At 43.7% G+C, this 135044-nt stretch overlaps 5 protein-coding genes and 1 long non-coding RNA gene across 7 annotated transcripts; 3 read left to right on the forward strand and 3 right to left on the reverse strand.

Moving 5' to 3' along the window:
• Positions 1–3742: 3742 nt before the first annotated feature.
• LOC308585836 lies at positions 3743–5563 on the reverse strand. Its single transcript, XR_014007613.1, has 2 exons — positions 5444–5563; positions 3743–4516 (listed from the first exon to the last, which is right to left on the reverse strand). It is a non-coding gene; the product is annotated as an uncharacterized lncRNA (long non-coding RNA).
• A 4047-nt stretch (positions 5564–9610) lies between these two features.
• TPT1 (tumor protein, translationally-controlled 1) lies at positions 9611–15981 on the forward strand. Its single transcript, XM_081189527.1, has 6 exons — positions 9611–9757; positions 10297–10370; positions 11157–11347; positions 13364–13469; positions 13672–13788; positions 15752–15981. The coding sequence occupies exons 1-6, from the start codon at positions 9730–9732 to the stop codon at positions 15752–15754; spliced, it is 519 nt and encodes a 172-aa protein (XP_081045653.1). The 5' UTR covers positions 9611–9729; the 3' UTR covers positions 15755–15981.
• Positions 15982–21852: 5871 nt separating this feature from the next.
• On the reverse strand, positions 21853–84590 carry GTF2F2 (general transcription factor IIF subunit 2). The gene is made up of 9 exons (XM_081191852.1): positions 84401–84590; positions 78741–78814; positions 76759–76777; positions 75076–75220; positions 67382–67420; positions 55050–55131; positions 39757–39856; positions 37047–37190; positions 21853–22502 (listed from the first exon to the last, which is right to left on the reverse strand). Exons 1-9 carry the CDS (start codon positions 84464–84466, stop codon positions 22383–22385), a joined length of 789 nt encoding a protein of 262 aa, XP_081047978.1. The 5' UTR covers positions 84467–84590; the 3' UTR covers positions 21853–22382.
• KCTD4 (potassium channel tetramerization domain containing 4) lies at positions 57207–61654 on the forward strand. Its single transcript, XM_081191864.1, has 2 exons — positions 57207–60709; positions 61081–61654. Exon 1 carries the CDS (start codon positions 57403–57405, stop codon positions 58381–58383), a length of 981 nt encoding a protein of 326 aa, XP_081047990.1. The 5' UTR covers positions 57207–57402; the 3' UTR covers positions 58384–60709; positions 61081–61654.
• Positions 84591–95206: 10616 nt separating the features above from the next.
• GPALPP1 (GPALPP motifs containing 1) lies at positions 95207–107927 on the reverse strand. Its single transcript, XM_081191859.1, has 8 exons — positions 107769–107927; positions 105351–105489; positions 102711–102803; positions 101898–101979; positions 98370–98501; positions 98122–98286; positions 96384–96482; positions 95207–95875 (listed from the first exon to the last, which is right to left on the reverse strand). Exons 1-8 carry the CDS (start codon positions 107845–107847, stop codon positions 95660–95662), a joined length of 1005 nt encoding a protein of 334 aa, XP_081047985.1. The 5' UTR covers positions 107848–107927; the 3' UTR covers positions 95207–95659.
• Positions 107928–108039: 112 nt separating this feature from the next.
• Positions 108040–127154, forward strand: NUFIP1 (nuclear FMR1 interacting protein 1). 2 transcript variants are annotated; one of them, XM_081191738.1, is made up of 10 exons: positions 108040–108222; positions 110892–110983; positions 113341–113445; positions 114210–114272; positions 114666–114742; positions 117976–118068; positions 119826–120067; positions 121466–121600; positions 122078–122313; positions 126005–127154. In XM_081191738.1, exons 1-10 carry the CDS (start codon positions 108057–108059, stop codon positions 126335–126337), a joined length of 1542 nt encoding a protein of 513 aa, XP_081047864.1. In that variant the 5' UTR covers positions 108040–108056; the 3' UTR covers positions 126338–127154. The 2 variants fall into 2 exon arrangements, with proteins under 2 accessions (XP_081047864.1, XP_081047865.1); XM_081191739.1 differs by having other exon boundaries at positions 108041–108222; positions 110914–110983.
• Positions 127155–135044: the final 7890 nt, after the last annotated feature.

Consider the following 135044-nt stretch of genomic DNA (forward strand, 5'->3'; position numbering starts at 1 on the left):
TAAAATGAAAACATATAAAAATTGAAAACCAGAGATCAAATATTGCAAAGGGATATTTCAATTGCCAGTGTAAGCCTGGCAGCATAGAAATGTTTTCAATAGGCATTTAGAGGTTAGAACAGAAGGTGCCTGCTGAATCTGTTGGCAGAGCATCCCTCGACTGGACTGGTGACACTAAAGACAGTTTCTTGTTGCTGTCCAATGAGCCTTGCCAGCTTGGGGCGGGGGGGGGATCAACAACGATCCTGTAAATGACTACTTATTTAAAGATACATTATAATGTTTAGGTGTTCTTAAGTGAATGGAAGCTGGAGGCAGCTCAAAAATTGTCAAACTCCTACTCGTTTCATATGTGGTAGGTTTGCTGCTGGTTCCTAAGAGCAGAGCAAGGCATAGGAGATCAGTGTGGTGCATATACAGAGGCAGAAATGCTGGGCTGGCTTCAACCACATTGCGCTGACCTCCCCGCACCTCTCCTCTGCCTCTCAGAAACCGGGAGCAACCCTCAGCGTTGAAGAGGCATGGGAGCAAACCCCATTTTGCCAGCACTACACCACTGATCGCTACTGGTTCTAGGGCTGGTTAACACTTGCACTTAAAAAATCATCACTTGATAACTTCCACCCAAATAAGTTACCTCCATTGAAAAATACTGCATTTTCAAGTGATAGGAAAGTTTTGTCTATGTCTCAGCCACACAGGATGATGCAAACGATTCAAACTTGCATATGTAAAACTACATTAAAACATCCCACCCATACAAAAAGGCCATAGATGGTTAAAAGGCAAAGGCCTGGTTTAAAATGGATGTTTTTGCCTGGTGCCTAAAGTGAGCTTCCTGGAGGAGTGTTCCAGAAATGGGAAGCCATTGCAGAAAGTGCCTGAGCGTGTGTTGCCACCCATCTGGACTCAGATTCTGTTTGCCATTGGCTGCAATCCCAACTAAATTTTCCTGTGGCTCAACAGTATCAGAGAAAGCAAAGTGTTCTAGTGGCTCATTGGTGTATTTCAAAAACAGTTTGATCCCACAAAGGGAGTTATTTCAATTGTTATAATTAAGTAAACATTTTGGATTAATGATCTGGGGTGACTGACTTGCCACTAGCAAATGTGGGAGAAATTTGACTCATTTCACATTCAAAGGCAAACCAACTTTAAAACAAGATATGAACCGAAACACAGAAGTCCTTTGAAATCCACAGCTCTCCCTATTTTGCAATGTAGTTCCCCATCCAAGTAAAGTATGCATAAAAAGGAAATATTAGCAAAAGCAGCATTAAAAAAATATAGTTAGGAAAAATATGATTTGCATCTTTGTTTTAGGGGGGGGAATCTCTTTAATATTGATGAATTTTCATGAGACCTTTCTTTTTTTAAAAAATGCAAACTGATATGGAAATGTGGGGAACTGAACTTAAGACTGGAAAACTGATAAAGTGAGAAAATCACTGAGTACATAAGAAAAATGTACTGAGAAATAACTTTATGCAATAAGTTTTTTGATCCAATACTTTCCTTCTTCAAATAATTTGGACTATGCGTAGAAACCTGATGCATCACTGTTGCCTGTTTTTACTATTTTGATGTCCGTAACCATGAATATGGTTTGCCAAGGAAGGAGAAAACTTCATACATCTGACAAAGTGGTCCATTCTCCCAAAAATCCGAAATACCACATAACTTGTTTTGTTATTTAATCTTTGGTTATAAAGAGAAAAAAGTAAGGTAATTTAGTGAAACACTCCTAACATTATAAAATACAAAAATTAAAATTAACAATCTTGTAGTTTCCATATTTGTAGTATTTAAGTTTGCTGTAATTTTTAAGTTTGTTTAGAGATGGTGTATTACAGTGCCACCTGGTGGCATTTGCTAAATATAAAAGTGCTCCTGCAAGAGGAAAATTTGATTGGAAAATAAAATCCTGAACAATAGTTAATGCAGGGGTGGGCAATATGAGATCCTAAGGAATTTGTGTGCAATCCCAGAGTTAACTTCTGGCTCCTTTACATATTATTGTGGAAATTACGTGGAAATTTCCAGGACTATGTTTCATTGCAGAGGAAATCTGATGTGTGGGTGCGTGGGCTTATATTTTAATCGCAGTGTAGTGCGAACACTGCAAAATTTACATGCATGGCATGACGAGCACCAATACCACAATGAATTCCAATCTGGGAGACCCTCAGATTATTTCAGAATAGTTATGATGCCATAATTTTTTTAAGATTTTGGAACCCATTTCTGTGTCTGCTGGTCTATACTGGAACCCCCTGTACTCTCTCTGTCTCTCAGAGGAAGGGTGGAATATTAATTTAATAAATTAAAAATAAATTCACCCATTAACAAAACTTTTCCACCTCTTTTATGAGTTGTATACACTTCCCAAATATTTTCCTTTGCTACAGGGTCTAAACTTCTATCACATATTGTGATGGGTGGATCTTGGGTCAGCCTCCTGTAGATCTAGAAACTAATCAGAGCTGGGTAGTGTTCCATCCAGTCAGGAGGAAGGAGAGTTAAAAGTTAGACCCTGGCAGTTAAAACTGTTAGATAGGGTTCGGTTAGGGCTAGGTCTTGACAGTCAGATAGGGAACAGACAGGGATTAGGGGCCCTGAGGGGCATCTACTCCAAGCCCCTGAAATGCAGAAATCTCAACTAAAGCATCAGTGACTATCCAACCTCTGCTTTAAAACCTCCAAAGAGAGCCCACAGCCTCTTGAGGGAGACTGTTCCAAGCTATTGGTTTGTGTCCTGCCCTCCAGAGCATGAGAACACAAGGCTGGTATATTAAATTTATATATTAAGTGTAATTAAATAAAATAAGCATGAAGCAACCAGAATTTATTAACCCCCAATTTACAACTGAATACTTCCATTCAGCGGGTGGCGCTGTGGGTTAAACCACAGAGCCTAGGACTTGCCTATCAGTAGGTCAGCGTTTTGAATCCCCTCGACGGGATGAGCTCCCGTTGCTCAGTCCCTGCTCCTGCCAACCTAGCAGTTCGAAAGCACATCAAAGTGCAAGCAGATAAATATGTACCGCTCCAGCAAAACGGCGTTTCCATGCGCTGCTCTGGTTCGCCAGAAGCGGCTTAGTCATGCTGGCCACATGACCCAGAAGCTGTACGCCGGCTCCCTTGGCCAATAAAGCGAGATGAGCGCTGCAACCCCAGAGTCGGCCACGACTGGACCTAATGGTCAGGGGTCTCTTTACCTTACTTCCATTGTAACCAGGCCTTTGGCTTTGAATTATCTGTGGCCTTTTAGAAGCAGGTGGAATGTTTTATTGTTGTTGTTTGTTTATTTCATAAAATTTGAACACCGCTTGATTGTAAGAAAACCTCAAAGCCGTTTAAAAAAAAGATACAACATAGAATCATAGATTTGTTGAGTTGGAAGATACCACGAAAGTCATCTAACCCTCTGCAATGCAGGAATACAGTAAAATAAAATAATAAAACCCACAATCCCATTTAAATACAAACAAAAGTTAAAAATACTCATACAGATTAAAATGACCCCGACTTTGGCACCTGCATAATGTCAACAGGCAGGGAGTTCCAGAGTGCAGCCGCTGCCACACTAAACATAGAAATATGGGAAACGGGAATCATGCAGCACATGTAATAGCGCCATGTGTGCACTAGAGCATTTCCCCCTTGGCTTTCATTGTAGCTGGGGGCATGGGAGTAGCCAGGAATAATGTTGGGTGGCAGAACCAAGCTATCTCCTATGCAATTGGCCACTTAAGTATTTTTATTTATTTTCGTTGCAGAAAAAAATGGGGGGTTGGCTTTTGCTACCTAACTCCCCAAAGGGACTTGATGAGTCCCCTAAGTCCACGATCAGTCAGAGAAGAATGGGTGGAGGCAGGATCCAGTGGAAAGCAAGGCAGATCTCTATTTTCCTGTTGCAGCGGTTTCCCCGCCCTGCAAGGAGGTGGGAGAGACCAAGAAGAACAAAGTGTGCAGGAATTTTTTATATTCTTTACAAAGACTTTCTTTTTCCCAAAAAAATTTATTGGTTTTCACAACATTATAAACAAACACATAAGACAAACAAACATAAATCATAGCCTTATTGAAAATTACACTTATCAACATTGTTAAGTGACTTCCTTGCTTCCCCTTGGTTGAATTTCATTGCATGTCCTTTTAACGGTTTTCCAAATCAACATTCTTATAAAATTTAACTTAAACATTAACATCCTTAGATCTTCACATTATGAAATTAAACATATTAATTCATCACTAAACATAAATAAAATCCTAAACCAATTATGTATCTGCAAACTGTTTTCAGTTAATTTAACTTAACATATTTAAGTAAGTAATCATTGAATTTAATCCACTCTTCCTGATACTCCTCCTCCTTCTGGTCGCGAACTCTTCCAGTTAGGTCTGCTAGCTCCAAAAAATCCATCATCTTCATCTGTCATTCTTCTATCATTGGTAATTCTTGGGTTTTTACAAAGACTTTCGGCATTGCTCAACCCCTTAGCCAAAGGCCACCCTAAAAGCATCACACGTACGTCACTGATGACGTTTTCACGGATTGCGTTACCTGGGCAGCCTGGCGCATTCTATTGTGATGGTAAACACTTGAGTCCGTGAATCCAGGTCACAGGCGCACCCTATTCATGCACAAAATATGCCCTTAAGGCAGGATTTGCTAAATGAAAGAACTATGGGAAAAGGTTTCTGAAGGCAGGGAAGTTTTTAATATTTAATGCTGTACTGTTTTTAACATTTGATTGGGAGCCGCCCAGAGTGGCTGGGGAGACTCAGCCAGCTGGGCGGGGTATAAATAATAAATTATTATTATTATTATTATTATTATTATTATTATTATTATTATTATTATTATTATTTTATTATTATTATTATTATTATTATTATTATTATTATTATTATTATTATTATTTCTTCCAGGAGATCTCCTTCTGCAGAGGAAATAATCTATTAGGAGAGCCAAGACGTGTGCGGTTTTTTTGGGGGGGATGGTTCTGTGGGCTAAAATAATATGCAATTTTCTCGAGGAAACATTTCCTCAATTTTGGGAGGCTGGGACGACTGAAGCGTGCCTCTGCTATGTGCGTTCACCCTAAAATTTTATTACCATTTACATGATTAAAGGGGGGCGGGAAACGACACCCCCCCCCGCCGGCTGCTTGTTGCGTGTCTGCTTTACCGTTTAACTTTTAGCAAATAACAACAGTTCTCCGCCTTCGGGGTGTAGGGGGGACTTCACCGCCCCATGGACCAGGTACCCCCCCCCCCAGAAAAAAAATGAAGGGGGGAGTTTTCCCCTCACAGAAAAGCGCGGGAAAGAAGAGACTGTCTCCCCCTCACATTATCCGCCCCCCCCCCTCAGGCGTTTCAGCCCGGCCACCCCGGAGAGGCCGCAGCCCCAAAAGGGACGGCGTGAAAGGAGCCAAACCTGAGCCGCCTCCCGCTTCTGCCCCTGCCCGGGCGGGAGACGACGAACCGCCGCAGCGTCTGCGCCGAAAAAGCCGGGCGGGCGAGCGAAGGGAAGCCCGCAAACGCGCATGCGCCAGTCTCAGTCAGTCAGTCAGTCAGTCAGTCTCTCTCTCTCTCTCTCTCTCTCTCTCTCTCTCTCTCTCTCTCTCTCTCTCTCTCTCTCTCTGCGTAGCGAAGAGGCGGGGCGTGCGCGTCCGCCAGCGTCCCTCGCAGCTCAGCCAATGGGAAAAGCTCCGTCCTCCAGCGCCGGAGAAGCCCCGCCTTTCCTCTCCCCCCTCCCCCTGAGTATGTGTCTGACGTCAACGTGGCTTATGTCCAAAATTACGATGGGAGGTGAATGGGTGAGAACGAGTTGCCGAATTGTAATAACACTTACTTACTTACTTACTTACTTACTTACTTACTTACTTACTTACTTACTTACTCATTCATTCATTCATTCATTCATTCATTCATTTACCCCTAATAGGGGCTCACCTTGCCAACAAAGGTCCGTATAGTTACTATGGTTTCCCCAGTAGTGATGTATGGAAGTGAGAGCTGGACCATAAAGAAGGCTGATCGCCAAAGAATTCTGGTGCTTTTGAATTCTGGTGCTGGAGGAGACTCTTGAGAGTCCCATGGACTGCAAGTAGATCAAACCTATCCATTCTTAAGGAAATCAGCCCTGAGTGCTCACTGGAAGAACAGATCATGAAGCTGAGGCTCCAATACTTTGGCCACCTCATGAGAAGAAAAGACTCCCTGGAAAAGACCCTGATGTTGGGAAAGATGGAGGGTACAAGGAGAAGGAGACGACAGAGGACGAGATGGTTGGATACTGTTCTCGAAGCTACCAGCATGATTTTGACCAAACTGCGGGAGGCAGTGGAAGACAGGAGTGCCTAGCGTGCTCTGGTCCATGGGGTCATGAAGAGTCGGACACGACTAAACGACTAAACAACAACAACAATAGGGACTCAAGGCAACTTACAGAATTAATAAGAACAGCTTTAAAAAAACATATGAGTGGTTGTGTGTGGGGGAAAATCATTAAAAAATATACTGATAGAATTCAAACGAAATAGGTATAGATCAAAATCATACAAATAATGAGACTGAAGAGTGATGGAGATCACTCAGTGAACACTGAAATAGTATGTATAGAATTTAAATAATAAATAGGGAAAATAATAAATAGGGAAAATTGATCTGAATTACTGAATGTGGTTTGCAAGCTTATCAGTACACTCATACCTCGTGTTACATTTGCTTCATGTTACGTTATTTCAGGTTACCCGGAAGTACCGGAAAGGGTTACTTCCGGGTTTCGCCGCTCGCGCATGCACAGATGCGCAAAATGACGTCATGCGCGGAAGCACTGAATCGCAACCCGCACGTGCACAGACGCGCCGCTGAGGGTTGCACTCTTTTCATGTTGCGAACAGGCCTCCAGAATGGATCCCGTTCGCAACCAGAGGTACCACTGTACTGAATCTTGTTCAGCCAAATTTTTGGTTGGTGGGTCAAATACATGTTTGTAGTACTGTTGCTATTTTTGCAGCTATACGTTTTATGCTTGTCTACTCAATGGGTCTTACTCCCAGGTACTTGGGTATAGGAATGTGGACCAACAGCCTGATTCTAAGCATGTCTGCTTGGAGGATCAGTGTCAGTGAATTAAGTAAGGAGAGAAGCTCTGGACAAAAGCCATGGAAAAGTTCTACTGCATAAAAAGAACCACACAAAAATATGCATAAATTGTACAGTAATGGAATAATGATTTATTTATTTACTTATTTTATTACATATTATCCCACATTTTTTCCATCATGGAACTCAGGGTGATGTTGTTTTAAGCATCACCCAACCAGGGAGGAAGTGAATGATGCAAAGGTACAAATTATGTTGCCAAACAGTTACCCTAGCTGGACTCCGGTGTTGTTTGACAACCCTGCAGAGGAGCAGCTGGAAATTTTGTGTGCCACATCAGCATAAAATGTAGAGTGACCACACCAGCATAGGGTGACCTGATTTCAGATAGAAATTAGCTGGATAGGACTGCATGCAGACTCTATGGCTGTGTAAACAATATAACATTCAAGCACATTTTAAGGAATATTCTTTCCCTCAAACAATTCTGGGCACTGTAGTTTGAGGCTTGCTGGGAATTATGACTGTGCATTGTAAACTAAGGTGCTCAGCAGGGTTGGCCCACCCACGGGGCAAGGTGACTCATAGAGTCCTGTGCCCAGTTCTGAGCACCGCAATTTAAGGATGTTGACAAACTGGAATGTGTGCAGAGGAGTGCAACTAGGGTGATCAAGGGTCTAGAAGTTATAAGAAAAACTGCTCCCTTATAGGGTATTCTGGAGCCCATATAGAGTCCTTAAGTAGGTTCACTATCGGTTGGAGAAAACACAGGTCAACCAGAGTATATTGAGAACAGTGGCGTAGCGTGGCTTGTCAGCACCCGGGGCAAGGCAAGTAATTTGCGCCCCCTAACCCGTGGATTTTAGGGATGCGGGTGGCGCTGTGGGCTAAAGCCTCAGCGCCTAGGGCTTGCCGAGCGAAAGGTCGGCGGTTCGAATCCCCGCGGCGGGGTGCGCTCCCGCTGCTCGGTCCCAGCGCCTGCCAACCTAGTAGTTCGAAAGCACCCCCGGGTGCAAGTAGATAAATAGGTACCGCTTACCAGCGGGAAGGTAAACGGCGTTCCGTGTGCTGCGCTGGCTCGCCAGATGCAGCTTTGTCACGCTGGCCACGTGACCCGGAAGTGTCTCCGGACAGCGCTGGCCCCCGGCCAATAGATGTGAGATGGGCGCACAAACCCCAGAGTCTGTCAAGACTGGCCCGTTCGGGCAGGGGTACCTTTACCTTTACCTAACCCGTGGATTTTAGCACTCGAGTGCGAGTGCCCCCCAGATGTTGCGCCTGGGCCCCCCTGCACCCCCCACGCTACGCCACTGATTGAGAAGCAAAGTGGCTAGTAAGCCTGATCTTTATTTAAGGAACTGTTGCAACAGGGTCCCCACTCACCACACAGAGGAGAGAGAAGAACCCTGAACAATGGTGCGCAAGCCCTTGTATAGACGTTTGAAACTGCCCACCCTGTAGCCCAAGACCACCCCTCAATACATCATACATACATCACAGAAGCAGGCAGTCTACAGCAGAAATCCTGCCCGCCAGGATACCTGATAATCGTCACTGATTGCATTACCTGGGCAGTCTGGCCATTAATACTTTAGTTCCTGAATCCAGTTCACAGGCTCACCCTATTCATACACAAATACGCCCTTAAGACAGGATTTGCAAGGGGGAAAAACAAAGGGGAATTTGCAAAGGGGAAAAAACCCTCCCTTATTGCAGAGAAATATTTGAGGTCATTGGGTGAGTCAAAATGGCTTCAGGATTGCATTCCCATACATGGTTCATATATTTAGATATGTGTGCATTTATGAATATTAATTCTATATTTGAGACCTTAAAATTCTTATAACAAAGCCAAGCTTTATGAGGACCGGTTGAAGGATTTGGGTATACTTAGGGCTGTCGCATGGAGGAGGGAGCAAGCTTGCTTACTGCTGCTCCAGAGAAGGTAGGGCCCGAACCAATGCATTCAAGTTACAAGAAAGGAGTTTCCAACTAAATATCAGGAAGGCCTTTCTGACAGGAAGAGCTGTTTGAACAGACGTCCCTCGGGAGGTGGCGGATGCTCTACAAGCAGAGATTGCATGGCCATCTGTCATGGATGCTTTAGTTGAGATTTCTGCATTGCAGGGGGTTGGACTAGATGACCCTTGGAACTCCTGCCAATTCTATGATTCTACGTTGCTAAGGCTGAAATCAACGAAATCAGGGTCTCCTCTCCTCTCTTGGCTTCAGTTTCAGCGAGGACCAGCTGCTGCGAAACCGCCTCTGCGTTGTTTCCTATGGGCGGCGGCGGGAGGAGAAGGAACCGGGAAGTTCTACCTCCGGCCCGCCGAGAGCAGCTCTACATTCTTGCCTCTACGTGCGCGCGGGGAGGCGGGCCTGCGGGCGCGCTTGCGTCACAGCTCCGTGCGTGGCGGGGAGCGCAGGGATTGGTGACGCACGGATGGCAGGGACGTGCCCCGCTGGCTATATGAGCTCAGTGGCAGCGCCGCCTCGGCCTTTCTCCGCCTCGCTCCTTGCTCTCGCCGGGAGTCGCCGCCCAGCCGCTCCGCTCCCCGAGGCCGCCCGCCCGCCCGCCCGCTCGACCCACCGCCGCCCGACGACGCCTCAGCCATGATCATCTACCGCGACTGCATCAGCCGTAAGCGAATCTTCCCTCAGCGCCGTCGAGGTCGGACCCCCCGCGGAGCCCCCACAGCGGCGCCCTACTGCGCTTGCGCCGCTCCGCGGCCCGGGCTAGGCACCTCGCGCGCCCTCCCGCTGCACTGCGCCTGCGCGGCACAGAAGAGAGGGGGAAGGGAGACTGGTTCGCGGGGAGGGGGGGCCGAGCGAAGACTGGCGCCCCCGGCATTCTATTCACTGCGCATGCGTCTTTTTGCCGCGGCTACCGCGCTTGCGTGAGCGGGGCTGCCGAAGGGGCCGTGGGGCTGGAGGCCTTTGGCGGCGCTTCCGGCGTGTTCCCTCTTGGCTTCCGGCGCAGCCTTCCCGAGGCCTTTTCCCGTTCCGGGAGGCGGCGGCGCCGCATCCACCTCTGGGGCCTGGCAAGGCCTGGACCGGAAGGGCGGGAGGGAGGGAAAGAGGGGCGACCCCTGAGAGGAGGGTGGGGTTTGGGGGAGGGAGAAGGACCGGCCGACCACGGGGAGCCCCCCTCACGCGCTTTCCTCCTTCCTCTGCCCGCAGAAGACGAGATGTTCTCGGACATCTACAAGGTCAAAGAAGTGGCCAGCGGACTCTGCCTGGAAGTGGAAGGGAAGGTAGGCTTCGTTTGTAAATCTACTCGTTTTATGTAGGCGGGGTGGGGTGGGGTTCGAACCCTGGTCTCTCCCAGGCCCCTCCCTATATTATAGTATAGCTCAGCTGTGCTTTGGTACCACGAGGCCGTTCTTTTAGCAGTTGCTACCCTTCACAGGCACTCGATCAACTTCTGTAATTGGGGGTGGGATTTGGCAACATGTGAGGCAAACTGGGAAATTTCAGCCTCTTCTATGAACTCATAAAGTAACCAAAGCTCACAATTACTGTGCAACGACCATGTTTTGGTCTGCACAGTTGCAGTGGGAGAGATCCATGCTTTAGCCTTTCGTAATCTATGCATCACCATGCCAATATGGGTCACCTTTATAACAGAGATGTCACAGTGACTTGAGAGGGGCTAGGTTGCAAGATAAACTCTGACACATCCATTAAGCCTCCATAGTGGTAATGGTGACACCCAGACTGAGAATTTGAGGTGTGGTATTTTAAAATCCCTTAATTTTAATGGGAAGAAATAAAAAGTAGCAGGTTTAGTGTGTGTGTGTTTTGAAAACCTTGAAAATTAGAGTCTTAATCATAAAGACTTCCGATTTAAGATTCTCTGGGCAGTTTATTCTCCCTTTGGTGACAAATTCCACTTGGATAGCTTTGCTTATAGCTGAACAAGTTTCAGGACTTAAAACTCTTGCTTTTAAGCTTTGAGTAGATTAATGAACAGGAGCAGATCATTTTACAATTAGATTTTGCTTTTCAGTCGTGGTATTTTTCTTCAATGAATGGTTTAGATGGTGAGCAGGAAAGAAGGTGAAATAGATGATGCTTTAATTGGTGGAAATGCGTCGGCTGAAGGTCCAGATGGTGAAGGGGCAGAGGCTACCGTTGTCACCGGTGTTGACATTGTAATGAACCACCACCTTCAGGAAACAAGCTTCACTAAAGAGTCTTACAAGAAGTACATCAAGGACTACATGAAAGCGTAAGTTATCCTGGTGCCTGTCATTTCAAGGCTAGAAGACAGTTACGATGAGCGTTATATAGCAAACACTCTTGGAAGATGTCCATAAGGTTGCAGCACTGCCTTCTGATGGAGATGGGCTGCTGGGATCCAGTTGTGGGGATGATTACAATGGTGCTCTTATTCTGAAAGATCTATAATTTTAAGCCATAACCACCTGCATACACATTTTGCTAAGATACTGCTTCTTTCCACATATCCTGTTACAGTATTGGATATCTGAAGGGTGTCCTCTTAAATATACTAAGTTTGGTACATTATGTTTAAGTCATCAAGGTCAAAAGGAAAATGCTACTAGTGGGAACCCTAAATCTTAAGGTTAATTTGAGGCCGCATTTCTGATATGGTAACAAATGCACATAGTGATTGCATTGCTGATGTAAGCATACCTCAGCCTTTCCTCATAAGGATTGGCTTCCAGACCTGTGATCATCTTGGTTGCCATCCTCTGCACACATTCCAGCATGTTAATATCCTTCTTAAATTGTGGTGCCCAGAACTGGACATACGACTCCATGTGTGGTTTGACTATGGTAGAATAGAGTGGTATACCTTCCCTTGATCTGGACACTATGCTGCATCATACTGTTGGGCCCTGGATCTTTTTCACATGTAAGCTGGGTGTCCCCCATCTTAAACTTGTGCACCTGGTTCTTCCTGCCTAAGTGCAGAACCTTACATTTGTCCCTGTTGAAATCATTTTGTTACTTTGCGCCCAATTCTCCAATCTGTAAAGGTCATTTTGAATCCCAATTCTGTCTTCTGTGGCATTAGCTACCCCTCCCAATTTGGTATCATCTACAAATTTGATGTGGATCACCTCAATTCCATCATCGAAGTCATTTATAAAGATGTTGGAACAACAGTGGGCCCAGGATAGAACTCTGTCACCCCACATCACTTTTTCCTAGGATGACTAGGAACTATTCATAAGTTTTTGAGTTCTGTTAGTCAACCAGCTACACATTTTACCAGCTTCTTCACAAGAATGTCATGGGGAACTTTGTCAAAAGTATTACTGAAATCAAGATACACTATGTCCATAGCATTCCCCAGATCCACCAAGCTTGTGTATGCTTCTTATAAAGCCACACAAGTTTATTTAGGTGCCTCCCACTTTTCTTTCTGGAATTGTCTGCATTTGTGCCTTCATTATTTCACCTTTAACAATCTCCCATCTTGGGCTCCCTTTTCTTGACTATTTTTGACCATGAGATCTCACTCGGTACTTGAGGCATAGGCAACCTCGGCCCTCCAGATGTTTTGGGACTACAACGCCCATCACCCCTAGCTAAGAGGACCAGTGGTCAGGGATGATGGGGGTTGTAAGTCCCAAAACATCTGGAGGGCAGAGTTTGCCTATGCCTGCAGTAGTTCCTTAAGCTTCCAGAAATCGGCTTTCTATGAAATCAGTCTATGACTGATTACACTCAGTTTTCCCTTTCCCTGTATCATGAAATCCAAGGCGACACGATCACATTCTCTTAAAATTCCCAGTAAGGACCAGCTGGGATGCAAACAACTCAGAGACGTGCAACCAAAAGATCCTGGTTATTGGCAGAACTGATCGGTGGCTGTGCTTTTTGCTGTAGCTTCATGGAGTTATTAAGGCTCTGTATTACAGATATGATGTAACAGTTGCTTTATATTTAGAGGCCAGATATCTGGGCCAAAGGCAACCCCTTCTTTCGATATAATAGTGTCTATTCTGCTATTTTACTGTTTCCTCAATGGAAGCACATACAGAAATATGCTGGCATATTTTACCATGTCAGTTTATGTGGCCTTGTGTAGAATGTAAATGTTCCCAAGAAATATAATTTAAAACTGGCAGATAAAGTAAAGCACTATCCATGCAGGGGAGCAGTAAAAAGCAATGCAGTGTTTTTCTTTCAGATCAGCTATTAGAAACATTTGGGTACAATTCTCAAACTAGTTAAATTGCAGGTGTTAGAATTATTGTTGTTTTTCCCCTAGAATCAAAGCAAGACTTGAGGAAACAAAGCCAGAGAGAGTAAAGCCGTTCATGACTGGAGCAGCTGAACAAGTCAAACATATCCTTGCAAACTTCAAAAATTACCAGGTAAGTTCCAAAGCTTCCTCTTTTTTGTAACATACTTTCGGTACTTACATACTGTGAAGTAGCTTTTGCTGCTTGTTTTAAGACTGGCATTTTGTGGGAAGTGCCTGATGCTTGAGCCAAGGAAATGTGCATTGTTATGTGAGTGAATATTAGTGCTTTCTGAGAACATAGTTGCATCAACAGATTTTTTTTCTCCTGAAAGTTTTTTGTAGGCGAGAACATGAATCCAGATGGAATGGTGGCGTTGCTGGATTTCCGTGAGGATGGTATCACTCCTTATATGATTTTCTTTAAGGATGGATTAGAAATGGAGAAATGTGTAAGTATAAATTCCCGAGAGAACTTGCCAAGATCTTGTGCGGTTTTAAATTTTGCTTGCTGATAAATGGGGTGATTTGCTGCAGAAACGAAACCCTGTGTCCATCTAGTCCAGCATTTTCAACTAACCAGCCAGGTACATGAGGGAACAGCCGTTGTTCTCCCAGAAACTTGTGTTCTGTGGCAGACTGCCTCTGAACCTGGAGATTCTACTTACCTAATTGCATCTTAATAGCCATTGATATCTGCTTCAGGAGTTCACCTAATCCAGGGGTGCCCAAACTTTTTTCAAAGAGGGCCAGATTTGATTAAGTGAACATGTGTGAGGGCCGACCAGCTTTTTTTAGGATTGAAGTTGTGGGTCTTTTTTTTACAATTTTACACCGAAGTTGTGGAGCTTCTTTAAGATTTTACCCCAGGACATATACTGCCATGGGGCCAGATTAGGCCCCCAAAATAGACTTTGGACATGCCCGAAAAGCCATCTAAGCTTCTGGTAATCATAATATCTGGTGGGAGGAAATTTCATAGAGTCTTGTAAGTAGTAGCTTTTGTCTGCATACAGCTGATGAATTGTGTGGCCAAGCACTTGTGCTGTAAGAGGGAGAAAAAATAAATGATTTCTCCACACCATTCACTCATCTCTGAAATCCTAACACCTTTCCCGCATTTTCCATGGGGAAAAAAGAAAAGCCCAAATGATACCGCCTTTTCTATCAACTTTCCTAGCTCTGTAGTATCCTTTTTGAGATTGTGCAACCAGAGGTTTGTACACCTTTGTGAGTGAGGCTGCACCCTTAATTCTTAAGGGTAGAGTGATACTGGAAGTTCTGAAGTTCTGTACTTCAGAACTATCCACTCCAACTCAAAGGACACATCCTTTGTCACATTTACTCTCCCATCAGTTTGTATGAAGCTGGGATGGTTATTTGCCCTGAATGCAGTGTTTTTTAAGTCTTACTCTGAACTTCATTCTCCATTTTTTAATTTTTGCTTATTCATCTAGCTTGGAGATCCCTTTTCAACTTTTTTGCAGTTTGGGTTTTCAGTATCCCGAATAATTTGGTGTCTGCTACAAACTAGGCTACCTTGTTGCTTACTATTGATTCTCGGTTCGTGTGTGAACAAGTTCAATAGCCTCTTAGTTTAACTTTCTAGATTTCCCCAGAGTTCTATAAAAAAAATCTTTCATTTCTCAGTTAACAACGCTGATAGAAGACAAACTATTGAGCTATTGACCAGTCTTCCATACAGCTTAGCATATACATTTTCTGCCCTTCTAGTGGGAGATTCTTTAGGGAAGATGGTGGCTGGACTCCCCAGCCAAAAAAGTGCTTGGGTTCGCTCTTCCGTTTTTAAGCTAGCTAGTCAGGAGTGTGGGGAAAGTGTAGGCCTCTCTTAAGTTGAGGCTCTCCTGCCAATGGCTTAAATAGAAGACCAAATTATTCAGGTGGACAGGGGTAAGAACAGAAAATGCAAACGGTGTGGATTGTTAGATTTTTTTTAAAAAAAAATGCTGTTGCTAGATTTAAATCTCGGGAGGTATTTTAGCAGTCATGCTCATTAATTCCAGTAGGTCTACTCTGCGTAAAGCTTTGTTGACCACCGCACTTCGCTTAATATCAAACCCAAACATTTATTGGCTGTATTTTGATATGGCTGTTGAAACCATTACCCCCTTTCCGTGAATACTAATCAAGACTGGTACCCTCTCAAACAGTGCCTTAGGGAAGGAGTTGAGATGCAAGTTCTGAATGTTAAGCATCTGCTGATAGGCTGGGAACAACTACTTTTGCTCTCTAGCTTGCATAAAGATGCAACAGCAATTTCCTTGCGCTTTCTGTGTGCCTGATAAACGTGGCAACTCAGATTGAATAAGGGAGAACATTTAAGAGAGTGAATATTTAATGATGACGTAAGGAATTGGTACAAGCATAGGCTAACTCTCATTAATTTCTTAACAGTAACAAGAGACCAACCCTTCTGGATCATCTATCATCATCATCATAATTGGCTGCTGTTCTTTATTCATCAACAAAACATCATGACTCCGCATTGTTTGAAAACTGGACTGATGCCATCTTGAGCTTAATTTGATTTATTTTGACCCTGAATTAATTGGAGTTGGAGGCATTGGTTTTTAAAAACTTGTCATGTAGGCTGTCTAAAATAAAGAAAAACTCATTTAAACCCAGCATAGATAATGCCTCTTGGTTTAATGCATTCAGCAGGGTTCTTCAGCAAGCTTCTTGTAGCTCTTGTGCATTTGGATTTTTGACTTCAGTAGCATAGCCTGGCCTAACGCATGTGTCAGACTGTCGTCCGATACTGGTGACCTAGAACTGGAAGATCAGCCAGCTACAACTGACTTGCTTCTAAACGCCTGAAAATGATTAGTAGAGAAGAAGGCTTTCATTCTGAAATGGACCGAGTTTCTTGCTGTTCAACAAACCACAATAGCTAGCTGGAGGACAGAATTGGAAGACTGAATACAGACTGCTGATTAGAGTTCTGAACCAGTCAAGGAGAGATGGATTTCATCAGTTTATCATGGCAAATTATGACTAAGGCAGAAGCAATTGGAACAGCAATCTTTGGTGGCAGAAACAAGCATTTTAGGCAGGGAGTCTGCACACAAGAGGAGGCTGTAGTTCAAAGTAATTATAACTTAAAATGGAAAAGTAGTACTGGTTTAATCACAGGACACTAATAATCTTTGTGGTTTATCAAAGCCTAAATTGGTTAGTTGTGGTGGTAATGGCAACCTTAAGCACTAGTCCAAAGAATTAGTGTAGACAACATGTGCATCATACTGTTTTTGCTGATGTTTGCAAAGTCCTGAAGTATATTTTATGGGCTGTCCCAGGAGACATTTGCTTGACAGGCCATGATAAAGTAAATTGGTTCCCATAGGATGCAAAAATGAGAGCTCTGTGCCTTTTCCATCGTTCCACTTTCTGCTCCCGACATGGCATTGTTCAAAGCATAATACGAAATGAACTTTGCACTTGGAGCAAGGTTAAAGAAGCGTGTCAAAGCCAAGCAAATGCAACATGGTTTTTAAATCAGGAGGGCTGCTATGATCTCAAAATGGCAAAAGCAACAAAATTTGCTACAAATTTGTACTGGTAGTAGAAGCCATAAAGATAGTTGGTTTGCATTCTAGTAGACAAAAGAAAAGAAAGCTTCTTTGAGAGACTTGACGTGCTACAAATACTGGTAGCAGTAGTTTGGGAATCTCCCTGGTTGGCACTGTGAGCCTAGAGCAGTTTTGAATCCTTGTTTCCAGAAAGATCGGAAACCTGGCGTGTAGAGGAAGTAGCCAAGCAGCTAATTGACCGCTTGCTGTGCTGTGTATCAAGAGTGTATTAAGAAAGATACTTAGGCTGTGTATTCCTGAGACTTCTACATAGTTTTGCATGTGTGTTACGGTTTAGTAGTATCCTTTTTAGGTTTTTCATTTTGGTTCCCCTTTGATGCTTCAATGCTTGTTCTATCCCTCTTTCCCATCTAGCAGCTTCATCCTGTGAATGAAAAAAAACAGTGCAACACCAGAAAGCTTGCTGCTCAGAGCAAAATCATTGGTTTTTTTGAGGGGGGGGGATGGAAAAGGGGGTTGCAGATACTGTGTACAGCTTGTGGTCTATTTTTGTTGATGTATCACTGATACTACTTTTACATCAAAACAAAATTTGACCAATTATCTGCTGAAGCAAGCAGAGTTTTGTCAGGCAGTGTGGAGTGATTCATTCCCCCCCTCCATCATGTTTAACTTGATTTTGAGAAACTGATCCCTAAAAGGATGTCTGTTTAATCCCCCAAAAATGAATTCCTCTGCAAGGAATTCAGTTACTGGCCCACTATGCTTTTGTTACTCTGCCCCTTACAGCTTCCTGTAACCTCAAAATCTGTTCTGGAAGGTTGAGGGGAGCTTCCAGGGCATTGGGGGGGGGGGGAGAAGGCACTAGTTTTGTTCCATGAGTGAAGCTCCACTTCACTCCAGAGGATAGCTTGTAGCAGGTAGGAGCTGGAAAAGGTTTTGCACCATCAAAGTGTCTCTTACAGGCTGGTATAATCCCAAAATGAACAAAATTAGTGTATTAAAAAGAGTGCCAAAGTATTGGTATATTTGACAGGCAAAACTTTGTAGTTTTTTTTTGTACCCCTGAATCTGAAACTTTACTATATTGCCTATGCTAATGCAGTAGAGGGCCACATAGAACTAGCTGTTCATCCTTTTAATATATATATATATATATATATATATATATATATATATATATATATATATATTTGCTTTCGTAGATTTTCACGGGTACAGGAATGCAGGTTTTGGTGTCTTCGGGTGTCTTCCCGTGTAAGAGTTGGGGTGTCTAGGCGACGTTTCGACGAGGTCTCACTCGTCATCTTCAGGCTGGTGCTTTCGGCTTCTTGTTACTGGAACAGAGCAGGATCTCAGTGTTTGAGTTCCTATAAATACTGTTGAGGGGGTGTGGTGTATAGCCTCCAACGTTCTGGGCAGAGAGGAAGTTCCCAGGTTAGTGTGTCTTTTCTTCTTTTGTTCATTAATTACTTGAGGGATATCTTGAGTGATTTCTTGAGTGATATTCTGAGTACCACTTAGGAGGGTCATAACCCAGACCCTCTCCACAGATAAATTACAGACACCATCCAGTAGCCAAACCATAGTGGCACCTCCGGATGCTGCACCCCCCTGCAATCCCTACACAGATCTGGCTGGCACAGGGCACAAAACCACAGCTCGCCCCTATACACGAAGCCAAGCCAGAGCACAACTAAGTGCAGTACAGCCATCTTCTCAGAAAAAACTCTTCACAAGGTCAAGAGGTCAAGACACGAAAGCTTTAGCAACTAATCCACACCTAATGACCCTCCTAAGTGGTACTCAGAATATCACTCAAGAAATCACTCAAGATATCCCTCAAGTAATTAATGAACAAAAGAAGAAAAGACACACTAACCTGGGAACTTCCTCTCTGCCCAGAACGTTGGAGGCTATACACCACACCCCCTCAACAGTATTTATAGGAACTCAAACACTGAGATCCTGCTCTGTTCCAGTAACAAGAAGCCGAAAGCACCAGCCTGAAGATGACGAGTGAGACCTCGTCGAAACGTCGCCTAGACACCCCAACTCTTACACGGGAAGACACCCGAAGACACCAAAACCTGCATATATATATATATATATATATAAAAATAAATTGCCACTATGATTACAAGAATGCCTTTCACACTACCTTGAAAAATTTCAGGAACCCATGCACTTTACTAATGACACATTCATGTCTCATAAGGCCTAAAGTACAAAATTTACACATTTAGTGCACCCAGGATCAAACTTAACTGAATTTAGCTGTCTTAACTTGTGAGAATTGGCTGTGAGAGGGGAACTTTGCAATAGCACACGTTTTTGGGGCTGTTACTTGAAGTATAATAATTTCTCCACAATGTTCTCCCCAAATCTCCGTGTTTCCTACACATGGCCTAAAATGAGCGGTGGTGCAGGTGGGAGTCGCAGTTTGCTTCAATATGCACATTGCTGTGGAAAAGCTGGAAGCTGCTCATCTTGGAAGGGGAGTTTAGTATGGGCTTATTTCACTGTGGCCTTGGCTGCACTAGCTTAGGGAAAGGATGGCAGATATGCCACATGTTTTCCAGAAATTTATACGAACATCCTGTGGGCAACCCCCACCATATTGCAGGAAATGGCTCCCCCCCCCCCTTATTAACAAGTTTCAGGTAGTTCAAAATGTAAGTGGATGTTTAAATTCTTGTTCTGGGTTGTGTGATTATTTGCTTATTTCCAGCTGTGTTGAAAGATAACCTTGCTAGAGTGAAGCAAGGCCATTATTTAAAAAGCAGTGGCTGGTGCAACAAAAAAGCAAACTCTGCTACCATACTAGTTTGTGGTATTTGTGGCAAATTACATCAATCTCTGCTCAGCCCTAGGTTTCAGAATACAGTGGTGCCTCGCAAGACGAAAAGAATCCGTTCTGTGATTCTCTTCGTCTAGCGGTTTTTTCGTCTTGCGAAGCAAGCCCATTGACGGATTAGTGGATTAGCGCTATTAGCGGCTTTTAGCGGCTTATCTGCTGATCGGATCAGCTGATAAGCGGCTTAGCGGCTTAGAAAAAGGGGGGGGAGGAAAAAAACCAGCAGGAACTCGCAAGACATTGTTGTCTTGCGAAGCAAGTCCATAGGAAATTCGTTTTGCGAAGCACCTCCAAAACGGAAAACTCTTTTGTCTAGCAAGTTTTCTGTCTTGCAAGGCATTCGTCTTGCGGGGCACCACTGTAAAAGCTTTCCTGCTGACTGGTACTAAAGCAGTTCATGAGAAGGATTCAGCGGGGGGGGGGGGGGCGGAGCCGCTGCCTGTAGACTAAGGTTCGATCAGTTAATACAAAATGAAAAGGAAGGTCACTCATGTCTGCCAGTAACTCATTTTTGTGTTAAGTCTACAGAATTTGGATGATCTACAAGAGAAGGGGGCAATATATTTAATAATAATAATAATAAATTTTTATTTATACCCCGCCCTCCCCAGCCAAGGCCGGGCTCAGAGCGGCTTACAAGCAATAATAAAAACAAGATGAGTGATTACAACTTAAAAACAAAAATAAAATACAACATTAAAATAATGGAACATTAAAATATTAAAATTTTAATATTTTAATATTAAAATATTAAATATTTGTCCTCTTAGCCCAAAGTCTGCTGCATTTGTGCACTGGATAGGCTAAATAAAAATTTCAACAGTTGTTAAAATCATCCTGCTATCATATTCTGGCCACAAAACCAGAAGCACTTTTAGCTCTGATGGTAACGTAATTTACACAGAGTGTACCCAAAAACGCACAGCAAAAGTGCAGACGTTTTGCATGCAAGCAGAAATGACAGAATTAAACTAGATGCAGCAATGGCCTGCTAAAGTATTTTTGTTTTAGTTATTATATATCTATACCACTCTTCATCCAACACCTTTGGTTCACGTGAAAAAAGTTTGTTCTGAGGCCCATGGTGTGGGGGGTGGACAGAGACCACTATTACAGAAATCAACCTTTCATTGAAGCTACTCCAGACTCCACCTGAACAGTGACCTTAATCTCAGTATTTCAGATACAGCCTTGGCCAGGGTTCTCAATTTCCTTTTCCCTCTTCCCTTTTGCCATTTTTGCAGTTGATTCATATTTGCTATCCACATCTATGAGCCTCTGCACACACATTTTGCGTACTGCTTCAGTTGCCACCATCTTTATAGTTTTTTGCAGTACCCTAAACAATTCAGTTCCCCAAGGTAGCAGATGCTCAAAGCAGCTTTGCTACAAAAGATATTCAAGGCAGCTGACCAAATTTCAAAAGTCTACATACACTAACAACTTTGATTGCAGGTAGAACAGTAGACTATGAAGATAAGCACAAGGTTTTTAATCTGTCTCTCCAAAAGCCTGAGCCACGATGGCACTGTGGGCATGTTTGTAACAGCACCTTGGTGTGCAAATACAACTGGTAATCAAATTTAGCTTAACAGCATGGCTAACTTCAGCTGATTTATGCAAACTAGGGTACTGTGACCCAGGATAAAGATTAAAAAGTGCACTGGTCTCTTGTCCCAGGTTACTGAAGAGGGCACATACGTGGCTTCTTGCCTTGCTCTCAGGCACTGTTACGAACAGGAGTCGGTTGCCCTCCAACTCTTCCTTCTATAGTTTCAATCTGCAGCTGCTCAAAGAAAAATAAATTAAGTGAAAAATCCCTCTGCTTATCTGCTCAGTCAGATCTTTTACCTCCGAAACTGGTTCTTAAGGAAGGTCTGATTGGCTCCTAATTTCTGTAAAAAGAACGTTTGCACTACTGAAAAAGTGCAGAAGTTTGAAGGTCCCACAGAACTTGAACAAATACATGAACTCAGGAACTGAGTAATGCTTAGCAGCACCTGCCTCTTCCTAATTTCTAGAATGGCTGGTCATGTAGAATACTGATCAGCTGACCCTTGTGGCATAAAGCCACCATGAACGTTTTAAATCTAAAAGAAGAGGAAGCATTTTGTGTTTGTACAAATTAGAAACTGCTTTTATTAATACAGAAACAAAATAATTTTAATACAAAGAATCATTTTTACTTACTGTACTTAAATCCTTTCGTGTTGTATTAATTTCCTCTTCTCATCATTTCAGGAGCTATTCAAACTATGTTCCACTTCTATTTCTTAATAAGGCATAATTCAAAAAGTTGGGCAGCAACCCATAATATGGTCAGGACCATACAGAATTTTAGTAATGAAATAAACACATCTCTGCAATAAATAATACCAGTCCTTACTAACATCGTTATATTTTTACAAAATGTAAAAAAATAAAAATGATCAAAGGCCAATTATTACAAAGAAACCTAATACATGTTTATTCTTTAAATAATATGTTTGCAGAACCAAAACATGTTTCTTGCAGAATCTTTTTTTAATGAAGCTAGACTTCTTAAAAATTATCAACACTTAGCATTTTAAGGGTGAACAGTTCAGCAACTCTTCCTGCTCCTACAATTGACAACTTTCTTGCTGGCTTAACAATTATGCTAATCGCTCTTATCTTCTCCTTGGTAATGCCTGTATTCTGGCTTAAGTTCCCACGTGTTTTTGTGTGTTCCCTTAACGTTGTAGATGCCTATTTCTCTTAAAATTTCTTTCAAGTAGCTCTGAAAAAAAGGAAAAGAAAATATTTAATTTGATATTAATATCTGGCTATTTTACATTAGTAATAAAGATGGTACTAAAATAAGCTAGCCTAGGCCAGAAATTGCTGCTTAACAGTTTAATAATGGAATTTTCATCTGCACGCAGAATTAGGCTCTGCTTACCTTCCATGTAAATCCTTTAATTGCAACGGTTTTGTTTAAGAGTATCACGCATATGTTCATGGGAAGAACAGAACTGCAGAGCCACAAAAGATTCTTAAACACAGGAAATATGCTCCGGAATGCAGACTAAGGTAATTCAGGTGTTGCAATGATAAGGCAACAGCTGTTCCACAGGGCTGTGTGTGTTTGCGACAAATGTCTTTTAACAGCCTGTGGGCTTTATCAGGTCCACCAGGCCTCTGAATTTGGCCCACAAGGCCATTTGGGGCAAACCACACCCACCTGCCAGTCACCTGAAGTTCATATGCAGTTAGCTACAGAGAGATGCTATCTCTTATCTAAGCACAACAGCAAAGAGGAAGGGGAGCCTCTGCCTGCTGCCTTTTTGAATCGCCAAGAGGGACGCGGGTGGCGCTGTGGGTTAAACCACAGAGCCTAGGACTTGCCGATCAGAAGGTCGGCAGTTCGAATCCCCGTGACAGGGTGAGCTCCCGTTGCTCTGTCCCTGCTCCTGCCAACCTAGCAGTTCAAAAGCACGTCAAAGTGCAAGTAGATAAATAGGTACCGCTCCGGCGGGAAGGTGAACAGCGTTTCCGTGCGCTGCTCTGGTTCGCCAGAAACGGCTTAGTCATGCTGGCCACATGACCCGGAAGCTGTCTGTGGACAAACGCTGGCTCCCTCTGCCAAAAAAGCGAGATGAGCACTGCAACCCCAGAGTTGGTCACGACTGGACCTAATGGTCAGGGGTACCTTTACCTTTTATAATCACCAAGAGCAGGCAGAGGTGCAACTCTGGCCTTAATGCTGTGAAGGCTACAGCTCTGTGATGGGGCATCTGCAGAAGGTATCAAGTTCAGTCCCCAGCACTGCTAAGCAGGACTGGGGGAAATTCCTGCCTGAAATCCTCAAGAGGGGCTGCTGTTCATTGTTGCCATTCCTGAGCTAAATGGAGCAGCATAAGGCAACTTTCTATCTCCCAGGTCCCTACCACTGCCTGCACAATGCAATTGCTCTGCCTACAGTTTGAAAGGAAACCGCAACATGGCGGACAAAAGCTTGTCAACCCTTTCTTCCTGCACCAATGTATCTGAAGTGTATCTGAAGAAGTATCACCAGTGTCTGAAGAAGTGTGCATGCACACGAAAGCTCATACCAAGAACTAACTTAGTTGGTCTTTAAGGTGCTACTGGAAGGAATTTTTTTATTTTGACTATGGCAGACCAACACGGCTACCTATCTGTTCCTGCACCATTTTCCTGATCACCTCCTCCTCTGGGCAAAATGATGAGCTCATGATTCTAGACTTTCTATCAAAATTACAGTCATGGTGTCAGCAATGAGTTGTGAGTGCTAGCGAAGATAAGAGTCCGGGAAATCAGCCATATTTACAGGATTTATTGCTCCTTTGAAGCTATGTACAAGCAGTTCAAAAGTTCGACTCTTTCATGGCGGGTCAGTTGTCCCGACTGGCTTTCCTTTCAATTTCCCCCAGCATAGCCACCTTCTAAGCCCAGCCCCCCTCCTTCCTCTCTGACGAGAGTGGCTTCTCCCCAGAAGTACCGCCTCCCTCTCAGATTCATTACCTCCTGACAGCTCTTCGTCACCCTCCTCGTCCGAGGAAGAGCAACTACTGATTAAAGGACCCTTCTCCCGGTAAGTTCCCATTCTTTCCCCCTTCTCTGGCTCCAGTTCCCTGACACATGGCAACTTCAGTGTATAAGTTCTAACCCTTAGCTGCAAACCTATGAATATAGTGAGGTAACTTCCAAGTCAACATGCTTAGGATCAGGTAATGATTCCTTTAGTCTTGGAAAACGATAAAAAGAAAATATGAGAAACAGAAAACATATTGCAAAGTGAATTAATGAAAGATCTCCAGTCTAGTCTCCTAATGGTGTCGGGGGCAGTTGTTACCCCAGGTTACCCCATAAGTGTCAAGGTGGTGGTTGGAGAGACTGGACGGGGTTTGCCCCACAATGCCTCCCTGTAGTTACAGGCCTGTGACACAGGAAGAAAATAAAGTGTGTATCAGCCCTGGAGCAGGAGGTCCATGAATGACAAGCTTCTGATGTGTCATTTTATGTCTGATTTTTCTCATTTCCTTTCTGGGTGAATACAGACAAAGCATTGTAATCGTGGTAGATGCAGTTTGAACATACATTCCAGAGCATGTTCAGAGCATCAAATGTCTGCTCAAACCACTTGCGCTACACTTAATATGTTAGATCTGTTTTCAGCACGTTTTAGCATTTCACTGCTGCAAGGATTATTCATACAATATCCTCCCACCACCAGATGGCAGCAACTCATCATATGAGAAAACTCTTGTGCTCAAATCCTGCTTGAAGAATTCCCATTGGCTTGACTCAGCCAGCTCGCTGTATGTTTTTAGGCAATTAAAAGAGATTTTCAAGGGGGAAAACTGCAAGTAATAGAAGGCACCATTCTCGACCACTGCTCTGCACTCACCATAGGCTTCAAGTGTCCTTTCTTTTTTTAAAAAAATAGTTTTTATTACATTTTTTCCAGATACAGTATTAAACAACCAAAGAGAGGAAAGAAAAGAAAAAAAGTACAGAAAAAGAAAGAAAGAAAGAAAGAGAAAACCAACCATTTCAACAACTTATTTCAACTTTCCAACGGACTTCCCCACGTCTCCCGCACAGAGCATTCTTAACAATAAATTTATCAGCAAATTATAACCTTGTTTCATGTGTTACTTTGTACTTTCAATTGCAATTTAAGTTTAAATCCCTTATTATCCGTTTACTCTATAAGCAAACATATTATCCTTTTTGGCCATTTAAACATTGAATCTTTCATTAATATTATCTAATTTCATATATATTCCATTCTCTTTGCTGGGGCTAACATTCAAATTCATGCGAAATCCTATAGTTCATGTAACTTATAAAATTTTTGCAGATAGTCCTTGAATTTTTTCCAGTCCTCCTCCATTACTTCTTCTCCCAAGTCTCGGATCCTGGCAGTCATCTCGGCCAACTCCATGTAGTCCATCAATTGCGTCTGCCACTCTTCCAGTGTGGGCAAATCTTGAGTCTTCCAATATTTAGCGATAAGAATTCTTGCTGCTGTAGTAGCATACATGAAAAACGTTCTGTCCTTCTTTACCACCTTTTGGCCGACAATGCCCAAGAGGAAGGCCTCCGGTTTCTTAGGAAAGGTGTACTTAAACACCTTTTTTAACTCATTGTAGATCATTTCCCAAAAGGCCTTCACTTTTGGACAGGTCCACCAAAGGTGAAAGAATGTCCCTTCAGCCTCTTTGCACTTCCAACATTTATTGTCAGACAAATGGTATATCTTAGCAAGCTTGACTGGGGTCATGTACCACCTGTATATCATTTTCATAGGCTTCAAGTGTCCTTTCTGCCACTGATGGTGCAAAAGGATGTAGAAAGTACGCAATATAGTGGTACTATTGCCGTATTCTGGCCAAGTTTGTCATGGTTATTGGAAATAACCGACTTGGCAATGACTGCACCATGGCTTCTTCCAGCGCATCTAAGTGACTGTTCTGCAGCCTAGTCTGCCTTGACTGTACTTCTCCAGTAAGGCTGCCTAAGGTACAATTCTGACACTGAGGCATCCTTCCACATTAAGGAAAAACTTTGTGGACCCCATGGAAGAGATCCACCCCTTTGCAATCAACACTAAGCCTTCACATCCCTGCCAAAGAGGCATGGAGTTTGATAAATAGTTGGCCACCTTGCTAGAAAACACACTAACTGCATTGTAAGGTCACATGGGTATTTTCAAATTTCTAGTGAAAATATAAGCCGGCTACACCAGTTAGGCAAGTAGAAAAACATGCACACTGCTTGCAGATGAAGGCCAGAACCAAGAGGTAAGCCCTGGCAAAAACTCTGAAAAGTGAGTTTGATAAACACTTAGAATCATAGAATTGTAGCGTTGGAAAGGATCACAAGCGTCATCTAGTTCAACTCCCTGCAACGCAAGAATCTTTTGCCCAATATGTGACTTGAACCACAACCTTGATATTAATAGTCTCATGCCTTTCAGAAGCCCACCCAAGTTTTCTGTGGAGATTCTGGTACGTACTGAGTGAAATAATATATGCTTCATGGGATCCACAAAAACGCAGGCGTTTCCCTGCTTGGTAGCATCTACGATGGTCTAGGAAGGCTTTGCAAGTGCTTCCTCACCATCAGCCTGACCCAAGGCCAACATCGTGGGTCAGGACATTGCCAGCACTCCATGCATCAGCCTTGGTGATCACACGCTTGAGGTGGTAGACAATTTTGTCTACCTGGGCTCCACCATAACCAGAAACCTCTCCACTGATGCTGAGCTGGACAATGTATTGGGCAATGGCTCACCTCTCCAAAAGGGTCTGGGAGAATGTGATGCTTACGACCAATACCAATATGAAGGTCTAACAAGCTTGTGTGTTGAGTGCACTGCTTTATGGAAGTGAGTCACGGGCAACTTACAACCGACAGGAGCGACGCCTCAGTGCCTTCCATAAGAACTGTGTCAGGAAGATATTGGCACAACAGACTCAAAAATATGTGCTCTTCCAAGCCCACATTCCCAAGCATGGTCACACTGCTGCCTCAGCAATGTCTACGCTGGCTTGGTCATGTCCACAGAATGGAAGATGGCAGGATCCCCAAAGATGGGCTCTAAGGGGAGCTGGCTTCAGGCCCCAGGTGAAACAATGGTAAAAAGAGAAGCAATTGTGCCTCATGAAACTTGAAAAATACATGGTCATCTTAGTGCTCTACAAAGAGCAGCCCTTCAACTCTCTGATGAGTGCTTACTGCAATTCTATTGATTCATTCATTTTGGACTGCAGCTGTTCAAGAAAGCAAATTTGGGTGCTCTGATACCCCTGGAAATGCCTCCAAATAGAAATATTGCAGGGTCACTTCCATGGAAAACCTTTACATCCTTATGGAAATTCATGAAGCAAATCATAATTAGGTTGCCAGTGTCGCTTCAGATCCTCATGCAGTGCCTAGAGGGCAGGTTTCAAGTCGTAAAAGGGTGTTAGCTCCTGAAAAGTCATCTGATACCAATGTGATTTCAGATCCTTTTAAACCCTTTTTGGCTTCAGAACTCAAAGAAGCAGAGTGTAGAATGAGAAGAGTGTGTTACCCGTAGACCTTTCCAAGATGCACCTTTTATTCTCTTGCTTTGCAATATATTAGCTGTGTTGATCCTCCCAGCTTCCCCTGTCAAAAATCAGCAACTGGAGTCTACCACTCAAAGTCAGAGAGAGCTGTCACTCCAGTCTATTATCATGTGACTAATCATGTAATATACAGTAGAACAGAGACTATACACTCACTCTGACACTGACTAACATAAGGAGGCACAAATAACCATTAACAATTCTCATTGTGGACTGTTGGGAGGATAAGAACACACAGCCACTCTGGGCCAAGGCAAGAAATGGACTGAGGCGTTGGCTGATGGTTACTGACAAAGATCTTACTGCATCTCCTGCCTTCAGGCATGAGAGGGCAGTATAACCCCACCATGCCATGTGTTTACCGCTTCTGAATAGGCATGACTAATATTGGTCTATGAATTCAAACAGGTCTGCTCTGAAAAGAGATTAACTGAATGCAATCCAAAGACTGCAGTAATATTATGAACACTTATTTGGTAGTAAATCCCAATGAAATCAATAGGATTAACAGGATCTGCTAACTTGGGCCCCAAGTGTGTGATCTTTATGTGCAGTGGAAGCACACTGTATTTGATACAAATTCTGTTGGGTGACATTTTTCAACAACAACAACAGACTGGGTTGTCCCAGCCAATCTGGGTGGCTTCTAACAAATTATAAAATCACAATAAAGCATCAAACTTCCCTAAACGGGGCTGACTTCTAAAAGTCATCAGTTTATTTATTTGACATCTGATGGGAAGGCATTCCACAGGGTAGGTACCACTACTGAGAAGGCTCTCTGCCTGGTTCCCTATAACTTCACTTCTCACTGTGAGAGGACCACCAGAAGGCTCTCGAAGCTGGACCTCAAGTGTCCGGGCTGAGGTATACAGGGCCCTTCAAGTATACAAGGCCAAAGCCGTTTAGAGCTTTAAAGGTCAGCGCCAACACTTTAAATTGTGCTTGGAAACGTACTGGGAGTCAATGTGGATCTTTCAGGACCAGTGTTATATGGTCCCAGCAGCCACTACCAGTCACCAGTCTGGCAGCCACATTCTGGGTTGGTTGTTTCTGAGTCACCTTGAAAGGTAGCCCCATGTGGAGTGCATTGCATTAGTTCAAGAGATAACCAGGGCATGTACCACTCTCAGCTCCAACGGTATTCCGGGTCTCAGCTGGCATACCAGATGGAACTGGTAGACAGTTGCCCTATGCCACAATGGACAGCTGTGAGTCCAGAATGACTCCCAGGCTGAACATCTGGTCTTTCAGGGGCACAGTTACCCCATTCAGGACCAGGGAATCCCCTGCACCTGTTCGTTTTCTGTCCCCAAGAAACAGTACTTCTGTTTTGTTGTGATTCAACCTCCATCAACCTCCATCCACCCATCCTTCAACTGCCTCCAGACACCCACACAGGACGTTCCCATGATTGGGCCTGAAACCTGATTGGAAGGGGTCTAAAGAGTCCAGACATGCCAGGAGTTGTTTCTTCGACCACCCACTTGATCACCTTGTCCAAGAGACTGGATGATAATTGGCTATAGTGGTGGGGTCCAAAGATGGGTTTTTTAAAAATAAGTGGTTTGATAACCGCTTCTTTAAGGGGGTCTGGGAAGGCTCCCTCCAAGAGGGAAGCATTCACCAACCCACGGATCCCAGAATAGGAAAGGGTTGAGAAGAAAGGTGGTTGGTTTTACTCATCCAAGCAGCCTCTCCACATCCTCAGAGGTAACAGGTTGAAACTGATCCCCTACAACTTGACTAGATAGAGAGCTGGCACTCTCCCGCCCTGGCCTTGCTACCATGGTGGAATTTACCGCCTTCCAGATTCAACCAATTTTATCTGCAAAAAACTTTGCAAAATCATTGCAGGAGTACTTGGGAGTTCTTACTGGTCCCTGATGACGAAGGTGGTTCTACGAACTACCGGAAAGAGTCTCCTGCAACTGTTTTCTGCTGATGTAATGGGGACAGCAATGAAGGTGTTCTTTGCCTTTGCCGCTTGGTAAGCTTGATGTTCAGTTCAATTCAGAATGAGTCTTTCACTACTGTCACTCTAGCCATCTCAGTGATTATCTCATCGTCCTCAGTCCTGGGGAATACCACAGAACCATTCGAGCTCCATGCATTTGGAGGGCGCTTTAGAGCCAGACAGTCGATAGCCCTGGTTAACTCCACATTCCAGTGGGCCACCAGCTGAGAGGCTACCACTCTCTGGAAGCCATTTGGATCCATTAAGTGGCAAGGGCGGACAATCAAACTGGTCCCACCTCCCTGCAGAGAAGTCTAGTTGCACCAGGAAGTAATTTGACCATGGCACTTCTTTTGTTCCACTGGAACTTACGTGTCGGATCACGCACGCCGACAGAGGTAAACACCAGATCTAAGCCATTGGCTTAGGGCCAGATTTATTCAGGGAGAGCCCCATGGAGGCCATGCTTTCCACAAAGTCCTGAGCTGTCAGGAACAAATGCTGCCAAAATAAAATTGCCCAAGAGGACCATTAACAATGCCTAAATGAAATTAACCTAGTCTGTCAAGCTGCCAGCTTTACAAGCTAATTACTGACATCTAGTAATCAACAGACAGTCAAGCACAAAGCAGCCAAATCAGGTACTTTGCAGAGATGAAAAAGAATACAAAGATAAAGCTAACAAACTGACAGCAGAAAAGGGCACATTTTGAGTAGCTAAATTGGGAAAAGCAAGTACTTAGAAATTAATTTTAATACAGCACTGAAAGGGCTTGGAAAACTGGCTAAGCAAAAGCTTTGAATACTAAGATTAATTTCACCTTGTTTAACAAGTGCTGAGAAAACTTTCAATCAGAAGAAAAGCAATGAACTTGTCTCAACATGACGCAACCTTCCTTTCTCTAATCCGGGGGTGGCCAACTTCCAAGAGACTGTGATCTACTCACAGAATTAAAAACTAGCAGTGATCTATCCCCATTTTTTAGGGGTTCAGGTCAAAGGTTTTTTTAGGGGGTTCGGGAGGCATAAGTTGCTTAGCTTTTTTAGGGGCGCAACATTTTTACATTATTTTGGTGTCAAAGAGAAACAGCAAGTCACCGAAGGATCGCTGGGGGGGTAACAGCCCCAGTTTGTAAACTCTGTCTTCCCTTCTCCAACAATGATGGAGGGCAGGGCGAGGGGGAAGGGCCAGCGATCGACCGCAATCAACCAAAGCCTCACAGGGATCGACCAGTAGATTGCGATCAACCTGTGGGACATCCCTGCTCTAATCCACTCACTCGGTTCTACATAACTGTTCTCAGCAGGCTTCCTCAAACTCGGCCCTCCATATGTTTTTGGCCTACAACTCCCATCATCCCTAGCTAGCAGGACCAGTGGTCAGGGATGATGGGAATTGTAGTCTCAAAACATCTGGAGGGCCGAGGTGGAGGAAGCCTGGTTCTCAGTCTCTGGGAGCTGGCAAACAGGGCCAGTAAACTGGAAGATTTGAGAGGCATTGGTGGAAAAGACAGAACAAAGTGAGCTTGTGCCTTTGGGGCTAAGGCTGGTTGCTTATCTAAGGCTGGTTGCTTGCTGCTTGAAAGCTTGCTTGTGTGCTTTTGTGTGTTCTTGGCCATGTGCTGTACTACAGCACACGGTCTGAGGGAGAGGAACTACTGCTGCGAAAGGAAGTGAGATGGAGCTAGCAAACCCCATTTCTACATCACTGGGAGATTGCAAACAGGGGTGTTTGTGAAGGTGTTTCGCAGGAAAAAGCTGAAGTGTTGTGTTGGAGTGCATTGGAGCAAGAGACATGGATAGCGAGAGCTGCTGCAGTGACCAGCCGTGCCAGTGGCTTGTTTATTTTTCTACCTGAGGAATTACACAGCTTTACCTGCAGCAAGTGGCTGCCCTGCTGGAGGAGAAGGTACAACCCCTTGAGGCACTTTGAGCTATCAGGGAAGATGAAAAATTTCTGGACAGAGCAGAGCAGGCTGTTCTGGGAGAGCAAAAGATGAGGAGTGCTGTACAAAATTAATGTCAAACATAACTATGCGTAACTGTTAGTTAGTGCATGAAGGGGTTAAGACCACAGAGTTGCATTGCTAGACTCAGGTCATGCTTCTTATTCACTTTCCTTTCCTCACTCTCTCTTCATGCCATGTAACCAACCAGAAAGGACATGTCTGAGTTTGCTCCAAGTTCAGAACGCATGCTTGTAATAATCTTTCTGTATTCTGTACCTGTGTTCTTCTTGCTGCGACATGGAATAACGTGTGAACCAGACCTTTGGATTTTGTCAGTAAAGCTTTTAAACTTACGTAACAGTTGTGTGGTCTGTTCATTGTGAGAGGGGTAGAGAGAGGGGCAAGCACCAAAACTGAAATAAGATATGAAAAGGGGTCTAACAACCTACATTCCCAAGCTATGCTTCTGCTGAACTCTGCAACTGTTTTAAACTTTGCTGCAGCCTCTCTCCTGCTGGAGAGAATCCAGGAATCTGGCCAATTCTGTTGTTAATTACCCATATGTGGGTCACAGATCTTATTTCCCCCCAACAGATGCCTCTACAGAGGAAGATCACCACATGCAGCAAACAAACATGTGGAAGAACATGGCCTTTATCATGTGAGGTGAATTTTATGGCTTATGGATAATGACAATACTTTGCCATTTTCCATGGAAACTTGGCACGACAGCTTTTTATTCCCTTTCCATTTGGTATTCTGGGGACAATTCTCACCCCAGGGAAAAGTTCTCTGGAATTCTCCAAGGAAAAGAAGTGTGAACTGGGAGGCCCAGAAGAACCTGGCCAGGATAGAACCCCATAATGTCTATCTTGCGGTTCCTGAATTTGCCACCAAACCAATTCCCAACATTTTTGTAAATGCTGGCTTAAGAGTTAACCACAAGATTTGTTAAGATTTATTTGTTCAAATCCATAGAAATGTACTTTCACACTTTTGCTTTTAAAAGGATGCTTGTTAAATTGTTCCTGCTTAAATTGTTCCCTTGACAGTTAGGTTTTGTTTTTTTCGAGAAAACAAAATGGTGATAATGGCAGTAAGATTGTACTTGCAGCACAGAAGACTGCCAAAAATGCATTTTATAAAAATGCATTTGGTTACAAGAAAGCTATTAATGATCCTCAATACAGATTTTTAAATAAAGTGTAAGCTGTTCATACAGCATAATAAGAGCATATTTTGGGGAGCTAAAGAGTTCATAAACATTCAAGCCCTGAGTATTACTTTTCAGATATTAAAGGTAAAGGTAAAGGTACCCCTGCCCGTACGGGCCAGTCGTGACCGACTCTAGGGTTGCGCGCTCATCTCGCTCAAGAGGCCAGGAGCCGGCGCTGTCCGAAGACACTTCCTGGTCACGTGGCCAGTGTGACGAAGCTGCTCTGGCGAGCCAGAGCCACACACGGAAACGCCGTTTACCTTCCCGCTAGTAGGCGGTCCCTATTTATCTACTTGCAGTTAGGGGTGCTTTCGAACTGCTAGGTGGGCAGGAGCTGGGACCGAACGACGGGAGCTCACCCCGCCGCGGGGATTCAAACCACCAACCATACGATCAGCAAGTCCTAGGCACTGAGGTTTTACCCACAGCGCCACCCGCGTCCCTTTCAGATATTACAAGTATGATAAATACAAGTGAGAAATATAAATGGCTCAGAATGACAGAAGGATTCGCAGAAGCATTTGGACACACTTTGGAGTACTCAAAGCATCTATCACAGAATCAAAGAATTACAGAACTGTAGGGTTGATGAGTTGGAAGGGGTCCCAAGGGACATCTTATCCAACCCCCCACAACGCAGGAATCTCAACTACACCATCCATGGCATGTGGCCATCTAACCTCTGCTTTAAAATCTCCAAGGAAGGAGAGTCCACAGCCTCCTGAGAGAGACCGTTCCACTGTCAAACAGCTCTTCCTGTCAGAAAGTTCTCACTGATGTTTACTCAGAATCTCCTTTCTTGTAACTTGAAGCCATTGGTTCAAGTCCTACCCTCCAGAGCAGGAGGGGAAAAAAGTGTGTTCCCTCTTCCATGTGACAGCCCTTGAGATATCTGAAGATGGTTATCATATGTCCTCTCACTTTCCTCTTTTCTAGGCTAAATATACCTCCTTCAACCACTGCTCACAAGGCTTGTTTTCCATACCCTTGGTCATCTTGGTTGCCCTCCCTGGCACATGTTGCAGCTTGTCAACATCTTTCTTAAATTGTGGTGCCCAGAATTGGACACAGTAACCCAGGTATGGTCAAAGGTGGAACAGAGCAGTACTATCACTTCCCTTGATCTGGACACTAGACTTTTGTTGAAGCAGCCGAGAATAGCATTAGCCTTTTTTGCTGCTGCATCACACTGATGACTCATGTTAAGCTTGTGGTCTACCAAAACCCCTCAATCCTTTCCACATGTACTACTAGCAAGCCGGGTGTCCCCCATATTATATTTGTGCAGCTGGTTCTTGCTTGGGCCCAGCTCTCCAATCCGTTAAGGTCATTTTGAATCCCGGTTCTGTCTTCTGTGGTCTTAGCTACAACTTCCCAGTTTGGCGCCATCTGCAAATTTGATGAGCATCACCTCAATTCCTTCATCCAAGTAATTTATATAGGCGTTGAACAACAATGGGCCTAGGACAGAATGCTGATGTAGCCCACTTGTCACTTTTTTCCAAGATGACAAGGATGTCTGTCTGTCTGTATGCCATCTGCCATGTTTGCTTTAGTTGAGATTCCTGCATTGCAGGGGATTGGACTAGATGGACCACTGGTGTCCCTTCCAACTCTACAGTTCTGTGATACTCAATAGCTCCAGGTGGGCTATGAGCTCTAGAATCCAAGAATTACAAAACAACACTGTGGACGACTGATTTTCACTTCTGTCTCACACTACTGAAGAACCGCAATAACAGGCCTCTGTCAAGCCCAATATGGTGACGCAGCCTCAGGATAATGAAAACAACAACCCAGAGAGACTGGAAGGCACAATTGACACGGCAGCCTTGATTGCTTTAATTAAAAAAGAATTAGCTGATGACTGGGATAAGGCATTAAAACCACTAAGAATATTTTTCAATTCACCCAGTGTATCCACAATAGCAAATAAAGACATGGAATTCAGTATGAAGAACAGAGCCATCTGACATAAAACTGCAGCTTGAAGATGTGCAGGATCAGAATCACTGTCAAAATTTGCACTTTAGAGTGGGCCTGATGGGAAATTTTTCTTAAAGGCCTGCTACACAACTCCTGTCTGACAAATGGTTCAATTCATAAAACAAAGATCTATATAGCATTTCCTAATAGAGGACACTGCAATACAATATTGGGAGGGTCAGTTATGTTCAGAACCTACTGTTATATTAACTTGAGATGCAGTTAATGCATTTGATTGCTTGAACTGGCAATCTCTTTTTGCATTTTTATGTTCCTTTGATGTAAGCACATCTTGGGTCAATATGCTGCAACACACAGGCCCAAGGTTCAGTGAGACTGAATGGGACACGTTCTTCAGCATTTCTCATTCTCAAAGCTCATTCAGCACTTACTAACAGCAGTTAAATTAGTGATAGCAAAATACTGAAAATCTCTAGGTACAAACCTGTTTGAAGCCTGGTTCTCACAAGAATGGGACATTTATGGACAAATTAACCGTTCTACAAAGGAAGCACCACACCAGGGAAGAAACCAACACTTTCTACACAGCATGGCATCCCTTTATTGACTTTGTAAAATTGACTGAGCATGGTTTCCAACAGCCAACATCACATGGAAGAAAAACTAGGAACACCACCTTTCTTTGACTGCCTATATTGGAAGTGAGGAGACTACAATCCTTATGTGATACTTACCTTTTACACTTGCCAAAGCTCCATATTTCATATTTAGTAAGTGTTTCTAGGTTTTTTGTGTTCACTATTGTTAACTGACATTTTTTTAAAAATCCAATAATATACATTTTTTTAAAAAGAGGCCATGAATGCCTATTTTTACAGAAGGCAAACTGTTTCAAAGGAGATAATGGATGAGAATGAAAGCTTTGCTCTTCCTGCAAAGCACAACTTTATGAGGAAGACCCATAGAATCATGAAATTAGAGAGTTGGAAGGGACCACAAGGATTATCTAATCCAGGCACCCCCAAACTTGGCCCTCCAGCTGTTTTGGGACTACAATTCCCATCATCCCTGACCACTGGTCCTGTTAGCTAGGGATGATGGGAGTTGTAGGCCAAAAACATCTGGCGGGCTGAGTTTGGGGATGCCTGATCTAATCCAACCCCCTGCAATGCAGGAATATTTTGCCCAACGTGGGGCACAAACCCATGACCCAAAGATTAAGAGTCTCATGCTATCTGAGCTATCCCAGGTTTGTTGATGTTGTACATCAGGCACAAACTTTGCCAGGGCTATTGTGGCTCCTTACTGAATCTCTTGCAGACCATTCAAGCTCTGTTGACCCTATTATATCTGCTCATTACCTGATTCCCAGTTCCAAGGTCTTTCAGATTCTGTAACTATTATTAGCTAGTGACATACCTGCAATCATTATGGGCAGTAAGTGCTAGTAGAGGCCTTGCAATAATAATCCCACGTTCAGTAACTCAGTTTCCCCCACAAGGGGGTGGGAGAGGAGAAAGGCTCAATTCCCCTCCTCCAGCTGTCTTCAAGGAGCAGATGGCAAACTTTGCTCTTAAAAACAGTCTCACCTACAGTCCATGTGCTGCAAACTCTGTCCATTATGGGTAGAATTTGGCTTTGACAGAAATGGGAATCATCATGGATGCTTTAGTTGAGATTTCCTGCACTGGAGGGAGTTGGACTAGGACTAGGTGACTCTCAGAGTCCTTTCCAACTTTTCCATTCTATGATTCTATGCACTGGAACTCCATACCCTAGACAGAATTCTAGATCAAGAGGACTGACGTGCTAGCAACAAATTCTAAAAGGCTTGAAATCTGAATCTAAACTTTTCTCACTTAATCCCCGACATGTGAAGAGTTACTTTGTTGTGTTTCAGAACTTGTGGTTTATACACCGATCAGGAAGAACAACAAAACGTAACCAATTTGCACAGCTTTGGTTATTTTTAAACATGCAGTTGCAATGTCTATTATTGGAAACAAACAAAGCTGTATGTGCTGATTCATTTACAAGGCATGTTATGCACATGTTACATACTAAAGAATTTGTCTTAATAAGTTAATGTATTTATCAGTGACAAATGGCATCCATTTTCAGAAGAAGCACTTACCACCGGCTGTTTAGTTATGTCCACTAAGTCCTTAATGTTGTAATACTGATGTTTTTCAAAGGCTGAAAAAAGCATGTCCAGTACTTGCTGCTTTTCAGCCCGAGCCCTCTTTCCATCTTCCTTTTTCTTCTTTTCATAATCAATCTGTTAATCCAAATGGCATAATTTTAAAATGGTGTTTTTAACCCACTCCAGGAGAACCACCATTGGAATTTGTAGCTGCAAGGAACAAAGCGTGGCGGGGGTGTGTGTGTCAAATCAGTTCTGCTTTGGTATAAATAAGAATCTTCTTAACTCTTAGTTGAGGCACAATGAAAGATAAACCAAATTATAAAACAGAGCAAAGTCCCATTTATGCTTTGCACTGTCATTCCTTGAATCTGAGAGCAGCCAATTGCCTAGGGCAATGTTTCTAGTTCCACAGAAGAATTATTTTACTATAAGTAGCAGCAATCACAATTAATTCCTTAAAAAAGACCAATTGTTTCTTTTATATAACTTGTCAAATGTACCTGTTATGTACACTTTACTTGAGATTTCTGCACTTCAGGGGGTTGGACTAGATGACCCACAGGGTCCCTTTCCAACACTACAATTCTATTGGATTCAAGTTTACAAGAAATGAGATTCCGACAAAACACCAGGAAGAACTTTCTGACAGTAAGAGCTGTTCAACAGTGGGAGTCTCCCTTGGGAGGCTGTGTATTCTCCTTCCTTGGAGGTTTTTAAGCAGAGGTTGGATTCTAGGCTCATCACAGCTTTAGGAACATAAGATTAAAGGGCTTGACACGTAGGCAAGAGAGGATTATGTTCTCCTGTCTCATGAACCCGCTGGATTTCTTTGAGAGAGCATATAGCAGTGATCTCCAGCTGACATAGTGTACTTGGACATTCAAAAAGCTTTCCACAAGGTCAATGCACACCACAGTCCCCCCCCCCTCAAAATATCATTTTAAGTGGGAGGGGGAGGACTGTCTTGTGCATTGACCTTGTGGAAAGCTTTATTTCATGTCCTCTTAAAACTGTGAACTCAGGAAGAGAATTGCATGCACAGTCAGTATTTTCTTGCAGGCAGGAGCTTAGAAAGATCAAAATGCATCTATAAAGTGATATTTTAGTTCTAAGTCGATGGTGATAGAAGACCAGCACCTGCCAACATTATTTTATTTCTTCAGTGATGTCTCTTATTGTGGTGTGTTCATCTTCAGGCAATGCTCAGGAAACAAAAAACATTTACCTAATGAAAACAGATATATCCCTGCATCGGCTCGCTTGAGCCTTCTCCTGAGAAAATGACTGTGCTGGCCATTTTCTCTTTTATGTATTTGGAGAGCAGATACACGCCCACACAAGGAGAGCTTAAGTCCTGGTGAGAGCTCATGACGTCACCTACTGAGTGTTCCTGGCAGAGGCAAGATTTGAACTGGGGATTTCCCTATTACCGCACGGTTCAGCCTCCTGGCCACTATGCTACATTAGCTCTGAGACACTGCCTCTGTCTCATGTTCCATCATGGTCTCTATTATAACACAAATTCCTTATTAAGTAGGGACTGCACAGATGCACAGAAAACATGTATATAGAGGCTGCCCCTCAACTCTGTAATGCACTGGGGACTGCCAAACACCTACCTACCTACATAATCCAGAATGCGGCAGCTAGACTGGTGACTGGGAGCAGCCGCAGAGACCACATAACACCGGTCTTGAAAGACCTACATTGGCTCCCAGTACGTTTCCGAGCACAATTCAAAGTGTTGGTGCTGACCTTTAAAGCCCTAAACGGCCTCGGTCCAGTATATCTGAAGGAGTGTCTCCACCCCCATCATTCTACCCGGACACTGAGGTCCAGCACCGAGGGCCTTCTGGCGGTTCCCTCACTGCGAGAAGCCAAGTTACAGGGAACCAGGCAGAGGGCCTTCTTGGTAGTGGCGCCTTCCCACCAGATGTCAAAGAGAACAACAACTACCAGACTTTTAGAAGACATCTGAAGGAAGCCCTGTTTAGGGAAGCTTTTAATGTTTGATGTATTATAGTATTTTAATATTTTTTTGGAAGCCGCCCAGAGTGGCTGGGGAAGCCCAGCCAGATGGGCGGGGTATAAGCAATAAATTATTATTATTATTATTATTATTATTATTATTATTATTATTATTATACATTTGGAAGGAATATTTTTTCAGCAGCAGCATCCCATTATGCTTTTGAGCATGTTCAGATGGCAGGTCAAAACAGTCCTATTTGATCATGTTTACAATCGTATTATTTTTTTAAAAAAATTCATTCCTGCCACTTCACTGGGTGTTTCATTGCACTAACTGCTGCTGAACTATTCTTTAATCCAATCATTTGCTTTAATGTTGTTTTATTGTGCCACAAGGCTGACCTGGCGTTGTGCCGATTATACCTCTCCTTCAATTAAAACATGTTGAGGTATTTGCTAACTGTAAAAATCAACTGAACCTCTTCCAATAACAAGTTGAAAGCAAATTTTTTTTAAAAAAGGGTATGCACAGGATTTTTTAAAATGGATTTATAGAAGTATGCTCTTACGCTGTTGTATAATACAGAAGACTTAATAGGTCAACTTAAACACATATTACAGTTGGACTGAGTGCTGAATTTCGTATCTTGAGTTGAACTAACCACCTAGTGATTTGGCAATATTAGTTTAAGAACTACAATAAAGGCTAGCATGAAAAGTAACTCACATTATATTGATGATTAGCCACAGGTTTGTAGTTAGTGGTTACAGCTTTGTCCAGCTGCATAGTCCAGCTTACAGGTTTAGAAGACTCTTCAATCTGAAGCCTAAAAGAAAGAGAAAGGAAATTAAAAACCAGTAAAAACAACATACAGTGGTACCCCGCAAGACGAACGCCTCGGAAGACGAAAAACTCGCTAGACGAAGGAGTTTTTCGTTTTCTTAGCTGCTTCGCAAGACGCATTTCCCTATGGGCTTGCTTCGCAAAACGAAGCTTGCCCCGCAAGCTCCTGGGATAGCGGGGAAGCGCAGCGCGTCTTCCCCGCTGTCCCCGGACCTCTTTTGAACCAAGGGGCGGCAACAGGGAGAAGCGATCTTTTCCCCTCCGCCCCTTGCTTCAAAAGAGGGGATAGAGGGGAAGGTGCACGTGCGCCTTCCCCTCTGTCCCCGGAGATTGCGGGGCAGGCAACGGGGAGAAGCGATCTTCTCCCCGCTGCCCCTTGCTTTAAACAGGTCCGGGGACAGAGGGGAAGGCGCACGGCGCTTCCCCTCTGTCCCCGGACGGTCTCCATAGGAACGCATTGATTGATTTTCAATGCATTCCTATGGGAAACCGTGCTTCGCATGACGAAAAACTCGCAAGAAGAAAAAACTTGCGGAACAAATTAATTTCGTCTTGCGAGGCACCACTGTATGGTCATAATAGTTTGGTTGTATTAGATATCCTGTCAGAGGTGCCAACTTGAATAAAATATGGGGGGGGCAGGTAAGCCCTACCCTGAATAATTGATCACATGATGTGGTGCATGCACACCATTTGAATGCAATGCCCATCAACTGGGGGGAGGCTGCCCCCCTCAAATATTTTAATGGGGGACAAAGAATCCTCAGCCCCTAGGTATTGGCTCTGTATAGTTCTTATCAACCCCACCTAAAACGGATATAGTACAGATCGACAAGCAAAATGAATGCAAACTTCTAGTGTCAAATTCCCTAGAATTTTAATTTTTTTAAAAAAAATCAAGAAATGATTTTAAAGAAACAATTACAAATCAAGGTGTAAATAACTTTCTTGCAAGCCTGAGCTCATCCTGAGCTTAAGCCTGCCTGATATCCACCCTTCTAGATTCAGATAGGTAGCCGTGTTGGTCTGACGCAGTCGAAATATATATAAAAATTGCCCAATAGCACCTTAGAGACCAACTAAGTTTGTTCTTGGTATAAGCTTTCGTGTGCGTGCACACTTCTTCAGATACCTGTGGTGGCACATGCGTAGCTAGGAGCACTGATGGCATACGGTTTCAGATCAGAGTCCATATATCCAGAAACACCTCCTGTGATAGTGCCAATACCTGAGATGATGGGGTGTCCTAGATTTCCTGGTTTGTGTATTTGGGTAGAAGATAGAAGGTTCCTGGTCGAGGTTCTGTTGGTGTGTTTGAGGGGATCTGTTCTTGGATGTGTGGGGCTAGCTCTTTAACTATCTTGTTCAGTTCTTTTTTGTATTCCTGTGTGGGGTCTGAGTCCAGTTTTTTTAAAAAAGGCCCTATTGGAGAGTTGTCTGTGAACCTCCTGGATGTAATCAGTTTTGTTCATGATGACAACAGCTCCACCCTGAAGAAGTGTGCCTCTGAAGAAGTGTGCACGCACACAAAAGCTTATACCAAGATCAAACTTAGTTGGTCTTTAAGGTGCTACTAGACAATTTTAATTTTTTTACATATATTTTGATATTCACCCTGCAGTTGTTGGCCCCTCTGGGATTCCCCCTTTCTTCCGTTTCTTACACATGCCCATCTTAAATCTCAGCTCTTCTGCCAGCTCCTTATCCACTGGTTTCTTTAGATGCCTCTCACTTTCCTTTCTTGTTGGAACTCTCTGCCTTTGGACCTTCAATATTTCACCTTTAAAAAACTCCCATTCGTCTTGGACAGCGCCTGGAATGCAGAGGAACGAGCTCTATCAGCCCTAGCCCTGTGAGGCACCGATGGCTGATAAAGGTCATTCCAGACACTGTCAGTGAAGGGAGTCCCTCTGCCACCAGCACCCGGTGCACCGAGGGAAAAACGTGTTCCGTCGGCTCTGGTGCCACGCAATCATTACTTCCTCTGTTTGAGGACCAGAGCGCAATGGCACCTTAGGAGTAACAGTGGTTTCACATGTGGTGTACCACTGAGTGAAGGCGCCATCGTGCTCTGGCCCTCAAACCAGTCCAGGACGATGTATCGCTACATCACCCAGGCCTAGTAGTGTGGTGTTGAATCCAGGCCTAAGATAAAAAGTGCTGCCACCAAGTCTGAAAACAGGTCGAGGTAAATATATTTCTGACAGCTATTGTAAGTTAGTTCTAGAAACTTGCCAGGAAAGGGACATTTGTGTACCCCTCTCGTATAATGTTCATAGGTATTGAACCTTATATAAAGAAGCTTGTGTTCTAGCTGAGAATCAAGGTCAGAAGCATAGAAGCAATTTCCCTTTTTTTGTATCACACGTTGGCCCTAATGAACTTTGGCTAAGAGCAGATCACTCAAAGCCTATTCAGTATATGAAACTGTCGTTCCACCAGGAAATTTTAGAGAATTATTATTTCTAAAAGCACAATGTCTCCAAAAGCATGCTGTTACCACATTATGTTCCTTACACCTACGAGTGGAGTTTTTCTTCTAGGCTAGCATCTCATGCACATTCCAGATTGAACAGTGACTCATGAAACTCTTGTTATTTTCCTGACTTTTATTATAATGACAATATGCATCCAACAAGCATGACTGATTTCTCCATATGATACATAAGATAGAATGGAATCAAACAGGGATAGCTATATAAAGATACGGTTATGTGAAAGGTTCATTTAGTTCTACATTGGGGAAGTTTCTGAGACTACTTAATGTTGTACCTGGGGTTATTAACAGCCTAAATTTCTCAAGCAAGAGGATTAAGCATCAGTAGTAGATTATGCAAACAAAAAACAAAACAGGAACAGCAGCTAAAGAATAAAATGTCCAAGGTTCAAATTTCATGTCAACCAGAAACTCTCAGCTTCATCCACCAACCATCCCAATCTGTAATATGCCTGCTATAAGAATTTTCTGTTTTTAGGTTTTTCTATTTTATCTGTGATTTTGTAGTATTATCTGTAAGTTGCCTTGAGTCCCACTCTGGGGAAAAGGCGGAATATAAATATATATAATAAATGTTTTGGATGCTTAAAAACTCTATATACACAATTGCTAGGTGTGATTATTCAATAAATAATACAACGAGCTTTTGCAGTACAAAAAGAAAACTGTGATATCTTTGTAACTCTCTGATCTTAGCCATCTGGATCCCAATTTGGCTGGGTACTTGAACATAAGCATATGAGCAATCTGAAGAGTTGAGTTGGAATATAGCGACTGCTGCAGTCAGGTATGCAACTTAACCCCCTCATCTTCATCATACTGAACAGAAGTTTGAAAAAGAGCAAACAGGGGAAGGAAGAGCAAAATGCACAAGTTATCATCCAAGCAGGAAAAAAGGAAAACAAGGAGGAGGGAACTAAAGGCATAATCATGGCCACTGGTCCCATGACCTCCTGGCAAATAGAAGGGGAAGAAATGGAGGCAGTGAGAGATTTTACTTTCTTGGGCTCCATGATCACTGCAGATGGTGACAGCAGTCACGAAATTAAAAGACGCCTGCTTCTTGGGAGAAAAGCAATGACAAACCTAGACAGCATCTTAAAAAGCAGAGACATCACCTTGCCAACAAAGGTCCATATAGTTAAAGATATGGTTTTCCCAGTAGTGATGTATGGAAGTGAGAGCTGGACCATAAAGAAGGCTGATCGCCAAAGAATTCTGGTGCTGGAGGAGACTCTTGAGAGTCCCATGGACTGCAAGAAGATCAAACCTCTCCATTCTGAAGGAAATCAGCCCTGAGTGCTCACTGGAAGGACAGGTCCTGAAGCTGAGACTCCAATACTTTGGCCACCTCATGAGAAGAGAAGACTCCCTGGAAAAGACCCTGATGTTGTGAAAGATGGAGGGCACAAGGAGAAGGGAATGACAGAGGACAAGATGGTTGGATAGTGTTCTCGAAGCTACCAGCATGAGTTTGATCAAACTGCGGAAGGCAGTGGAAGACAGGAGTGCCTGGCATGCTCTGGTCCAGGGGGTCACGAAGAGTCGGACACGACTAAACGACTAAACAACAACAACAACAATTGCTGTCAGGGCTTATCACCAACCACCCCAGGAAGGTGCAACATCCACCACAGGATGGCGCTGCCGAAAGGGCTGGGAGGACCCCCTCTCCCTGGCCTGGCACAAACCGGTGCAGGCTTGGAACGTCCCATGGGTCTCCACCCTCCAGCGCTGCTCCTGACATCCTCCCTGTCCCCTTGGCGGCAGAGTTGAAGGGGAGGAAAGCCCTGTGAGTGCTGAGTGCGCCCCCCTTTCCCAGCCTCTGCCATGTCCCTTGTTGGGATGGTGGCAGCGAGGCAAACCCAGTTCTGCCGCCTTCCCCACCCCAGCCCAATCATCTGCAGACCACTTTGCCTTGCATAGCCTCACTTGCTGCCAAGGTGCAAGGCGAGCCCCCAGGCATACAGGCAGGCAAGCAGCCCTCTCTGCCTCTCTCTCCTTCTTCCTTCTTCTTTCTTCAATCTTCTTCCTCCTCCCCCTCCATCACCACAGCCGCCTCCACCTCCCCTCTTGCCGGAAATGCCCATGGCACCTTTTTCTTCTAGGAAAAAAAAAGCACTGACCTTAAGTATGCATACAAACTCAATGAGAGGTGTGAGCCTGATTTTGCCATGTAATCTCATTTATAATTATCTAATTTGAGACAAATTCCCATCTCCTCATCGACACAGAGAAGCCTTTCTCTTTTCTGATCTTTCATATTTGTCAGAGTTGAAAATCCTTGTTCACAACAATATATCATGGAGAACTGTAGAAGAATAGCCAATGCGCTTGGAGAGACATTGTTTCTGGTTGTATAGCCCCAAAAAATTATTCTGATACTATGCCATAGTGAAATGTTTAACTGTTTCTTCAATTCTCCATGAACCTTTCCACCACGCTTGCCATCCTCTCCTGCCACACCAATGTGGTGTACCCACTGGTATAGAAATGTGAGGTCTTAGCTCCGGAGGTCCAGGAGTTGGAGAAGCTTCAAAATTTCTTTCTTAAGAAAGTATCTCCTTTACCTGTTGGTACCAGTGCAGCATATGGCAGTGCAGAAGTGGGCTGAAACAGGCTAGAATACAAGTTCGACTCTTAAATTTCTAGAGCAGAATGTAAACTCTCCCATTTTCATGTCTGTTTTCTATAGCTTATGGCGCACTCTCAAAAGTCAATTGCTGCTTTGCCTACACTTGCTAGAGAACTTGAGAGTGAGCTGACTAAGATCCAGTCATGGTCTATATTGCAGTTATGGTTTCTTGTGTATGAGAAAGCTTCTTTGATATGCCATTTATCCATTCTTTTGAAATTTTCTAGCTGCATCCACATATTAAGACAGTTAATCAGAAAGCTAACTGTTTGGAGGCAGTTACCTTAGCTTCACAGAGAATTGCTTTTACAGAATTAAAACTCAGTGTTATGCCTTGTGCCTTTCTGGATAGATGCTACAAGAAATTACCTTTGGAACAACATTTCTATGTCTTCTGAAAGGCAGCTATACAGGCCATACAGTAGTTCACTGTATTGTTCACCAATGTCCTCTCTATAAAGATCCTCATGGAATTTCTTAATCTTTGTTTAGCCTTAGGAAGACTTTTGTTACACTAAGTGAATTTGGGTACATTTTGCTATTAGGCAAGGAAGATGGTGTTACATTGCCTGCTTCCTTATTTATGTTGGCAGCCAAGGACTTAGGAACCAAATTGGTGTTCAACTCTGAATGTCTATGTTTGTTATGCCTTAAAAGGTAAAGGTAAAGGTAAAGGGACCCCTGACCATCAGGTCCTGTCGTAGCCGACTCTGGGCTTGCGGCATTCATCTCGCTTTATTGGACGAGGGAGCCGGTGTACAGCTTCCGGGTCATGTGGCCAGCATGACTAAGCCGCTTCTGGCGAACCAGAGCAGCGCACAGAAACGCTGTTTACCTTCCCGCCGGAGCGGTACCTATTTATCTACGTGCACTTTGATGTGCTTTTGAACTACTCGGTTGGCAGGAGCAGGGACCGAGCAATGGGAGCTCACCCTGTCGCAGGGATTCAAACCACCGTCCTTCTGATCGGCAAGTCCTAGGCTCAGTGGTTTAACCCACAGCGCCACCCGCTTCCCTTTGTTATGCCTTATAATTAAGCAAATACCACGATTACTGCACTGGCGGGGCTTGATGGGAATTGCAGCCCTACCTCTGGAGGGCCCCGCAAATGTTACCCCTGCCCTATGCCATGGGCCCAGTATCTCTTACTCTTAAGCTGAAAGTCCACAGACAGGGTTTGTTCTTTTAACTCAAGCACTAGCTTCTGAAGCATGCTATTTACCGGTAATTGCATATGCTTCCATATACAGTGGTACCTCGGGTTAAGAACTTAATTCATTCTGGAGCATAGCTGTCAACTTTCAGATTTGAAAACAAGGGGTCATCAGCCTCAAAAATAAGGGATCAGCAGCCAAAATAAGGGATCAGCAGCCTCACCCGTCCAAGGCACTCCTGTCTTCCACTGCCTCCCGCAGTTTGGTCAAACTCATGCTGGTAGCTTTGAGAACACTGTCCAACCATCTCGTCCTCATGGTTCAATGTCACTAGTGAGCAAAGTTACCCAGTCAGGATTTGAATCTTGGTCCTAACTTTTGGGGTTAAGTTTCTATTTAGCTGTCCATTAATACTGACAAAACGTATCTCCCATTCATCTCTCAGATCCCCTTGTAAATCTAAAGTACTGAGCTCACCACATCCTGCGGTAAAAAAAAATCCCCAAGTTAATTACACATTGTGTGAAGGTAAGTGTGTGAAGCTACAGCATTTCTACTATCAGCTTAAGTGACACATTTTCTCTCTCTCTCTCTCTCTCTCTCTCTCTCTCTCTCTCTCTCTCTCACACACACACACACACACACACACAGAGTAGAGCCCCTCCAAGCCAAAGGCCCAAAGGCAGAAAGCCCAGCCAGCAGCCAAACGAAGCCTCAAGCGGTGGTTCCCACAGCGCAGCGACCCAGCAAAGGGATACAGCAGCAAGGAAACCACCACACCGCTGGGAAGCGCTGAAGCAAAGGCGAGTCCCCAAGCAACGTGGCCGATTTGATCGGTATAAGGCATGCAAGCTCCACACACACACACCCCAGTCGTTCTCAGACCCCTTATTGGGCAGCTGAGCAACGCAGTTAAGGAGCCTCCCTGGCTGGCAGGGAGGGAGAGAGGAGTTGCTTCCTTTGAAATCCGGGAAATTTACGGGATATCAACAATCTGGGATAGCAGCGGAAAACAGCGCTGGAATAAGGGAGTTTCCCACCAAATAAGGGAAGGTTGACAGCTATGTTCTGGAGGTCCGTTCTTAACCTGAAACTGTTCATAACTGAGGTACCACTTTAGCTAATGGGGCCTCCCGCTGCCGCCGCGCAGCCGCCATGCGATTTCTGTTCTCATTCTGAAGCAAAATTCTTAACCCGAGGTACTATTTCTGGGTTAGCGGAGTCTGTAACCTGAAGTGTCTGTAACCTGAAGCGTCTGTAACACATGGTACCACTGTACACAACGCCGTCAGACAGCCAGGGGTCCTTTAGATGTTGTAGGTATCCAGCTTTTTCTAAAACCTCACCAAGTGAAACAAACAAATGGTTACCAGGGAAGCAAGCACACCAGCGGGAACTGGGAAAGGCAAGACGCAGCACCAAGGGCAACAAGGTGCTGAGATGTAACTGGTAGCAATATGCTGTTACTTTGGTAGCTCTGTGTGAAAGCTGTCAATACTTGGCCTCTAAGAGAGGTTATAATTAACAGATGCAGCAATGAAGCATGTCAGCTAGCTTGTTTCTGATCATGTCACCACCGCAGGCTCCCAGAAAACACCGGCACCTTCACTGCTTAACTATAACGCTGTACGTTCAGGTATTAAGCATACATTAAGCCCACTCACAAATAGCCATATGCCACACACCCATGAGCACGCAAAGCAGCCATGCAGGTAGTCTCCTGTCTCCGTAATCCTAGAATGCACAGTAACTGCTCCTCACGCTTTGCAGGTTTTACTAGTGTATTACATTTTTTAAAAACAGCTAGAAACACAGCCCCACTCTCCCACAACAAGGTAAGGAGCTTGTGGGAAATGTTTAAAGGATTCCAGAATCTGAGCAAGACAAGCACAACACCCACAACCAGTCTGATTTAAATGAAAAACAAGTGCAGTAGCGTCAAACAGAAACCATTAATACATGCTGCAATGGAAGGGGGAAATGTCTCCCCCCCCCCATTCCATCCTCCTTGGCAGTCTGGGTATGTCAAGCAGGCTGTCATCACACCCCCATTTAGACTCCCTCTATTCCCTAGACAGAAGTGACTTCTAGGGATTCAAAGCACATCTTTAGGGAGGGAGACAGAGAGATCACCAAGCCTACCTGGTTTCTTTCTGAGCCCCAGGCAGTTTGCGTTCTCTGTCAGATTACTAAAACACATATACAAATTTATCTCCAGTTACCCCTTGACGAAATATGTGGACAGACACCATGAAGACATTTCATCAAAGGCAACTTTTTGTTAGTATTTTGTCTGCTCAGCAACAGCAACCTGACATGGATGCAGGCAGCTTCCAGAATCTCTATAGCATATAGCAGGTGAATATTAATAAGAAATACCGTATTTTTCGCTCTATAAGACGCACCAGACCACAAGACGCACCTAGTTTTTGGAGGAGGAAAACAAGAAAAAAAAATATTCTGAATCTCAGAAGCCAGAACAGCAAGAGGGATCGCTGCGCAGTGAAAGCAGCAATCCCTCTTGCTGTTCTGGCTTCTGGGATAGCTGCGCGGCCTGCATTCGCTCCATAAGACGCACACACATTTCCCCTTACTTTTTAGGAGGGAAAAAGTGAGTCTTATAGAGCAAAAAATATGGCACATTTAAGAATAGATATTCCATGAGAAAAAATAAGATTAGTTTGGTGTTCCACTTGTAGACGAATAAATTTAACACAAAGCCAAGTGTAATAAAACATTACAACTTGACTCTCTTCCCCATGATTAGATACTTCAATGGAAAAGGCACAGCAATCTGAACTGGATGTTTTGATTCAAGTTTTTCAAAACACATCTGTGCCATTATTTAATAGCACAAGATGATGATTTGATTTCAAATTCATTTCTTTGTAAGAGATTCTCAAACACAATCTTAGAAAATGGCTGGTTTCCCAAAGAGGAAGCTGTATAAGTGTGGGTGTGAGAGTGAATGTGTGAATGTACCTTTCATGATTAGCCCCCTCCTATCTGCTGTAGTCTGATATTTAAGGATTTAAGCATTTTTGAATATGTGCACTTGAGTGAAACCTGCACATTTCCCGAACTGGAAAGCCTCCTTGTCTGCCACACTTTCTCTCTTTCCCCCAATCCCTTGGATACTAATCTTCCAGATTTTGCCAAAGCTAGCCAGAAATACATGAATACAGCAAATCTCGGTATTGCTAAATTTTGGAAGAGTACAAAATCCTCCAGCAGTGACACAATGGCTGAAGAAAACTTGGGCAATTGTTTTCCTGATAAAGCAAACGTGATTAGGAAAGCAACAGGTAACACTTATCAAAACATATTTGATGAAAGATGATCCATGTTTATTCAATTTTGGAATGACAAAGTAAATAGCAGATGAGTAACTCTGGGACTGGGAAAGACCCAAGTGTTAAAAGACATGAGAGGCTCTGAGAGTAGAGTCAGCATGGTCTATAAGTGAACTGCTGCTGAATAATTGAGATCTTCCGGCCACATTAATATGATCTATATACTAGACCTAACACACGAGCAAGTGCAAACCCAGGGTGTCTGGTCTTTGTATGCTAAGCCAAGAAGAGGAAGTGGGTTGTTTCCTATAATGAGAACGACAAACCTGTTGTAATGTCCAAAAGGTCACCTTAAATAGCCGGTATGAAGCCTCTGCCTTGATGTCCTTTATTTAGGACATTTCATTTGAAATTGGTTAGAGGCCTAGTAGCATATATTTGCAAACATTGATGCAAGGTTTAAACTGATGAACCTGCAGCCATGGTCCCACACCTTCAAGGCAAATTGTTCCATGAATATAGGATTAGAATTAATGTACAAATCTTGTAAACTAAACATAATTTTTCTTTTCCCAAGAAAAAATGGTTTTCTATGAAGGAGAATCAACAACCTGAGGATAATATCTCAGTGGAAACAGAGGGGAACATACTGGAGAAAATGACCCTGCAATGTCTTTCCATATCCTGATCCAATTGAAAGTGTATGGCTTGTGATTTTTTTGTATCTAAACCACAGAGCCTAGGGCTTGCCGATCAGAAGGTCAGCAGTTTGAATCCCTGCAAGGGGGTGAGTTCCTGTTATTCAGTCCCAGCTCCTGCCCACCTAGCAGTTCGAAAGCACACCAAAAGTGCAAGTAGATAAATAGGTACCGCTCCAGCGGGAAGGTAAACGGCGTTTCCGTGCATTGCTCTGGTTTCGCCAGAAGTAGCTTAGTCATGCTGGCCACATCACCCGGAAGCTGTCTGCAGACGAATGCCGGCTCCCCCAGCCAGTAAAGCAAGATGAGCACCGCAACCCCGGAGTCATCTGCAACTGGACCGGTCAGGGGTACCTTTACCTAATACCTCTAAATCCATATGTGGTAACATCTCATGCTGCAACATAATCCATTTTTAAGCAATCTTTCTCAAAATAAAACTAAGCTGTCCCAAATGAAAAGCATCATAATACGACGAAAATGGAGGAATTTCCCATCTGCCCCCTGCCCCAGTTTTCTAGAATCATGGCCAACCTGGGATTCTTTTTCTGAAATCCAAACACAGATACCCTTTTTTCGGCCATTTTTTTCAAAATACTTGCTTGAAGATGGATGGGGAGAACTCAAAATAATAATATATTTTTTGGAAGTATCACCATTTGTGCCATTACAGTTCTTCCTAACACCTATAACTGTAATTTACTCTATTTACAGGTAGGTAGCCGTGTTGGTCTGCCATAGTCAAAATAAAAAAAATCCTTCCAGTAGCACCTTAAAGACCAACTAAGTTAGTTCTTGGTTTGAGCTTTCGTGTGCATGCACACTTCTTCAGATACACACACAAAAAAGCTCATACCAAGAACTAACTTAGTTGGTCTTTAAGGTGCTACTGGAAGGAATTTTTTATTTTGTAATTTACTCTGTCTGCCTATGTCCTTTTTTAATTTTTTCACTAAGGGAACATAATTTAAAGCATTTATTTATTCATGTTTTGGGGTATCCAGATTCCTAGGTTTTAGTAAACCTTTTAACTTGGTGGAACATTTACCAATTATTTTAGGCACAGTTGATCATTTTGGGTACACTGAAATACATTAGTAAAGATTATCCAGATTAATTCTAAGGCCTGCCACCCTTTCATATTTACAAAGTTCTTTTGACAATGCTGGTAAGGTTATACCATATGCTCAGAGGCTCTTCTTCTACCTTTCTCTCCAGAAAACCACACATATTTCAATTATTATGTATTACTGTCACCAGGGGGTTCAGAGAGAGGTCAAAGAACAATTGGACAAGGGGCAACCCTGCTCTGTGCCCCTTCTGTCAAAATGGGATTCACATCTTAGGATGAACTATTGCAAAACTGGCACCCTATAAAGCTTTGATTGTTGCTATAAATAGAGTTATAATACTCAAGTGAAGGAGCCACACCTCAACTAATGGAAATGGTGGAAACAGAATATAACAAATCATAGAATTATAGAGTTGGAAGGGATTATAAGGGTTATCCAGTCCAACTCCCTGCAATGAAATATGATTGTGCACTACAGATTGCACATTACAGATTAATACAGTATGGTGAAATGGATGAAATATAAATACTTAAGTGCTATAATTCAACCCCTAGCTAATCTTACAGTTCATATTGTGAAAGCCTGTACAAGAATTAAAAAAAAAACCCAGTGAATTATTCTTCCAGTAATTTTTTTGGCCAAAGAAAAGATAAATGCTCAGGTTAAGAGAATAACTATTCTGAGAAAACTTTGGTTCCAAGGATATGATCGCTAAGAAAATAGTAACTTTGATTCTTCTGCCATCAGGCTCTCATTATTGAGCGATGAAAGTGAAAGGTCTCTCATTTTCAGATTTTTTAAAATGCAACTTTTCAACAGAAAGCTCTCCTCCAACCTCAGAAAGTTTCTCACTATTATTCTATGTATATCTGTAGCATATATGCTAAAATTAAAAGTTGGAGCAAGTTTTCTTTTGCTCTCTCTCTCTCTGCCTTCTTGGCAAAGATGCAATTTCTCAGCTCAGGTGATGTTTACCTCTTCTCCAAACAAAATAATGTGTCATAAGTGCTAGGCCTCTGTGAACACCATGGAGAGCTTTTATAGCCCTGAGGAATACATTTGCAAAGACCCTGCAAGACAAATAAAAACAGTAGCCAAAGCCAGTTTTCATTTTAAAGAAGAACCACGTGACAAACATCAGGTGGGTTGCTTTTTTTGTCCTCTATAGTTGCTGAAATTGAAAAATCAAGGCCTATTTATGGATGAACCAGCTACAGATCCCAACCTTGTTACGGTTAAAAAGCAACAACAAATCTTACAAACTTAATTGTCTTTAAATTATTTGATTTTGCAATCCTGTAACCACTTATCTAGGAATAGGTAACCACAAAGAGATTTACTTCAGAGTAGACATGTTTACCATTGTATGCTGCCTATAAAGTGAATTCTTTATGAATGCCTGGACTTCAGCTTCTGCACAGCAAGAGACATATCTAAGCCTCTTGTTTTCACATTTTTCTTTCGCCATTTTGTCGGAGGCAGGGATTCTTTTAACGTCCTCCTGCACTTACTATATAGTAGGATTTGCAGGAAATGCTTTTGGTAGTATCCAGTGAAGTAGCTCCACAACCACAATAATTTCTGGCTGAACAATGGAACTGCCCCTCCCTCTTCTCTCCCTGTGTATCCCCTAAATCTGTTCAAAGTACAGTGGTACCTCGGTCTACGAACTATTTGGTGAACGAACTCAGCTAAACTGGAAGTAGGTGCTCCGGTTAGCGAACTTTACCCCGGAAGACGAACGGAAGATGAATGGTGGAAGGGCACCGGCGACAGGAGGCCTCAGTAGGGAAAGTGCGCCTCGGTTTAAGAATGCTTTGCTTTAAGAATGGACTTCCGGAACGAATTAAGTTCGTAAACCGAGGTACCACTGTATTCCCCCAACCCTCCAGAGCAGATTTGGAGAGGACATAGGGCAATTAGGAGGGGAAGATCTACTGTGCAAACAGAAGAAGAAGAAGAAGAAGAAGAAGAAGAAGAAGAAGAAGAAGAAGAAGAAGAAGAGGAGGAGTAGTAGTAGTAGTAGTAGTTTGGATTTGATATCCCGCCTTTCACTCCCCTTCAGGAGTCTCAAAGCACCTAACATTCTCCTTTCCCTTCCTCCCCCACAACAAACACTCTGTGAGGTGAGTGGGGCTGAGAGACTTCAGAGAAGTGTGACTGGCCCAAGGTCACCCAGCAGCTGCATGTGGAGGAGCGAAGACGCGAACCCGGTTCCCCAGATTAAGAGACTACCGCTCTTAACCACTGCACCACACTGGCTCTTGCACTAATGCAACTACTGCATTGGAAACTGTTTCTGCTTTGGGAATTGTAAAGCGTCCATTCTGTTACATGCTGATCCCCTAGTTCTGCTTTCTTTGAACAAAATTGGAAGGATGTTAGTTAAATTTGATCAACTGTGTAAAAAAGAACATCTAAAAGGAAATTATGCTAAAACCCAAAGTTGTCACGTTGAGTAAGAGGGTTACTAAGTCCAAGTGGTCATTCGATGGTCATATACTTGAGCAAGTACATATGTTTAAATATCTAGGATTGCTTATTGATGAAAAGCTTTCATGGAAATGCCAAATGAATGCAATTAAGTTATCACCTGCCTGTTCTACTGGCCAGTTAGTTATACAGGTTTTTTCCATTTGAAAGGGGAAAGCTAATCAATTCTGCCCTCAAGATCTATGTGCACAAATGCTTTACGGGGCTGAAATTTGGGGAACTGGTATCAAATCTGAACAAAAAGTTCTACAAAATAGATTTATGAGGCAGATACTAGGGCTTCCTCCAGGGACTCCATCGGCTCATCTTAGAGCTGTTGGGTCTCCCCTTGATAGCTGCCAGATTTGGGGTAGACTAAATACCTTTGAGGACCATATTCTCACCAAGCTCTGCTGGTTGGAGCAATTAAGGACAGGAAGTTGGGCACAAAATGTCAAGACAAGCTTAGGGCTTATAATCTCCAAATGGAGAAGTTAGAAATTGGATCTTCTACCATGACACCAACCAGCATCTATTATTCTATCTGGTATCCTCAAATCAAGGACAACTATTCAAGGCCTCACTACCTTGAGACACTTGACTTTTCCACAATTATACGGGGCCTTTGTTGAACAGCTCTACTCTCTCATTTGCCGAACTGAAAATAAATTTTACCTTAGAAACAAAACCAGATGATCTTAGGACAATAAAACATACATCGATTAAGTGTGTTACATTGCTCACAATGTGTTGCATTGGTGTGTTACATTGGTCACAAAAACACATGCATCCCCCTGCATGAAATGAAATAGGGGGAAAACAGGTTTGAACTTTATTGTCTTCTTTGAGGTTTTCAGCATTAAAAGAAAATGTGATGAGATGCTTGTGGCCAATGTACTGCCACAGAATGCAAGTTGCATAGCACAAATTTGTTGCCATGGTGTCCCTTAAAATGAATAGTGTAAGGAATTGGTGGGTAAGGAATATAGTTCTCCAGATGTTGCAGGACGACATATCCCACCACCCCAGGCCACTGACAATGTTTGCTGGGGCTGATGAATCTGGGAGTCCAGAGCAAAAAGAAAGAAAAAAAAGGGGGGAGTTGTGCTGCCAGTCACCGATGCAGGATTCTAATAATAGAATACCTGAATAAATAAGGAATGAAACATGATGATCCCAATGTGTTTCAAATATCACCTTTCTTCAAGGGATCGACTGAAAATTATGATACACCCAATTTAACAACCATCCATGTATAGGCATCACTGCAGCCATGTGAAAGACAACGCATATTTAAGTTATACCAAGCTACCATACAACAGATTTAATTAAAAAAACAGGAAGAAAGGCTCACCTTTTCAACTTCATGTAATTTTCATTGGCTGCAGGTCTGCACTCTGCACGCTGGACTACTATTCCTTCCAGAGACAGTTTTTCTGAAATAGAAGGAAACCCAGATTACCAGCAAAAGTCCTATGAGTATGAACGGTAGCCATTTTAATAAGTTGTATTTTTATTTATGCTTTGAGTGTGATAAAGCACTCGATATGCCCAAGATTTTTTCAAAACGGTTTTACTTCTGTAGTAGAATCAGTCCAATCAACAATTTTAACAAAACAAACCATCAGGCTATTGACAGCACGTGCTCTTGTCCTATTCCAGTACAGTGGTACCTCGGGTTAAGAACTTAATTCGTTCTGGAGGTTCGTTTTTAACCTAAAACTGTTCTTAACCGGAAGCACCACTTTAGCTAATGGGGCCTCCCACTGCTGCTGCCGCGCCGCTGCTGCGCGATTTCTGTTCTCACCCTGAAGCAAAGTTCTTAACCCAAGATACTATTTCTGGGTTAGCGGAGTCTGTAACCTGAAGCGTCTGTAACCCAAGGTACCACTGTATATGAGGAAATTGTCGTCAAACATCTTCAAAAGACTACATCCTTTCCCCCATACACAGGTGTGTTCCTCTAGTATATGGGTATTGCCAATGATACCCTACAACCAGGTTATAGTTATGCTTTTGTAGGTTCACAACACCAGCATACAATTTTTTTCAGTCAGCACAGGGGGATTTAGTAGCAATTTCATCCCCGGGAAAGAATAACGCAATGTACAGGTAACCCCAACACTGTATCAGTTCCATCCACACGATATACTTATATAAATATAAAATATGGACAAGCCATTTGCACACTTAGATGTAATCTTTGAAGTACAGTCTATTAAACTGTTGGTTCCTATCTGTTCCTATTTTAGACTCATGCAAACATAATAAATAACAAGCCTATGACTAAGCCTCATGGTTATGGAGAACTGTCTGAAAATGTAGAGATAATACCTAGATTCAGAAACTAGGCTATGAGAAGAAAATGGAGGTATTCTTAAGACATCCTGGCTAGCTCTCTGTCCATCCTTGCAACTCCTAATCCTGTTGTGCAAGCGTTGCCCTCGCTTGTACGCAGGAGGAAAAGCTAACTTCTTTTTTGGCATGTACATGGCGAGAGTAAAGGCACCTCTAAAACCTGTAAAAAGATTAGCATTGCTTGTTGTATGACAGTGGATTCGGCACTAGCGGAAACTGTGTGGATAACACCTGAATTATATGAGTCATAGAACTGCAGAACTGGAAGAGACCCAGAGGGTCATTCAGTCCCAACCCCTTGCAATTCAGGAATCTCAAACGTAAATACATTTTGGCATGGATGGGGCAGCCTAAATATTAAAAAGAATTAAAGTTAATATACTACTTGATTCTTAGCTATAGAAATATTCCTTAATGCTGTAGCTATGCCGCAGCAAATAGCAAATAGCAAGTAGATGATGTTGAAAGAGTTAATCCCCCCCCCCTTGCTGTGGAATACAAAGCTACAGACCCAACCTTTCTTACACGAAGGAAGTAGACATCCATACTTGCACAGCTTTCCTTGTCATCTACCTTGTTGCAAGTATTTGCAAAGGGAGAATCGGTTGTTTAAGATCTGAGCCTGAAAGCCATGGCTGCTACAAGAAGAAACAGGGCTGCTTTTCCAGTGCCATGTTGTGGTCATTTTCTCATCGCTGAAGTGTTGCTAAGCTGTAATATTGTGTGGTATATACAAAGATTTGTGACAAACCTACCAGCTTTCTTTCACATTGCAACAGCAGCGTCAATTTAACCAGAAACTGAACTGATCTGTCAAATATAGCCATATAAATTCAAACCAATTAAGTCATCTCTACTAGCAATATTTTTGCCAATAAAATTATTTTCTATTGAGGGGGGGGGGATCCCAGACTGTTTTATATGGTTAAAAAGCAGGTTCGCCCTAGAAATCCATTTTATATAAAACACTGTTTTTTTTAACACTGCGTTTAATTTTATGACAATATTATCAACAGTTGCGTTTCAGAGCAAGGTGCACGAGCAAAATGCAACAGGACGATGAAAAGCTAAAAAAAGGGTTGAAAAACATAAATATTAAAGGTTTTTGAGGTTACTGTTTGGTAACCCTTTTTGAAAAGTATTTTACAACAAATAGCTAGGATTCCTCCACCATTTCATAATTTTCAATATACTATATTTCAACTTAATACCAAGATTCAGGCAAACAGCTAATTTCTTTCTGCATAAACAAAAGACACTTCTTAATCATTTAAACTTCAGAGTCTTCAAGAGGAAAAATAACTAAGACGCCTTTCTCCCTTGCCATCCTCTTGCCCTTATACGGTTAAATGCAAATTGCATCTTCCAGTCATACTCCCAGTATCACACTGCATACATATAGCTTCTACGCCACCTACTGCAAGGCTGTTGCCGACAAGCTCATGCAATGCTTCCAGCACTCCCATTCTATCATTGTTCTAGAGCTGAATAAAGGTGCCTTTTTGACGAAATCTCCATACAAAGCAAAAGGAGGACAAAGCAAGAAAGCCGTCTTAAAGAACGGAGCACAAAACAGGCGTGAAATGGAGAGCAACAAAAAATGCAACGACTCGGAAGGCACCGATCAAGGCAAGAATTGTAAAATGTCTCCAATTACTCTCAACGTTGGTGGATATCTGTACGTTACGCAAAAGCAAACACTAACCAAGTATCCAGACTCTTTTTTGGAAAGAGTTGTCAGTGGAAAGGTTCTCTGTCCGTCTGATGCAGATGGCCATTATTTTATAGACAGGGATGGGCTGCTCTTTAGGCACGTTCTGAACTTCCTACGGAATGGAGAATTGCTTCTACCAGAGGGATTTAAAGAAAACCATCTTCTGGCACGAGAGGCAGATTTTTTTCAGCTTAAAGTGTTAGCTGATGCAGTGAAATTAAGGTGGGAGAAGGAGCAGCTTGCAGCCAGGGAGACTACCTTTCTGGAGATAACAGACAGCCACGACCGTTCGCAGGGCCTTCGGATTTTTTGCAATGCTCCTGATTTCATAACAAAAATAAAATCGCGCATTGTTTTGGTATCCAAAAGCAGGCTGGATGGCTTTCCAGAAGAGTTTTCAATCTCTTCCAACATTATCCAGTTCAAATACTTCATAAAGTCAGAAAATGGGACTCGGCTTGTTTTGAAGGAAGACAATACTTTCGTGTGCACCTTGGAAACTCTTAAGTTTGAAGCTATAATGATGGCACTGAAATGTGGATTTAGGTTGCTGACCAGCCTGGACTGTTCCAAAGGGTCAATTGTTCACAGTGATGCACTTCATTTTATCAAGTAATTACTTCTTCTCTCAATAGACAAAAGGCCACAAGCATGCAGCCTGTAAATCTAATTAAACTTCAAGACATCGCAAAATGATTTATTCAACTCTGTACACCACAGAGCACTGCTGCTAATGAATAAATGTGAGCTAATGGTATGTAAACTGCAACATCCATCTATGAGTTCTTTGTGCCTAAATTTATTAATAAAAGAGATACTTACTAAACATGATTTAAAAAATCAGACTGAATGCTGAAGCAATTTACATCTCTGTCTCCTCTCTCCTGTCTCTTTACCACAGAATCTAGCTAAAATATTAGTATGTGCTTTTGTGGCTAATATGCACTACATCTTATTTCACTCAAGAATGATAAAAGTGTTTTCTGTTCAACATACACAGTTTTCTAACTAAATACATCCTGGTTTTCAGATACCAATTAAGTTTCAGTTTTTACTTGCTGGTTTAAATGCAAGTCATACTGAATGATTACAGAAGATATATAAACATGCCCATTTCAAAAAGCTATACAGAAGATTTTATCTTGTACTTCGAAAATATGATTTATATAAAGAAACCCAGTTTTGTTGTTTGTTGTAAAGATTATATACTTTGCGATGTAAGTGATGAGTAAAATGCAATTACGCTGTTTCTATCTTGCTTACTAATTTCACATAGCTATTGAACTAAAAAAAATATTCAAACTTCATTTCCACAAAGGCTTGCTTTTTAGGATCCTGTATTGCAGGTCTTCCATATTATCATCATGAAAACTTAAATCAACATATCAACATTGCAGTGGTTTGGTAGAAAACATGTTCTGGCTGGAGGAGGAAAGAAATGTAGGCAGATGCTCTACAAATTTTAAATTCTGAACTATAACTACAAGCGTTAGTTATGCCCATCTTGACTAAAACAATGAGCTGTACTTTAACTATATCATGACAAATCTTTGAACAAAATAAGATGATGATGACAATTATGTCTAGAGGTTTTTTGCACTTCTACGAGTGAGAAAATGACATATAGAACCCGGTGATGTCACACAGAATTTTGATCTCCAGCAAGTTTAACACTAAGAGCCACTTAGTATTTGTAGAGGCCTTTTCAAAGCTCTACACATACATTAACTTGCTGCAATACTTCCAAAAAATCAAAGTATGCCATAGTATACAGAGTATATAGTGTGAGAGTATGAGCAGAGTATGAGAAATAATGCTTTCTCTAAAAGCTAAGCAAGCAAGTGTATGCAAGAGGAGAGGTTCATACTGGGGACTTTCCAATTTGTAGCTCAGTCTCTGACCAAAAGAGAGGTGCAACATACCAGATTGTCAATAGTAAAGTTTTCATTTACCAACAAGGATATAGAAATATCAGCTCTTATAACCTGCCAATGCTTCTGAAGTGTATGTCCCAAAATAAGCACACTACAACTACTTCTCATGTGTTTGGAATCACAAAATAGATATAGTGGGTGCTTTGCAGAACATCAAATGGATGTGGTCCCAGGTTGGTATGCAGTGATCGGGACCCTGTTCCAGAGGAACAGCTATCAGTCCGCTAAACAGGGCTCTGTCCTTACTTTACCAATCATCAGCTGCCAGCACAAATCACAAAAGGCTTCTTAAACCCCGATTTTTTTAAAAAAAACAAAAACCACTTGTGATACAATGGAGAAAGAGGTGATTTGCTAAAGATCAGAAAGATGGGGAAGTCTGTACAGGTTTGCCTCTATATGTGCATTAGGTCTCTCTTGCCCCCTGCCCCCTATTTTCTGGATTTAGTTTGACAGAGACGTTAGAGAAGTAGTTCCTAACTTGTGGGTCATGGACCCCTGAGGGCCCACGGAGTTATCCCAAGGGGTCCACAAGTAATGATCCTCCAGCTAGCACTTGACTGACTCCCTCTGCCTCTTTATAGCAGCATCCCTAAGAGCCCTGCATGAACACTGAGGGGCTTGCGGTTGCTGAAAAGCACTGGTTATTGTTGTGGGTGTGGCCTGTGCCTTCCTCGCTTTCCTTGATTGGTGCTTGGTATGAGATGCACCTGGAAGAACCTGGGGGGGAAGGCACAGGAATGGAGTGGTTTCTAGCACTGTGTCCCCTCCTTGCTGCTTTGCCTGAAGAAGCGTGTTGCACTAGGGGTTTCTGGCCTTTACATTGCCCTATACAGAGGGCTTTCTGGTAGGAGACAGAATGAAAGTCTTCAATTTGATTTTAGTGGTTATGGTATGGACCGTAAGTGGGGGGTTTGCCTCTTAACTACTGACTATATTCACGTTCATTAGTTTTGGCGATATTGGGGGCTCCTTTTGTTGCTTTATTGGGATACATTCCAGGGGTAGGTAAAGGTACCCCTGACCGTTAGGTCCAGTCGCGGACGACTCTGGGGTTGCGGCGCTCATCTCACTCTATCGGCCAAGGGAGCCGGCGTTTGTCCGCGGACAGCTTCTGGGTCATGTGGCCAGCATGACTAAGCCGCTTCTGGCGAACCAGAGCAGCACACAGAAACGCCGTTCACCTTCCCGCCGGAGCGGTACCTATTTATCTACTTGCACGTTGACGTGCTTTCGAACTGCTAGGTGGGCAGGAGCTGCGACCGAGCAACGGGAGCTCACCCCGTCGCGGGGATTCGAACCGCCGACCTTCTGATCAGCAAGCCCTAGGCTCAGTGGTTTAGACCACAGCACCACCCGCCTCCCCATTCCAGGGATAGGAGTTGCCTAATTCCTGGGGTGGGGGCTGGCTTGTTTGAAGGCTTAGTTCATTTGGGCTGTCTGCTGTTCTAAGTTGCATTTGCTGCTCATGCCAACTGGCTTATAAAAAAAACAAAAATGAATAAAATGTTAAGTATAAATAAAATAGAATCAAATTAACTGTGTCGTGTAGCTTTATTCACAGTGACAGGGATTCATTGAAGTGTACAATTGATAGCTCTGATTTGACACAAAGGAACATATTATATTAGTGGCAATGCAAGTTCTCCTTTTCATCCTTTCGGGGATTGTTTCAATTGAGTTCACTGGGGGGGGGGGAATTAGTATTTAGTTTGGTATGATTGATTACTTGGGATTGCTGACCACTATACTGGATAAATAAATGAATTAATTTATAATATAAATAAAAATGATATTTAATACCTTTTAAATAAATTGGGTTAATCAGTGGGTACATTGGGGTCAAACAGATTTATATTTATGATTAAATTTATATTTAATACCTTTTGTAATTAATCCTTGGATTGTTAGTTGCTGAGTATGATGGGGAAATAAATGCTTTTTTCCTGCTTTCTTTGATTTTGGCACATTTTATTATAAGTTTTTTGTCATTATGTATTTCCTCAATTAACCGAGCCTAAAATCACAACAATTAGAATGTGGGGGGGGGGTCCACATTTCTTAAAAGGTGGTATTCATACTCATAAAGTTGGGAACCACCATATTAGAGGACTGAGAAAGGTTTGAGCATAGGAGAAAATTGTCAGGGATTGAGGAATGAAACCTAGTAGAGGTGCAATACTGGCTTCCCACAAGCTATGCTTGTAAATTCAGGAGCCAGCATCAAGAAAGTTTACTCCCCCTCTACATATCCAGTGCAAATTCCTTCAAATGTTGTGCTACTCTTAACTATAGGATTCAATGTTATATTTTTTGCCACGGTTAAAGTCGAAAAAGGAAGGAAGGGGGACATGAAGGAAGGAAGGACACGTTCCCAAGACTGATCCAGATTTATATATTTTGCAGGTAGCCAGGGTGCTCTCAAGACAAGTATTTCTACTCCTAAATAACTGAAACTTCAGCTTTTTGTTTCCATCCATTAAAGCCCCAGGGCCATATGCAGCCCATTGCCTGTTCTAGCAAGAACAGAACAGTTTCTGGGATTATTGCCAGACAGCAGAATTGGATTCCAATGGGAACTATAATTCTCAAAAGATAGATGCAGGACTACATCAGATGGCACAGGATCTGTGATGCGTACATGGCTCTCTGACACACAAATCCCAAGGGCACAGCTTCATGTTTACTTACCTCTAAACGTGCTAGACCTCAGATAATGCCCACACTTTAAAGGATTAAAGGCTTCTTATAAATATTTTTACAACATTAGCTTGATCTTTCCTATTTGTTTCTAATCTGCTAATACTTTTGGTCATTACATTGTTCCAATAAGGTCCAAAAGAATTTCTAAAAAGTGAAGCACAGGGTTCTTGGGATTCTTTCAGCAGCTCATAGCTGACCTTTCAATTAAGGAGCGGCACCAGCCCACATTTCATACAGACCTGGCCTTTTTGGATATCTCTTATGTCTGGGTTGGGCTAGAAACAGTGTGAGCCTGACAACTTCCATTGACAGCCACCAACCACTTTCATGAATATGATATCTAAATGGGATGAAGCCACATGAAGCTATTCTATTTGAGTTGCCCCAGGTTTTGCATTAAGAAAATACATACCAGATTGGTAAATAAAGCAAAGATTTCCTTTGATTTTTAAATCCAGTGCTTAAAGAATAGGATATCTGGCAGCCGGCAGCCTCATTAACTGCCCTAACAAATCAGAAATGGCTCTGCTTCCCATGCTGTCAAAAATACAACTCTGTAACCATAAAATATGGAGGAGGCTATTGCTCACAAAGTGTCACATCAAACATTTTCTCCGAACAAGTTTGCACTAAACCATCAGTTACCATGACTGTGTGATTAGTTTTTTAAGTAACTGCAGAGCATTAAGACAATGACTGAAGCTTGCTATTAAGTCATTATATTAGAAGGCAAGCATTCTCAGAATTGAACTGATATACCTGAAGGTTAGCTTCTCATGCCATAGCATCATGGAAGAAGCTAGGATCACAGTGGGAGCTCTTTTGGCAACATGAGAAACTATGGGTTGTAACAATGGGAATGAGTCTTGGGCTCATGGTCTCCTGCTCTCCTCTCCTTTCCCAGTGTGAAAGTGAAGAGATCAAAAGCTTTTGCTTCCATTTTTTCCATTTCTTTTTCATTTAAATACAACATATACTGTATTTTTCGCTCTATAAGACGCACTTTTTGCCTCCTAAAAAGTAAGGGAAAATGTATGTGCATCTTATGGAGCGAATGCAGGCTGCGCGGCTAAGCCAGAAGCCAGAACAGGGAGAGGGAGCTCTGCGCAGCGCTCCTTCTCGCTGTTCTGGCTTCTGGCTTCGCCGCACGAAGCCTCTGCAGGGCAGCGGGTGCCTTCATCCCGTCAGTCTGATGCGGCCCATCAGTCTCTTCTCCCTCCTCGGGGAAAAGCCCCCAAGAGCCACAAGCATGCTCCGCATGCTCTTTAAAGGGAGCGTGGCTCTTGCAGGCTTTTCCCCGAGGAGGGAGAAGGGCAGCCCGTCACTGACAGGCTGTCCTTCTCCCACCTCATAGAAAAGCCCGCAAGAGCCGTGCTCCCTTTAAAGAGCGCGCAGCTCTTGGCTGGCTTTTGCGGGAGGTGGGGCAAGGGACAGAGCGCGCAGCCTCTTCCAGGCAGGGGGAGCCTTCATCCCGCTGCCCGGGAGAGGCTTCAGCAGCTATCCCAGAAGCCAGAACAGCAAGAGGCTATCCCAGAAGCCAGATCCATCTTGCTGTTCTGGCTTCTGGGATTCAGAATTCTCCCCCCCCCCTTGTTCTCCTCCTCCAAAAACTAGGTGTGTCTTATCGTCTGATGCATCTTATAGAGCGAAAAATACGGTAACTACAGTAACCTGTCCAGTGGTACATTCTTATTCACTTTCTTATGAAGTACATAGTATACAAGCAATACATTTATTTATGCATTATCAACTCAAGTAGCCTCTCCACAGAGATTCTTGTGTTGAGGGTGGAATCAAAGTATATTTCATCTCATTTATAAAGGAAAAACAAGCCAAGTTTCACCAAAAGTGTCCATCCTTGAATTGCTTTTAATTACCCTTCTGTGGCAAGTAACGCATTGCAACAGAGCCACATTCCAAATATTTTTTAACCAGATTTCAATGGGGATTTCTACAGACTGTGTATTGAGCTATTGTTAATTGGGCTGCTGATAATAGATAAAATACATGGGAAACTAAAGATGAAGAGGTAAAAGCAGTAATAATTCACTGGGCAAAAGATGTGGGGTATAATATACAACTTGCAGATTGGGAAAGACTGTGGAAGGAGGACTTGAAATTTACAGCATGCTGTACTTTAAAAGAGAACTATATGTAAATGATGTATAGATGGTATTTGACTCCGGTAAGACTAGCAAAAATTATAAAAATAATACTAACATATTCTGGAAGTGTAAAGAGAAAGAAGGCATGTTCTACCATATGTGGTAGACGTTCAAAAAGGTAAAGGCATTCTGGGAAATAACATATAATGAATTGGAAAAAAAATGTTTAAGATAACTTTTGTTAAAAAAACAAAAGCCTTTTAAATAGATATAATAGGAGAATTACCAAAGGATATGAAAAGACTATTTATGTATATGATGACAGCTGCGAGAAGGCTTTATGCCCAGGCATGGAAGAGAAAACACCAACTAAAGAAGAGTGGATTATGAAGTGGGTTATGAAGACTGGAATATGCTGAAATGGCAAAGATGACTGGAAGAGGACAACAAATTTAATACAGAATAGAAAAAATACATAGACTATATTAAAGAACACTGTAAACACTTACAAGATGTTAGCAGGATTTTTATAACACTTGTAATTTCCAAAAACCAAAAGATTTTTTTAAAAAAAGGATTAAATTAAATTAAAGATAAATGTAATCAAATGTGGTAAAGAAAAAAAATGTACATTTTGAAAACCGGGGTGGGAGGGGGAGTTCAGAGAACCCCAAGTTTGTATCAGTGTTATTTTGTTTAAATGGATGTTTGTAATGTTAAAAAATAAAATAAACATAACAGATAAAATACTAAATATCTGCATTTAAGGTTATTGTTAAATTTGGGTCTAATGATAAGAAGGCAAGAGCTGAATTTGGTGGGAGGAGTTGTTGCATAATTTTGGAAATAACATAAAACACCTTTTCCCAAAAGGAGTATACCAACATGCAATTCCACCATGCATGACAATATGCCTTTCCAGTATATAGGGGAGAGAACCTGGATCAGAAGAGAATTCATGTGCTGTGGGATTTACTATAATTTTCCGTGTATAAGACTATGGTTTTTTCCTTAAAAATAAGATACATCTCCCCCCATTTTCCTAAATCTGAGTCCCCAAAAATAGGGGGCATCTTATACATGGGGGCGTCTTATAGGCGGGAAAATATGGTAGATGTCTCCAAGTGTCTGTTAGGCCCCAGTAGGCAATTATGCTCTGCAACTGATTATCTTGGCTGCTTCTTAAAGAACAGGAAGAGCTGTGATCTATGAAGTCATTAGGGCAGCAGTTAATGTCACCTCCAATTATAACTGAGCCTTCTTTGAAGGCATTCAGTATTTTGCAAAGTGTCCTTAAGAAAAGCATGTTGGCTGGAATTTGGTGCATATATGCAAGCCAGAATTACAAAAAGAAACCTGCCATTTAGGTCTGCTAGATTTCCCCATCTGAAATGGCCATTGCTTAGTGAAGAGGGTAGCCCCACCCCTGGTTTTGAAGAGGCAGGTGTGCACAGTTGCTCACTGAGCCATCAACCCTTAGGTAAAGGTGACTTGGAGGATTTGTGTTGATGAGATTCCTGCAACACAACTGTATCCGGGTAATCTCATTGTATGGCAGCCTCAGTTCAAGTTCTTTTAACTGCTGAGTCCAAGTCTTTGTCATTGAAATGAGATAATTTTTGTGGAGGACTGGGTAGTGGTCATGCCTGTGCTGGGAGATCAGCAAACTGTTTTGTGACTGTGACTGCATGGAGGAGCCTTCCAAGCCTGCAAACTTGGGTCTTCCTGGAGGCTTTTGTTAAACACCAGACTAAGATAATTGGTAAGGCACGCGGGTGGCGCTGTGGTCTAAACCACTGAGCTTCTTGGGTTTGCCGATCAGAAGGTTGGCGGTTCAAATCCCCACAATGGGGTGAGCTCCTGTTGCTCAGTCCCAGCTCCTGCCAACCTAGCAGTTTGAAAGCACGACGTGCTTCCCGGCGGGAAGGTAAACGGCGTTTCCGTGCGCTGCTCTGGTTCACCAGAAGCAGCTTAGTCGTGTTGGCCACATGACTTGCAAGCTGTACGCTGGCTCCCTCGGCCAATAAAGCGAGATGAGCGCCGCAACCCCAGAGCACACCAAAAGTGCACACCAAAAGCACACCAAAAGTGCAGGTAGATAAATAGGTACCGCTCCAGGGGGAAGGTAAACAGAGTTTCCGTGCACTGCTCTGGTTTCGCCAGAAGTGGCTTAGTCATGCTGGCCACATGACCCGGAAAAACTGTCTGTGGAGCAGACAAACGCCAGCTCCCTCATCCTGTAAAGTGAGATGAGAGCTGCAATCCCAGAGTCGTCTGCGACTGGACTTAATTGTCAGGGGTCCTTTACCTTTATGGTAAGTATAATAAAATAAAACAGAACCAACCTTGCCAAACAGGCAACCTTTAACTGCCTTGGGAGCAGGAAGCCACACATCCACGGAATAATACCAGCAAGAAAATAACCCCCACCCTAAATTATATGGCTGCAATGAAGAGAGTTTGAGGTATACACAACTGGATGTGTTTGCAGAAGGTCTCTATTAGAGTTTTGATATTCATAAATCCTTGGACTCAGATTTATGGAATTCTCTGTCTTTTGCACCAGATCATGCAAGTCTGTCCATCCCCATACAATTGTGATTATTTGTTATATTTCACAAAACCTGAAGTGGTTTTTTGAAACGAAGACGATCATAACTTGCTTGTGAAATTCCCTCACCAAGCATTTGCAAACTGCAATGATATTAAGTAGCCAAAGGAAACCGGAAATACATCCAAACGTTTTAAAAGTTTCAATGTAACCACCTGCGTAAACTCTAGATTTTGAACAATTCAAGGAATTTGTAGCAATGAATCAGTTAGTGTTGTTTTTTATTATCTCCATAAACAAGTTATTGCAGCCAACACTTACCACTGTTGCTGATTTCAGGTTTTTCATCTGTCTGACTTTCTGCAAATGACAATAAAATAAGGTTTAGGACTTTACAGTTCAATATTAAGAGTGTTCCTATTTGTAACCCAACCTTATGGAATGCTATAAACTCCCTGTAGTCCAATCCTGAACAACATAAGGCTTTTCAGTCAATCATGATCTACTGTTTGAAGCTCTTTCACGCCTCTTTCTAGAACCATCTGTCCCACTCAAGCTATAAAATTGGGGTTTAGAGCAGGAGAATCAGCACCCAGCCTGGATTATGAGGTGTGTAGTGGAGTTGGCACCACTTTCCCCCATTTTAACGCTAACAGCCCCATGATTAAAAGTGAAATTACATGCAACGTTACATGCGAATTTAACATCACACAGAGTTTGGCTCTAAGAGATAACTTGCCAAAGTCCAACCATGCCAGAAAACTGATTCTCAAATGTAAAATTTTGTGTAGTAGTAGTAGTAGTAGTAGTAGTATTTATACCCCACCCAACTGGTTGGGTTTCCCCAGCCACTCTGGGTGGGTCCCAACAGAACATTAAAAACAGAATAAAACTTCAAACATTAAAAACTTCCCTAAACAGGGATGCCTTCAGATGTCTTCTAAATGTCATATGGTCGCTCTTCTCATTGACATCTGATGGGAGGGCGTTCCACAGGGCGGGTGCCACTACCGAGAAGGCCCTCTGCCTGGTTCCCTGTAACCTCACTTCTTGCAGTGAGGGAATCACCAGAAGGACCTGGGCGCTGGACCTCAGTGTCCAGGCTGAGGTATACAGGGCGCTTGAACGATGGGGGTGAAGACGCTCCTTCAGGTAAAGGCAGATGTCAGGGAACTGCCATCAGTGCCGGAGGGAGAGAGCAAAATCCAGAGGGATTCCAGAGAGCGTTCCGGGATTGGGAGAGGCAGCCCATCTTCTGGGGAAGAGAATCAGCGTAGCACCAGTGGAGAAGGGGGGCAGATGGGGGAAGCGGCGAGGCGGTTCCATGACTCCTTGCCGGGGACCAGCGGGGAGAGTAGAGGTCCTCCGCAGCCTTCGCCCTCCTTGCGCAGAAGGCTTTCGCGCAGAGAGAGTAGGAGGAGACTAGGCGTCAAAGACCTTCTTTGCTGGAAGAAGTTTAAGAAACGCCCACTGACAGATTCTGCCAGCGATTGAGACAGCCATGGGTGAGTGGCTGTCCAGACAGAAAAGGTTCACTCAGGCAATCCAGCCAGGCGTTTGCACCGGCTTACGCACGAGCAACCCCTAGAACCATTACAGCTGAGGCCGTTTAGGGCTTTAAAGGACAGCACCATCACTTTGAATTGTGCTCAGAAACATACTGGGAGCCATCGTAGGTCTTTCAGGACCAGTGTTATATGGTCTTTGTGGCCACTCCCAGTCACCAGTCTGGCTGCCGCATTCTGGATTAGTTGTACAGTGGTACCTCGGGTTACATACGTTTCAGGTTACATACACTTCAGGTTACACACTCCGCTAACCCAGAAATAGTGCTTCAGGTTAAGAACTTTGCTTCAGGATGAGAACAGAAATCATGCTCCGGCGGCAGCAGGAGGCCCCATTAGCTAAAGTGGTGCTTCAAGTTAAGAACAGTTTCAGGTTAAGAACGGACCTCCGGAACGAATTAAGTACTTAACCCGAGGTACCACTGTATTTTCTGGGTCACCTTCAAAGGTAGCCCCACGTAGAGCACATTGCAGTAGTCCAAGAGGGAAATAACCAGAGCATGCACCACTATGGCAAGACAGTCCGCGGGCAGGTAGGGTCTCAGCCTGCATACCAGATGGAGCTGGTAGACAACTGTCCTGGACACAGAATTGAGCTGCGCCTCCACGTGAGTCCAAATTGACTCCCAGGCTGCGCACCTGGTCTTTTAGGGGCACAGTTACCCCATTCAGGGCCAGGGAGTCCCCCACACCTGCTCGCCCCCTGGCAACATCTGATATGATCACCAACTGGGACTGGCAGGGCAACTGTTTGCATGTTTAGTCGGAAGCAAATCACACTGAATTCAACGGGACTTACTCCCAAATGCACACGGGTTTGCAACCTTAATCGGGGGCCAGAACTCACTCCTAACATGTAGGAATGGCCTCAGAGAATGTCCAAAGTGCATTTTTCTCCTTCAACACAAAGTGTTCAGTCTATCCCAAATCCCCGAGTTTGAATCTTCTGTATGAATAAAAAGTAGCAAATAAATCCTACTTTTTTCAGTGTGAATTATGGGGGGCAGGGGAAGGGACATACTTGGTTTTTTATGTTATCAGACTAAAAGTGAAAGGTATACAGAGCAGATGGCACAGCTCCCAGTCCTGAACTATGATGGGTCCCTTCTAAAAGTTAGTTAAGAAAAGGCAGGGTGAATTAATATTTTGTTACCCTACCATCCTTGAAGAAAGGCCACTTAATATATTTTCCATTTCCGGCATATTTTAGATTCTTGAAGAAAAAAACATGCATTTTAACTCTGTTTAGACACCAATACCACTTCATTTGCATCTTGCCTTATTGTGGGAACATATTGCTATAAATTTCACTCATTACTTAAAACTTCCAGTACCAACTCTCCATACAGCAGCACAAAATCATGTCCCTTGCTTCTGCTTCTTTGTTCTTAAATTCTATAGTATTTTATTTTATTTTTAATCCCTGTTAAGTCTGAAAACTTCAGTCGCCGGCTAGCCTATAAATTGCAAGGAAACCAAGCACACGTAAACAAAATAGATTAATTTGCACAGAAGGAAAATGATGCAGGCATGGCTTAAGTATTCAAGGGTTGTGGCTCTGCTATTTTTGTACATATAAATTCATATATATTCTCAAAATGTCTTCCTGGTTACTAATAAAGCAGGAATCACATCCAATTTGGAAATGAAATAAGAACTCATGGAGCTGCCTTTGACCAAGTCAGGCCTTTAGTTCATCTAATTCAGTACAGTGGTACCTCGGGTTACATACGCTTCAGGTTACATACGCTTCAGGGTACAGACTCCGCTAACCCAGAAATATTACCTCGGGTTAAGAACTTTGCTTCAGGATGAGAACAGAAATTGTGCTCCGGTGGCGCAACGGCAGCGGGAGGTCCCATTAGCTAAAGTGGTACTTCAGGTTAAGAACAGTTTCAGGTTAAGAACAGACCTCAAGAACGAATTAAATTCTTAACCCAAGGTATAATAATACCTCTGGGCGGCTTCCAATCAAGTGTTAAAAACAATACAGCATTAAATATTAAAAACTTCCCTAAACAGGGCTGCCTTCAGATGTCTTTTAAAAAGAAGATAGCTGCTTAATTCCTTCACATCTGAAGGGAGGGCGTTCCACAGGGTGGGCGCCACTACCGAGAAGGCCCTCTGTCTGGTTCCCTGTAACCTCACTTCTTGCAATGAGGGAACTGCCAGAAGGCCTTTGGTGCTGGATCTCAGTGTCCCGGCTGAACGATGCGGGTGGAGACGCTCCTTCAGGTATACGTTTAGGGCTTTAAAAGTCAGCCCCAACACTTTGAATTGTGCTCGGAAACGTACTGGGAGCCAATGCAGATCTCTCAGGACTGGTGTTATGTGGTCCCGGCGGCCACTCCCAGTCACCAGTCTAGCTGCCACATTCTGGATTAATTGCAGTTTCCGGGTCACCTTCAAAGGTAGCCCCACGCAGAGCGCACTGCAGTAGTCCAAGCGGGAGATAACTAGTACCACTGTATTCCCTACTCTGATGGGCAGAGACTTTCCAAGGTCTCAGGCAGAGGCATTTCCTACCCACGCTACCCAAGACCAGGTAACTTGAGAACCAAAGATTTGTGGGTTGGGCTTCCAGGAGGACAGTGGATCTGAAAGGGGAGGGGAAGAATGTGCCATTTCTGGACCCAAAGTGGGTTCATACCAGATACAAGCCAAAGCAATATTCTATTACAGTAAAAATTGTTATAATCAAATGAACATACTATTTCAATAATCAATGCCAATTCCTAATACGGTGGCACCTCTGGATACGAACGGGATTCGTTCCGGAGCCCCGTTCGCATCCAGAACAGAACGCAACCCGCATCTGCGCATGTTGCGATTCACCGCTTCTGCACATGAAGTCATTTTGAGCGTCTGCACATGCAAGAGCAGTGAAACCCGGAAGTAACATGTTCCATTACTTCCGGGTCGCCACAGAGCACAACCCGAAAACACTCAACCTGAAGCAACTTCAACCCGAGGTATGGCTGCAATTCAACATACACCATTATAATGGCAGCATAAATAGAAACTCAAGCGTTCATTTATCAAAAGCCAGTAATAGAATTCAGCAACATAAATGCAAATAAATGAGAATGCCATTTATAACAAGAACAACAAATTCCCATTGGGGTAATTGTGTTACTCTGCTGCAGCAAAAAACAGCAACAGGTTTGGTGGCCTCTTGAAGATTACTTATAATGAATTCATTATGATACGCTTTCATGGACTTAATATTATTAAGAACTATTACATGTATATTCCAGATTGCATCCAAGGAACTCAGTGTAGCATTCATGGTTCTCCTCTCCATTTTATCCTCACAAACGACTGTGCAGTAGCTTAGGCAGAGAGAGAGTAAGTACAAGGTCACCAAACAGGCTTCCTGGCTGAGTAGCGACTTGAACCCTGGTCTTCAAGGTCCTAGTCCAACACTCTAACCACTACAAGACACTGCCAAAAGCAGTAAAAGTTACTGCTTATGCCATTATGTGGGTTTAGAGGGAGAGAGATATAGAGCTATATTTTTCTTCTAACGCTAGCATGAGATTACTTCTTACCCACAGATTCTTAAACACAATACACATTGCTTTGTGAAAGCATCTCTCCCATGGAACAGACAACTGATCCTGGATGGCTGGTCCATAGAAAGCAGATGAGTTTGGAACAGGTGTGCTAAATTTGGAAGTCTTAAAACACTACTTTAATTGAAAGTTCTGAGAACTGAACCTGAAATCTTTAAATGCAAAACATTTGATCTACCAAGCTGTCACTTTACTCATATCTGAAAACTGCAGCAATGAACCACCATTGTGTCTGCTTTTTTTTTTTTTTTTTTTACTCTACAGCAGCATTTTACTGCTGTTAGGCTGATAAAAATGCCAGTCTTAATTTAAAATAGTGTGTAATTGTTCACCAGGTTACACAGTAAGTGTATATTTGGGAAAAGAAACACCTAATTTGCTCATGGTGGCCTATTAATATTGAAATATATGCAAGAGACGTAGAATTGGGACAGCAATAAAGACAAAACAATGGGTAGCACAAATTGCACTGTTGCATGGCAACCAGTTATGTACATATGGCGATGTTTACAGAACAAAATGTAGTTTATATTTCATGCACAAACAACAACAAAAAATAGCTCAGCAAAGTCAAATAACTAGGGCTCACATTTACCAGTCAACTAAGCAGCACCCCCCTTTTAAAGAGATATTCCAGCTCTGAGAACAATAGACAACAGTCAAATTTAAAATCAACCATATAAATAAATCAAATCAAAGTCTGTAGAGGCAGGCAAGGATCAGAATAATAAGGCCAAAGCATCTGGTCCCTATTAACAATCTAGCTGTCATTCTCCAGGACCGTTGTAGTTTACAGGCCATTTTCAAAATGTAGCCCCACATATACTGCATATTACCTTGAATCAAATGCATGGAATTGATAGCCAAATGGCACCACACATGGGAGGTGGTACTAGGCATCAAAGGCTTCGAAGAAACAGAAACATTTTATTCCCTCTCATAACTTATGTGACCATACATCAGGGTTCAATTCTTCCACCCACTGTCCATACTAGACCTAACCTCTTCCCATCCAAGGCTACTGATCATGAATGAGTATGCCGATAACCCATTTGCTACATTCCAAGCCAATGATTTCAGAGAAAGGTTCAACCAATTCCTCCATTGCCTCCCACATTTTGCTTCTCAAAAAGTGGAAGAAGCAACAAGGGGATCATCTGTCTTGGACCTGGTCCTCACCAATAGGGAAGAATTGATCAACAAAGTGGAAGTATTGGGAAATTTGGGGGGAAGTGATCATGTCCTCCTGGGATGTAGAGGCAAGGGAAAGCTGAGTGGAGTCAGACATGTACTCTGGACTTTAGGAAGCCCAATTTCAAAAAACTTAAGGAGCTTCTTGATTGCAAAGTATTGGAAGACACAAGATTTACCCACACTGGAAGAATGGCAGATGAAGGTGATGGACTACATGGAACTGGCAGAAATGACTGGCAGAATCCGTGATCAGGGAGAAGAGGTGGTGGAAGAAGACTGGAAAAAATTTAAGGACTACTTGCAGAAATACTGTAAAATTAATGAATGTTAAAGGGATGTTGGATTGAAAATAAGTGGTTTTGGTAAAAAGATTAACAAGAATATGTGAATACGGATTGACAATGGTTTAAATATATAGTTTTAATAGGTTAAGATATTGAGTAAAGATAAATGATAGAGGGTAAGGATTTGCTGAATTAACTATGTGAACTGGAATACAAAAAAGGGGGGTGTGAGGAGGTCAGGAAACAAGTAAATGAAATATAAGACATGAAAATATTGATTTCTTTTTAACTTTTTCTTACTTTTTATGTGTTTTGTTTTTGTATTTTTGTAACTCTTTTTAAAATTATTATTATTGTTATTCTTTTTATTCTTAATCTTGTAACCTTTTATTGTCTGTAAAATTCTAATAAATATCATTTTGAGAAAAAAACACTTAAGGAGCTTCTTCTTCTTTTTTAATGGAGAAAGACTGTTTTCTCCTGCTCCAAAGGGTAGGATTCGAACCAATGGCTTCAGGTTACAAGAAGAGAGATTCCGAGGAAACATCAGGGAGAACTTTCTGACAGTAAGAGCTGTTCAACAGTAGAAAAGACTCCCTCAGGAGGTTATGGACTCTCCTTCCTTGGAGGCTTTTAGTAGAGGTTGGATGGCCCTCTGCCATGGATGCTTTAGTTGAAATTCCTGCACTGCATGACCCTCTGGGTCCCTTTCAACTCCGCAGTTCTATGATCTGGTGGGCCACCATGAGAACTGGATAATGGGATAGACCATTTGCCTAATTCAGCCGGCTCTTCTTATGTTCTTATGACATTTTAATACAAAAGAATCTGCCTACAAAAACGTTCAGAGTTTAAAATTTTAGAATTCTGGCAACTGCCATCATTTTGTTCCATACTAATTGTTTATGCTGGGTGGTGCTGTGTGTTAACCCACAGAGCCTAGGACTTGCTGATCAGAAGGTCAGCGGTTCGAATCCCCGCAATGGGCTGAGCTCCTGTTGCTCAGTCCCTGCTCCTGCCAACCTAGCAGTTCGAAAGCACGTCAAAGTGCAAGTAGATAAATAGGTACCGCTCCAGCGGGAAGGGAAACGGCGTTTCCGTGCGCTGCTTTGGTTCACCAGAAGCAGCTTAGTCATGCTGGCCACATGACCTGGAAGCTGTACGCCGGCTCCCTCGGCCAGAAAGCGAGATGAGAGCCACAACCCCAGAGTCGGCCACGACTGGACCTAATAGTCAGGGTTCGCTTTAAATTGTTTATGCTACACCACAAGAATCAAAACAGAAAAAGTCCAAACCAAAGAAACCATCTCAAAAAAAATTGGATGTAGACGTTCAACTTAACAAACACCTCTCATTTTGCAAAACTTTAGTTAACTATCAATTTTCCTCCAACTTACCCAGTGAACTCTCTGTAAACACGGTTAACATCTGTCCTCCAACACTTTGTAAGAGAAAAGGGTGTTCTCTGGGTGCGCTGATGGAAGTTGGCTTCCCACCAATATCATCAATGTTGGCAAGATCTTCATTCAAAGTGAAAGATACCTGAAAACCAAACATTGCAATAAATATTTCTTATGGAAAAGGAATTGTTGACTGCTTTGGAGAATTAATTCGTTGTTCAATGTTGTTGGCATCTGTCTTGAGAGACAAAGGAAGAGTGTGCCATCAGGAGTAAAGTGCTGCTTCCTGCATAGTTTTTGCTACATTACCAGCACCAACATAACCTCTCCAGGGCACAAGCCTGTATATATGGAAGTCCTGGGCTGCCCAGACAACAACAATTTATTATTAATAATAATAATAATAATAATAATAATATTTTTTATTTATACCCCACCCTCCCCAGCCAAGGCCGGGCTCAGGGCAGCTAGCAAGCAATAATAAAAACAAGTTGAATGAATACAACTTAAAAACAAGATTAAAATACAACTGTAAAATATTTAAACATTAAAATATTAAAATGCAGCCTCATCACAGGAGGAGAAAGGAAAAGAAAGAGGGGGAGGGAATCAAATTGGCTCCAAGCCAAAGGCCAGGCGGAACAACTCTGTCTTACAGGCCCTGCGGAAAGAAATCAGATTCTGCAGGGCCCTGGTCTCATGAGGCAGAGCGTTCCACCAGGCCGGAGCCAGTGTTGAAAAGGCCCTGGTTCTGGTTGAAGCTAATCTAACTTCCTTAGGGCCCGGGACCACTAGGCTGATGCTATTTATGGACCTTAAGGTCCTCCGTGGGGCATACCGGGAGAAACCCACCTATCTGTCTGGGTTTCTCCAGCTCCCCCTCAGTCTTGCTGATGTACTACTTTGCTTTCCTTTGGACTACATTTGACACCAGCTTGGCTGCAGGAGTTGCCAGAAGGAAAAGTACAAGATGCCTAGGGACTCCACTCTGGATTTGTGTAGGGTTTACAGTGAGACATGAGCATCCAAGATGCTATGTAATGGGTGAATACTCACAAGGACAGCAACATTCTAAGAAAGAATCTTGCAAGGACATATACCCTGTGCCTGAGAGAGCTGTGTAAGCTAGTACAGTTATGTCAGTTAATAACAATCTTTAATAACAGTCTTTTGGTGCTGTTAGAGCAGCTGAGCAGGGGGTCTGTTCTGTTCTGCTGCTGTCTGCCTTAGAGTTAGTCAGAGTCTGCAAGAGTTTTAGTCTTAGTGATAAATTTATGTAATACATTAGTAACATAAGTAATACCTGCCTGCCTTGTACATATGCACTTAATCTAACAAGTGCAAGGACACAGTAAGTAAGAGTTATTGTTCTTTAAACATTAAAATGGTGTCTTGCATACTTTTTATAGAAGGGAAAAAGGAATAAACAAAAGGGTTAAGCACCCCGATCTCTAGCTTTCACACAAGCTCTGTTAAAGGGAATTAATAAATGTTAGTTTATTTAGCAATTATAGTTAAGTTTCAGAAGTGTGAAACAGAAAAGATAACATGTACTTTCTCAGAAAAGGATTATACTGTTAGATGAAATACAACACAGAACATAAAAATATGTAACCCACTTATTCCAATATACTTCAATACAAAATATACTTTCATAATATTTGTATTTTATCTACTTACTTCTGTTCTTCCTTGATTTCTATGAAAAAAGCAAAAGGATACAGTATTTTAATTATTTCTTATAACTACTGGAGTACAAGGAATAAAAACAAATCCCTCCTGAGGAATCTAAATGCTATATAACTGGGGAATCATTGTGGTATTTTCAGGGCTCTCCCCTCCCTCTGCTGCCTAGGTTTCAGCTCTAACAAAGAGAAACCAACTAGTTCTGTGATACCAGCAGCACTGGAGCCAGCGAGTCCCGAATTGAGACAGCCAGAATTCACATGCTCTGAGCTTGTACCCAACTAAGGAACTGAAAGCCCTCCACATCAGGGCATCAGCAGAGGCAATAAGCCTGGAGGGAAATGACAAAAGGCCTCTTAAGGATGCAATAGGTAGGACAAATGCACACATGTATTTCAATGCTATAGATCAGGGATGTCCAACCAGTAGATTGTGATCTACCGGTAGATCCCCGGCTAATTGTGGTAGATCACGGGATCCTTATTGTGTACAAAAACTTACGGGGGGGGGGAAGCTAAAAAACTCTGTGCAATCCACCCACCCTCCTCCGCTCTCCAGTGACAATAGGTAGATCACTGCCAGTTTTTTTATACTAGGAGTAGATCGCTGTCTCTTGGGAGTTGGACGTGCCTGCTATAGATGGTTTGGGCTCCAGTTCCATGTGCAGAACATAGTTTCACCACAGAACTGGGGTTTTTTTTGGCTTTCCTATTCTCTTTGCATCGCCTTGCTCCCTCCCACTAAATCTGCTCCTGATGATTGGGGCCCTCTCACATGCGGGTGAGAGAAGTTGCAGCAAGAAGAGGACTCACCCTTAAGTAGAAGTACATTTCAGTTCACACAGAACCCATTTGGATTCAAGGGAATGAGACTAGGAGACTGGCTAGGCTTTGGTAACTGACATGGACTTGCAACTAGACTACTGTCAGAATCTAAATCAGCACCATGATGGTTACAAAAAGGGGGGGAGGGAATGACCCAAAGACTTGCACGCTGAAAAGAATGCAATCGGTGTGTCCCACTCAGCACCGTATAGAACAACCCTGTCCAATTTTGGTCACTGTGTTCGAAGTAAGATGGATTCAAAAAACCAGGAAGGATTCAGAGTGTTCAAAACAGATAAAATGTGTGAAATGTAAGGCATGTGACATCAGAGCAAAGAACCAGGAACGTTTAGCTTCAAGGAAAGATGAGAGCCAGAGTGGTAGCACTTAGATTGCTGGACTAAGACCAGGGAGACCAGGCTTCAAATCTCCTGGTAGCCATGAAGCTCACTCTCACTCACTCACTCACTCACCCACCCTCAGTCTAACCTACCTCATAGGGTCCTCGTGAGGATAAAATGGGGAGGAGAACTATGAATGCCATCCTAAGCTCCTTTGAGGAACAATGGGATATAAATAAATAAATAATTTGAGGATATGTCAATGTCTTACTTTCTGTTTGCTTGGGAAGTTGCACATTCATATTTACTGAAGGAATCAAGCCGCGTTATTAGTTTAGGGAACTGTTCTGTTATATGAAGTTGGGGACGGGGGAGCCTATTATAACTCTGTGGGCCCAGTGATCTCTCGAAGCAAGATCAAATATTCCCTCTCAGTACTGCCATTCATTTGTGCATCTGAAGCATACAATTTCTCCAAAAGGACCATATCCAGAGCCAAATGGACAAGAAAGAAATATAAAAACCGGCACCTGGCTTATATGGGCAGGATTCTAGGCCTTACAGGGCATATTAAAATGCCTCATCTCAAAGGCTGTATTTAAAGCCAGACTGTGTTATTGCAAACCGGTGCCTGAGTATCACACATAATCATAATCATGACTCAGGAGCAAGAGCAACTATACTATCAGATGTGTCTCAAATAAGAAAAAAACTGTAAGCCAAAAAGGTTCCACAGTAGTTCCTTCTCCACCCTACCCCATCCACTACCCAAACAAAAGAAAATCTGAATGCAAAATATAAGCACTCTTACTTGGCAATTCTTAGCTTCCCAACTTCACCTCTTCCTGAAGCTTTAGTCCACTGTTGTGATAAGTATTTTGGAACCTATAACAAAAGGCAACAAAATAAAATAAAATCCAGTGAGTACAGAAAAGAAACATGTACTTTAATTTTCTCTCTCTTCCCCCACTCTTTAAATCCTGAGACAGGAAGAACTACATATTTCAGGATGTAGAAGAAAGCAACACTAAATCAAAATATATTATAGCTTGCTTTCTTAAGCAGTAAAGAACAAAGAAACATCAGCATTACAATAGAATCATATTCATGAATTTCAAACAATATAATTACAAATCAAACAAAGCACTGATCACAATTTGTAGCACTATTGTTTTAAAATGAATTACAAGAGGGAGAACAGGATATGCATCACCTTTACTTTTTATTAACATTATAATGATTGGCACACAAGTAGTAAGAGAGTTTTCAAACATAATACATTTGTCTGCAGACTATTAACACTACAAAAATTAATAAAGTTTTTTTTAAATTAAATAAAACCCATCTTTGTATCTTTTCCCTGAAATTGATTTAATTCATTATTTTTCCATGATAATGCTATAGCATATTCCCACTACACTACCAAATTTGTTAAGAAACATGGGCTAAGTTCTGTTCTGCCAAGCTTGATCTTTTCTCTCTTCCCAACCATCACCCTAATTTACAAACCCAGTAAAAAAAGAAAAAGAACGTTTAGGACCAAAGATTGATGATGGGAGAGCCATGAAGACAAAGGAAAGTGCAAGTGGTGAGAGAAAGACTGCCAGGCTCTTCGAAAATTCAGCTAGGTTTGTTTTGTTGTTGTTGTTTTTCTTTGAGGGGAGTATAGAAAGTTGGAAATTAAGTTTTTAAAAGGAGCAAACAGAGCAGTTTAGCACCCAAGTAATCAAAGTCCATAGCCAAGATTCTTCACAATCCAAAAAAGAAAGCAGAAGCACATGGGGAGAGTTGCTCTGGCCAGGTATGCTCCCTCCTATATTCATTCACTTACTCCCCCCCCCCCCCTCTCTCTCTCTCTCTCTCTCTCTCTCTCACACACACACACACACACACACACACACACTTTCCCCCTCCCCTTTAAATTCTCTCTCCCAGGAGCTTCCTAACAGAGCAGAAAAGCCTCATTGGCCATGTTCTCATTTCATTTCTCCCCCCTCCCCCACCTATTCCTATTTTTTTGTCCTCAGAAGAGGCTGAAAAGCCTTCTGCCATGCATGTGTGTGCACACTTTCTCCTACCCATCCAGCCTTCTCCTTCCCCCAACACAAAAAAGCAGACCCTCAAAAAGCAGTTCTATCAGGTGCTGTGATGACGGATAAGGAGAGCAGGAAAGCCAGTGGCAAGGAGGCCACGATAGCTCCCTTCCCCACTAATTCAAGCACCACACTTCAGTAAAAGAGAAAACTAACAGAACCTGGCTCCCATTGCCAAAATGAGGCAGGGAGGTGAGTTCAGGCTCCCTTCTCCTTGCATAGAAATGAACAAAATCATACCCCTGCCCTCTTCATTTAGCAAAGCAAAGATGTCAGTAACAGCATCCATGGTCAGAAAGCCTGCCACAGTCAGAAACACAAGGTGTTTCAAGGCCAGAAAACACACCAGTGTTAAAAAGCACTGCCAGATCTACCTATGTGTAGTCCACCACTGTTGCTCAGTCCGTGTATTGTCCCCACTCCAATCTTTTTTGCCAGGGCCAGAATTTATTTATATTATTAAATTTACTAGCTGAAAGTGCCCAGCCTTACCAGGGAATGCTAAGATACCAAATAATATAGAGATTTTTAAACAGATAGTGCAATTTGTTGGTTTTAAGGCTGTCTATGTGCACATCAACCCACGGCCATAGTGACCTGGGGAACACCTGACCCAGATACAGCCTCAAATCAATTTGGGAGTGTGGCTTATGTAGGGATTTATAAAACCTATCTAGTCAGGAAAAGGGCCGGGCAAGCAGGCACTGCCTCTCCTTTCCTCTTTGTCTTACACTGCAGAGAGCAGGAGGCTTCAATTCTGCTGGTGCTGCTTTGTCAATGCATTCCTTGCAGCAAACAGGCTGGTGAAACAGACTCCTGCAGCCAGGACTGCGTCCTTGGAGTGCGATTTCTACAAGCTGCTGCATATGGTATTTCTGTCTTGTTGGGATTCAATTTCAATCCGTTAACCACCATACATCCTTCAATTGCCTCCAGACACTCACACAAGATGTTCAATGCCTTCACTTATTCCAATTTAAACAATGGGTAGAGATGAGTATCATCCACATATTGGTGAACAACCAGCCTAACCCCCCTGATGATTCCTCCCAACAGTTTCATATAGATATTGAAAAGAATGGGGAAAGGACGGAGCCCTGAGGCACCCCACAAGGGCCCTGGCCCCGAAGGCACTGTGGACAATGAAGCATGTTTTTTCCTTGGCACGCCGGGCACTGACAGTGGAGGGACACCCTCTGCCACCAGCACCCGGCGTGTGGAGGAACAAACTCCATCAGCCATGGCCCTCCAAGGTGCTGGGGTGAAACTGCCGCTGCTCCTGCCAAGTGAGCTGAGGTGGTTTCACCCTGGCACCTTGTGGAGCCGGGCCCAATGTAGCTTGTTCCTCCCTCCGCTTTTCAACATTGCAATGTATCGCTATATCATAATGGTTGGCTGGTGATACATCACAATGTTGAAAAGCTGATATCATCCAGTCCTAGTGAGGTCCCTGCAGAACTGGAGGCAGGCAACTGTTGCCCCCATCTTCAGCAGGGGAGAAAATGAAGACCCAGGTAACTACTGACTGGTGAGCTTGACGCTGATACTAGGAAAGACCCTAGATCAGGGGTCTGCAACCTTTAAGATAAAAAGAGCCACTTGGACCCGTTTCTGAAGAAAAAAAACTGGGAGCCACAAAACTCGTCATTATAAAAATAAGTTTTTTGTGACTTTTTTATTATTTCTTTGTTTGACCCCTCAGAATTACTCCTCCTCATAGAAATAAACATTAAATTAAAAAGTTACCTTTTTGTGTGTGTGTGTTCTTCACTCCCCTTCAAAACAGTGACCAGCGTACATGCCCCTTACAATGTAACGGGCGGGCGGGCGGGAATGTGACGTCGGGACCGTGTGTGACTAACGCACGCACCGCCCCCATGCGACATCACAGCCAGTACAGCGCCCGGCACAGTGGGGAGTGTCGGGGCGCACAATGCGCCTCCTCCCCTCACTAGTATCCGCCCCAGAGCCGCGGCAAAGGTGTAAAAGAGCCACATGCGGCTCCGGAGCCGCGGGTTGCAGACCCCTGCCCTAGATCATTCAACTGTTGGTCTGTGAGCCCTTAGAAAAGGATGCTGTGATTACTAAGAATCTGGTATGGGTTTCTCAAAAACATGTCATGCCAGTAGAATCTCATTTCTTTTTTGATACAGTTGCAAGCTTGGTGGATCAGGGGGATGCTGTGGATGTAGTATATCTTGTCTTCAGTAAGGCTTTTGACATTATATTATTGCGAGGTACTGATAAAATGTGGGCTAGACAAGGTAACTGTTAGGTAAATCTGTAGCTGGTTGACTGACTGAACCCAAAGAGTGCTCACTAATAGTTCCTCATCATCCTGGTAAAAATTGACACGTGGAGTGCTGCAGGGTTCTGTCCTGGGCCTGTTGTTCAACATCTCTATGAATGTATTGGATGACGGAACTGAGCGGATGCTCATCAGATTTGCAGATGAGACAAAACTGGGAGGAGCAGCTAATGGTTCAGAAGACAGAATTGGAATTCAAGATGGCCTTAACAGATTTGAGAACTGGGCCCAAACAAATTTAATTTCAACAGGGACAAATGTCAGGTTCTACCCCTACACAGGAATAATCAGCTGCACAAATATAAGATGGGGTTCACCTGGGTTGCAAGCAGTGCTTGTGAAAAGGATCTAGGTGTCTTAGCATACCACAAGCTGAACATGAGTCAACATCACACAACAGTGTCATGCAGCAACAACAAAAAAGCTAATGATATTCTAGGCTGCATCAACAGAATAGTGTCCTGATGAAGTAACAGCACTGCTCTATTTCACTTTGATCAGACCACAACTGTAATACTGTGTCCAGTTCTGGGCACCACAGTTTAAGAAGTATATTGAAAAGCTGGAACATGTACAGAGGAGGATGAGCAAGATGATCAAGGATCTGGAAACCAAGCCTTAAGAGCAGGGGTCCACAAACTAAGGCCTGCGGGCCGGATGAGACTGAGGGACTCATTTATCCGGCTCGCTGCAACCTCCGCCGCCTGCTGCCACTGCCCGCTCTTACCAGCACTGCACTGCGTGACTGCCAACTTCCAGGTTGGAGGAGCACCAGAAATAGCTTGTGTGCATGCGCAAGCGTTATTTGTGCAATCACAAGCGTTATTTCCGGTACACATCCGGGTCGGAGGAGGCCCGTGCACATGCACACAAAGCTATTTTCAGTGCTCCTCCGACCCGGAAGTGCGTCAGAAATAGTGTTTGCCCACGAGTATGGGCACATGCTCCCCCGCCCTCCAGCCCGCCGCGTGATCGGCGTTGGAGACACCGGCCCGAGGCGCAGTAAGTTTGCTGACTCCTGCTTAAGATGAACAGTTGAAGGAGTTGGGTATGTTTAGCTTGATAAAGAGGAGACTGAAAGGAGATGTGAGAGCCATCTTTAAATATCTAAAGGGCTGTCAAATGGAAGATGGAGTAAGCTTATTTCCTCCTGCTCCAGAGGAGGGTAGGACTCGAACCACTGGCTTCAAGCAGGGACACTGAGGTCCAGCTCTGAGGGCTTTCTGGCAGTTCCCTCAGTCCGAGAACTGAGCTTACAGGGAACCAGGCAGAGGGCCTTCTCGGTAGTGGCGCCCGCCCTGTGGAACGGCCTCCCATCAGATGTCAATGAGAAGAGCCACCATATGACATTTAGAAGACATCTGAAGGCAGCCCTGTTTAGGGAAGTCTTTAATGTTTGAATTACTATTACAGTGGTACCTCTGGTTACGTACTTAATTCGTTCCGGAGGTCCATACTTAACCTGAAACTGTTCTTAACCTGAAGCAGCACTTTAGCTAATGGGGCCTCCTGCTGCCGCCAGAGCCCGATTTCTGTTCTCATCCTGAAGCAAAGTTCTTAACCTGAAGCACTATTTCTGGGTTAGCGGAGTCTGTAACCTGAAGCGTATGTAACCCGAGGTACCACTGTATATTATTACTCCGACTAAACATCAGTAAGAGCTTTCTGACGCTAACTGGCTCCCTCGGGAGGTGGCGGGACTCTTTCCTTGGTGGGTTTTTAAGCTGAGGTTGGACGGCCACCTCTCATGGATGATAGGTGGGGGGGGGGGAGAGATCTAGTTGAGACCCCCGAGTTGCAGGGGGTTGGGCTAGATGACCCCCGGGATCCCTTCCAACTCTGCAATTCTATGAGGGGGTGGGGTCGTCAAACCCCCCCCGGCCCCCGAAGCTCCCTTGGTCAGAGCAGAGGGGGGGTCGTCGGCCTGAGGCCCCTGAGAAGGCCGGGAGGGGGGCCGAGGGCGCTTCAAACCTCCCTGTTTCCCTCAGTTTTCGTGGGGGGCGGGGACGCTTCTGAGGGCGACCCTCTGAGGTGAATAACCTGGCGTCCGTATCAAGAGCCGGGGCTCACCTTGACGAGCCACATGCCCGTGTTCTGCTTGGCCCCGGCCAGGTCCAGCTCCCCCTTGTCGCTCATCGCGGCCTCGCAGCGAGAGCGCCGTGAGGGGAAACAGCAGGAACCGGCGGCGGACTCCCAGCTACGGAAGCCCGCAGAGGCCAAACGTCCTCGGGCCGGCGGCCGCTTCCCGACGCCCGCCCCCTTTTCGTGCACGCTGCGCGAACGCCTCGCCGGTGGAACGCGCGCGTCGACGTCACCCGAGGGGCGGGGACTGCCCCGCGCCAAGCTCCGCCCACTGGGGGAGAAGAATGGAAATGCAAATTGCATTGCGTCGTATTGCATTGTATATAAAATAAAATAAAATAAAAATAAAAATAAAATAAAATTTGTTTTAGGGACTCTAAAGAAAACTGCTCTTCCTAGGAACGGAAAGGTGGTGTTGTTTTTGCAAACGGTACCCGCCTCTCGGGGAAACATGCAATAGCGATCGCTATTGATCCTGCTTGCAGAGCTCCACAAAGGTGGGGAAATAGCTGTCCCCTCTGCTGCCTAGCAACCAGGACCAGGTAGCGCCAGATATTTTTGGGCGCAGCTTTTCCTCATCCCTTGCAGATGGACGGACTGCGGCTCTTGGCTTTTCTCAGCCACAGCGGTGGCTGATGATGGTCTGTGTAGGATCAAGGATGTAAAAAGCAGCCTCTCCCCTTCTTGCCTTCGGTGGTTGCTGCTAATGGGCTGCACGCGGGTTTGTGAATCAAATGCCTTATGTTTCCAGTGCTCTCAGCAGACCCCAAGCAATGCCCGTGTACTGTCTCACTATTCAGAAGTGGGAAGCATGGAACAAATAATTCTCACGTGGAACACAACAGCTGAAAAATAGATGGCAAATTTGGAACGGATTCAGATTCCAAAGTAATCCCATGATAATACAGTACAAATGCCAACTAGTTAAAAACACACACACATCCATTTCATTTAGCCACAAAGAGATTGACTGATCTACTAGATTTCATACAATGGATCTTGCAGCCCGAAGTGAGTTTTTGACTTCAGTTAAAATATATTTTAGGAAATAAATGAATCTTAGATCTATAGATTTCACTGTTTATACCCACACACATCCTTGTTCTTATTTATTTGTCTGCCAGGAAAACCTATGTACAGTATCTATCTGCTGCAGAGTTATGTGTGTGATTCTGGGCACTTTCTATAAGACATACATTGGAATGACTGATAATCTGTTTAACAACAAACTCTAAACCTTCTCAGCATTCACTGGTGGTTAGGCTTGTTCATTTGAACCAAAAGGGTGTATTCTGCTGGCTCCATAGTGTGGGACATTAGTGCAGTCAAGCCAACAATTCATGTTTTGCCAGATAGGCTGCAGGTTTCTCACATATCCAATTGCATTTGATTGATGACAAATTCATTTAAGTCACAACTGAAAGGCGCAACATTATTCTACAAATTCCCAAGTGAGCTCTCTCTAATCAGCTTTCAGGAATACCGTAATTACGTTCCCCGCATTGAAGGAATGCCAATTAGTAGCCAAAGAGTAATTGAATTTTAAATTGGGATACCCAAAGCAGATTTTGCTAAACACCTGTAGAAATTAGTTCCTAGTTATCCAGTTTTTATGCATAACTAATGCCTTGGTACCCAAAAAAAAAAAAAATCCACTGTCTTTACAGATGATAAACTATTGTTGACAGCTATCAGGCATTTTATGCTTTAGCTCCCAACATGTAGGTTAGCTGGAAATGTTGATTGTTTATACACTGGATGGAAACCACTAGGCTATGAAACTCTTAACAAGGCTGGCATTTAATGTGATAGAAAAATATCCTCCACAAAATGATCCTATAAGCCCCCTCCCTTAAACAAACAACAACCCAGAATTGTGCCACACTTAGAAAAATAGTAGAAGTGCAGGCTTTTATGTCTCCTGCAATGTTAATATAATTAAAAGAGTAGAGAAAATAGCAGCTTGATTTCTTTTAGGATAGGGAGGTATAAAGGCACTTCAAAGTTTATATTCATTCCTTTTGTAAAACACTTCACAGCATCCAAACATCTCCTCATACATTCAGAAGGATCAATCTCCCTATATAACAGGGTCACAAAGAGTCGGACATGACTAATCGACTAAACAACAAACCACTGCCAAATATGGCCAAAAACAAAGGTTGCAGAAAAACTTGAAAAAGGTATCACTGAATGCAGAGGCTGAGGCAAGGCAGTTCATCCTGCTAATGTATAATAAGTACAGCACAATAAACACCTGGGAGCAAAGCAATTTGCACACAGAGGTCTTTTCAGATCCCCTTGTCCAGTGACAACCCAAATGTTACCCCCAAAGATCAGGGCCTCCTTTAAGTAGCACCCAACAAGGAAATTCAGGCACCCCCTCCCAATGAACCAAATTTCAAAGTATTAATATTTAAAATATTGCTTTGAGTGTATCTGCCCGCTTTCGTGACTCCACTTGTCCCTATTGTTCTCTTCTTCAATGCTGATTCTGTAAGACACATTAGCAGAAGTCCCTGTGATTTTTAATTGCTTGCTGGAGAAACAAACAGCATTTGACCCATGCAGCCTGATGCATTAATAGCTCTCCAGATGCCTTCTGCTAGCGAGATATTTCCCCCGCCACCCAATGGTTGCTAGGGAGACTATGCGCCCGTCTCATGCTGCTGACACCAAGCTTTGGCAGCCTTGACTGCTTTCTTCCCTTTGAGACCTACTGAAATCCTAGTCAATGCTTCAACAGTTTTCTACGGAGAACTTTGTTTGCATTCTGGTAGATTAATAAGCAGTGCTATTTTTCTAGAAAAAGAGGTGCCGCAACTCACCACAAACACCTTCCTTATTCTCTTATAATGGCAATAGTGCCCACCTAAGAGGTTCCGGAACCGAATTACGGCTGTGGGGGGAAAAGCCCTGTTAATAAGGAAGCAGACAGAGTAATGAAATTTCTAGAGTCGTAAACACATAAGGGGGGCGCGGGTGGTGCTGTGGGTAAAACCTCAGCGCCTAGGACTTGCCGATCGTATGGTCGGCGGTTCGAATCCCCGCGGCGGGGTGAGCTCCCGTCGTTCGGTCCCAGCTCCTGCCCACCTAGCAGTTCGAAAGCACTCTTAAGTGCAAGTAGATAAATAGGTACCGCTTTATAGCGGGAAGGTAAACGGCGTTTCCGTGTGCTGCGCTGGCTCGCCAGAGCAGCTTCGTCACGCTGGCCACGTGACCCGGAAGTGTCTCCGGACAGCGCTGGCCCCCGGCCTCTGAAGTGAGATGGGCGCACAACCCTAGAGTCAGACACGACTGGCCCGTACGGGCAGGGGTACCTTTACCTTTTAAACACATAAGAGTCAAGCACCAAATGTTCTCATTGCTTAACAGTTTATTTATGAATGAGGGACAAGAGGAGACTGTGGTGTCTTTATGATATATGGTTTGTTTACACATATATACAACCTGAGCCTACTGTTGAGGGACTCACAGCATTAACACCCCAAGCAGGTCTTGCTTCTCCCACAGCCGCAGCCTTGGATTCCAACAGAAATCAGGCATGTCTCTTCTTCACAGATGTCATCCTGCAGCCTGCTTCTAGCTCCTAGCTGTCACACACCTCTTTTGCCCTTCTAACTGCCAGCCAGTTGGGCCCACCCATTTGCTCACTAGCACAGAGCCACTTCCTTTGCTACCTTTATGATCCATAATCAGGGATTGTCATGGACTGACGCAGGGGTCAGCAAACCTTTTCAGGAGGGGGCCGGTCCACTGTCCCTCAGACCTTGTGGAGGGCCAGACTATATTATGATGAAAAAAAAATATGAACGAATTCCTATGCCCCACAAATAACCCAGAGATGCATTCTAAATAAAAGCACACATTCTACTCATGTAAAAAACACCAGGCAGGCCCCACAAATAACCCAGAGATGCATTTTAAATAAAAGGACACATTCTACTCATGTAAAAACACACTGATTCCCAGACCATCCGTGGGCCGGATTGAGAAGGCGATTGGGCCGGATCAGGCCCCCGGACCTTAGTTTGCCTACCCATGGACTGACAGGTGCAGAGGAGCGGTGGAAGGCACCAGCTGGGGAACCCCCAAGGAACTTCCGGGGGAAGAAGGTTCAGAGCCAGGGAATTGGTGGTGGGACTAGGATGGATGGTCAGAGGGAGAAGAAGGAACAGAATGGGATGAGGTGGTGTTGGAAGGTAAAGAGGCAACAGGGCTTCGTGAGCAGGAAGAGGCTGGGGCAGAGAGCAGTCTATGCTCAGAGGCAGAAGCAGAGGCTGGAGAGGAGAGTGGGGAGGAGGCAGATGAGGGAGGCTGCTGAATAATCCTGGGAGTCTCCCTATCCTGGTCTCCCACAACTTGCAGATAAATGAAGAGAGTAGAGCAAAGTGAGACAAGACAAAGGAGCCTTGGGTTGCTGGGAAAGAACCTTAGAGGGAGGGGCCTTAGAGAGCAGTGGGAAGGCAGGGACCTTCAGTCCTCGCAACTGCTTCATTGGGGCAAGAGCTGCTGGGAAGGGCTGCTGTGACCACTAGGGCTGAGCTGTTTTGTTTCTTTGATTAAAGAGTTGACTTCACTGACATCGGGTGCTTTATTGTCTTATTCCTGACCTGCAAGTGATTCCAGCTCCTGCCGGGAGGCCATTACCTCATAAAGGGACGTGGGTGGCGCTGTGTTCTAAACCACTGAGCCTCTTGGGCTTGCTGATCAGAAAGTCGGCGGTTTGAATCCCCATGACAGGGTGAGCTCCCGTTGTTCAGTCCCAGCTCCTGCCAACCTAGCAGTTCGAAAGCACGCCACTGCAAGTAGATAAATAGGTACTGCTACAGCGGGAAGGTAAACGGCGTTTCCGTGCGCTCTGGCTTACGTCACAGTGTCCCGTTGCACCAGAAGCGGTTTAGTCATGTTAGCTACATGACCCTGTGGACAAACGCTGGCTCCCTCAGCCTGAAAGCAAGATGACCACTGCAACCCAATAGTCTCCTTTGACTGGACTTAACTGTCCAGGAGTCCTTTACCTTTACCTCAAAAAGAAGCTGGCCTGGCTATTCCAGTAATTGAATTCTTGCCAGATCCAGAAATTAGCAGGGGACTCGGGTATACAGTACAGTGGTACCTCTGGTTAAGAACTTAATTCGTTCTGGAGGTCCGTTCTTAACCTGAAACTGTTCTTAACCTGAAGCACCACTTAAGCTAACGGGGCCTCCCGCTGCCGCCGCGCCGCTGATGCGCGATTTCTGTTCTCATCCTGAAGCAAAGTTCTTAACCCGAGATACTATTTCTGGGTTAGCGCAGTCTGTAACCGGAAGCGTCTGTAACCCGAGGTACCACTGTACAGCCTAAATGCCCTCCCCACCTCGCCCACCAAACTCATAATATTTCACCCCACATTTTGGCAGGGCCCATGTATCTGGCTGCTTGGAGGAAAGCAATGTTCACCTCACAGCTAGTGCTTCTATTGTTCTGAAGATGTTGCGTTGAACAACATGGCTTGTCTCACAGACAGCTATTGAATGGCATCCAAGTCCTTACTAATCATGACTGACCCAAGTCTCATGTGAGCAGGAGAGGAGGGAGGCCAAGAGGCAAAGTTGAGTCCAGGTAGTGAAGAGACGTGCGTCTTCCTCTCCTGATGCAACAACTTCCCTTCCATGCCGATTTCCCAGAACCAGGGGAGGCATGAAGAGGGCAGTGGAGAAGTAGCTTCACACAGGTGTAGTCTCAGATTGCTTGGGGATAAACCAGGAGAATAGGGGACTTAAGGCAGCTGTGGGGAGGCAGGGACCTTCACTCTCAGCAGCTGCTTCATGGGGGCAAGACCTACAAGGGATGAGTGGTAGTGCTCATTGGGCCTGACACTCCTGTGCAGATCCTGATTTTGCTAATAAAGAGTTAACTCCAACTTGCTGGTGTGATTTAGTCCTGGCTAGCTGCTGTCAGCTGGTTTGCATAAGCCAGCTCAGGGATTCCTTGTGTGGCACAGCTTTGAAGCCTGTATTTTCCCTTCCTATCCCAAGTATCAGCTAGATGTTGACATTCAGGGCCTTCTTGGCAGTGGTGCCCTCCCTGTGGGGAGGCCCTCCCACCAGATGTCAAAGAGAACAACAACTACCAGACTTTTAGAAGACATCTGAAGGCAGCCCTGTTTAGGGAAGCTTTTAATGTTTGATGTATTACAGTATTTTCATATTTTTTTTGGAAGCCGCCCAGAGTGGCTGGGGAAGCCCAGCCAGATGGGCTGGGTATGTATAAATAGATATAATAATAATAATAATAATAATAATAATAATAATAATAATAATAATAATAATAATAATAAATTTATTGGGTTTAGGGTATGTCTTCCACCCCCCTCCCCAATTTATTACAATACCATCCTCTATTATAATTCCCTTGCTTTTGATATTTAAGTTGTAACTACATCCCTTAAATCTGCAATTAATGGGCTAACATTACAGGTGATACCCAACAAAATAGTTATTTGGGTTTCTTGTTGTGCCATGGAATTACCTTCCCTCTCCTTTCCTGCTCCCTCATCCTAAATCTGTTATTGATTCTCTCCAGCCTTCCAGAGCAGATTTTTTGTGTGGGGACACTATGGGAAGAGTAGAGGGAGGTGAAATTCTGATTCACGAATGGAACTAAGAGTACTTTGTTGGATACTGTCCTGGATCTGCATTCAGTTTAACCTGCAACACGGAAAATATGTTGCCTTGGCAACTGAAGGGATACTGTTGGGTGCTTAAAATAAATTGTCCATGCATGCAGGGCTAACCCAAGGCATTTTGGTATCTGAGGAATAATATCCACAAGAAGTCCCTCCCCAGTTAAAATAGATGACCATTTGCCATCTTCTAATGCACCTGTTAGTTTGGGAACCTAATAGTAAGGTCAGCCCTTGTATATAAGTATACACCAAGTATACACAAAAGTATACACCAAGAAATGCTTCAGACATAATATGCTCACAAACTCCTATTCCTTTCCATGGAACAGTCCTTTCTTTCCATTTGAGGCAAATTATTCTTCAACATTCAGATGAACTTGGCGCTGTGGGTTAAACCACAGAGCCTAGGACTTGCCGATCAGAAGGTCGGTGGTTCGAATCCCCGCAACGGGGTGAGCTCCCATTGCTCGGTCCCAGCTCCTGCCAACCTAGCAGTTCGAAAGCACGTCAAAGTGCAAGTAGATAAATAGGTACCGCTCCAGCAGGAAGGTAAACGGCGTTTCCGTGCACTGCTCTGGTTCGCCAGAAGTGGCTACGTCATGCCGGCCACATGACCCGGAAGCTGTATGCCGGCTCCCTCAGCCAATAAAGTGAGATGAGCGCCACAACCCCAGAGTCGGCCACAACTGGACCTAACGGTCAGGGGTCCCTTTACCTTTAATTATCAGTCCCGGTTTCAGGTTTGAACAAAGGAAGAAGCAAAATGCTGCCTCCAAGGGCAACAGGAAGTGCACAAGTCCAAGGCTCAAGTACATTAATGCGAAACCACAGGTTTGGAGTTATCTCCCCAAGAAAACAATCAAACTGCTCTTAAATCTTGGACTCATACACTTCCTGTTGCCCCTGGAGGCAGCAACTCACTTCTTCCTAGGAAGAGTGAATTGATTTGTGGTTGGAATAGTCTGGTCTAGCAATTTTGGTAATATATTATTGTGATTGACATCTAGCTTGGGCTGGACTTTATTAAATGGATATACCACCATCCACCCATATTAAATTTCTATGCCACCCTTCATTTATAGCTCAAAACCAGCACTTTGAATGGGAAAACTAATTGGCAGCCAGTGCGGTCAAGCCAGGATTGACATTATAGGCTCAAACCATCTTGCCCTGGTGAGCAACCTGGCCACTGAATTCTGCACCAGCTGAAGTTTCTGAGCCATTTTCAGAGGCGGCCCCACATGTAACATGTTGCAGCAATCTCACCTAGAGGTTTTGTTGTTGTTGTTTAGTCGTTTATTCGTGTCCGACTCTTCGTGACCCCATGGACCAGAGCACGCCAGGCACTCCTGTCTTCCACTGCCTCCCACAGCTTGGTCAAACTCATGCTGGTAGCTTCGAGAACACTGTCCAACCATCTTGTCCTCTGTCATCCCCTTCTCTTTGTGCCCTCCATCTTTCCCAACATCAGGGTCTTTTCCAGGGAGTCTTCTCTTCTCATGAGGTGGCCAAAGTATTGGAGCCTCAGCTTCAGGATCTGTCCTTCCACTCAGGGCTGATTTCCTTAAGAATGGAGAGGTTTGATCTTCTTGCAGTCCATGGGACTCTCAAGAGTCTCCTCCAGCACCAGAATTCAAAAGCATCAATTCTTCGGCGATCAGCCTTCTTTATGGTCCAGCTCTCACTTCCATACATCACTACTGGGAAAACCAGAGCTTTAACTATACGGACCTTTGTTGGCAAGGTGATGTCTCTACTTTTTAAGATGCTGTCTAGGTTTGTCATTGCTTTTCTCCCAAGAAGCAGGCGGCTTTTAATTTTGTGGCTGCTAGAGGTTACTAGAGCATAAAACAGTAAGGGCGCAGCTGGGCCACCAACTGAAGCTGATGGAAGGCAACCCTTACCACCGAGGCCACCTGAGCCTCAAGCAACAGTAATGGATCCAGGACCCCCAAGCTGCGCACACCCTCCTTCAGAGGGATGTGTAACCCCATCAAGAGCAGGCCACTTCCCACCCATCCAGTCTAGGGAACCACCCGCTAACCATGAATTGGACTTCACTTTATTGGCTCTCATCCAGCCCATTACTGAGGCAAGACAGCACATCTACTGCCGCACCTGAATATATAAAGTAGAGCTGTGTGTCATCAGCATATTGCTGACCACACATTCCAAAACTCCGGATGACTTCAGCCTTTCACCCAAGTGTCAGGAGACCTCTTGGCCATTGTCTTCCTCAGCAACAAAATTTCGGCAGCACTTAATTGACTTTTTCTTGCTCTGCATTTTATTTTCTCTGGTCACTTGCTGTGCTAGTGAACTAGGTAAAGGTAAAGGGACCTCTGACCATTAGGTCCAGTGGTGGCTGACTCTGGGGTTGTGGCACTCATCTCGCTTTATTGGCCGAGGGAGCCGGCGTACAGCTTCCGGGTCATGTGGCCGGCATGACTAAGCCGCTTCTGGCGAACCAGAGCAGCGCACGGAAACCTTCCCGTTTACCTTCCCACCACAGCGGTACCTATTTATCTACTTGCACTTTGACGTGCTTTCGAACTGCCAGGTTGGCAGGAGCAGGGACCAAGGAACGGAAGCTCACCCCATCGCGGGGATTCGAACCGCCGACCTTCTGATCGGCAAGTCCTAGGCTCTGTGGTTTAACCCACAGTGCCACCCACGTCCCTGTGCTAGTGAACTAGGGGACCTTATTTTCCCCCACCCATGAAGTAAGGGATTTATTGAATCCATATTGATTTGATGTTGTGCAGATATGTTGACAGAGAAGGAAGTGATCCCTTTGGAGAAAGAGAATTGCCTCTGATCCTTTGCTCGTTGTTTGGAAAGCCTTACCACTTTCAGTTTTCTTGACTGTCTCATCTTGGCCCAGATGACTGTTCCAACTTCACTAACATTTAGGGTGCATATTTGCCGAGTCTCCTCCCGTCATCTCGCAGATTGAATTACCGTATTTTTTGCACCATAACACTCACTTTTTTCCTCCTAGAAAGTAAGGGGAAATGTCTGTGTGTGTTATGGAGGAAATGCGTACGGGTGGCATGCCTACAGATTTTCCTCCTCTAAAAACTACATGCGTGTTATGGTCGGGTGCGTGTTATAGAGCGAAAAATACGGTAATTTGTTTTGAAATCAATTTCAGTATTTTCTCTATTTACATATTGTGTGTGGCACAGATACTCATATGGCATGTTTCATACTCAGAAGGAATATATCAGTTAGGTCCTCTGTATCTTTAAGAAGACTGTATGGGATTGAAATTCTGCTCCATTGCCTCCTTTATGGGGATCCTAATAAAGTGGTACTGGGACATGGGTGGTGCTGTGGGTTAAACCACAGAGCCTAGGGCTTGCCGATCAGAAGGTCGGTGGTTCGAATCCCCGCAACGGGGTGAGCTCCCGTTGTTCAGTCCCTGCTCCTGCCAACCTAGCAGTTCGAAAGCACGTCAAAGTGCAAGTAGATAAATAGGTACCACTCCGGTGAGAAGGTAAACGGCGTTTCTGTGTGCTGCTCTGGTTTGCCAGAAGCGGCTTAGTCATGCTGGCCCCATGACCCTGAAGCTGTACGCCGGCTTCCTCAGCCAATAAAGCGAGATGAGCACCGCAACCTCAGAGTTGGCAACGACTGGACCTAATGGTCAGGGGTCCCTTTACCTTTAATAAAGTGGTGCCTTGGGTTACATACACTTCAAGTTACAGACGCTTCAGGTTACAGATTCCGCTAACCCAGAAATAGTACCTCGGGTTAAGAACTTTGCTTCAGGATGAGAACAGAAATCGTGCTCCAGTGGCACGGCGGCAGCAGCAGGCCCCATTAGCTAAAGCGGTGCTTCAGGTTAAGAACACTTTCAGGTTAAGAACGGACCTCCAGAACAAATTAAGTTCTTAACCCGAAGTACACCTGTATTTGATCCAGAGAGAAGAAGTTTGAAAAGTGCACTACAATTATAGGAAAAGCTAAGCATCTTTTTCACCCATCTATTAGAAGCATAATGCCCTGGTAATATCTTTTCTACTAAATTCCAGTCTAATTAACAGATCTGTCCCTGTTATCCACCGTTGCTTACCTCATCCAAGAATGGAAGATTCTATAAAAGACAATAGGCCGAGACATTTTTGGGTATAGAAAGACAGAATGCTTTACTTACCCTCCTGTCAAATATACACATAAGTAATTATGGCAATATTCACATTATCTGCCCATTTCCATTTCTCATTATCAGGCCCAAACTTCAAATTCTGAAATATGACATATTTCTGTCAATTAAATCTGAATGGCTCCATAAACAAATGAGGAATCTGAGCCAATTACTTCCCTCGAAATCCATATAGGAGAGTGCATATGACTATTTAAAACTTGATTGATCATAATAGGCCTATTAATTTCAATAACGCTTTGGGGAAAAACCCAAGGGGTCCTGAACAAGCTATAAAACTCTGACCTATTTTTAAAAAGCTATTTATACATTTATTGTATATACAAAAAAGATGTTTTATTATATAGCACTACTACATGATGTTTTTAAATAGCACACAACTATACTTCACTATCATTGCCTGCTTACATTACAGAAACATATTGCATTTGCCATGGGAAAACCTAGTGCCCAAGTCTCTAGATTTCTTTAGGAGAGCTCTCTTTTGTGCTTCATCAAAGCGATGGACCTGGAGATCTTGGTCACGGTCAAATGGTCGTCTCTCCTGCGGCTTCTTCTCCTCGGAAGCTTTGCTCTTCAGCTTTTTCTGATGCAAATCCATAAGAGATTCAGATCTCTGAGAGTCCTTGATAAGAAGAAGAAAAAACAACTCAACTGGAAACTATTACAATAATTATTCAGGCTGAAGAAAAGTAGAGATAAAAATGGAGACCTTTTAACAAAGGGCTGCAATCCTACACTCGCTCACCTAGGAGGATGTCCCTGTGAACTGAGGCTTACTCCTGAGTAGACATGTATAGGACACCACTGCACTTATAAATTTTTAAAAGTAGAACCAAAGGAAATAAGTACCAAGAATCCAAATGAACGTCAGGTTAATCCTTCCTTTGCCAATTCTCCAATTTCAAGCCGCCCTTTAAAGAAGTTGTATTTTTAAAAGCTGTTTGATAAGGATTTCTAACAAACCTCTAAGGGCTACACAAGGATAAAAGATCATTGAGGGTCCTTCTCTACCTATCTATAAATGGCATTTCTATGCCACCTCATAATCAAAGTTGTATTAGATATATTCCCATTGAAAGAAACGTCCCTAAAGAAAAAAAGGAAGAGGGGAAACGTGAAATGATACATACATTGTATGAAGACAACTGCTCAACCAGTCTTTTGTCTTTCTCGGACAGGAGAACTTCTGCATCATCCTTACTGATGGACTTTTTCGCATCTGGCACTTCCTGACAAATAAACAACTGGTTAGCAGGCACCAAAGGCTATCTATACTTAAATCAATCTGTCTGGAGCACAAATCTGCTTCTTAAAGCAAGGAAATTACCAGCTGTGCTTTTCAGGCATGTTCACTGTATAAGTGCAGAGCACCCAATCTAGATTAACAGGTTGGAATACTTCTCCCATTTAAAACTCTCAGAATGCTGCAAGCCCCAGCTCTCTCATTTCAGAATAAGGGGGTGCCAAGGTTCCATTTTCTATTCCTACTTCAGGAGGCAAGAAGCCTTGCTCATCAGAGGGCCGCTGGCATTTTTCTTATCTCTGATGTTGCTTTTTCTGTTACGCTTGTTTACCCCACACCCTTTCACGTAATGCTATACTGGAGTGTCATCTAGAGTGCAAATGCTCACACTGCAATTCTCCCTAGTCCATCAATCCTCCTCGCTCCTTCTGCAATCCTGGAAAGGCTGCCGGGTTTCTGGCTCACCACTGGGCTTATTTAGCCCAGACAAATGACTCTTGTTCAGCCTCTGTCCCTCCTGCTTTCCTCCATTCCGCTCTCTCCAGCCTCTGTAGCTTAAAAGAACAGCTAGGAGTGTGGCAATGTCAAGACACCCGGCTGCTAGTGTTCCGTGCCGCTTCCAGACCAACTTTGTTTACATCTGGTCAGGCTGGCAAAGAAGCAGAGTGGACACACCACATTGGACTCCCCACACAGCACTGAGAACAAAGCACAGGACTCTTGGGGGCATGTTCTGTGAGAGCAGCCATGTTACAGTTGCATCTCGTAGCAAATGCGACCCAAGCCGAGGACTTATTTCACAACAGCTACCGTGGTACCGTGGGTAAGGTAAGTGGGGCAAAACGTTGCTGTTTAGTCGTTTAGTCGTGTCCGCCTCTTCGTGACCCCATGGACCAGAGCACGCCAGGCACTTCTGTCTTCCACTGCCTCCCGCAGTTTGGTCAGACTCATGCTGGTAGCTTCAAGAACACTGTCCAACCATCTCGTCCTCTGTCATCCCCTTCTCCTTGTGCCCTCCCACCTTTCCCAACATCTCCATTTCTTCCCCTTCTATTTGCCAGGAGGTGATGGGACCAGTGGCCATGATCTTTGTTTTTTGATGTTGAGCTTCAGACCATATTTTGTGCTCTCCTCTTTCACCCTCAATAAAAGGTTCCTTAATTCCTCCTCACTTTCTGCCATCAAGGTTGTGTCATCTGCATATCTGAGGTTGTTGAGATTTCTTCCAGCAATCTTAATTCCGGCTAGGGATTCATCCAGCTCAGCCTTTCGCAGGGGCAAAACTGGATGTGTCTAAAAGCAAGACAAAATCCTTCTACTGCAACCTAGCCGCCTTCCCTGTCCCTCAAAAGCCCCTTGCTTGGCTTCCCCCTGTACTGAAACTGCACTGCTAATAGCAGCTGCTACCTCGGCAATGCTGGCAAGACCAGCATCCTAGGCCCTGAGCCTAATTAAATGTTCTGCTTTACGAAGCAGAATGGTTCCAAAGCAATATGCACATGCAGCTCCTTCAACTGTGCAGCTGTCTCTTTGTGACTAAAGATGCCCTCACACAAGCAGAGAGTCCCATGTGTACACCAGAGTGGTGTGTATATAGGAGGACATGTGAGAAAACGAAGGCTTACCTGGGCTTTCTTTTCTCTGTTGGCTGGGGTATCAGTCCAAATGGATCTATCTCCCGATTTCTCATCAGCTCTTCTCTTGAATGTCCGTGGACCGAGTCCAAAGCTTTTGAGTTCTGGTGGGAGATCCGTCATCCAAGATTCTCTTTTAGCTTGTTTGGGTCCATCCTTTAAACAGTAGACCAACAAAATTAGAAGCACGCCTAAAGCTGACAAGGCTTAAAAATAAAACAATCAGGAATGAAACTCACATCTTTACCGAGAAGTTTATCTTTCATTCTCTGAGCTCGACATTCAATCTCTCTAGTTGTGTTGGATTCTACTGGTCCTTTGGCAGGCATTGGGCCAATCAAGTCTTCCTCCTCTTCGCTGCTATCCGTAGTCTTTATTACAACATGAAATACAAACAAATTCCATCAACCCTGTATTTCTCAAAATAAACATACTTATTTTGTATCTTGTTCGTCTACTTAATACATTCCTTACACCTCTCACTTAACATGTATTTCTCCTAAGGCCGATGTAACTCTCTTTACCAGAAACCAAGATGTGGCAAAACGATGAATTACTCTAAGTAGCTCAATTTGCGTATTTGTTTAAAAACCAAATGTATGGATTTTAGCCAAATCTTCTTCGTTATTATTATTGTGATGAAAAGTGTTGCACAAGTGAAAGGAATAAAGAACATACCAGTAGACAAACCTGTTTACAAGGTATGAGGGGATTTTAGGCAGCTGCTGTGGAAAACACAATATCTGCTTTGAATTGTGGAGAAGACACAGTTTCCTTTCTACAATCGTAAGGAACAGAAACTTTATCTTTAAACATTTGAAGCCATGCTTCTCCTGACTCCCCAGCCATCCCTGGGCCTACAGCAGGGGTGCCCAAACTTTATTCAAAGAGGGTGCGATTTGAAGAAGTGAACATGTGTGAGGGCCGACAGAGGTTGTTGAGCTTTTTTTACCATTTTACACCAAAGTTGTGGAGTATTTTTTAGGGTTGAAGTTGCTGAGCTTTTACAGTGGTACCTCGGGTTAAGAACTTAATTTGTTCTGGAGGTCCATTCTGAACCTGAAACTGCTCTTAACCTGAAGACCACTTTAGCTAATGGGGCCTCCCGCTGCCGCCATGCAATTTCTGTACTCATCCTGAAGCAAAGTTCTTAACCTGAGGTACTATTTCTGGGTTAGCGGAGTCTGCAACCTGAAGCGTCTGTAACCCGAGGTACCACTTTATTAGGGTTTTATCCCGGGACATATACTGCCACGGGGGCCAGATTAAATCGACCGGTGGGACGGATTAGGCCCCTGAAACGGACTTTGGACATGCCTGGCCTACAGAGATTGAAGGCCAAGAACTTGGAAATAACTTGGTAAAACAGCAGGCTTGCTTTGGCTGATGACCATAAATCCAGCCTACCAGAAACCAGGCATGGCTCTACATGGCAGGACTATGTCCTCCAGCATCTCTCAGTGATAAGGCTCTTTGAACTACACAAGTACACCACTAGAGCTTAGTGACCCACTGTGCAGAAGCAAAATCCTTGTCTCAAAGCATTGCAATGGTTTTTCCACAGGTACCATTAGTTACACAGTGCATTCTGCAAGGACAGGTTAAAGACACATTTCCTTGTTGCTGCCCTCCAGGGTCACAGAGCACCACTCAGCAGAAACACCAATCCTATTGGACCAGGGTGTTTGAATCTTGCTATTTATTTTCTTAAACAGTTTTATATTTCATTATTTCACTGTGTATTACTTTGAAGATGCTGTAGAGTGGTAGATTTAAGTATAGTTTTATACACTGAGGTCCAGCGCTGAGGACCTTCTGACACTTCCCTCACTCCGAGAAGTGAGGTTACAGGGAACCAGGCAGAGGGCCGTCTCAGTGGTGGTGCCCGCCCTGTGGAATGCCCTCCCATCAGATGTCAAGGAAATAAACAACTATCTGACTGGCAGCCCTGTTTAGGGAAGTGTTTTATGTGTGATGTTTCATTGTGTTTTTAATATTCTGTTGGAAGCTGCCCAGAGTGGCAGGGGAGGCCCGGCCTGATGGGTGAGGTATAAGTAATAAATTAATAATAATAATAATTAGCAAATAAAACCTACCAAACAGAATGCCACACACACTCTTTAAAAGTTATCCAAGTTTACAAACTCCACAGATCTTTCTTGAAGTACAACTATCCATAGCAAAACCCCAAACAAACAGACAGACAGACAGACAGACAGACAGACAGACACGGTTCTTCTCCAGGCTGATATTGCTCTGCCTGGATGTAGTGTTCTGACAACCAAGGTTGTGAGTGTGAAGCAAGAATCTCTTGCCCCCACCATTCCTTTAAGTCATGCTGTGACGTATCTTCCTCTAGGTTTCTTCAATGAAAGAAGGGTGCTTAAGATGTCTACCTATGCCACCAAAGCTCCTCATCAGTCAGAAAGTGTGTGGGGTCGCTCCCTCAAAAGACAGAGGAGAGGCTTTAAATAGCTAAGTTGCTCTTGCATCAGAATCCAGATTGGGTCTTAGATACCACTGGGAAGCTGAACATTCTCACTGCCTACTCATAGACTAGAAGTATTATATTGTAGTAGAAAGGCGAAGATTAGCCAGTTTTAGAGCCACAATGATCTGGTTTATTTTGTATTTTGTTTTAACCTTTTGGGCGCTGTGGGTTAAACCACAGAGCCTAGGACTTGCCGATCAGAAGGTCGGCGGTTCGAATCCCCGCAATGGGGTGAGCTCCCGTCGCTCGGTCCCAGCTCCTGCCAACCTAGTAGTTCCAAAGCACGTCAAAGTGCAAGTAGATAAATAGGTACCGCTCCAGCGGGAAGGTAAATGGCATTTCCGTGCGCAGCTCTGGTTCGCCAGAAGCAGCTTAGTCATGCTGGCCACATGACCCAGAAGCTGTCTGCGGACAAATGCTGGCTCCCTCGGCCAATAAAGCGAGATGAGCCCCGCAACCCCCGAGTCGGTCACGACTGGACCTAATGGTCAGGGGTCCCTTTACCTTTACCTTACCTTTGCCTGCTTTCCCCCTAACTTTTATTTCTAATATGGTTTCATAATATGACCACAGGTGTCTGTGCGCGCACTTGCCAACCTCGGGATTCCAGAATTTCCATGTGCCTAGACAGTTCTTGGAGTTCTTGCTACTCAAAGTTTAGGTTCTGAATGGTAAGAGATTGACATGTTCTTCTGAGATCTGGGAGGGATTTGGGGAGCGTAGGCTGCCTTTGCACTCTGGGTAACAGAGGGTGTGTTCCTGAGCTTCACCCTTTACTTGGGTGGGAAGGAAAAGCACACATCAGTCATGAGTCAGGGGGGAACAGTGCTCTATTGCAGTCTGTGCTGCAAAGTAAGTAAGGGAAAGGAATAACATCCATTTTCTTCTTTATAAGGCCATGATATAATCTGAATGGAACTAGAGACAACTATCTTTCTTACCATATATTTTCATCTGCCAGATATTTTCGTTTCCAGGAAATTTTACATTTAAGAGAATGAAGAACCTGTGGCATCTTAAAGCTTGTGAAACTTCTATTTTACCTGATCCTTTGTGTTTCAAATTTTGTGTATATAACTTTACTCAACAACCAAGGCATTTGCAAATCAAAGTGTTACAGAGTTAACATATATGTAACCTTGTCAGATGAATAAATGGGGGTTATGTTTTGAGTGTGTACGTATATGCATGTGTGTGTCTGTGTGTGCATTGTTCCAAACATGCTCCACAAATAAAAATCAGGATCTGTTGTTTCAGGATAATTGTTTCTACGCACCTGGGTTGCATAATATATGTTTTCTTCAGCAGCTTCTGATGGTTTCTTAAAGCCAGGTGGTAAGGCAGGACCTATAACAGGCCTCATGAAGAGGAAAAAAATCATTTTACATTTTAATTTAAAGTCATATTCCAAAGCAGAGAAATAATGAAAGTTGCTACAATGTACAAAGTACACTTAATAATGGTCCTAAAAACATTTTCTCTTCTGATTTTGGCGTTATCAACAAGGAGCTTGTGGTGGCAAGTGCTACTCACTCAGAGTCTTTACGGTTCCAAATTCCTCCCATCCATTTGACACAACTATTCTCTGCAATTCTGATAGCAATCTATAAATATTTGAAAGGCTATAATGATGAGAGTAACTTGAGAGTAATTTGGACCCTGTTGTTCCAGAGAGCAGGACTCAAACCAATGGGTTCAAATTGTTAAAGAGGGGGGTGATTTCAAGTAAACCATAGGAGAAACTTCCCGATAGCACAAGATATTCGACAATGGAACAAACTACTTTCAAAGGTGGTGGTCCCTTCTTTGCAGAAAGTTTGAAAGTGGAAGCTGGACGGCCACCTGTCAGGGAGGGTGCAGCCATGAAATTTCTGCACCACCAAGTTGGATGAGATTATCTTTGAAGACCTTTCCAATGGCAAGTCTGTTTTCGGACAAGCCATTTCCTGGAGTAACCAACCTCAAGTCTGTTTTCAACACTTTAGTTGCTGATTGTGGTGTTGTTGTTGTTTTACATACAGAAATACAGAGGTCATAAAGCGTTCTGCTAACTTTTTCAGACACTGTGGATTCTTGGGGGGATATTTACCTTTCTGGGGATTCATCTGGTTTTTTAAAGCCAGGAGGAAGAGCAGGTCCAAAGAATCCATCATCGTCATCTTCCTGATAGCGTCTGTGTTTTCTGCAAATATAATGAAAGCACTTAATTACTAAAATGTGAACAGTAATTACCTACACTTTGAAAAGAAAAGCCTGCATTTTCTTTCAAGAACTGCATCTCATATCCTGTATGTGTCGTCTATGTCCATGGTAACAGCACTGGAAAGCTATTAGTTCAGAGCAACTTTGATAATATAAATGGCTCGCCTATATAGTAAGCCATATTCCCAACTGAGCAGCAGAGTCAACTATTATATACATCAGTGTAAAGGTATGTGGTCTAAACCACTGAGCCTCTTGGGCTTGCTGATCAGAAGGTCGGCGGTTTGAATCTGTGCAACAGGGTGAGCTCCTGTTGCTCAGTCCCAGCTCCTGCCAACCTAGTAGTTTGAAAGCACACTAATGCAAGTAGATAAATAGGTACACCTACGACGGAAAGGTAAACAGTGTTTCTGTGCGCTCTGGTTTATGTCAGTGTCCCATTGAGCCAGAAGCAGTTTAGTCATGTTGGCCACATGACCCGGAAAGCTATCTGTGGACAAATGCTGGCTCCCTCAGCTTTAAAGAGAGATGAGCGCCGCACCCCATAGTCGCCTTTGACTGGACTTAATTGTCCAGGGGTCTTTTACCTTTTACATCAGTGTGCATGAATTCAACAAACTTTGGCAGTCCAGCATAAATGCAAAGACAAATTGCCAGCCACCTCCCTAGCTGAGGGGAGTCTGGAAATGACTGGGAAAGCAACAAGATCTGACTGCTTTCAATGCCTCTCTTTAACCTTCTCTAGACGGTGGGGGTTCTTACCAGATTTAAAAATTCGTTTGCCAATGGTGAGCATATCCATGATGTCCTGCATATCTAAATTAATTTTAAAACTTATATGCTTCAATCAGTATATACATTTTTCTGTGCCTTAATAAAACAAAACTTTTTTCAATTTTAATACTACCGTATTTTTCGCTCTATAAGACGTACTTTCCCCCTCCAAAAATTAAGGGGAAATGTGTGTGCATCCTATGGAGCGAATGCAGGCTCCTAGGCTTCAGCGATAGCAACGCAAAGCCTCCAAAGAACAGAGGGAGCGCTCCCTCCGTGCTCTGGAGGCTACGCGTTGCTTTCGCTGAAGCCTGGAGAGCGAGAGGGGTCGGTGCGCACTGACCCCTCTCGCTCTCCAGGCTTCAGGGATAGCCGCCTGAAGCGTTTGGAGCGCTGTGGGAACTCGTGCTGTGCTCCGAAGGCTTCGGGTTCTTTTTGCTCCAGCCGGGAGAGCAAGACTCTCCTGGCTTCAGCAGAGAGGGAGAGATGCGCAGCGCTGCTTCAGCGAAGCAGGCTCTGTTTCTCCTGCCGCTTCGCTGAAGGGGCACTGAGCAGAGAGGGGGATAATTTCCCCCCCTTGTTCTCTCCCTCTAAAACAAGGTGCGTCCTATAGAGCGAAAAATACAGTAAATAAAATCATTTATGTAACAGACCATCAAGGCTGCGAGACCTGCTCTATGCTTTGCAAGCCTTTTTCCACCTGGCCTGGGAGGACAGGGCAGGGCAGGGCCCTGACTGACTCCAACTACAAAAGCTGAGGCTGCTGAAAAGACCAGACCACCTTGGCTGTCAGTGCAGACCCTGGTCATCAAGCCTGAGCTCCTACAGCCGCTGCTCACCATGAACCACCATTGGCAGGATTGGTCCTCAACAGTATCAGATATGTTTATGATTTTTTATTATTAATAATATTATTATATTGCTAATTATGCTGTTTTAAATTTGCATTTCATACTTGACTTCCTTTAGTATTTTTTAAAAAATGTTTAAGATAACTTTTTTCTGTTACTTTGCTGTGTTAAATGTGCATTCTGTAGTTGACCTTCTTTGTAATGTTTTATTTTGAAACCTTTAAGATGATATTTTAGTTTCCTGTTAATTATGTTGCTTTGAATATATACTTTATATTTGACTTTCTTCAGTAATGTTTTATTCTGAATTGTTTTACTTTACGATTTATTGTAGCCTTAATGCCTTAGATTGTGACCAGCCCCCAAAGATTCTCTTATTTAACTATCATACCATGAAGAAGCTGTAGGAAATCTAACTTTTTTTGAGAAGCACAGTTTTAAACAAAACAAGTAAATCCTCCATAGCGTTTGCCTGCCAAAGGTTCAGAAGTTGAAAAAAGAAGTCGCGACATAGTGTTACCACCTAATACAGAGCTTTCCAAACTGTGTGTTGGGACACATTTGTGTGTCAGCTGCAATGTGTAGGTGTGTTACACGAACGCTCCCCGCGCTCCTCCTGGGACTGGAAAGGGGCTGGTTTAATCACCGGTTTGCTAGTAAAACTGAATTACTGTGTTGTGAAATGATGCATGTTTGAAAAGCTTGTCACAAACATGAAAAAGTTTGGAAAGCTCTGATCTAATGCCGTGATTGCATGATGGTTGTATGTCTGTCCAATGATTGCGATATGTTAAATGATTGTGTTAATGTTCACTCGAGCCCCAAAATGCTGGGAAATTACAGCTCTTAATGGCCATGGTTCAATACAAGGCAATTTCCTATATTCACACTAATGCACTAACCTGGGCGTTGGACTTGAATCTTTGTCATCTTCAGAATCCCATACTGTTCCTCCCGGTGCATGAGGAGAAGCGCATTTTTTGTCACAACCATGTATTTCGGAACTACTATAGTAGTCTGGTGGCAACGCTGGCCCTACAACTAAACAGTTAACAGTTTCTCATTTACATTCAGACTAAACTATCCAACTAATATATTTTATAGCTAACAATTGTTTTGAAATACATCATTGATACAAAACTGAATGTCTAGACGGAATACAGTGGTGCCTCGCAAGACGAAAAGAATCCGTTCCGAGATTCTCTTCGTCTAGCGGTTTTTTCGTCTTGCGAAGCAAGCCCATTGACGGATTAGAGGATTAGCGCTATTAGCGGCTTTTAGCGGCTTATCAGCTTATCGGATCAGCTGATAAGCGGCTTAGCGGCTTAGAAAAAGGGGGGGGGAGGAAAAAAAACCAGCAGGAACTCGCAAGACATTTTCGTCTTGCGAAGCAAGCCCATAGGAGATTCGTTTTGCGAAGCACCTCCAAAACGGAAAACACTTTCGTCTAGCGAGTTTTCCGTCTTGTGAGGCATTCGTCTTGCGGGGCACCACTGTATAGATAACCATCTCAAATATTGTGGCGATTAAATTTCTTAACACAGTTGAACAGGATAAGCATTTTCAATTAAATAATGGCTCAACAGCAGATCAGGTTGCGCTGCTCATAAGGCAACAGTTAGATGGAAGCACCGTATTTTTCGTCCCATAGGACGCTCCGTCCCATAGGACGCACCTAGTTTTTTGGGGGGGAAAGAAAGGGGAAAAAAATTCCCTTTATTTCCCCCCAAAAACCAGGTCGGGGAACAGCAGGATGGCGGCGCTGCGCCTCCCCGCTATCCCCCGAGCTTGTGGGGCTGGCCAATGTCTGACCAAAGTGCGAGGCGCTCTGTGCCGCAGGCTGCTATCCGCAGCCTAGGGAGCCTTGCGGGAACTCCCACAGGGCTCTCCAGGCTGCGGATGTCTGCCCAGGTGCGCACCGACCCCTCTCGCTCTCCAAGCTTCAGCAAAAGCCTGTATTCGCCCCATAGGATGCAAACAGATTTCCCCTTCATTTTTGGAGGGGGAAAAGTGCGTCTTATAGGGTGAAAAATAGGGTATATTTATTCAAAAGTCCTCATTTTTTATTTTTTTTAAAAAAGAGAACTATAGTGCTTATAAGTCAAAATTAAAAATTGGGAGCAACTACATAAAGCAACCTGTTCACAAAAGACTTGAGGCAACCAGGAAGTGACTGAAAATACTTAATTGCTCTGCAGTTGTGAAAGGAAACATACCTGATAAATTATTAGTCCTACAATTAAGAAAAACATAAATAGCATAGCTACACAGTTAAAGGTGTAACAGAAAATAGTAACAGTTGCCAATATCTTTTGTGATTCCTACAACTTTTACACTTCTGACAGTTCAGCAAAAAATAAGATCAAAGGAAATCTGCAGAAAATTAAATTTCCTCATTTAACTATGGAGAAGATGGAAAACCTTCAAAACCTAACAGCATTATTTCACATAGTGAAAAAGTGTAAGACTCCTGGTATTAATGGTTTACTTCAGAGTATTATAATAAACAATTAAGCATCAAGTAATAATTTGCTAAGCAATGCAAAAATGCATCTTCCTCAAAACCTGGGCTTACAGATTGAAAATAAGAACAGCTAAAAAAAAAAATGGGGGTGGGGTGGAGGGCAACAACCTTTAACAAATCATTAAACATTGATAGAATTATTATAGTAGTATTGCACTTAGTAGTATTGCATTCGTGATTCTTGTTTTTTTTAACCTGTAAGCTGCCTTGAACCGTGTCAGGAAAAAAGGTGGAGTGTTTATATATATTTTTATACACACACACACACACACACACACACACAGACATATACAGTGGTACCTCGGGTTACATACGCTTCAGGTTACAGACTCCGCTAACCCAGAAATAGTGCTTCGGGTTAAGAACTTTGCTTCAGGATGAGTACAGAAATCGTGCTCTGGCGGTGCAGCAGCAGCAGGAGGCTCCATTAGCTAAAGTGGTGCTTCAGGTTAAGAACAGTTTCAGGTTAGGAACGGACCACCGGAACAAATTAAGTACGTAACCAGAGGTACCACTCTCTCTCTCTCTCTCTATATATATATACACACACACACACATACATACGATAATATATATATTCTATATACTTATACGTACATCACACACACACACACACACACACACACATAATATTTAAATATATACTAGAAGATATATATTCTTATATATACAAGATACAATAATATACTGTATTCTTATCCAGGTGTTTTGAGACGCCCCGTCCAAGCCCCCCGCTCACTGCGTCTAAAACCTCACAGGAGCCGAAATTCCCTCCTGCCCCGGACCCCTTCCTCACCCGGCCCGAAGTCCCCGCAGGGCTCCGCTCGGTCGGGTTGCGCCGGCAGCGAGGGCCCCGCGGCTCCTCGCGACGCCATGGCAGCACCCGGAAGTGCCTCTTGTTTAGCCGGGCCTCTCTCGCTTGCTCCCTTCCGCCCGGGCTTCTCCGCCCCTCAGGGCCTTCCGCCGCCCACTTCCGGCGCTCGCGGACAGAGTGGGCGGGCCTTCCTTCCTCCTCCTCCTCCCGCCGGCTATTGGCCGCGGTCGCGAGGTGACGTAGTTTCCGGTGCGCCGCGCAGCTTCCTCCATGCTGCGCGCCGTTGGAGTTGCTGAAGCGATGGATGCGTCCGTGTGGCGGGTGCCGCCGCCGCCGCCGCCGCCGCCTTTTCCTGACTGGGCCTCGCAAGGCCACTGGCTTCCTTCCCCTCCTCCTCCTCCGGGGCCGTGGCCTCCTCCTTGGTCCCAGCCGCCAGGTGCGTCGCCTTCGGCCGGCCTCGCACGTGCGGAACTCGCCGCCTCGTGACGGCCTTGCTGCGCTCGGGGCTTTCTTGCGCCTGGCTTCGGGGCTGGGCCTTGCTAGTCGCGGCCCCCGAGGCCTCAGGGCTTCCCCGCTCGCATCGTGGATCAGCCAGGATTGCGGAGCGGCGGAGCCCGAGTATAGAGCCGCAATAGTCATCGGATTCATTTCGTCTTTGGCAAATAGGAGAAGGGTGGGTTGGCGTGTGTCCCTCCCCCAGGGCCAGAATTAGGTTTGATGAGGCCCTAAGCTACTGGAGGTAACAGGGTCCTTTATATGTACAGCTGTGCTTTATCAACAACAAATTGTCGCTGGTTTTTGTTGTTGAATTTATGGACCTAATGGATACCTAAAGCCATTTGCACATGTTGCCATGCCACCAGTCCATGCAGCATGTTGTTGTTGTTTAGTCATGTCCGACTCTTCGTGACCCCCTGGACCAGAGCACGCCAGGCACTCCTGTCTTCCACTGTCTCCCGCAGTTTGGTCAAACTCATGTTAGTAACTTCGAACACTGTCCAACCATCTCGTCCTCTGTCGTCCCCTTCTCCTTGTGCCCTCCATCTTTCCCAACATCAGGGTCTTTTCCAGGGAGTCTTCTCTTCTCATGAGGTGGCCAAAGTACTGGAGCCTCAGCTTCACGATCTGTTCTTCCAGTGAGCACTCAGGGCTGATTTCCTTCAGAATGGAGAGGTTTGATCTTCTTGCAGTCCATGGGACTCTGTAGGCACCCTATATATAGAAATGAGCAAACCAGTGGTATTTTAGGGAGCAGGCTGGCAAGTGGGGCCCATTACTTACATCATAGGAGCCAACGCAACACAAAACACTGTTTTTGTATGTACGTTTTATTTTATTTGTTTTTTATCTTATATTTTGGAAATGTACATCCATTTTTTCCCTTTGAATTTTTTTGGGGCCCCCAAGAGAGTGGGGCCCTAAACTATAGCTTGTTTAGCTTATATGTAAATCCGGCACTGCCCCCCCCCTTCTTCCTTCATCACTCCACCCCCTTATTTCAGAAGTGAAAAACTCAAATAATAGAAGGGGTGTGTTTAAGCAAAAAGAGAGAGAGAAAAAGGCTGGCAGGCATGGCTGGTGTGGAAAGGGAATCGAGGAAGAGTTGGGGGTGTTGCTTTGCTGATGTTGTTTTTTGACATCTATATTCTCAGGTTTTCTTGGTTCCATTTGTGAGTATTCCATTCTTATGCAATGAGCATTGGAAGGCTGCTTTGGAAAGGTCTGGGACCCTCCCCCCCGCCATTATATAGGAGGAACTGCTCCTAGAATTATATGTCTACTGCCCCTCCCTCCCTCTTCTCACAGCCCCTCTTCCAAATAATCTACTTTCCCATCTCCAGTCCAATGCAGAATAAAACCATTTCACTGAAACATTTAAATAAGCATCCACGTATAAAAAGCACAGTAAAGCCAAGCACATTGGAAAGTTCGGAGTTAAAACAGCAATTTAAACAATTTGAAATCAGCAGGGCTGCTTTTCATGTTCTAATCTGATTGTACAGTTGACAACTATTTTGCGGGGGTTCAGTTCCTGGCCCCCACATGTCAGCGGAGCGCATATAAGTGCAACCCACTCTGTTATGCACTTTTCATTATATTTTTGGTTACCTGTGCGCACATGCATGATCACATGTCTTTTGAATGCTTATTAATCAGTCATTGCCTGTTTAAATTCTTCATACTTCATGTTCCAGTTAAATGAAATTCAGCACATTGTTATACCACAAGGTTTCTGCCAGTGATGACCCCATGTTTCCCTGCGGGTGCCAGATGCTGGTGTGGGAAGTAATTATGGGGCCTGGTTTCAGATCCATGTGATCAGACTTTTCATATATTAGCACTGGAGCATAAAGCGCAAACATGCCAAATTAGCTTGCTAGTTTTATCACTTGGTTGTAGCAGAAGAATAAAGGTAAAGGGACCCCTGACAATTAGGTCCAGTCGTGGCCGACTCTGGGGTTGTGGCGCTCATCTTGCTTTATTAGCCAAGGGAGCCGGCGTACAGCTTCCGGGTCATGTGGCCAGCATGACTAAGCCGCTTCTGGCGAACCAGAGGAGCGCACGGAAACGCCGTTTACCTTCCCGCTGGAGCGGTACCTATTTATCTACTTGCACTTTGACGTGCTTTCGAACTGCTAGGTTGGCAGGAGCAGGGCCCGAGCAACGGGAGCCCACCCCGTCACAGGGATTTGAACCGCTGACCACCTGATTGGCAAGTCCTAGGCTCTGTGGTTTAACCCACAGCGCCACCTGCATCCCTTGAGCAGAAGAATAACATTCAGCAAATGGCCTGGGATAGAAGAGTTCCCTAGGAAGAGGGATTGTTCAGTCTGAGAACTGTAGCTCTGTGAGGGGCATGGGGAATCTCCTAACAACTCTCAGCCTCTTTAACAAACTATTGTCACCATGATTCTTTGGGGGAAGCCATGATTGTTTTTAAAGTGGTATGATCCTGCTCTAAATGGGTAATGAAGATGGGACCCTAGTCTGGCAGTTTTAACTATTTAGTTGTGTTTATAAGTAATTTTACTTCATACACAAATTGCAGTGTCCTAATGGCTGATGCAAATAAATATCAGTAACTATTTTGATTTTTAATTAAAGGCAGAAATTTCCATTTTGATAGAGAATGGCAGATGGAACAAGCTGGAATGCCACGTGCTGGATCCTGTCAAGGCAGGAATGGCAGACAGAAGGTATTTAATTGTAAATTAGGGTTAATAAATTCTGATGTCAACCTTTATGCATATTTATTATTTCATATATTTATTATTTATTAAGTTTATATAGCACTCTTCATCCGAAGATCACAGGGCAGCTTAGAGCATAAAAATACAAAATGAAAACAAAAATCACTTAATATACCGTATTTTTCTCCCTATAGGACGCACTTTTTCCCCTCCAAAAATGAAGGGGAAATGTGTGTGCGTCCTATGGGGCGAATGCAGGCTTCAGGAAGCTCTGCGCAACCCTCGGGAGACCGGCTCCGAGGGTTGCGCAGAGCTGCCTGCAGTCCCCAGCTCAGCGCAGCTCTGCGCGGCCACCCGGAGCCGGGCGCGAAGTCCCGCCCCGCTCCCGACGGCCGCGCAGAGCTGCCTGCAGTCCCGGGATCAGCGCAGCTCTGCGCGGCCACCGGGAGCCGGGCGCGAAGTCCCGCCCCATTCCCGATGGCCGCGCAGAGCTGCCTGCAGTCCCGGGATCAGCGCAGCTCTGCGTGGCCACCGGGAGCGGGGCGCGAAGTCCCGCCCAGCTTTGGATGGCCGTGCAGAGCTGCCCTCAGTCCCGGGATCAGCGCACTTCTCCCCATAGCCAGCCCCACAAGCTCGGGGGACAGCGGGGAGGCAGAGCGCGCCTTCCTGCTGTTCCCCGACCTGGTTCTTCCAGCCCCGCACCTGGGGGGGAGTAAATTTCCCCCCCTTTATTCCCCCCCCCAAAAAAACTAGGTGCGTCCTATGGGGCGCAAAATACGGTAATAACAAAAGCAAACAAGAAAAACTATAAACCCTGCTCCCACAAACACATTTAAAAGGCTGTAGATTGCTTAATCAGCCAGAGGCCTGCTCATAGAGGCTATGTAATGATGGCACAAGGTGAGTCTCCCTGGGAGGAGCATTCCGTAAATGGGGAGCTACCGCAGAAAAGGCCTGTTCTTGTGTTGCCACCCTCTGGACCTCTTGTGGAGGGGCCACATGAAGAAGGGCTTCAGATGATGATTGTGTGGTGCAGGTCACTTCATATGAGGAGAGGAGGTCTTCGAGTTATGGCTGTCCTGAGCCATATGAGACGTTGTAGGTAAAAACCAACGCTTTGAACGAGGCCCAGAAATTTAATAGGCAGCCTGTGTAGTTGGCCAGGATTGGTTTTAACATGTTTGGACCACCTAGCCCTAGTGAGCAACCTGACCGCTGAATTCTGCACCACCTGAAGTTTCCAAACCGTCTTCAGAGGCAGCCCCTCATTTAACATGTCATTGTATTCTAACCTAGAGGTTACCAGAGCATAGAAAACAGAAGTTAGATGTATTCAGACATGACAATAAATCATGGCTTATTAGAGGAACTGGTTGTATCAAACCTTGGGCTCTTCCATCCCTTCTCTTCCTTTGGCATAACAATAAGGAGATTGCAATAAAAAATGGAAGTGAAAACTAAATTATAAAACAAATTATAGAAGTATAAAACAGCACAAAGTTACAACCATAAACAAATGTGAAAACAATTAAAAACTTCCATATATAAAAAGCAATCCTAATTCTGTTTTTAAAAATCACATTGATAAATAGATAAAATAGTTCCATTATAAATGCAGAACAGAAAATTCAAATGGAAAATGTAAGCTGAGCTTTTTAAAAATTTAAATAATATCAACAAGCTCCACAGTAAACATCCACTGCATGTTTGTGTATGTCCTGCTGCGGACCCTAGTGGTATATGTGGCAAACTTACTTGCCACATAGAACACAAGTCAGTACTATTCAGTCCACAGCTAACCTGAAATTTGAATCTGGGACATTTAATGCTCCATTCTTTCAGTCACTTCATCATCATTCTTTTAGCTATAAAAGTTAAAATACCGTGAAACACAATACTTCATCCCAATTGTAAGCATTGTTCTGCAGTGGTTCCAGTCCTACTTGGACGATCATTTCCAGAGGGTAATGTTTGGGTCATGTTGTTCAGCCCCATGGGCCTTTCAATGTGCGGTTCCTTGTGGTTCAGTCTTAACCCAACACAATGCTTAACATCTACATGAAAACATTGAGTGGGGGGTCATCCAGAGTTTTGGAGCATGTTGTCAGCAAAATGTTGAAGACACACAGCTCTAGTTCCTCCAATGATAAGCCATGATTTATTGTCATGTCTGAATGCAGTGTCTGTGTCTGTGAGATTAAATGCAGTTTTAGGTAGGCTCTGCAAATTGACTGACTAGATTTAGCACCTGTATCTGATACAATATTTTGCATAAGTGGAATGGCTCCTGACAATTACTGTGTTGGTCAGGATAAATATAATTGTAACTGATTACAGTTAATGTTTCCCTGCTCTGTTTGCAGAATAGGAAGCGAAAAGAACCAGTTTATACCCATTATTGTGATACATGTGATCGTGGCTTTAAAAACAAGGAGAAATATGAAGAACATGTCTCTCAGCACAGGCAGGTATGTTTTAATCGTTGGGTAGATTTCTCTCTCTTTTGGTTGGCAATTGATTAATAGCATGATTTCTTGAGTTCATTAGTTACCTAGCTTAGCGCTTCTTCAGTTATGCTGTCATGGGATCATGGAATGCTGACATGGATTGTCTCATGCAGCTAGGATTGTTTCATTCAACTGCATGCAATGTCAAAATTTCCTAGGTGTAAATCATTCAAATTGTATAGGGCTGGGAATACCCCTGTCTGCAACCGTGGAAAGTGAAGACAATGCTAAACTAGTCAGTGGCCTGGCTCAATATAAAGCTGCTGTCTGTGTTCCTGAAAGGGTATAAAACTGGAAGGAACTTTCAGGTTTCTCTGAAATATACAAAAATTATTCTAATACTCAGTTGCTAGTTATATGGTTGCAAGGTATCATTTGAAAATCTAGAGGGAACACTAGGGTTCAGTTTATTCTAAAGTAGTCAGAACTCAGAATAAATGTCTTCCTCTGTGTTGCATAGCCTTAATCAGGTCTAGGGTAAAGCAGCTGTGTCCCTCGCAGGGGCAATAAAGGCCCTTGGAGAAATAAGAAACAATAGGCCAGTGGTATCAAAAGCTAAGGAAGCAGATAAGGTAAAGGCAGAGGAAGAAAAATATGTGAGAGGTGAACAAAAAGCTGGAGGTTCAGCCGCAACTGCAGTTTGTCATTATTGTTGATCCCTTTGCTAATTAGGCATGCAAACACAACCCAGTTCTAAAAGTGGTTGCTACTTTTCTTTCTTTCAGTGTACAGAAGATGGCTGCACTTTTAGTGCACATGAAAAATTGGTTCAGATTCACTGGAAAAATGTAGGTATTTCCCTAGTTCAGCTTGAAATCTGATTTTAAATGAATTGTAGAATTGTTGAACTGCAAGGAAAAGGAAACTATTCTTTTCCGCTTTGAACTGTAAAATCAATGCTGGTTTGTTAAATTAGACAGTTGTGGTTAGGAGCAGGCCCTTTATGCCAATTGGAATGACCCTCCCATCTACAATTTTCACTCTGTTTAGCCCTTGGATCAGCTGGTTAGTCTTGTTTGTTCTTAGTAATGCTGTTTTTCAGGGGTTGTGCTGTTGATTTTGGGTTTATTTTCGTCACTGTTTGTCCCCTTTTTCTGTTTAGTCTTTCACTAAAAACATAGTTTTCAAAAGACTATAAACACCCGTAATTCACAATGTTTTTTCCCCTTCCCCCTCCGCAGATGCATTCTCCTGGTGCCAAACAAATCAAGTTAGATACTCCGGATGAAATTGCTAAATGGAGGGAGGATAGAAGAAAGTGAGTAGATGTTCAATTTGCGTGGCTCCAGATGAGACTGAAAATGATTCCCCTCCCAAAAAAAATCTTATTTACAACTTTCTCATATTCCTCCCCTTCCCCTTCTTTGTCACGGCTGCTGCTGAGCACTTCTCTGTTCTTCCATCTTAGTTTAGAACGTATTATTGACTCCATCCATTTGATAGTGAGCTATAACATTTAGTATGTGGAGAAAGCTCTGCAAGGCATAACAGAGCTGTGTTCCTTCCTCTCTTGGCTTGGTTGTGCAGGCACCTTTCGAGGTTAGGAATGGGAGGCCTGTGCCCACTCCTGTATTGCTGTCTACCTTTCCCAAATTTCTTGACTTCCTCAAGGGGTTCTCTTATAACCCATGTGAATCCCTCCACACACATTTGCTATGTTTACAGTAGGACTGACTCAAGCTCTCTATATATTTTATTTCATAGCACAGATCCTGGTATGCCCCATGGAGGACCTTAAGGTCCATAAATAGCAACACCCTAGAGGTCCCGGGCCATAAGGAAGTTAGATTAGCCTCAACCAGAGCCAGGGCCTTCTCAATACTGGCTCCAGCCTGGTGGAACGCTCTGTCTCATGAGACCAGGGCCCTGCGGGATCTGATTTCTTTCTGCAGGGCCTGTAATACAGAGTTGTTCCCCCTGGCCTTTGGCTTAGAATCAGTTTGATTCCCTCCCCCTCTTTCTTTTTCCTTTCTCTTCCTATGAAGAGATTGCACCCTAATGTTTTAATGTTGTATTTTAATCTTTTAAATTGTATTTTAATCAACTTGTTTTTATTATTGCTTGTTAGCCACCCTGAGCCTGGTCTTGGCTGAGGAGGGCAGGGTATAAATAAAAATTTATTATTATTATTATTATCCCAAAGTGATGTAGAATAATAAATTAAAAATTGTAGGAGCAAGGCTGGGAGTAAGCTGTTTGTTACCTCTATTTATTTGATCAGTGGATAATTTCCTAAAGGAAATAAAATATTTAAATATTAACTAATTAATTGAGAGAGGAACTGCATGGGCGTGTATGTGGGGGGAAAACAGCTCCCACATGAAAGGGAATGGTTATTGAAATGCCTGGTTGTCACAGAGAGAGACAAATAAAATGACTTGAAGGTGAGGCAGTAGCCAAATATGTGATCAGTATTAAAAGTAGGGCTTTTTTTAGTGTTCTTGGGAATCTGAATGTATCAAGGGCATCGATGGAGATCCTACCTGGTGAACCCACAGTGGGAGCTATTCCATTTCTGCCACGCAAAAACTTGCTAGTAAAGCGGCTTGCGTGCTCGTTTTTTGTGAAAACTCTTCGGGTATTAAAACAACACCATCTTTATTGCCAAGTTCCCCACAATTCACGCATCATGAATAGTTTTCAGGTTAGGAGTTTTGAGAACTCTGTAGGCTCTTAACTAAGCGGCAACCAATCAGTGTTGCTCAGATAACCAGAAAAATGTAGGGAGCACCGACTGAATTGGCTGTTATAACTTCAGGTCACAAAGGCAGCTAGAAATGTGTGAATGGGTCACTAAGATCCCTTACTAGCATAACTCCTGAATCCAGTCTTGGGGAGCAAAGGGAGCGACGTCTTCCATTTACTCATTATTGCAGTCAGATTTCTATGGAGATACACTAGAGTGAAAAATAGTTTGGGGAAAACTCTTGGGTTCAGAAACCCGACAAGCCAGATGATAAGCTATGCAGAAGCTACCTATCCATACTATATCAGTTTAGGGTCAGAAAATTAGTGCTGAAATCAGCACACAGGTGGCACACACCCTGTTGAAAAGGTACTACATAATGATGAAATGCTGCAAAAATGCTAAAGGGAGTGTAGGGCAAGGGAAACTTTCCCCCCGATTTACGGTGTCCTGGTGTGCATTAATTCTGGCTGGATTTGCATGGAATTATTTCAGAAGCAAGGGATTATACCAGAATATTGCTGTCCTTTGCGAATCCTAAACAAATTCCTCCAGAAGAAAATTAGCTTCAAGGATGCTAGCAATAGTCTGTGGCTAAGCACAGGAAAGGAAGGGTGGGCTACTCCATACAGGACTGTGAAATATAGTGTACCATAGGCATATAACTAGGAGGCTAACAACAGAAGATAGTGTCATAAAAATTTGGTGTTCCTGTATATCTTTCATATGTTACAGGTCTCTGCAGGCAGAGCAGGTGCTGTGATTCTCCAGCAGTTTGACTTTGCCCTTTTTCCCAGCGGGGTATAAATAATAAAATTCTTTTTATTATTATTACTTTGAGGCGCACTCCTTTGTCTTTCGAGATAGATGGATGCTGACAACCAAATTAAGGTGTGCAAGTGAATGGATCAGCAGTTACAGTGGTGCCCCGCAAGACGAATGCCTCGCAAGACGGAAAACTCGCTAGATGAAAGAGTTTTCCGTTTTGGAGGTGCTTCGCAAAACGAATTTCCTACGGGCTTGCTTCGCAAGACGACAATGTCTTGCGAGTTCCTGCTGGTTTTTTTCCCTTTCCCCTCCTTTTTCTAAGCCGCTAAGCCGCTTATCAGCTGATCCGATCAGCAGATAAGCCGCTAATAGCGCTAATCCGCTAATCCTTCAATGGGCTTGCTTCGCAAGACGAAAAAACCGCTAGACGAAGAGAATCACAGAATGGATTCTTTTCGTCTTGCGAGGCACCACTGTATACTGAGAAATATTTGCTGTATCGCATGTGATGCATGTGGTTTTCTACAAAGGGTTGAGAACAAGGAAAGCCATTGTATTTATTGTAAAAAGAATTGCAGTAAAATTATATGTAAAATAACAACCGCAGAACAACTTATGATGCAGGTGCTACAAAACCACGCTCTGGCCACAGGCAGGGAGACAAGCCCGCCCCAGGCCCTACAACAGCTGAAAACAGCAGCTAGCCAGCCCCAGCTTTCTCCAGGCAGGAGAAAGGGGTGCTTGTGGCAGTAATAGTAATAGCAGTAATAGCATATCTCTTGTGTGCTGGGCTCTTACGGATGTCAGGGCCTGGAGGAGTCACACTCCCATTCTTCCGCTCCCTAGTTGATGGCCTAGGCTAGGAACACACCAGCCTTTAGCCATGGAAGACGAGCGATTTGCCTGCCAGCCCACAGTGTTGAAAGCACTGGATCTTCCCAGCCCCCAATTCTTGCTAGGAATGCTGCGATTAAGGCTTGCGAAACACTTCAGTGCCATAGATGTATTAATAAGACTTCATATGTACATTGCTCTAGAAATTTTCCTACTTTGGCAAATATTGAAAAGAAGAAAGCATTGGAGGTGGAAAAGGAGCAAAGAGGAGGAGTACTGAAAACACTTCAGTTTGGGTAAGAGTGTGTGTGTGTGTGTGTGTGTGTGTGTGTGTGTGTTGTTAGTACCATCAAAGATGGCCTCTTTCTCTTTCCTTATCATTTATTAAAGATTAATTCATTTTCTCTAATATGTTCAGAACAGTGTAGATGAGATTTCCAGAAAGTCTGCACCCAGGAATTAGTCCAGTCCCAGCCTGTTACAGATCTGCTTATATTGAGCACTTTCAATCTATTCTCTGGTCTAGATGTGTGCAGTGACCAAGCTTGCCTAAGTGTGGGATTAGCCATCGCCGCCGGCATTTGTGCAATTGCTAAGTTTATACCAGCAGACCTCTAAAATTAGGCTTCTACTGGTTTTATCACAAGGCATAGCAGCTTATCTTTCCTTCCCTCCTCGTTCCTCGGCAGTTGTTAGTAGCAGCTCCCACATGATTGTCCCTCCATCCTTCTCCCATGGTTCTTCTGCAAATACAACCTTCACGTTCCAGTCACTTGCCCAGCCCTTCTGACACACATTTCAGTTTTCATTCTACAACCTCTCTGACAGTATGGTAAAGGTAAAGGTAAAGATGACCCCTGACCATTAGGTCCAGTCGTGGCCGACTCTGGGGTTGCAGCGCTCATCTCGCTTTACTGGCCGAGGGAGCCGGCGTACAGCTTCCGGGTCATGTGGTCAGCATGACTAAGCCGCTTCTGGCGAACCAGAGCAGCGCACGGAAACACTGTTTACCTTCCTGCCGGAGCGGTACCTATTTATCTATTTGCACTTTGACGTGCTTTCGAACTGCTAGGTTGGCAGGAGCAGGGACCGAGCAACGGGAGCTCACCCCGTCGCGGGGATTCGAACCGCCGACCTTCTGATCGGCAAGTCCTAGGCTCTGTGGTTTAACCCACAGCGCCACTCGCGTCCGCAGTATGGTAGCCATCTTCAAATACCTGAAGGGCTGTCCCATGGAAGATGGAGCAAGCTTGTTTTCTGCTGCTCTAGAGCATGGGTAGGCAAACTAAGGCCCCGGGCCGGATCCGGCCCAATCGCCTTCTAAATCCGGCCCACGGACGGTCCAGGAATCAGCGTGTTTTTACATGAGTAGAATGTGCACTTTTATTTAAAATGCATCTCTGGGTTATTTGTGGGGCATAGAAATTCGTTCATTTTTTCTTTTTCAAAATATAGTCCGGCCCCCCCACAAGGTCTGAGGGACAGTGGACCGGCCCACAGCTGAAAAAGGTTGCTGACCCCTGGTCTAGAGAGGGAACTGAACCAATAGATCCAAATTGCAAGAAAGAGATCCACGGATGAAGGGTGGTGCATAAATAAATAAGAAAAGGAGATTTCGCCTAAATTTTAGGAAGATCGTCTGACAGTAAGAGCTGTTTGACAGTGGAACAGATTTCCTCAGAAGCTGTTGAGCTTTCCTTCCTTGGAGGTTTTTTGCACAGGATGAATAGTCGTCTTTGAGGAATTCTTTAGTTGTGATTCCTGCATTGCAGGGAGTTGGACTGTATGAACTTTGAGATCCTTTCCAACGCTACAATTCTATAACAGCAAGGCACTTGGTCCAGATTGTAAAAAGACTGGGGGAAAGCTACCCTGATTCTCTCGATACCCAACACAGTGTTTCCCAAACTTTTGATACCTAGGTAATGCTGAGGTATAAATGAATGATTTGGGAATCAGCCGTATATAAGAATATATGTGGGGAGCAGCATCTGTGTCAGGGCTGAGACAGGAAATGACCTGGAACAAACATTTATGCATTTTTCTCTTCCAGCAAGATGAAAGGAATGTGGAAACCTCCTCAAGCTGTGGCTTCTCGGCAACGAGGAAAAGAAAGAAGGCAGACAAATGGCTGCTGGAACAAATCTAATCATCCCTTGAAGGCTCCCGCTGCAGCTGTGACTGGTCCAAATAACCATGGGACCGAGAAGGAATTTGGAAAAGAGCTTTCTGGAGAAGCAGATACCTCTATGAGAGATGTAGATCCCCTTAGCATTCTGGCCAGAAACGATCCTGGTGAGGCCTTCCCCTGAGTTTTGTTTCTTCACGTAATTAAATGTTCAACAGAAAGCAGTAAGAGAACTGCCCTTAGACAAATGTAGGCGAGAGGGTTGTGAAGGTAGAAGTGACTCCAGGCCCCCCCAAAACCTGCCAAGTGAATAACTTGTTTTTGTTGAGGGACTTCGCTAAGCAGAATTCAAACCCAGTTTCCCTCAGCCAGCATAAGGCCCCTGCTGCTCTCCGCAGGGTTGGAATTGGTCAAATTAGTGAGTTGGCCCTGGTGCTACTGATGATCATGGAGAGATAAATAAGGTTTATTTACATACCCCCTTGAGATCTCAAAGTAGCTGTTTTACTACAAAGGAATTTCAGAAATAGACTGGAAAGAGAAGCTGCTGAATTGCAACTCATTACCAAACTTAAAACCATGGAGAGACCTGGTCTGAACAGAGACATTGGATTCTTATCTCATTATACATGACTAAGCCATTTCTCACCTTCTCACCCCTTGCCTTTTCCTGTAAGACCTATTACAGTCGTTAAGAGTCGTCAACAGGCTCATCTCAGCTATCTGCCAATCTCCCATTCCCACCACCCTTCTGAGTAATACCCCTCCCCACCTTCTCACTATATAGAAGGATCTGGCAACTTCTGTTTCAGTGTATCTGAAGAAGTGTGCATGCACACGAAAGCTCATACCAAGAACTAACTTAGTTGGTCTTTAAGGTGCTACTGGAAGGAATTTTTTTATTTTGACTATGGCAGACCAACAAGGCCTTTCTATCTGTATCTTGGTGTTGTGTAATTGTTCAAATCTCCTGCCAACCTAGCAGTTCGAAAGCACGTCAAAATACAAGTATCAGATAGGTAGCCGTGTTGGAGCTGTACGCCGGCTCTCTTGGCCAATAAAGCGAGAAGAGCGCCGCAACCCCAGAGTCAGCCACGACTGGACCTAATGGTCAGGGGTCTCTTTACCTTTAATTGTTCAAATATTTTTGTCTCACAATTGAAGAGGAGTATTTTACCATTTAGTTACTCTTTATCAGAGTGTGATTTATTGCTGGAAAAAACTAGGTATATTTGAGGTGCTGACAGCACACAGGTTTGCTCATCCCCAGCACTACTGAAAACTTCTGCAGCCAAAACTATGCAGAGCATTACAGTCGGTCATCTGCTTGCATTGAATAAATGTCTTTAATTTGCATGTTCAATTTAGAATTGGCTGTATCAAGTTTTCAGAACCCTTTATTGTTGCAGTGTAGATGGGTACACATCTGTGAATAGGGCAGAAAGGTTCTGTGGTGGGTGTGAGGGAGTAGCTATACGGGGCACAGAGGGTCAGTTTGGTGAAGCCTGGAGCTGGCTGTAGGCCCTGCTGACAGATAATGATGCGATTTTTCTGCCTCCTTCCAGAATCAGACAAAGAGGGGTGCACTGAGAAAAATGCAGCTTTGGCGATGACTGTTGTTCCAAAGCAGGTGACCTCAGCTCTGAGCTCACTAGTGGCCAACTATGGCAGCATGTCGGAAAGTGAGAGTGAACAAGAGGGTAAGCTGTTTAATTTAAGCTAAGCTGAACTATGTATATACAGTTAGCAGTAAAGGTGCAGTTATGGAATATGTGGCTCGTTAGTGATGCCCTGCTATTTATAGGGCTGGTAGGTGACTAAATGAACAGAGGCTATTGCATTAATGCTCTAAATCAGGGTTTCCCAAACTTGGGTCTCTAGCTGATTTTGGACCACAACTCCCATCACCCCTAGCTAGCAGGGCCAGTGGTCGAGGATTATGGGGGTTGTATTCCAAAAGCAGCTGGAGACCCAAGTTTGGGAAACCCTTTTCTAAATCATAATTGTGCTGTGGTTTAAGTGATACAGACATACTATTTGTGCACAGTGCTCTTAACATTCCATATCATTTCTTAAGTAATTTCAGTTTGAATCTGTCTTGTGCAGTAATCAGTTGCCTGACCCAATCAGTTCTTTCAGCACTACTTATTTTACCGCTTGTTCTTTTTTAAAAATAGAACCAATCAAGACCGCAGCAAAAGTGTTTCATGAAAACAAGACATCTCTCAGAAGTGTCCCTCCATCTTCAAGCATCTCCCAGAGCTTTAAAGACACAGGCCATAAAGAAGCTGCTAATTATGTAGACGCAGCACCGGGGAGGCCGGATTCACATGCAGTACATTCCAGGAGTCTGAACAGACAGAGGAAATCACTTTCTGAATTACCACGCCGTCATCCAACTCTGCTGGAAATGGTAAACTGCCCTTCCAGTATTTTCTGCTTAGTAAATAGAATATTGTGGGTTCATGATTGTAGGCTGGTGCTTGCAAGAGGTTAGGTAGCCTTGTCAGGTACTGCAGGCTTAGACAAGGCAAAATAAAGTGCTGCTTGATCACCTGCTATGTTTGTTCCAAAACAGTGAAGAAGATATGCATGGAGATCTTCTCTTCTGCTGGCAGTGCCAAACAAGCTTCCCAATACCTTTTATCCATCATATCCTAAATCCATCTAAACTTAATATGTGAGAAAAAATTGGCTTGCCATTAAATGAGAAGTGCAGTTAGGCTATCTAAGAGATGGAATAAGACAATTGAATTAATACTGGAGGAAGAAGCAGACAGGTCACTGGGTCTATTGCATCAAAAACAAAGATTCCTGTAACCCTTTAAAGACAAATAACTAAAAAACATCAGTTTGTTAAAATATTTACTGCTTTAAGCATAGATTCATCATTTGTAGGGTCCTTGAATGTGAGGACATGGGTATATTTCTTCCCATTGTGTTCTCTGTCAGTTGCAACCATGTGTCCATAGTGAGTTCCCTACTAATTCTGGCCACACAGTTTATCCCCTTCAGTTAAGCATTAGCTGACCAAAGCCATCTCCACTTGTTACAGGAGAGTGAGAAAACAAAGGTCTGAGTTGGTAACTGTCAGATTGAATAGTAGTTGGTGAATGTTCTTTCATTGTGAAATTATGTTCTTTTAATTTAAGATTTTATTGACTTATACAAAAAAAAGTACAATTAGGGGATGTATATCAAAGAATATTTGTTTTGTCACATTATAGCACTCAATTACTATTAACAGTTGAATGAGATCAATAGAGTATTATTTTTTTTCTAAATCAGTTATGAGGTCCACATTTCATTCATTGTTACAGGCAAAGAACTTTGCAAATCATTTGCAGTAATATCAGGGATAAATTCCTGGTGTAGGAATGTTCTGGGTTATGTGTTATTTTCTCAGTGCTCCAGATTCCAGGTATTACTGTACCTAAAAGGAAATTGTAAATCATAATTGCAGCATCATTTGAATAGCAGTCTCAATAATCCTAGCCATCTCCTAATATACCTCAGTCCAAAAATTTTGAACAAATGGACACTCCCGCCATAAATGGATGGATGTCACCCTGGCACCAAATCTGTGCCAGCAATCAAATGCCAACCCTGAAGTCATGTGAGATAATTGTACTGGTGTGCAGTGTTGCCTGTGTAATATCTTCCCATAGGTAAACACCAGTTTGTATGGTTTAGATAGAAGACGTAAGTTTTTCCATTAATTTCATTCATATCAATGCCTATATCACGCTCCCATTGAGTTTTAAGGCCTGCAAGAACTCAATTACCGTATTTTTCGCTCTATAAGACGCACCAGACCACAGGATGCACCTAGTTTTTGGAGGAGGAAAACAAGAAAAAAAATATTCTGAATCTCAGAAGCCAGAACAGTAAGAGGGATCGCTGCGCAGTGAAAGCAGCAATCCCTCTTGCTGTTCTGGCTTCTGGGATAGCTGCGCAACCTGCATTCGCTCCATAAGACGCACACAAATTTCCCCTGACTCTTTAGGAGGGAAAAAGTGAGTCTTATAGAGCAAAAAATACGGTATATCATTGTGGTATTATCTGAATACTGGTTTCTGTATTTCAGAAAGGTTCAGCAGTTGGCTTCAATAATAAAAAGTTATATACTAGTTAAGCAGGCTAAACCAAAAAAAGAAAACACTGAAGCTGAAAGCATCTTTCTCCTTTTCTGTACACCCTGTGTCCAATGCCTGAGCACCGCACCTCTTTTTCGGCAAGGAGGGTTGCCTTCTCAGTGTTTTTTCTGCTCAGTGTCTTTCTTTGGTTTCTTCTGTGTTTTTATTGGTTTGTTGCAGGGTGGGGCGTATTCTGAGCATTGGCAGTTTTTATTCTATGTATTTATTGCGTCCATATTTCACCTTTTCCTCCAAGAAGCTCAAAGGGTGCACATGGTTATCCAATTCCCTGATTTATTCTCACAACAACCTCACAACAGCGAGGTAGATTAGGCTAAGAGATGGTGACTGACCCAGGGTCACCCAGTCAGCTTCATTGCTGGGTGGGGATTAGAAGTCTGGTCTCCCAGGTCATAATCCAGCACTAACCACTACATCAGGGTAGGCACCCTAACGCCCGGGGGTTGGATGCGGCCCAAAGGCCTTCTCAGTCCGGCCCGCGGACGGTCCGGGAATCAATGTGTTTTTACATGAGTAGAATGTGTCCTTTTATTTAAAATGCATCTCTAGGTTATTTGTGGGGCCTGCCTGGTGTTTTTACATAATTAGAACATGTGCTTTTATTTAAAATGCATCTCTGGGTTATTTGTGGGGCATAGGAATTTGTTCTTTTTCCCCCCCCTTCAAAATATAGTCCGGCCCACCACATGTTCTGAGGGACAGTGGACCGGCCCACAGCTGAAGAAGCTTGCTGACCCCTGGACTACAGCAGACCTCATATTACATGGTGCCCATCACATTTCCTTAGCTTTCATGTGTACCTCTGAGTGGGATGCAAGTGGCACTGTGGTCTAAACCACTGAGCTTCTTGGGCTTGCCGGTCAGAAGGTTGGAGGTTCAAATCCCCAACGGTGAGCTCCCGTTGCTCTGTTCTAGCAGTTCGAAAGTACACCAGTTCAAGTAGATAAATAGGTAACGCTGTGGCAGGAAGGTAAACAGCGTTTCAGTGCGCTCTGGTTTCAGTCACGTTGTTCCAGAAGCAGTTTAGTTCTGCTGGCCACGACTCGGAAAGCTGTCTGTGGACAAATGCCAGCTCCCTTGCCCTGAAAGCGAGATGAGCGCCACAACCCCAGAGTCGCCTTTACTGGACTTAACCATCCAGGAGTCCTTTACCTTTACCTCTGAGCCCAAAAAGTTTGGGGGCCCCCTCACATATCCTATAATAGAAAGATGCCTTCTATGGCTGAGATGGTTCAATTGGTAGAGCAAAAGACTCTTAAGCACAAGGTCATGGGTTCAAGCGCATTGGGGAAAGATTCCTGCATTGCAGGGGGTTTGACTAGATGACCCTTGTGGTCCCGTCCAGCTCTGCAATTATATTATATCCATTTTTATAAGTTTACTTGTGTTTGGGCTAAGGAAAACCAGCTATAGGGCCTGTTTCAGTGTCTGGAAACTGCCTAAAATGGGTGCAGAAGTGAGAATATTTGCCACGTTAGTCATTCCCGTTTCAGTTTTGACCTTTCAGTGGCTGCATAGCAAATAAATATTTTCAATAAATACATGTCCCTCATCATGGGGTGACTTCCATAGGAGGATGCTATCTTACTGGGATGGTTCTTGAGCTCCAAAAGTCATGCCATGGTTCTCCTTTCACGGGCATTAGTTTTATAATATTTTCGCCAGCAGGCAGATTATTTCTCTAGTGCATCACAGTTTCATAGTTGAGTCTCAAGTCCCACAATAAATGGGGGGGGGGGCATCCGATCAGAGTGATTAATCCATAGTTCCAGTTTTTATAAAATGTCTGAGGTATATATTTCTGCCTGGATTTTAGCAGAGACAAGAAACCAAATATATATTGGAAACCCATTTGCTGATTACTCCATAATTGTATCGCTGTGTAAGCAGTTCTGTTTGCATAGAATGTTTGCAGGAATATGCCTCATTCTCTCTTTCTCCTTCTAGCTATTAGCAAAGGACATACGGCATGAAAGGAATGTGATTCTGCAGTGCATTCGCTATATTCTCCAAAATGATATCTTTGGACTCTACTCACAGACTGATTCAAGAGCATGCATGGAGACTGGACAGACTTCTCAAGATACGAAAGGCAGGCAAACTGAATCTAACAGCTCTCATAGTTTTGACAATAAATTAGCAGAGCAGAATGAATTACTTGTAGGTCAAAGTAAGGAGGCATCTGTATCCTGCACAGCACAAACTTATGCTGTTGATGAGGAGATTTGGGAAACCACAGAAATACACTGTAAAGAAAACGAACTTGATAGTTCTGCATAACCAGACCTATTTTGGGATTCTTTCTGAAAGTCAGCAAATTATATAGGTGCTCAAAATATTTTGACAGAACTAAATGTAAGCCCTACATTGACATCCATCCTGTTACTATTTTGATCTTGTAGATTTTTTCCCCTTGAGGGTTTTATTTTTATGCCTGAGGAGTTTAAATGGACATTAACCACATTAAATCAATATTCATGTGATTTCTATTATAGACATGACAGCAACATTCATTGTTGTTGCCCTATGGTCTCAGGCACTTTTCTCCCTCCCCAAAGTGTAACAGCCGTGGATACAGATTGTGGGAAGGGAAGGCAGGAAGAGGGTTTGGCTTTCCTCCCCTCTGTGCTCTTTCGATGTTAATTTTAGACATGCCTCCATCTCATCCTCCCATTTTATACATGAACGTGATACTCATGAAATGTGGCTGCCACTATTGTGCCCAATGTAGCCCCTAGAGTATCTTAATTTCTGAAGTATCAGAAAGATGGAACATTAAAAATTAGCCTTGCAAATATTTATCCAATCTTAACACTAGTTTTGTTGTCTTGAGCAGCAGGCTGAAGGACACGTTATCTCCCTACCTGCCTCTGACCAGTTTGGATTGTTTTATTTTTATTACGGTTGTCCCCAGCAATGTGGTACAATTTGAAAAAGCTTTATATTTTTAATTATTAGTGGAGCAATATGCATCAAGTTGCTTGGATTAAAAGTATGTTTTTTACAAAAATATGTACTGTATTCCTTCCCACACTCCCACTTTTGTCCTACAAATGTAATACATTAACACTTAATAAACTGTTGGTGCGGAAATTGACCACTTGGTATTAGAGAAGCAGACACTTTATATTGGATTTTAAATAATACATTGAAATTGTGTGCAATGGCAGTGACTCACTGTCTATTTGTCCTAGTTTGATTTGGAAATTTGGTTTTCCTTTCGGTTAAGGCAGTCCATGATACCATAGAGCCACTACGAGGCGTTGGGATGGCATAGTAAAAAGCGCTGGATTTTTTTGGACATGTGAATTAATGTGGAAGACAGGTGTACTCTCAAAAAGAAGTGGAAGTAATTCTCCATTGCACTGCAAAATTAGTCTAAAAGTAGCAGGAATAAACTTAGAAATTGTGCACATTTCCACTGCATTTCTTTAAAATCTTTATCCAGATGGTTCATTGTCAGCAGTGCTACAGAAACCAAGAGGATCAAAAATTAAGAAGACTAGCAGGCCAAAGGCCTGCTGAAATAAAATGACTAGCCCACAAACATGCATTTCTCATTCACACACACTCATTGGTGCCAAAAAGATTTTCGGGCCCCAGCACACTGTTTATGGATTTGACCTCCTGACACACAAAGAAAAGATCTGTATAAAAGTTACATATGTTTTGTGTCATATGCATATTTGTGTCCAGGTGGGAATGGAGGGTGCAAAAATAAATCAGGGACTGCACATGTAATAAAATGTCTGCAGACAATGTGAACCAGTGAAGTTTTTTGCATAATTGAATTTACATACTAGAAAAGGCTTAACCTGTTGAATTTCTACCATATAGCTGTTAAAGGGACAAGAACCCAGTTTTCCCCCAATACCAACACTAAACCAAAGCCTAGGCTACTGTCCTGTGTACCCACTTACCTGGGAGTAAGCCCTATTAAATACAAAGAGATGTATGAGTAGACATGTATACCATGGTACTAAAAGGTACAATGAATTTTAAACGAGTTGCTTTAGGTCCTGCACAGATTTGCTTAAGCCCCTTGGAAGGTTTTCACAATTTGCATTTAGCATCCACCCACATTTATTGTGGAATAGTATTTGAAGAAAATAACTGATCTCAAATGAACCCACCACAAGAAAAATGCATCCTGGTTGCTGGGGGGAAAGGGGAAATTTACAGAGATTAGGTCTGCAACAGGAAATGTGCATTAAAGGAGAAAGGAAAACACCAACTCTTTAGGACCCCAGGGCTTCCAATGGTCTGGAATCCAAGAACTCACATCTGTCACAGTTACGACTTCATTCACTGGCTGGTGAGAGCAACCAGGCTGGTTCATTTCACAGAAATCACTTGGAAAGTTACCTGTACATTTTGCTTCATAATGTTCTTCCTAGAAGAACTCAAGACTTTAAAGGATTTTTTTATGAAATCTCAAGTCTGGGACCCTGCCTGGTGATAGAATTCTTCCTATTATGTTTGACATCACGGTTGGAGTCACAGTACTATACTCTTTTATTTCCAGCTATATACAGGATAATAAGGCTAGGCGCAAAATTGTTCTCACCCCCACCTATTGTGCCAGGGTCAAGCTTGTTTCAGCCAAGCAGAATTCACAATTAAGATGCAATACAAAAATCTGCTTTGGTTAAACCAGGAAGTTTTCTTCTTGTGGCCATGTCAGAAGGGATGGAAAACACAATAGTCCAAGAACCTGGCTCATCCATGGTTTAAAGCATTATATCCTCACTAGGGTTGGCCTATGGAAGTGAGAGCTGGACCATAAAGAAGGCTGGTCGCCGAAAAATTGGTGCTTTTGAATTATGGTGTTGGAGGAGACTCTTGAGAGTCCCATGGACTGCGATAAGATGAAACCTCTCCATTCTTAAGGAAATCAGCCCTGAGTGCTCACTGGAAGGACAGATCGTGAAGCTGAGACTCCAATACTTTGGCTACCTCATGAGAAGAGAAGACTCCCTGGAAAAGACCCTGATGTTGGGAAAGATGGAGGGTACAAGGAGAAGGAGACGACAGAGGACAAGATGGTTGGATAGTGTTCTCGAAGCTACCAGCATGAGTTTGACCAAACTGGGGAGGCAGTGGAAGACAGGAGTCCATGGGGTCACGAAGAGTTGGACACGACTAAACGGCTAAACAACAAGGGTTGGCCTACCCCGAAGTCATGAGTTTCCACACCCAGAGTTTGTTGACAAACCATGTGAGTTTATGTTAGCACATGAGTTTATGTTGTTGCAGAGAAAATGGAGAATCTGTGAAGCTGGAATGGCCAGGCATGCAGTTAATAGGTCTTTTTTCACAGCTGCTGAGTGCAGTCACTGATCCTGCCCTTTCCCCCTCACCTTTGATGGCATTTGGTGAGCTTTGTATGCTAGTGTCGAGAATCCAGCTCAACATCAGTAAGAAAATCAGTCAGAAATCAGTCTCACACCAAGATGACTTGAAGAAAAAGCTTTGGCTTCAGCCGTGCCATGTTTATTGTGTGCAGTAAGAAATAAATCATCCTCTCTCCTCTAGCACTGCGCTTGCTCTGCCTGGTACTCAGAAGTAACAAATCAAAGGAATGCAACCTTGCTTTTGCCCACAGACAAAGAGAGTGTTATGCTACGTGAGCCAATCATTAGTCTAGCATGAGGTGTTCACGTGCTCATCATGCTCTTAGCAATATCTCGTGCTGTAAAATCACTCTGCAATAATAAGAACTCTGCTCATGCTCTTATGTACAAGCAATCATTTTCCCACATGCCCTCTTTTCTTGTTTATATTATAAGAGGAAATCTTAATCAGAATCATATATCTCATTACCTAAGCATTTATATTTTGCAACATAAATTCCTCTTGTAACCCCTGTGGTGGGCCGTGGTCGAAACCACCATGCAATATATTGGGAAATCAAAAAAAAAGCAAGCATTGAATACAAAACCATAATAAAACCAACAATACATGCAATTACAATCAATAATAAATTTCTTAACCATACTCCATTAGGCAACCAAGAAAATAACCAATCCCATGGATCAAAACCTTCAGGTGGATTCAAAGGATTATGGGTTATCATTTGTTCCATATAATCAATAGTAGTGGAGATATTGGTTGATTGATCAGTTATATACATACAACAATGAAAATGAATTAAGACATAAATTCCACCTTTAGAGGCAAAGATTACATTTAAAGCATAAAAAGTTTATAAAGCAACTTCTCTCATTTCTGACTTTTTTTTTTGTTTTTTTGTTTTGTTTTTGTTAATTATTTTTAAAACAAAGATGATAGAATTAAAAACAAAGCTTCGGTCCAATTTGCCACAGAATAACCATAAATCAGATTGAAGCAAACATGTAGATTTACTGCTCTTTCTCATCCAGTTGAACCAAACATAAAAATCTCTACACGCAGCCTGTTGTTCATAAATCATGTAAGTTGTGACATTATTAACTGAGACTTTTGGCCTATCACTCATAGTGGTAATAAAAAAAATAAGAAGATCCATTAACATACTCATAGGTCCAATTACAATATGGATAATGACCTAAAATTTTTTTGCTATTATGATTAAAACGAAAACAATAAGGCATTATTTCTGCAAGCAACAAAACACAGGCGATAAACTTATACGATTGTCCTTCATATTATTGCTAATCTTAAATGAAGCATTTACTGGAATGCTAGAATACCACCACCAAAAAAGGCTCAAAGCTTTTTAAAGTTTTTTTTTTTTTTAATCATTTTTCTCAGCAGCTAAAAAGCACTAGCCAAGCATATTTCGCTTCAAGCTTATTCCGCTTGCTGTAACTAAAAAGATTGCAACAAGGTCGAGAACAGAGCCCATTGTCTTCTGTGGGCCTTGCTAAAGAACCATATTGCAACTTGCTTTCTGTCCGGGAACCACGCCAAAGCACAAAAATGAAACAACTGGAACACACTGAAATCCCCTCACCCCTCCCTTGCCAAGAGTCCACAATAGTTCCAAGACAGCCCTCTGTACATGCTCAGGGGAACACATCATAAGGCAGGACTCCTGAGGGAGGAGAAAAAAAAAATGGGGGGTAAAAGCCAAGCAATGTCAATAAGGATGAGAATGGTAAATTAGTCCAGTGGCTGTTTCCGAGCAACCTGCGTGGTATTTCGTGGCTCGATTATTGGCATGTAAAAACCATAATCCAGAAGAAGTCACACAACCATTTCTGCAGATACAGGAGCCCATTTGCTGTAAATAAGTCTGATGTATTGCTCCTTGTACTGCTGAGTCAAAAATCCAAGCCCAATGAAACGTGGTGACACAGAGGCAGTGTCCACAGTGAGATGTACCTTAGAAAATGGAGCCAAAGAAGGCGTGTGGGTGACATCCATTTGCCAAATTGCCAGGGGATGCAGGCCTCTAGGGTTGACTGCATCAAAAGAAATGACTGTGATCTTGTCTGCTGGATCCTTATGTCCTTTAAGGGCAGAAAATAGTGGAGACAAAGTGGAGGTGGGCAGGTCCAAATAACTCTTTATCCAATTCAGCTGTCCAAGAATTTGTTGTAAATCCACCAGTTTAAGATGATCAGGGAACTGTAGTTGAGGCGTAACTGGAATGGCTGCAGATGCTGTCAGCTTGTGTCCCAGGTACGTAATGGGTAAGGTCCGCTGGATTTTTTTTCCTTAGCCACTGTCAAGCCAACAGGTTTTATCCTTTGCAGGATTTTGGGACACGGCGGAGGACAAGGCCGTGGCTAGCAGGCCGTGGCTAGCAGTGCCCACTGACTGGCAGGCTTTAAGCATATCAGCAATGGCTATATTTGATGTTGTCATCAAAGGGCACAGTGCTTGCTTATGGTCCTCATTTGCAAGCTGGCGTACAGTCAGTTCTTGTGCTGCCAGGTCCTGAACTTGCCGCTTGAAGGTATTGTACAAGCGATCAACAAATTGTCCATAGGGCTTTGCAGGGTCCTGTCTGATGCTCCCCCATCGGCCATTGCGCTCATTCCTGTCATCAGGGACAGAGGTGGTGGCTGCCCAATACATAGGATCAAGGGCCAACTGTTCGGCAGCAGTAAGAAAATTGCCTCCTCCCGTCAGCCCATCGAGAACATCAGTTTGGGTCAGCATGACGGGGGCTGGGGGTGCAGGAGCAATCACAGGAAAGAGATTTGGAGTATCAGAATCAAAAGGCAGCAACGGAGCAGCAGTACAAAGAGTCTCTTCTTGGAGAGGAGTGGAAATGGGGGGTGCTGAATGCGAAGAATGCAGGGGAGGGACGACAGGAGCCGAAGGAGAAAAAATGTCTGCCTGTTTAGGAGGCTGATAAGACGGTGCTTCTAAAGGCAGCATGAGGACTGGGAGGGGGGGCAAAGGAGCTGAAGCAGCGGCCAGGAGGAGATTTGTAGGAGTTAGGCTTGAGATAGCCTTATAAACCTTACAGCAGGCATGCAAAACGTTGACATCAATCTGAGGATGGTTTTGGAAAAATTGTCCTATCTTTTCCCAGTCTTTTAAATGATAATTCCCATGCTGAGGAAACCAGGGACAGTGAATATCCAATGCTTCTATAAGAGACACGATATCAGCATCTGAGACAAGAAGGCTGTTGCTGGCCAAAAGAGATTTAAGGTCTTCAAAAAACTTTTTCTGTGGTGGAGAGAGAGACTGCCCCATAATGGCAAAAGAAAAGGGGGGGGGGTTGGGAGCACTCACCAGGGATCCACTAGGTGGATGAACGACGCGTCTGCAGCCCTTGCCGGGCGAGATGAGTGCTGATAAGTCCTTAACGTAGTCCAGAATCACATACACGGGGTACCAAGGGAGCACTCACCGGGATCCATAGTGGATGAAAGACGCGTGGTGAGCGCTGAACGATGAGAAACAACGTGGAGTCCAAAGGTAGTCACACGGGGCACCAAATGTCGAGAATCCAGCTCAACATCAGTAAGAAAATCAGTCAGAAATCAGTCTCACACCAAGATGACTTGAAGAAAAAGCTTTGGCTTCAGCCGTGCCATGTTTATTGTGTGCAGTAAGAAATAAATCATCCTCTCTCCTCTAGCACTGCGCTTGCTCTGCCTGGTACTCAGAAGTAACAAATCAAAGGAATGCAACCTTGCTTTTGCCCACAGACAAAGAGAGTGTTATGCTACGTGAGCCAATCATTAGTCTAGCATGAGGTGTTCACGTGCTCATCATGCTCTTAGCAATATCTCGTGCTGTAAAATCACTCTGCAATAATAAGAACTCTGCTCATGCTCTTATGTACAAGCAATCATTTTCCCACATGCTAGGCTGCTACAGGGTGGTCTCTTGGTCTAATTGCACTCGCTAAGCTCTTGTGTTCATGGACACTTAAAAACATAGCAGGAGTAATTATCATCAAAGCAGCAAAAACTCAGATTATGAGCCAAAGCCAACAAATCTTTGATTTCCTCAAACTCAGCCTTTTAAGTAGGGTAAGTGTGTAAAATAAGCAGATTAGCTGCAAATGTTTCTGTACTGAGACACTTTGGCTTCTCTGCAAGATCTGTTACGTTTGTCTGCTTCGCTGCTTTTCTGTGGAATGAGAGGACAAATCTGTGGGTTCAGGAAAATAGGTATAAAATATAGAAAGATTTCCTGGATGCCAAGATCCAAGTTTGGGGCAAGTACTCTTGGATGAGAAAAACCCGGCAGGGGTTTTAAATCACAAAACATGCAGCAAACTTAAGTGTGGAAATGTAGGGTGTTAGACCTTTAAGGCATGGCCTTGTGAGATATGACCACCCTTCTTCCCCCAGCATGGGAAAAGGCCACCAATTTGGTATGTTAGCAGGTGCCATTTTACAAACACTTCAGAAATCAGGTTCATATGCTCTTCCATACATCCGTCAGATGTATAACTTGGCTTAATCAGGTAGGTAGCCATGTGGGTCTGACGCAGTCAAAATAAATATAAAAACTAAAAAAAAAATTGTGTGCACATGCACACAAAAGCTTAAACCCAGAACAAACTTAGGTGCTACTGGAATTTTTTTAAAAAAATTATTTATTTATTTTGGCTTAGTCAGAAAGTGGCAAAAGTTCCCAGATTATTGGTACATGCTACTTTTTCCTGGTTGGGTTTAATGTGGCATAGTATGCAAAAACCAACCGGGGGAATTTTTATTTCAAGCATGGAAATATACAGAAGAACAGAACTTCACTTGCAGAAGGTATAGAAGTAAGGCAGATTTTAAAGGTGCAGGAGATTCTGTCAGTCTCCTGGGAGTGTTTTCAGGCTGTGTTCCGTCTGGTGAAGCGCTTGGCATATTCGGCCCGAATGAACGTGCAGACTGAATGTGGTGCTTTATATTACTAGGGCCCTTCTGCTCGTTTTCTATGGGGAGAGGGTCACCCCCACCAAGAACTGCGAGTCAGGCACTCCGCGAAGGGGCGTGGGGCGTTTTCCGAGTCCACGCGCCGCCCGAAAGCCCGCCTTGGTCTTGACACGCGTCTAAACCTCCCCGTTCCGACGGCCAGCCAGACCCAAGGGGCGAAGCAGCAGCAGCAACAGCAGCCGCTCCGAACCGCCTGGCGAGAAGGGCGCCCCTCCTGAGGGAAAACGCACCGGTCGCCAAGCGGGGGGGGGGGCGGCAGGCGGCCGCCTGAGGGAAAAAACTGCGGAGCGCCAAGCCGACGCCCCCGCCATCTTGTCGGACCGAGCTGGCGGCCTCCGTCTTGCGGGTCTGCCCTGGCGGCCGCCTCGGCAACCTCCGGCCGCCAGAGCTGTAACTCCCCGGCTCTTCTTCTCCTCCCTCCCGCCCTCCGTGCCGGCGAGCCCTTTATGTCTGCGCGCTGCCTGCGGTTGCGCCTGCGCCGCCGCCAGCGCCATCTTTCTCCCCCCATCTCCCCTCCCTTGGACAGAGCCAGAGAGGGAAGCCGGAGGAGGAGGAGGAGGAGGAGGAGGGAGAGCGAGCGCGCGGCGGCGGCGTCTCGCCCGCGAAGCTTCCCGGCTCCTTCCGCGGAGGGAGAGGCGTCGGAG

The sequence above is a fragment of the Podarcis bocagei genome, assembly GCF_964188305.1.
Source record: "Podarcis bocagei genome assembly, chromosome: 4".
NCBI lineage: Eukaryota > Metazoa > Chordata > Lepidosauria > Squamata > Lacertidae > Podarcis > Podarcis bocagei.

Excerpts from the sequence above, each read along its gene's own strand:
- NUFIP1 (XM_081191738.1), top strand. The coding sequence starts at position 108,057 with ATGCTGCGCGCCGTTGGAGTTGCTGAAGCGATGGATGCGTCCGTGTGG. Across the intron at positions 110,984-113,340 it reads GCAGGAATGGCAGACAGAAG|AATAGGAAGCGAAAAGAACC; the intron begins GTATTTAATTGT and ends CTCTGTTTGCAG. Across the intron at positions 121,601-122,077 it reads AAGTGAGAGTGAACAAGAGG|AACCAATCAAGACCGCAGCA; the intron begins GTAAGCTGTTTA and ends TTTTAAAAATAG.
- GTF2F2 (XM_081191852.1), bottom strand. The coding sequence starts at position 84,466 with ATGAGCGACAAGGGGGAGCTGGACCTGGCCGGGGCCAAGCAGAACACG. Across the intron at positions 78,815-84,400 it reads CGGGCATGTGGCTCGTCAAG|GTTCCAAAATACTTATCACA; the intron begins GTGAGCCCCGGC and ends CTTTTGTTATAG. Across the intron at positions 39,857-55,049 it reads AATTACATGAAGTTGAAAAG|GCTTCAGATTGAAGAGTCTT; the intron begins GTGAGCCTTTCT and ends TCTTTCTTTTAG.
- TPT1 (XM_081189527.1), top strand. The coding sequence starts at position 9,730 with ATGATCATCTACCGCGACTGCATCAGCC. Across the intron at positions 10,371-11,156 it reads GCCTGGAAGTGGAAGGGAAG|ATGGTGAGCAGGAAAGAAGG; the intron begins GTAGGCTTCGTT and ends TGAATGGTTTAG. Across the intron at positions 13,470-13,671 it reads CAAACTTCAAAAATTACCAG|TTTTTTGTAGGCGAGAACAT; the intron begins GTAAGTTCCAAA and ends TTCTCCTGAAAG.
- KCTD4 (XM_081191864.1), top strand. The coding sequence starts at position 57,403 with ATGCAAATTGCATCTTCCAGTCATACTCCCAGTATCACACTGCATACA.
- GPALPP1 (XM_081191859.1), bottom strand. The coding sequence starts at position 107,847 with ATGGCGTCGCGAGGAGCCGCGGGGCCCTCGCTGCCGGCGCAACCCGAC. Across the intron at positions 105,490-107,768 it reads CTGCGGGGACTTCGGGCCGG|TTGTAGGGCCAGCGTTGCCA; the intron begins GTGAGGAAGGGG and ends TTAACTGTTTAG. Across the intron at positions 96,483-98,121 it reads ACAGAGAAAAGAAAGCCCAG|GAAGTGCCAGATGCGAAAAA; the intron begins GTAAGCCTTCGT and ends TTTATTTGTCAG.